The sequence below is a fragment of the Staurois parvus genome, unplaced genomic scaffold (genome assembly GCF_062004578.1).
Source record: "Staurois parvus isolate SC_StPar_1 unplaced genomic scaffold, SC_StPar_1.0 ptg000444l, whole genome shotgun sequence".
NCBI classification, from domain to species: domain Eukaryota; kingdom Metazoa; phylum Chordata; class Amphibia; order Anura; family Ranidae; genus Staurois; species Staurois parvus.
Window position 1 is genome coordinate 2,613,693 of NW_028318240.1, and position 113,773 is coordinate 2,727,465.

The 113,773-nt window shown below is 40.7% G+C and overlaps 1 protein-coding gene across 1 annotated transcript; it reads left to right on the top strand.

The window, feature by feature from the left end:
• Positions 1-42,370: 42,370 nt before the first annotated feature.
• On the top strand, positions 42,371-106,117 carry LOC149453953 (uncharacterized). Its single transcript, XM_089687990.1, has 16 exons — positions 42,371-42,518; positions 70,616-70,651; positions 74,929-75,027; positions 80,503-80,589; positions 82,379-82,601; positions 82,643-84,148; positions 84,195-84,625; positions 86,326-86,433; positions 89,259-89,374; positions 93,940-93,998; positions 96,158-96,309; positions 100,357-100,410; positions 100,559-100,730; positions 102,355-102,522; positions 102,658-102,752; positions 105,529-106,117. Exons 1-15 carry the CDS (start codon positions 42,383-42,385, stop codon positions 102,713-102,715), a joined length of 3,405 nt encoding a protein of 1,134 aa, XP_089544116.1. The 5' UTR covers positions 42,371-42,382; the 3' UTR covers positions 102,716-102,752; positions 105,529-106,117.
• The last annotated feature ends 7,656 nt before the right edge of the window (positions 106,118-113,773 follow it).

The following is a 113,773-nucleotide window of genomic DNA, read 5'->3' on the forward strand; positions in this document are numbered from 1 at the left end:
TTTGATCTCCATATGGGACTATACTAAATGTTTTTTTTTGTTTTGTACCACTAATTAACCAGTAGGTGGCAGAACACCCCAAAATAGTCCAATACAAAGAGGAAACGATAATGATGGAAATGGGATGGAATGTCATGCGGATTTCTAGTACAGGCGTACCTCGGTTTACAAACGCCTCGGTTAACGTAATTTTCGGTTTATGAATGAAAATCCATTGAAAATAATGCCTCAGTTTCCAAATTTTTTTCACAATACGAACGGATTAATTGCTTTTCAATCCATGCCTTTAAAGCGCACTTCATAAAGAGTTTTGAACAGATAAAAGACTTTATTTTTTTGCTTTTTTCTGACCTCCGGAACAGATTAATTGGTTCTCAATGCATTTACAAATTATTTTTAAATCATGTCCCTGTACAGTATTTATGCCTTTAAAGTGCACTTTATAAAGAGTTTGGAACAGATAGACTTTTTTTTTACTTTTTTCTGACCTCCGGAATGGATTACTTGGTTTTCAATGCCTTTAAGAATTTTTTTTTTATCATGTCCCTGTACAGTATTTATGCCTTTAAAGTGCACTTCATAAAGAGTTTTGAATAGATAAGACTTTTTTTTTACTTTTTTCTGTCTCCGGAATGGATTGTTTTTTTAATGCCTTTAAGAATTCATTTTTAATCATGTCCCTGTAAAGTATTTATGCCTTTAAAGTGCACTTTATAAAGAGTTTTGAACAGATAAGACTTTTTTTTTACTTTTTTCTGACCTCCGGAACGGATTAATTGGTTTTCAATGCCTTTAAGAATTAATTTTTAATCATGTCCCTGTACAGTATTTATGCCTTTAAAGTGCACTTTATAAAGAGTTTTGAACAGATAAGACTTTTTTTTACTTTTTTCTGACTTCCAAAACGGATTAATTGGTTTTCAATGCATTTACAAATTAAATTTTAATCATGTCCCTGTACAGTATTTATGCCTTTAAAGCACACTATATAAAGAATTTTGAACAAATAGACTTTTTTTTACTTTTTTCTGTCTTTCGGAACAGATTAATTGGTTTTCAATGCATTCTTATGGGAAACCGGGTTTCGTTTACGAATTTTTCACAATCCGAAAAGTCCCGCAGAACTAATTAAATTCGTAAACTGAGGTACGCCTGTAGATAAAGTGTAATATAATAGCATGGTGTAAATGGATAACAGATTGTGTTGTCACCTTTGAATTTTTACTTTCATTAACTTTAACTGAAATAAACTGCCACCAAATATTTCAAAAATAATATAAGAGATTATGGGAAATGGATCAGAACCTCTAACAAGATTTTTTTTTTTTGCTGCCTGAGGCCACATTGGGTGATTTGCCATCTCTTCCTGTTCGAGTGACTTATTCCATTAAAATAGGAAGTGAGGGAACATCTTTATAGGGAACGCAGACAAATATCCCATCATTTTCCCATAAATAATATTTTATTGATGTCTGCGTACCTCTTGGAGATTTCCATTTACTTCCCATCCTAATAATGTCACTGCTGATCATAAACGGAAAACACAAGCTACTTGGTTTATATACTGACCCTCTGGCTTCATAATTTGAGGTCTCTAGTCCTGTGTAAAGGGTGTATTTATATATAAAAAAAATAGCTATTTGTCCTGTGAAACTGCATATACATTCATTCATTCTGTGCAAATCTGGGCAAAATCAAATGTCATTAAGCTATTTTCTCTCCAGGTCAAATGGTATTCATTTGTAAAGAATAGAGCGTATCAGGAAAATACCACAATGTGGCCACTAGATGGAAATGGTGATCATAGTAAATACGTGTTTCCTTATGCGGTATTTTCAAAATCGACACTCAATATTACAAAAACTCTCATTTTAATATGATTTAAGCAATAAGTTTTACATAACAGATTTCTGATTTCACTCATCTAGTTTGGGGTTTAAAGTGGGGTTACTTTAGGTTAGGGGACAGTGAAGGCCAAAAGCATCATTTATAATTTCTATGAAAATTTTTTTTTTTTTTTTGTATCTCTTTTGAGATTCCCAATCATCTCCTATCTAAGGGGCACCAGTCAACAGTAGATGAAGGGGGGAGAGCTCACAGCACAGACAGGAGCGGCAATACAAACTCAAATATCAAAGAATATCAGTTTCCCTTGAATGGGTCTGTTGTATGTTACCTCTTGTATACATTTTTGTGGGTACTGCACATGCTGAGCCAGCATATTCATAGCATTGAGTCATCTAGCTGTAAAGCTCTTTTCTATTGATTTTCATTTGATGTACAGTATGTACTTACATTATATGCTCCAAAATATACCTTGATATACTCTTTCAAATGATTGAGTTCAATAGATTTAGCTGAAGAGTACTGTTGATGGTACAGCATACAAAGGCCAAGATTGTTTGTTAGACCCCATTGTTTCATAATTAAAAAAAAGGTGGTGTGTTTAGAATGCCATAGTGAAGAGTGGGCATAGTTTTCATTGGACCAGGGATGTTGCTAGGATTGTAAAGAACCTGGGGCACCTTTAGGCACACCAAGGAGAAGGGTACCAAGCGCACCATGGTAAACAGGGGGTGTGGGAAAATTGCATAAATGGTGGGAGGGGCTTAAGGGAGATGGTTGCATAAAATAGTTCCCCCCAGTATAATCATCCTAGGGCAATCTGTCCCCCAGTATAATCCCCACCCTCTTCAGGTCAATTTGTCCCCCAGTATAATCCTTCCTGCCAGGTCAGTCTGTTCACCAGCATAATCCTTTCCCCTCCCCCAGGCCAATCTGGTTCCCAGTATCATCCATCCCACTGGGTCAATCTGTCCCCCAGTATAATCCTCTTCAGGTCAGTGTATCCCCCAGTATAATCCATCCTACTGGGTCAATCTGTCCCCCAGTATAATCCTCCCCAGGTCAGTGTATCCCCCAGTATAATCCTTCCTAACTGGGTCAATCTGTACCCTAGTATAATCGCCATACCTAGGTTAGGATGTCCCCCTGTATAATCTCCACCAGGTCAGTCTGTCCTCTAGTATAATAGTTCCCACCTGGGTCAGTCTGTCCCCCAGTTTAATTCACCCCAAGTCACTCTATCCCCCAGTATAATCCCCCCAGGTTAATCTGTCCCTCAGTATAATACCCCCAGGTCAATCTGTCCCCCAGTATAATCCCCACAAATTAGTCTTACTCCCAGTATAATCCCCCCAGGTTAATCTGTCCCAGGGGTGGACTGACCATTTGGAAACTCGGGCACTGCCCGAGGGCCCGAGGTCAGTAGGGGGCCCCATGAGATGCCCTTGGTACCTTTTTCATAGGCTTTTTGAATTTGGGCAAGGACACATGGACCCCATGATCCCCTATTGCCCGGGGGCCCCATGAGTTGTCAGTCCGCCCCTGATCTGTCCCCCTGTATAATCCTTTCAGCCTGGGTCATCCTGTCCCCAGTATAATCCCCCCCGGTTAGTCTGTCCCCCTTTATAATCCTTTCAACCTGGGTCAGTCTGTCCCCAAGTAAAATTCCCCCCAGACCAGTTTGTCCCCCGGTATAATCCCCCCAGGTCAATCTGTCCCCCAGTACAACTCCCCCATGTCAATCTGTTCCTCAGTATAATCCCCCCAGGTCAGTCTGTCTCCCATAGTACAATCCGCCAAGGTCAGTCAGACTTTCCCCTTCCCTCAGGCCAATCTGGTTCCCAGTATAATCCAGTATAATCCATCACACCTGGGTCAATCTGTCCCCCAGGGGGATTGTATTGGGGGACAGACTGACCATGGGTGCAAAGTGTGAGGACAAAGTGGACCCACTCCCCTCAGAGTCCATGTGCACCACACACATTGCACCCATAGATGATACGCCACTGGACACACTCCAAAGTCTTGAAAAAATCTTCCCCAGAAGGGTAGTCTGTTGCAGCTCAAAGGAGAAAGTGGGGGCAATGCTATAGTAATACCCATGATAAAAAAAAACTCCCCAAAACAACCTTTTGATTATATAGTGTAAGGGGACTGGAGGACCTCACTTGAAGGGGACTGGAGGACCTCATTTACGAGGAATGACTAAATTTAACTTATTCTCCTTGGAGAAAAGACTCTTAAGAGGAGATATGATTGCAATATATAAATACACCCTGTTCCAACTTATTATGCAAATTAGATTTTTCTCATTTACCTAAATAATTGATGTAAATAACAGTCAGCATAATTCTCATGTTATCAACTATTAAGAGTACAATTCACATTTTATTGAACAAACTTCCTAATGATAACAGGATTTTTGTTAAACATAAAACACTTACAATGACTGTTCCAAATTATTCCGCACAGTAAGTTTCAAAATACTTTATAGGTTGTAAAGAACTGAAAATTGTCATTTGTTGTGTTTGCAGCATATTTACTGAAATCAAAAGCTATTTCAATCAAACTTTTAACAACATTTGAACTTTTTAAACATTTTAACAGGTCACGTTACATTGTAACATAGGACCCCTTATTTGATAGCAGCTTCACAAGTCTTGCATCCATTGAACTTGTGGGTTTTTGGACACTTTCTGCTTGAATTTGTTTGCAAGATGTCAGAATAGCCTCCCAGAGCTGCTGTTTGGATGTAAACTGCCTCCCACCCTCATAGATCTTTTGCTTGAGGATGCTCCAAAGGTTCTCAATAGGATTGAGGTCAGGGGAGGATGGAGGCCACACCATGACTTTCTCTCCTTTTATCCCCATAGCAGCCATTGATGCAGAGGTATTCTTTGCAGCATGAGATGGTGCATTGTCATGCATGAAGATGATTTTATTACGGAAAGCATAGTTCTTCCTTCTGTACCAGGGAAGAAAGTGGTCAGTCATAAACTCCACATACTTTGCAGTGGTCATCTTTACACCTTCGGGGCCCCTAAAGGGGCCGACCAGCTCTGTTCCCATGATTCCGGCCCAGAACACGACTCCACCACTGCCTTGCTGGCGTTGCAGCCTTGTTGGAACAGGGTGGCCGTCCACCAATCATCCACTACTCCATCCATCTGGACCATCCAGTATAATCGGCACTCATCAGTGAACAGGACTGTTTGAAAATTAGTCTTCATGTATTTTTCTTCCCAATGCAGCCGTTTCTGCTTGTGAGCATTGGTGGCCGAATAGAAGGTCTATGCACAGTTGCAAGACTCTGGAGGACTCTACACCTTGATGTCCGTGGGACTCCAGAGGCACCAGAAGCTTCAAATATCTGTTTGCTGCTATGTAATGGTATTTTAGCAGCTGCTCTCTTGATCTGATGCATGGATCTGGCAGAAATCTTCCTCAATGTGCCTTTATCTGCACCAACCCGTCTGTGCTCTGACTCAGCCACAAATCTCTTAATAGTGCGATGATCACGCTTACGTTTTCGTGAAATATCTAATGTTTTCATACCTCGTCCAAGGCATTGAACTATTTCACTCTTTTCGGCAGCAGAGAGTTCCTTTTTCTTCCCCATATTGCTTGAAAATGGTGCTCTGCTTAATAATATGGATCACCGTCCTTTAGTAGTTTTTCCTTAAATTGGTTTCACCAGCCAATCTAATTATCACAGTTGTCCGAGATTGTTTTCAGTGATCAAAAGAGCCCTGACACACAATGCCATCCATGAGTTAAACTGAAAAACAAAATATTTAATCTTTGTGACACTTAAATAGAATTTGCATAATAATTTGGAACAGGGTGTAAACTCCACGAGCGCCTAGTCTATACCCGCCTATGCTCTCACCTCAACGACAACAACCTCCTCGATCCCCTACAGTCTGGCTTCCGTCCCCTACACTCCACCGAAACTGCCTTACTCAAACTCTCCAACGACCTACTAACCGCCAAAGCTAATGGCCACTATTCAGTGCTCCTACTCCTTGACCTCTCCGCTGCCTTTGACACAGTCGACCACCTCCTCCTCCTCAAAAAACTACACTCCCTCTGCCTCAGAGATTCTGCTCTCTCCTGGCTCTCATCCTACTTGTCACAACGCTCTTTCAGCGTTACCTATAATGCTACCACCTCCCCCTCACTCCCCCTCTCTTTTGGGGTCCCACAAGGCTCCGTTCTCGGGCCCCTTCTCTTCTCCATCTACACCTCCTCCCTTGGCCAACTCATACACTCTCACGGCTTCAACTACCACCTCTATGCCGACGACACACAAATCTATCTCTCAACCCCCCACCTCACCCCCTCGGTCTCCGCCTGAATCACACACCTACTGAGTGACATATCAGACTGGATGTCACTCCACTTCCTTAAACTGAACCTCTCCAAAACCGAGTTTCTTGTCTTCCCCCCAGCCCGGACACCACCCCCCATTGACTTCTCCATCACATCCAACAACTCCACCATCAAACCCGCCCCGCAGGCCAGAGTACTTGGTGTCATTCTGGACTCCAACCTATTCTTCCAGCCCCAAGTCCAATCTTTAACAAACTCGTGCAGACTCCACCTCCGCAACATCGCCAAAATCCGCCCATTCCTAACCCCAGAAACCACTAAACAGCTCATCCACTCCCTCATCATATCACGACTCAAGTACTGCAACTCCCTCCTCACTGGCCTGCCTCACCGCTGGCTATCCCCGCTTCAGTCGATCCTGAATACGGCTGCCAGACTCATTCACCTTTCCAACTGCTCCGTTTCCGCCAACCCCCTCTGTCAATCCCTCCACTGGCTTCCGATTGCGCAACGGATCAAATTCAAAATCCTAACACTGACGTACAAAGCTGTCCACCATACTGCCCCGAACTACATCACTGACCTAATATCAAAGTACCGCCCAGCACACACACTCCGCTCCTCACAAGACCTCCTTCTCTCTAGTTCCCTGGTCTCCTCCTCCCATGCCCGCCTCCAGGACTTCTCCAGGGTGTCACCCATCCTTTGGAACTCCCTGCCCCAACCCATCAGATTATCACCTACTCTCCTCTCCTTTAGGCGTACCCTGAAAACCCACCTCTTCAGGGAAGCCTACCCCACCCCCTGCTAACTTGCCGACCTCCTCCACTCTTCCTACCACTCCATCTCCTACAGCTTTCTCCTCCTGTGCCACCATCCCCTCCCTCCTAGATTGTAAGCTCGAAAGAGCAGGGCCCTCAATCCCCTCATGTTTTGCATTGTATTGGTATTGTTCTGTCACATGTTCTGTCCCCCTTTGTAATGTACAGCGCTGAGCGAACTATTGGCGCTTTATAAATACTGTATAATAATAATAATAATAATAATAATTCAGCATAGGGAAAAAACTATTCAGTCTCAGGTCACTTAAGAAGACTCAATACAGTTGGCCGGGAAGCGGTTTAACCATAAACAGGGGGTTCTTTACTGTCAGAGTGGTAAGGATGTGAAACTCCCTTCCACAATTGATGGTATCAGGAGGGAGTGAAGTACTCTTAGATGGGCATTTTAGCAAATGCAATATACAGGGATATGGGAAACAGTAGAGACAATAAATACACCCACACAGGTTGACCTGGATGAATGGATGTCTTTATTCAGCCTTACCAACTATTTATGTACAGTCATTTTTTTTTGTTTGCATAGTATAAAGAGGAAATCTCTGGCTGATTAGCAGGATATGAGATTGTGACTGCTCACTAAACATCCAATAGTCTTTGCAATTCTAAACTATTATTTCCCATGTAGAAAAATGTGCAATTCAGTATTAATAAGGGTGGATTTGATTTAAATCAAACTGATTTAAATCACGATTTAAATCACTAGTCAGTAAGGCTTGATGTAAATCCTAGTTTTCTACATAAAGACTAATTCTTGCTGGTATAACTTTAATATGCAAGTAGATGAAGAATTTTAGAATAACAACTTTTCATATTAGTTTTTTTTATCCCCAGTTTAATAGGTTAATCATTCATATTTGGACAACTTTTCTGCTGTACTTAGGAAGGAGAAAAATAATCATTACCTTAATAATAACAATTTAAATAGATTTATTCAACTGAAACAATAACATTCCAGCATATGGTATTTGCTTAAACAAACATCCATGTTTGTTAACTAATTTTGCTAAACAAAATATATATATTTTAAGAAACTTAGACTGTCAGCCCCTTCCTCCTCACACTTAGTTTCACTTTCTTCTTGTGCAGATCTATTCCACTCCAAACAATCAGAAAAATCTATTCTATTCTATTCACTGAACTTCTTGAAACTTAGCACTGAAGGGGCTGATTCTGTATTCATAGGTTTGTAGACGTTAGGATGAAGGTCTTTCTCTTAACTCTGTTCATGTTATAACATTTTTGCTGTGAAGAAGAGGCATGTGATCTCCGCTAAGTCAAATTCAGTTTTGAGAACTGAAAAAGTAAACCAAGTATCTGTGATAATATCTTGTAGGCAGAGAAACTGCCCAATAATCTTACAAAAACCTCTGGAAGAGCATGACATTGTGAATGGATTAATGGAATTTATTTACCAAAAAAATTAAACATATACAGCCTTATTCTACATAATTAAAAAACTAATCTTTATTTCATGATGGAATAACCTTTGGATGGTAATATATTTTCCTCAAAAAGCATTTTATTAAAAAAAATCCGATTTAAATAAAAAAAAATCAGATTTTTTTGATTTTTAAAAAAAAAATCATTGATTTTTATCCACCCTGGTATTAACTGAAGAAAGTTTAATACACGTATTCAGCTTTACTCAGCTGTGTATTATAAGAATCAGCAGCTTAAGCTTGGTAAGAACTACAGGTCATAACTGGGGATGAGCTTCAGGCTTGGGTTGACTACAAGTTCTATTGTGAATAAAATACGGGTTTATGAAATTTGCAAATCATTGCATTTTATTTATTTTAGATTTTAGACAACATCCCAACTATTTTGAAAATGCACATGTTATTTACTCCTCTCCGCCCTTTTTTTTTGGAGAGGTCTGTGCTGTGTTTTACAGTGCATCATTTGCATTCCTCAAGAAGTGTATTTTTGGTGGATATGGTGACATATGGGGCTTATCCATGAGAGGCTGACATTCAACCCGTGAATGAGTGTACCCATATTACATATGTGCAGCAAGATAGATTATACTATCTAATTAGTTTTGTCAATGGGGTAACTCCATTTCCTTAACAGAGATTATATATTCAAGCTGATAGGCATATGATCAAACTACAGTGCCTCTTTGTATGCCGTCACTTCATCTAAAACGGTATGGTATTTGATTTGGTCTGGTGTTATTAACCATTTGGATGTAAGGTAAATAATTACAATGGTATCCAGTTATATTTTTGTGCTCAGTACATTCCACTCCAATAGGCATTAATTACAGCTAAGCATACATTTTTTATATATTTGAATAAATGTTATATATTTTAGATTCATCAGTTGGCCAGATGATGCGTAGGGAAACGCACCCTCGTCCAGTATAGATTTGTTATTTGCCAAAGATGATTTACAATTAGGGTTTAGTTCAATAGTCTTTTGGAAATGGGGTTGCATTCAATCCTTTGGTAAAATATAAAAGATGTTGTGTTGAGTAAATAGATACCAAACATGTAAAGATTTAAAACTCTACACACCTGAAAAATGACAATAAACTACCATACCTAAAAATTTTCATCGATAACGCTTTAAAAGCCTTTACAGGTTATTAGTTTAGAGTTAATCATGAAAGAGGGCTCTAAACTTATTGATCTCCCTACAACGTTTTCAATGATACCGAACACGTGTGGTGCAATCACCATTTCCATGTGTGCTGGAGCTATGTGCACATTTGCATTTGTGTGTCTGCATGTAGGGAAAGGGGTGCTTTTACATTTTTTTTTTTATTATTTTGAATTTCCATTTTTTTACACTTTTTTACATTTTTATTCAATGTATTGCTTTCACAAGGGGTGAACTTGTGACAGCTTTGGGCAGTAACAGGTCCTCCTCATGGAGACATCAGAGGTCTATTAGACCCCTGATGTCTACCCTGCCCTTAAAGCAGCTGATCAGCTGCTTCCCTGGCTGTAACCACGGGTACAGCTGTGAATCTTTGTCATTTCTGGGATCATTCATTACAGAAGAGATGGGGGACCAGATGTTCCTCCATCTCCTCTATGAGCAGCTGACCTGACAGTTTTATTGTGTTCCCAGGCTCCCCGGTGGAATGGGAGATCTCTGAAACCACTGTGGGTGACAGCTACAGCCATGATCCTAGTATAAACACTTGCTGTCTGGAAATTTTTATAGGTACAGTATGTCAGACAGCAAGTGGGTAAAACATTAGCTAGGTCAGGGTACCTTCATATCAAACCCATACAGACAGGATCTAAAAACAATGTATATGGCCATTGAAATATTTCTTAGATATTCTGGCATACATCTATTGTCTATTGGTATCTGCAGTGACCATGCATGACAAGGCAATGGGGTCTTACCAAAAACCAGCACATGCTACATTACCATTTACACCTCTACCCTGAATGTTCCATAACCTACTCCCTTTCTTACATAGCTGTAAAAATCACTCCCTCTGTTTATGTGTTCAAATATAGAACCAAGCCCTGCTTTAATGAGCCCTGAAATCATGTATAAACCTATAAAAACCATGGAACAAACATTGTGATTCAGGTTAACAGAAATGAACAGAACTCCTTGTAAATTTTTTTTTTTATATTTTAATGTGACCTCTGAGACAGCACTGGTGTAAATTAACCAAGGTCTGGAAAAGAAAGTAAAGACTTGCTGTATCTGATGAACACCTAGGGGTATATTTATAAAAAATGGAGCTATTCATCCTGTGAAGCTGCACGTACATTTGTTCTGGACAAAAATTCACGATATTAAGCTTTTTTTTCTCTCCTGGTCAAATGTTATTCTTCAGAGAGAGTATAGTGAATCAGGAAAATACTCCTTTATGACCACTAGATGGTGCTTATAATCACGGTAAATAAGTATATATGACTTATTTCAGTTTATAATCCTCAGACCGAATTGGTATGAAACATCTTAGACTGTCGTCATCAAAAAAACCTGCGTCCAAAAATATTTAACTCCTAAACCAATGCTGTGCTCTTTGTTGACAAACCATCAAACAAAATAAATTAAAATAAAAAACACAGCGCAAAAAATATTATATATATATATATACATATAAATAAATAAAATAAAAAAAACTTAAATCAAAAATATTAAATAATTTATGAAATAATGTCCAAATAAAAGTCCCAATCCAAATTCTTTGAATTTGGACTTTTTATTTTTGGAGTTTTATTTCGACATTATTTTGTATATTATTAAATAGTTTTGATTTAAGTTTTTTGATTTTATTTATTTACTTATATATATATATATATTTTGATCTTAGACTGTCTGCTGTGGAGCGTTGTTTGGACTTAGAGCAAACGGAGAAGATCACGAGTGCTTGGATTAATTTAATAAGCAGTTTACATAAAGGTACAGCCTCAAAACCTTTTAAACAACAGAATATAAAAAATGAAGCGCTGATAAAAACTCTTAAGTAAAGGTGCATTGGTCAATAATTAACACAAAAACAGTCTGTATCAGTGATATTGTGGATGCATTTAGTGACTGATTAAACCTGCTAACAGGTTCCACAACATGATGATAAAACGTTCCAATACAGGTGAACTAGCAGTGATATCTGTGCTCATAGGTGGGTATATAATATGCACTAACCAGACAGCGCACACTATAGTGCGTTTGAGTTGTCAGACCACTCCTGGTACTCTGGAACTGGACATGAAGAGGACTAGAGGTCATCTGGTAAACCAGCAGCCCAGCAGGTGATCAGCTTGACATCTATAGCAGCTGTAATGCTTCATCCATCCAGCAGGGGGTTATCATCCATGTGAAATGAATTCACAGATATCCAGTAGGAACCAGCCAAATAGTGCAAAGAGCATCAGACTAGGAATCCACTTTGAAGGGATGGGCTCGCGGAGCAGCGAGCCCAAACAAAGCTATGATAGTGTAGTATTTCCAAAATTCTTTATTGTGTATAATAGCAGTACACTCACATGCAAGGGATAGATCAGACACCGGCTAGGCTCATCTCTGATGCGTTTCGTGCATACGAGCACGTTGTCAAAGGGAGCGCGCACTAGCTGGTTCAAAATTTAAACAGCGTTATCCGCGCGTGCGTGGTAAGCGCCGGTGATGCCATATTTGGCCCGCTCGCTCATGCCCGATACATGCGAGGGCGGCCATTTTAATTGATGACAATTTACCAGCAGAAGATATCAGCATTCATTTGTGAAACATAATCCTCTTATTATATATATACAAAAGGCATATAACCGCAAAAGATATTGCAATCACCTCCAGATTATAAATGAGAGGAGGATGGGGCAATTTAATATGTTACAATGCCAGAGGATTAATCCCTAATTCCAGTGGAAGTGGCATCATAGAATAGTATCCAGACTCCATTTTATTGAAGCCAAAAAGGTCAAATACAATGGCACTATGATGCCGCAAGACACATAAAGCATATATCATCGGTAATTTGACATATTAGGGATGTCACTCAAGACCACAAATCATTGTGGTTCTCAGTATAATTCATTTCAACAAATTGCACTCCCATAGATGAATATAAAGACCTATTATGATCTCGGTATCCGAGAAAGCCATAGGAGATGGTAGTAATAAAAACAACTCCAAGTAATAGGTCTCAAATAGCTTATTAAATATAAATTACCATGATAAATCAATTAAAAAGAGATCTTCTGGTGGTAAAAACAGATAAAATAACATCCCAGAACTCTAAAAACCAACATTTTAGTATAGTATATCCTTATACTTAGCCTACTATACTATGATTGTAAAAACACATATAAAACGCAACAAGCATAAATGGATAAAAAACTGCACCTATGTAAAATAACAATAAACAAAACAATAAAATAAGATAAAAATAGACAGATGTATGATCCTAAGTCATCTCTAAAAATCATAGTATCGCTTAATATTCCTTTTTTACAGCAAAAGAATAAATTGGGTCAATCTGAATGAAATATCAATCCGTAAAACCAGGTAACAGAGAGGAAGGGAAACTTATCAATAATTAAAATTAACTGGTATCTATAAAACAGATAATGTCCAAGTCTATATTTAATCCAAGGGGGGCGAGGGACTGTAACTCAAAAATCCACTTTGTTTCTAATTTGGACACAGATCTCCTTTTGTAAATCCCTCTCCAATGATGTTTAATGATATCTATAGCTGTAAATTTGAGGCACCGAGGGTCCTTGTTATGATGTTGTCAGTAGTGTAATGATAGAGAGTGTTCCTTAAAACCTTTTTTGATGTTCTTGAGGTGCTCTCTAAGTCGTTCGCGTAACCTTCTAGTGGTCCTCCCAACGTATTGTTTACCACAAACACATTCTAATAAGTACACCACGCGTGTACTGTTACATATGATGGTTGATCTAATTTCATATGTCCTCATAGTGCTATTAGACATAAAACTTTTGACAGGTTTCTTGTGTATTCCATTCTCAACGCACAACATACACCTGTTGCACGGATAAAAGCCTTTATTGCCCAAATTGAAAGATAATGGTTTTAGAGGGTTTACTATATTAGGACCTAAGGATAATCTCAGCGGGGGTGCTTTCCGAAATATAATCTCAGGATGATCTGGCAGAGTTTGTCCCAACACGGGGTCATTCTTAAGAATGAACCAGTTTTTCTTTATAATCTCGGAAACCTCCTTATATTGTATATTAAAATTAGTAATAAACGGACATACTCTTGCTTTTTTAATATGAGCTTTAGGTTTAAGTAGCTCATTCCTGTCAACATTCCCCATTTCCCTAATGGTACTATCCAGGTGTAATTCGTTGTACCCTTTTTCTAAGAACCTCTGTTTCAGAATATTCGATTGTATGTTAAAATCCCCATTATTGTCACAATTCCTCCTGATCCGTAAAAATTGGCCTTTAGGAATGTTCATAAGCCACTCAGGGTGATGACAGCTATTTAGGGGAATAAAACTGTTTCTATCTGTAGATTTAAAAAATTATTTGGTTAAAATATCCGTACCCTCAATAAATAATGTAAGATCCAGAAAATTAATTTGATTAAAATCATACTGGTAGGTCAGTTTGATATTAAGATCATTAAAATTCAATGTAGTAAAAAAATTATTAAGAGTGAATTCATCTCCTTGCCACAGTAAAAATATGTCATCGACGTAACGGCAATAAAATATAAGATTAGGCCAATCTCTCGAAAAAATTAGATCTTCCTCCCATCTAGCCATAAATAAGTTTGCCAAACTGGGGGCAAATTTAGCGCCCATTGCGACACCGGTGGTTTGTAAATAATATTTGTTACCAAACCAGAAATAATTATGTTTCATGGCGAAATCCAAAAGTTCTAAAATAAAGTTTTTTTGTATTGAAGGAATGTCTGTGGCCATATTCAGATAAAAATCGGCTGCCGCCATACCGTCTGCATGCTTAATATTACTATATAATGCGGACACATCGGCTGTTACTACCATCTCCTATGGCTTTCTTGGATACCGAGATCATAATAGGTCTTTATATTCATCTATGGGACTGCAATTTGTTGAAATGAATTATACTGAGAACCACAATGATTTGTGGTCTTGAGTGACATCCCTAATATGTCAAATTACCGATGATATATGCTTGTCTTGCGGCATCATAGTGCCATTGTATGTGACCTTTTTGGCTATTTGGGCTTCAATAAAATGGAGTCTGGATACTATTCTATGATGCCACTATCCCTGGAATTAGGGATTAATCCTCTGAAATTGTAACATATTAAATTGCCCCATCCTCCTCTCATTAATAATCTGGAGGTGATTGCGATATCTTTTGCGGTTATATGCCTTTTGTATATATATAATAAGAGGATTATGTTTCACAAATGAATGCTGATATCTTCTGCTGGTAAATTGTCATCCATTAAAATGGCCACCCTCGCGTGTATCACGCATGGGCGAGCGGGCCAAATATGGCGTCACCGGCGCTTACCGCGCACGCCTGGATAACGCTGTTTAAATTCTGAACCGGCTAGTGCACGCTCCCTTTGACAACGTGCTCGTATGCACGAAACGCGTCAGTGATGAGCCTAGCAGGTGTCGTCACGCCGTCCGAGCTGTCTGGAGGCCAGCGGCCATACTTGTGTCTGATCTATCCCTTGCATGTGAGTGTACTGCTATTATACACAATAAAGAATTTTGGAAATACTACACTATCATAGCTTTGTTTGGGCTCGCTGCTCCGCGAGCCCATCCCTTCAAAGTGGATTCCTAGTCTGATGCTCTTTGCACTATTTGGCTGGTTCCTACTGGATATCTGTGAATTCATTTCACATGGATGATAACCCCCTGATGGATGGATGAAGCATTACAGCTGCTATAGATGTCAGGCTGATCACCTGCTGGGCTGCTGGTTTACCAGATGACCTCTAGACCTCTTCATGTCCAGTTCTAGAGTACCAGGAGTGGTCTGACAACTCAAATGCACTATGGTGTGCGCTATCTGGTTAGTGCATATTATATACCCACCTATGAGCACAGATATCACTGCTAGTTCACTTGTATTGGAATGTTTTATCAGCATGTTGTGGAACCTGTTAGCAGGTTTAATCAGTCACTAAATGCATCCACAATATCACTGATACAGACTGTTTTTATGTTAATTATTGACCAATGCACCTTTACTTAAGAGTTTTTATCAGCGCTGCATTTTTTATATTCTGTTGTTTGGACTTGTTTAGTGACCTTTTAAATTGCACAACTGATTATGTGCTTGGATTGCCCTGGATGTCTTGTGGACAGAGTCATACTATGAGATGACTGTTAAAAATGGGAGAGCACCTCTCTTACAAATCTCCTTACTGACCTTAATCTCCAATGCGAGATGGAAAAAAGATCAGCCTTTCACAATTCCTCATATCAAAAATTCAAGTACCAATGGCCTCGATGGTTACAAAACCCCAATTGTACTATAAATTGATATCCGTATAACCATATCATACTAAAACTATGCAAATGAATGGTGTCCAGTTCTCCCCTTCCCCTCTCTCCCTTCTCCTACCCCTCACCCACTTTATGTACAATAGTTTACTTAACCCTTGTTCACACCACTCCAAGCATACCTCTCAGGTAAACAGACCTACGTGTTTGCTGCCCCTAGCCGATTGGTGGGGAATCTACTATCTATATACCTTGTTGTACCTAATGTGAACCCCATTAATGTACCATATGTTGTCATGTTGAAAATCTTTCAATAAAATTACTTAAACATAAAAATGGGAGAGCCAAGGTCCCTACACAAGAAAATGGATACAAAGTCCTAGCACGCTGGTACTGAACCCCCACTTTGCTCCACAAATTTCAGCCAAGCTATCCAGAGGCCTGCTGGAGGGGTGGATCTGCATGTGGGACACTACTCCACATTTGGTGGTCATGTCCACACCTTCAAACATACTGGTCTAAGATACACCGCATCATCCTACAGGTGACTATCTACAACTTAGACTTCACACTGGCTCAATTCTTACTACACCACTTCTCCCTACCCCACAAAAATACTTCAAATTCTTAGCCATGCACATGGTTAACACTGCGAAACAGTGCATCCTGATCCACTGGGGATCCCAACACCGTCCTTCTACAGAGGAATGGCATAATATAATTCACAAAGTAGCTGAGATGGAAGAACTGCTCTATATAGCCCATGACTCCCCCACAACATTCTCAACATAAGTGACGCTTTAAAAGCCTTTACAGGTAATCGGTTCAGAGCTAAGCATGAATGATGATGCTAGAATTATCGCTCTCACTCCATTACTTGGGACTAGTGATGGGCCGAACATGCCCCTGTTCGGTTCGAGGTCGAACATTCGAACATAACGAAAGTTCGACTGTGAACTTCAAACAGAGGTGCAATTCACGAAGCGGTATCTTACCTCATCTGAGTATGCGGTAACACACCGCACAGCTACTAAAAACATTCTTTAATGTTTCAGCTCTCAGTGAATGTAAAAAGAATTGCTGGTATTGCCTGGCAATTAAAACATTTTAAAAAAGTGTGGGGTCCCCCCCACCCATGCTAAGCCCTTCGGGTCTGGTATGGATTTTGAGGGGAACCCCCATGCCCAAATCTTTTAAAAAATGGTGTGGGGGTCCCCCCCAAAATCCATACCAGACCCTTTTCCAAGTATGCAGCCCGGCAGGTCAGGAAAGGGGGAGATGAGCGAGTGCCCCCCCTCCTGAATCATATCAGGCCACATTCCCTCCCTTTTCACAATATTCTAATTTTCTGAGATTTTGGATTTGGGGTTTTCATGAGCTGTAAGCCGTAATCATCACAATGATGACAAATCATGACTTGAACTATCTTGTTCTGCATGTAAAGAGTCTATCTCATATATTAGTTTCACCTTTTAAGTTGCATTACTGAAATAAATGAACTTTTGCACCATATTCTAATTTTTCAAGTTTCACCTGAATGTCACGGTTTTATAATTAGTCACTTTGATTTTATATTTGCTTTGGAATGTATTTCACCTTTAATTAAGTGAATAAGAATACACAAGGTTTATTAATATTCTTTCACTGTAATATTATTTATATTATGATTTGACAATATGGTATTTTAGTATTTACAGCGCTAATTAGGATTATTTTGACACCCACAGCAGATCACACACCCATTGCGTTTTTAACAGCAGGTGTGAAAGCAGGTTTCCTGCATGGTGTTCCTTGTGAATGAGCCCTAAAAACAAAATGCCAGGCGCCTAACAGTGACAATTTTTTTCCACCCATATGCATGAGGTCTTAATTATTTCACTTGTTGCTGTGTTTTTATTAACCATGTATCCTATTTCCAAGGTTCCTCCACCTCTGAATAAAGTTGCATATTATTCACAATTCTTTCCCTCATCACGGGATTTTAGAGGTGTCACCAGATTCAGGTAGGAGCTGTACCTGCATACTGAACAAAGCCAACACCGGCAGGTGACTACACACTAATCTTCTCTGTAAAATGGAATTCTGAAAATAGCTTCTGAGAATTTTCACACTAACAATAAAACCGCAGGCAAATATTGTAGCAGTGAATATTGAAAAATAAAACAAATGTGCCTATAAAAGTGTGCATGACCTTGCTCATGATGATATGACGCAATATATGACTCTTTCTTTTTAATAAATAACTTTATTTTTCACAGTCAAGTCAAGTATATACAGTTGTGACCAAAATTATTCAACCCCCAATGCTGTAAAGGGGTTTAGGGACTATAGTGTACATTTGGAATTGTATTCAGAATCAAATCCTACAAGGACGTTGTAACTACCCAAATGCAACTAAAATGACATCAATTGTTTATGTAATACAGTAGTAAATGGTTCTTATGTGGTTTCTTCATTGCCACAATTATTCAACCCCTTAAAGACTACCACTCTGAAGAACAGAGGTTCATACAGGTGCTTTCCATCAGGTATTGAAAACACCTGTGGATGTCACCGAGCAGCAATCAAGCATAATAAGCACCAATTAGGCAGCTTTAAAATGACTGTGATACTCAGCTCCTTCTAGACATTTACTGGTGTGGTTACAAACATGGTGAAGGCAAGAGAATGGTCCAGGAAGACAAGAGAAGAGGTGATTTCTCTTCACAGGAAGGGCAATGGCTATAAGAAGATTGCAAAGATGTTAAACATACCAAGAGACACCTTAGGAAGCATCATTCGCAAATTCAAGGCAAAGGGCACTGTTGAAACGCTACCTGGTCGTGGCAGAAAGAAGATGCTGACTTCGACTGCTGTGCGCTACCTGAAGCGTAGAGTGGAGAGAAGTCCCCGTGTGACTGCTGAGGAACTGAGAAAAGATTTGTCAGATGTGGGTACAGAAGTTTCAGCCCAGACAATAAGACGCACACTGCGTAATGAAGGCCTCCGTGCCAGAACTCCCAGGCGTACCCCCTTGCTGTCTCCAAAGAATAAGAAGAGTCGACTGCAGTATGCCAAAAGCCATGTGGACAAACCACAAAAGTTGTGGGATAGTGTTCTGTGGACTGATGAAACAAAATTAGAACTGTTTGGGCCCATGGATCAACGCTATGTTTGGAGGAGGAAGAACAAGGCCTATGATGAAAAGAACACCTTGCCTACTGTGAAGCATGGTGGAGGGTCAATCATGCTTTGGGGCTGTTTTGCTTCTGCAGGTACAGGGAAGCTTCAGCGTGTGCAAGGTACCATGAATTCTCTTCAGTACCAGGAGATATTGGATGGAAACGTGATGCAGTCCGTCACACACCTGAGGCTTGGGAGACGTTGGACCTTTCAACAGGACAATGATCCCAAGCATACCTCCAAGTCCACTAGAGCATGGTTGCAGAGGAAAGGCTGGAACATTTTGGAGTGGCCATCGCAGTCACCAGACTTAAATCCGATTGAGAACCTCTGGTGGGACTTAAAGAAAGCAGTTGCAGTGCGCAAGCCTAAGAATGTGACTGAACTGGAGGCCTTTGCCCATGAAGAATGGGCGAAGATACCCGTAGATCGCTGCAAGACACTTGTGTCAAGCTATGCTTCACGTTTAAAAGCTGTTATAACTGTAAAAGGATGCTGTACTAAGTACTAAGATTGAATGTCACTTGGGGGTTGAATAAAACTGATAATGCTGTGAGCACAGAAAAGACATTTGTGGTTATTTCATTATAACTGTTATGTTATATTTGTCTGACCTACAAGTGCCTCTTTAATGTAAATGTAAGCAAGATGACTGAATGATCAAAAGCAATGTCAAACTGGCCAAAACACTCAATTTCAGTGGGGGTTGAATAATTTTGGTCACAACTGTATTGTTCAAAATATTTTCAAAGTTAATATAAAAAAGTATCCTTGGTGCCGGAGTTTAACCACTTGCCCTCCAGAGGATTTACCCCCCCTCCTGACCTGGTCATTTTTTTTGCATTACTTTAACTGACAATTGAGTGGTCATGCAACGCTGCACCCAAATTAAATTTATGTATTTTTTTCCCCACAAATAGAGCTTTCTTTCGGTGGTATTTGATCACCTCTGTATTTTCTATATTTTGCACTATAAACAAAAAAAGACCAACAATTTTGAAAACAAAACAATATTTTTTGCTATTAAACATGTCCAGTAAAAAAATAAAAAAAATCAAATTTCGTTATAAATTTAGGCCAAAATGTATTCTGCTAAATGTCTTTGCTAAAAAAATCCCAATAAAGTGTTTACTAATTGGTTTATGTGAAAGTTATAGTGTTTACAAATGGCAGTATAGATACTGGGGTTTTAAAAAAAATTGTTATACTAGTAATGGCGACGATCAGCGACTTATAGCGGGACTGCGGTGGGTGTTCTGGCACTGAGGGGGAACTGACTAAGTGCCACTGACATCTCCAGTGACACCAATACTGTGATCAGTGCTAATAAAAAGCACTGACACTGTACTAATGGCACTGGGCAGGAAGGGGTTAAGGTGTATTTCTAGCCAAAAGTCTGTTTTTAGTTATAATAGAATGTGTAAGGATTAGGACTGTCAAAATGTTATTGTTGTGTGAGTAGATAGATTTTCTCCTCCCTATTTGTACTGGTGACCACTTTCACTAAGGCAAGAAGTGATGAAAAATCTAAAATGTTACAGTCATCACTGTAACAGTACGAAACCCAGTAATAAGGACTCCGGTTTGTAGACAGGTGCAGTTTTTCCTCCGCCCTGTAGATGGTACTGTGGCACTATTAGGCCTCATGTCTGTCAGGGATCCCACCCGCACGCACACGCCCACAGCGACTAGCTAACCGAGGCATGCACGGTTGGCCGTGACTTGGGGTAAGAGGGAATGAGGGAAAGAGGGAATGAGGGGGACTTACTTTGAATATATACATACTCTTCTAAGATTCCTCAAGCTACCCTACAAGCTAGGACCCTGGGGTTAATCACTCTCCCACTGTCCACACACCCCCACACCAGACACACAACAAACGGTAGCTTGCCACCACACAACAGTTTCTCTGCAGACTGGTCTGCTGGGCCACCACACACACACAGATCTCAGTCTGGCAGATCCGCTACTTTACAATCTGCGTGCAATCTGCCCACACGCAGTGCAATTGCATACAGATAGGCAATGAACTTGACCGAGTATATAAAGACACTGCAATACAACAATCTCTCCGGAGATATGAGCCCGAGCTTAAGTACACATAAGTCACTTATTAATTTTATAATTTAATATCCCCAAAGTGCATAAAATATGTACAAAGAAAAAACAGTTACAGAAAATACAAAAAGACACACAATTGGCTATTGACTATAACCCCATCCATATCTCAGGGTTCTCAATTTATTGAAATATTGATGTAGGCTGGACATTAGCCCTTGACCAATCAACCCTTAGGGGTGTTCCTGTACCAGCCCCCAGAACGTTCTGGGTACTGAAGTGCCCAAAGTCGATTGGAGCAGGAATGGTTTGATTCACCAAGTCAGGGATAGAATTTCCGACACCAGCGCATCAGTTCGATCACGACAGTAGCAATCGCTGTTCAGCTGTCGCAATCAGGCGCCATATAACTGTTTTCTGCGTTTCTCTGGGATTTTAAATAGGCTACAAATACAGTTTTACATGCAGATGTAGCCTACATTGTGTCCAATCAGAAGGAAGTATTTTCATCTCTCTGCAACTAATATTGTAGCTTTCATGAGAGATTAAATATTTTCCTTTGATCTGGGTATATAAGTTATAGTTCCCAGACAGATCAGAGCCCTCTCCCGGTCTCCTGCTGCTTCCCAAAGCCAAAGTGGCTAGAGCCCTTCTTTTTAGATTTCTAGAAGGTGGCAAACTGTGACTACATGGGTGACAATGTTTCATTGGCATCTAGGTGTCACCTCCAGTATAGAAGCTGCTCTGTCCTTTCAGATGCTAATTGGTGAACAGTCTCTGACTGAATACTGATCACTTAACTTGTTATGTTTAATAACATGGAACTAAGCTAGATAAACAATGACATATTTCTACAGATCACATCTCGGCTACTCGAATCTTACATTTATTTTACAATGTACACATGAACTCACCCAGTTGCTAAACGCTCCTGGCAGCAGAAAAATGCTAAAGCCGGCAAAAACGCGCATAAATGCGGTACCGCGTTAAGCTGCATTTACCCCTGTTTAGCAGCTTTTAGCATTTGGACCTTTATTCATTTGATTGGCCAGAGCATTTTCCATTGACATGGATCCAAGCACTAGGCTTTTATTGAGTTGGGTTCAGGGGCTATGGCAAAAAAAAAGCCAAAAGCTCCTAAACTCATGTTTAGGAGTAGCAGTGTACATGAGGCCTTACAGAGGTAGCGTAGAGTTTGTTAGGGGGATTGTCCCCTCCTTGGCTCTGTCAGTTCTCATAGAGAGGTCATTTGGCTGATTGGATGTTGTACTCTCTCTTTCGTTGTCTCTGGCAGCCATCTTGGTGTGGGACCTTATATAATAGAGTGTACAATCCAAATGCACACGTTCCTGCGTTAAAAATGGCTGTGTGTATAAGTGGGTGCTGCATCGATCGTCGGCTGGAACCGAACAGAATCAGCAAGGGAGAATGTCACCAGCACACCAAGGATCACCAATATGGGTCCAAAAGTTTTAATGAACGATCACATAGTTACAGCAAGGCAACGTTTCGTAGTCTCGCAGGACCCCTTCATCAGGCATGTGATAAATGATCACATAGATACAGCAAGGCAACATTTCGGAGCCTCGCAGGACCCCTTCATCAGGCATGTGACAAACATTGCCTTGCTGTAACTATGTGATCATTTATTAAAAATTGTTTTTAATATTTAAATATTTTATTAAATTTTCAATATTTCAAATTACAAATTTGTACAAACAAACCATAAACAAATAAACACATAAAACTACCACAATTTTGACTATCAAAGATCTAATTGTTATCCAAAAATCTTTAACCTTCCACCCCATACCCCCCTCCCCCCAAATCCTCCGCTCTGCATCTTTCCCACTCCCTTTGGAGATCCAGATTCAAAAACATATCCACATTATTTCTCTATTACACTCTCATATACTCTAGGATTAATTCGGACTCTTTAAAATCCTCCCACCTCTTCCACTTGGCACGAAAACTCTCCATTTTTATCTTCACTCAAATGGTAAAGTTCTTCTAATCTGTATATCTGGTCCAACCTATTTATCCAATCCTTTATTTTTGGTACCTCCTGTTTCTTCCAAAACTTGGGTATCAATCCCTTCGCTGCATTAAGATAATACAATGAACCATATTCCTTATATTTCTTAAACGATAGCTTAGTACCATGAAATAGACAAGTCTCTGGGTCTTTAGGGATATCAACCTTTGTTATTTTCTGGATCATATCTACTATTTTCCCCCAATACTCTTGAATTTTAGGACACTCCCACCAAATGTGATAAATTGTACCTCTATCCCCACATCCATGCCAACATAAAGGTGAGTCATCTCCATTCAATCTATGTGCTACACTTGGTGTAATGTACCATCTTGACAAACATTTAAAATTCATCTCTTCCTCGTTCATATTTACATTATCGTGTATTAAACTATATATTTTCTTTTGCCTTTCCATATCCATCCTATATCCCTTTCCCACTTCTCTACAAATGGTGGACTTGTGTCTGTGATTATTCCAGTGAGAATCTTATATATTTCCCATCTCCCCTTGTGTCTAATAAGTGCTCAAAAGGGTTCCAATCCTCTCTTGTTCTCAATGGCCTTGGAATCTTCCCTACAAAGTGTTTCAACTCAAAATAACGCCACTTATCAATTCTCGTAAATATTTCCGTCTTTTTTTCCAAATCCTTAAGTGAATCTTTTTCCTCCCCCTCCATTACATCCTCCCCCTCCATTACATCTCTCAACTGTACATCTTCCTTCTTTATCCACTTCCCAGCAACACTTTCTTTACCTGGAGGAAAATAATCTGTGGACCATAAGGGCATTAAAAGTGAATTATATTCCCACCCTTTTTGTTTATGTAAAACATTCCATACCCTTAACACATTCAGTGTGAAAAAACGTGTGCTATCTGCTAATCCTCGGAATTGTGAGGGTACCCATACAATTCTACTAAGGGTTGTGTTACTTAGTGTGTTTTCTATTTTTACCCAACTTTTCCCATGTGGGTTATGTGTACAATCAAAAATTATTTTCAGTATTACCGAGTTATAGTACCTTTTCAAGTCTGGAACTCCCAGTCCACCTTTCTCTTTATTCCTGCTTAAGATTTCATAACTTATTCTAGGTTTTTTTTCCTCCAAATAAAAAAACATTTTTTTAACCATTCTAAAATAGGCCTCTGGTATTTTGATTGGTATCATTTGGAATCTATATATAGTTTTTGGAATAATTACCATTTTTATCATATTTATACGACCTATCCATGACTGAGTTCCCCCACCTAGCTTTCTTAGTTCATCCTTAATCTCATTTAATAATGGGATATAATTTGATCTATATAAATTCTTAGAAGATACAGTTAATTTTATACCTAGATATTTTAATTCTTTTTCTCTCCATACAAAGAGAAATTCTTCCTGTAATATATTTCTCTTGCTGTTTAAAAGATTTACATTTAAAATCTCTGTTTTAGTTGGATTAATTTTTAAGTTTGACATCCCTCCATATTCCCTCAATGATTTCATTAAGTTTGGTAATGTTAACCTTGGGTCTCCCACGTAGAACAACATATCATCTGCATAAGCTGCCAGCTTATGCTCTGTCTGTCCTATCCTAATCCCCTTTATATCTATATTATTTCTTATTGTAGCCAGTAACGTTTCTAGAGATAAAACATACAGCAGTGGAGACATAGGACATCCCTGTCTAGTCTATATCCATTCCACATTCCAAAGCTCTCCGACAATTCTCTATTAACCATGACTGCTGCAGTGGGTTGGCTATATAATTTCCTTATCCATTCTCTTATTCTGGGTCCCATCCCCAATACTTCCAGCGTATCCAACATATAACCCCAATCCACTCTATCAAAGGGGTTTTCTCTCTCCTACTTTTTTGTATAAGAAACAAAGATCTTAATCCATTGTCTCTACCCTCTCTTCCTGGAACGAAACCTACCTGATCCATATGTATCCATTCCGGCATCAAGTCTTTCAACCTATTTGCAAGAACTTTTGCATATAGCTTGGTATCTGTGTTCAACAAGGAAATTGGTCTATAGCTTGCACATTGAGTGTCGTCCTTACCTTTCTTATGTATAAGAACTACATAGGCTTGTAGAGATTCCCTCCTCATTTCCATCTCGACTCCCAATGTGTTCATATATGTCCTCAATTTGGGTACTAATAATTCCTTATATTTGTTATAATATCTCACAGTATACCCGTCAGGTCCAGGACTTTTCTCTGCTGAAGTACTTTTTAATGCTAAATATATTTCTTCCTGCGTTATTGTTGCTTCCAGAGATTTTAATTGTTTCTCCTCTAATTTCGGTAATCCCGATTCCTTTAAGTGTGTCCGTCTTTTTTCTATTTTTCCTGCATCCTCTTTCCTATGGGGAATAATATTGTATAGCTTATTATAATATTCTTTAAACACTCTAGCTATATCTTTAGTTGAATATACCAATTCTCCTTTGGGATCTCTTATTTTCTCTATATAGTTTCTGGGTTTCTTTTTCCTCTGGGCCCTCATTAAATATTTTCCTGGTCTATCTCCCCATCTATATCTCTCACTTACCATTTTATTAAACACTCTCCTCTTATCTTCTTCCAGAAAATTATTTAATTCCTCCCTTTAGTTCATAACCCGCTGCATAATCTCTTTTGTTACTCTATTTTTATGTTTCTGTTCTAACTCCCCTAGTTCCTTCAGAAGCTTATTTATTTTTTCTCTCCTTTCTCTCTTCTTTTTTTGCTCCACTCGCTATCAGGATGCTCTGAGATAGGCTTTATGAGTCTCCCACACTGTTGCCACAGACACCTCCTCAGAATCCTTTTCCTTAAAAAATTGCTCTATCTCTTTTTTAATCTTTTGATCTATCTCTTGATTCTGTAGAAGTGTCTCGTTTAACCTCCACGGTTTCCTCCTATTCAACTCATTTCCCCATAATAATTTCATTGTGCCTGGCGCATGATCCGATATTGATATCTCTTCTATTTTCACTTGAACCAGAGACTCAATAAGTTGATGATCCAATAGTATATAATCCAATCTTGAATACATCTCATGTGCATGAGAATGAAAGGTATAGTCTCTGTCCCTCATATGCTTAATTCTCCAAATATCTACAAGTTGACATTGATATAACATTTTCTTTAAAACTCTAAGAGACCTACTTCCATATTTCTGCACATCCATGCACAGATTGAAATCTCCTGCCACAATTAAACCTCCTTTCTTAAAATCCATTAACTTCCTCAACGTGTTCTTTAGGAACTCCTCCGGTTTCTTATTTGGGCAGTAAATATTTGCTAAAGTACACTCCCAATCCTGTAATTTCCCCTTCAGGAACAAATATCTCCCTTCCGGGTCTACTACACTGTCTTCCAAATTAAACCTGATATTTTTCGCAAAACCTATTGCCACTCCTTTAGCTCTTTTAATTGGGGAATCTGTGTAGTACCATACTGGATAATATCTGGAACTTAATTTCACATTTGCTTCTTGTTCTAAGTGTGTCTCCTGTAAAAAAACCACTGCAGAGAATCTGTGCTGAATTTCCCTAAAAATCCCAAATTTCTTCCCATAACTCTTTAAACCTTTAACATTATAAGTCATAAAATTAATCTCTTCCATTCTTCTTCTCCCCTTTCTCTCTTTCCCCCTCTCCTCTCTTCTCCGTATCGTCTCTTTCTTTTTCTAGGTTTTCTCCAGACACCTATAATTCTTACTATTCTGCAGAGTCTAAAACTATCTACCCTCCCCCCCACCGAACCCCCCCCCCCACCCACTGAACCCCCCCCCCCAGTCCCTCCCAACCCCCCACCCTTTTTAGGCAAATACTTAACCTATGAATAATTTGTGGTCTAAATCCCACCCTTGATTCCTCTTTGGGGTGAAGCTCTTGAACATGCCCACCTCCACCCATTTACTCTCTCCCAGCGTCTCGTCAGTTTAACCAAAAGGGGAAATCTTCAAGAAACGAAGAAGAGAAACAAAACCCTCCTCTTCAAACATGAAGAGAAGAAAAGAAGAGAATACAGTCAGACAACCTCTTCCTAGGGAAATAGAGAGGAGAAGAGAAGAGAAGAGAAGAGAAGGAGGGCCTCAGGAAAGAAAGGAAAGAAAAAAAAAAACCCCTCCAAGGAAAGAAAGCCTCTCCTGGCCCCCTCCTCTCACCCTCCCCTCCTCACATCCCCCTCTGGCTTCATGTTCTCTTCCGGGCCCCCTGCCACCTCTCACTTTCTATATTCCCACTTTCTTCCTCCTCCTCACCCCATCCAGGAATATCCATATACTGCAACCCTAGCCTCTCACAAAAGTCCCCCAGTTCATCAGGAAACTTTAATTTGGCAGAACACCCATTTCTCCAACCAATTAAATATGCTGGGAACCCCCAGCTGTATCGAACGTTCTGCTTCCTCATTTGTTCTATTAATGGTTTCAAAGTTCTTTTTCTTAACAATGTCTGTGCAGCAAGGTCCGCAAAAAACTGTATATTTAGTTCACCATATTTTATAACTGTTCTTCCTTTCATCTTCTTCCAGATTTATTCTTTGTCACAATAATGATGAAATTGGGATTCTTTTCTACCTTCTTGCTGAAGTCTTCCAATTCTATATACCCCATCTATTTTATACGGTTCCACTGCAGTTCTTTCCAATATTCTACCTAACATTTTCTCTGTTATTTCCCTCAGGTCTTCTCCTTGAGAGATCTCTGGGAGACCTCTTATCCTTAGGTTATTTCTTCTAAGCCTATTTTCCTGATCTTCAAATTTATATAGCAGGTTTCTGTATTCTTTTTTCATTTCCACCATTTGTTTGCCTATGGACTGAATCACTTGGGCGTGTTTATCTATTTTTTCCTCCGTTTTCTCCACTCTAGACAACACCTGCCCCAGATCTTTATGTAACTTCACCATTTCCTGTTTTATAGATTTTTCCAAACTTTTAAACCTTCCTGCAAATTTCTGATTTAGTTGGAAAATGTGTGTCCTGCTCTTCCAAGTTCTCCTGCGGACCTGTTTTCTGAGCATCTGCTTCCTCCAAATTTTGGCTAATATTAGGTAATCCCAAGGACAATCTGGAGCTTTCTCCCATACTGTTTTCCAACAAACGCTTTTCATTTGTTCCATTTTGCCTCTTATGAGTCTGTTTTTCCTGCCCGGGAATGTATTTTTTAATTGAACTTGATTGCAAGGCCTTTGACCCACCACCTTTTGTTGCCTTGTTTTTCATCTTTAATATATATCTGATAATTTAGGTATTTCAATATCCAGATATCCTCTTCTCCCATCGTATATTTCCCCTCTTCTTCCTCTCCTTTTATCCTTCCACCTCTCCGCTTCTATATCCTCCTTTCCTCCATCTCCCTCTTTCCCCTCCCAGGAACTCAGGATCTTTTCCACTCTTCTCTCCTTTATATATCCTTTAAACAGTTAAATCCCGGTTCTTCAATAGCCCCCCAGATAACCCCCTAAGTGCAACCCCCATGAGCCAGTCCATCAAACACTTGCTTCCATCATATAGTCACTAATAATCATTTCGTATATTTAAAAAAATTCCAAAGAAAAACACAATCTTTAGCCACTCTCACTCACCCTAGCTATCTCTCTTCCAAGGGGGGAGGGGGGGGAGTGGCGTCTGAATATTCATCCAAGAGAGGGTTGCATGTATATGTAATTCTGACTTTCCAGGGATCTTTTAATTCTGGGGTTCTTCTGACCCTAAAGTTCCCCTGTTGCCCCAGGGATAACTTTCACTTATTGGGGATGAGAGAGACGGAGAAGACCGCGGCAGTGCGTGTCCTCGCAAGCCGGCCGGCTTCTCTCTCTCTCTCTAACACACCTCTGCCGCCTCTGTCACATGTCCCCCCCGGCTTCCTCCGGACTTCGGCTTTCGGGACTCACCGCCCCCTCTCGCTCCCCTCGATCCGCCTGCTCAACCGCATCTCCCTTCGACTAAGATCCGCGGGAGACAGAAACGCCAGACCCGGAGCCAATACAGGTGAGTCCCCCTGCCGTCCTTGTTCTCCTTGCTGCTGACGTGACGCCGGAGGACCATTAAAACTTTTGAACCCATATTGGTGATCCTCGGTGTGCTGGGATCATTCTCCCATGCTTATATAATAGGGTACATGTGTAATTTGGGCATGCCTGGAGCGTGAGGGACTCCGCTGGGGAGGGGAGGGGAGGTGCACAGGTTCCTGGTGAGTAGGGTCAGCTCAGGGACATCTGTCTTGAGTAAACCTTCAAGTATCTGGACCAGGAACATGGGGCCCAGCAGCATTTTAGTTCCATCCCAGTTCTTTCAAAAACTGTGTGTTTGTGTACCTTAAAGAGTTGGTGCTGAATTGAAGGCCAAGGGTGGTTACACCAAATATGGATTTGATTTGGATTTCTCTTCTGTACTTTACTTTCCATTTGTTAATTGATCAATATAAACTATTAACACTTCTATTTCTGAAAGCATTCATTTACAGCATTTTTTACACCTGCCTAAGACTTTTGCACAGTACTACATACAGTATATTTAACCCCCCTGGCGGTATTCCCGAGTGTAGCTCGGGGTAAAGTTTCAGCACCACAAGCGGTAACTCCGAGCTACACTCGGGAATACTCTGCAGCGTTGCTCCGGGATCCCGTCTGCACTTACCTTGTCCTTCGCTCCCACGATGTCCCTCCTGCAGCGTCCCCGGCCATCTCCTCCGGCCGATGCCGGCATCTGTCTTCAGGGTTCCATTCCCTGCGACGCCGGGACATACGGGGGACGGAACTGGCGGGAAATTCAAAAATGTAAAAAAGTGATGCTCACTAAATACACTAAAATCACATAGTATAACATTCCTGTATCAAACCATTTCACATATATTTTGTCCCGAGTGCTTTGTCCTGCGCCCTGCCTGCATTTTTTCTGTTCTTTCTGCCTGGAAACAGAAACGTCCATGGCGTCCAAAAAGCGTCCCTTTAGGTCAAAAGCGGTTTTAGACCGGCTAGAGAACAGCGATAGTAAATCAGAACCACTTGCAGAATTGAGTGATAATGATTCGTGGGGAAATTCCTTATCAGACACTGAAAACGATTCTGCGACTGAGGTCAGTGATGTGTGAACTTGGCGCTATATTTCAAATTTCAGTGTTTTTGGTTTGATTACATTATTGAATTAACCACTTGCCCTCCTGAGGATTTACCCCCCTTAATGACCAGGCCTCTTTTTGCTACTAGGCGCTACACTAATTCAACTGATAATTGCGCGGTCATGCAATGCTGCACCCAGATGAAATTTACGTCCTGTACACTTTTTTTTTTTCACGCTATAAACAAAAAATGACCAAAAATTTTTAAGAAAAACAATATTTTTTACTTTCAGCTATAAAAAATATATAGTAAACTCAAAGTTGGTTATAAATTTAGGCCAAAATGTATTCTGCTCCATGTTTTTGGTAAAAAAAATCCCAATAAGTGTATATTGATTGCTTTGTGTGGAAGTTATAGCGTCTACAAACTATGATATAGATACTGCAACTTACGCCATTTTTTTGCTATACAGCGCTGCGCTAGTTTAACGGACAATTGCACGGTCATGCAATATGGTACATAAATGAAATTTACATCCTTTTTTTCCCACAAATTGAGCTTTCTTTCGCTGGTATTTTATTGCCAGTGTGTTTTTTTTTTTTTGCGCAATAAAAAAAAAGGCTGACAATTTTGAGGAAAAAAAACAATATTTTGGACTTTTTGCTATAAAACATGTCCAGTAAAAAAAATGTAAAAATCAAATTTAGTCATAAATTTCTGTCAAAATGTATTCTGTGACATGTCTTTGCTAAAAAAACCCAATACGTGTAAATTAATTGGTTTACGTGAAAGTTATAGTGTTTACAAATGGCGGGAAAGATACTGGGATTTTTAAATTTTTTTATACTAATAATGGCGGCGATCAGCGACTTATGGAGGCGATCAGTGACTTATGGCGGCGATCAGCGACTGCGGTGGATATTCTGACACTGGGGGGAACTGACTTGGGGTCACTGACATCCCCAGTGACACCAATACAGTGATCAGTGCAAAAAAAAAACACTGACACTGTACTAATGGCACTGGGGAGGAAGGAGTTAACTTTTTTATTTACTGAAAGGGTCAACTGTGTGAGGGGAGTGTTTTACTAGGGGGAGGGGGTGTGTACTGTACGGCAACAAGGCTGATCCAGAGAGATAAACTCTTCTCTCCGGATCAGCATGTCAGGAGCTGACAGGGGACTGACAGAAAGCAGAGCTACTGCAACCCTGCTCTCTGTCAGTGATTGCCGCTATCGGCAGGACACGGCCGGTAATGACCGGCCGTGACCTGGCGACTGACACCCGCGGCCACGATCGGCAGGATGGGTAGGGCGGGCACGCGCCTCACGCGCTCCCCCTACCTGTTTTGCAAACGCACGTTTTAAAACGTGGTTTTGACCAGCCATGCCGACCTGCCACCGTATTTCTACAGTGGCTGGTCGGCAAGAAGTTAAATTTATTATTATTATATTATTATTTTTTATGATTATTTATTAAATTATAATTTTATGATTCTGTGTTTCAAATTTTATCATACCCGGGATGTTTACTAGACTCTTGTACGGACAAATTTCAGTGAGTTATTCCTAAAAATTACAGCCTACAATAAAAAAACGACATATTTCCATGCAAAAAAAGTACTGTTTTGAGCACAGAAATATGGACATAATCATACCGCTAGGGAGGTTAATATAAAGTGCATAAAACAGGAACAATAATTTTTGTGAAAGTCTCCTATGTACATGTAATCATGATCTTCACTCCACACACTCAACTTTCTCCCAGATCAGTGCTGTTGTGTAACAAACTGTTCATTTACTTTCCATTTTGTTTGAAAAAAATAAAGTATTAACACTTCCATTTCTGAAAAGCATTTCCAATTTTTCACAGCGTGGTGAACCCTCTTTACTTCTGAGACACTCCAGCTCTCTAAGATGCTCTTTTTAAACAGCACACAGACCCCTTCAATAGGCTGCTGCGTATTTGTGTATTTTGGGGGGACCATTGGAGGGGTTTGTGTGATGTTTTTCTTCTTCATAATGTCAGTTTTGCTGTAGCACATTCTATAGCAAGAATAAAAAAAAAAAGCATAGCCCCCCCCCCGCCCCACACATACAAACACGCATTTCTACCACACCCTTTGAGTCTTGTATTGGTTTTAAAGGGGTACCTCATGCAAAAGTAACGAAAAAATGTGTGAGGTCCCCCAGAAAATTCATACTTGACTGTTGGTCAACTGCTCCTTGCAGAGACTGCTGATTCAGAAGGGAAGTGCAACTCCTGAAGGAGTAGAGAGCCTAGGATCCATTTGTTGTACTTTTTTCTGAATCCTTGCCATTTTTTGCTTATGAAGTGGTCCTTCACAGTTGTTCAGTTCCATTGAGCATCCCATATACCCCTACACTCCATCCAAGTTGTTAACCCCTAATGAAACAAACAAACAAACAAAAAAAGACAAGCTCATGGACTGTTTATTGACTTTGGATGAAAGTGTGAAAAATGTGTGTTGCCTGTCTGTTCAGAGCTTAGGGGTACCCAAAAAAAAGCAGCCCTCAAGAGGGTAGTGCTGCCCATACTCTCAACATGGAGGGCTCTCCCTGGCAAAGCAACCTGCCCCCATATTGATGAAGACAAAGGTCTCTTCCCCACTGCCCTGGCCGGTGGTTGTGAGGGTCTGCGAGTGGGGGGCTTTCAAGAATATGGAAGCCCCCTTTATTATAAGGGCGATACCAGATACTGCCTCCTTCCACATGAGTAAGAGGTATATAGTACACCCACTCATTCACAAAAAAACATGTCACCTAGAAAAAAAAATACATCCAAACATTTGACAGGTCCTTTATTAAAAAAAAAAACAGAATCACAAAAATCTTTTATTGTAAATCCATTGTCAATTATGATATCTGATGCCTGCCAGCTTGATGAAAAAAAAAAACACGACCACCCATTGAACACAAAAGATTCCAACACTATCCATAGCCAAATGGCAGCTCCCCGAGGAGGAAAGGGCAGGGATAGTGGTCGCATATATGTGTACCCAAAAAAACCAGACCTGTGCCGAGAGCGTGCACCATGCATGCTCCCGGCACAGTTACTGGCAGCTAATGGAAAACTCCTGATCTCTACTTGGGAGCGGGAGCTTTCCAATCATGTGACCACTGTAACAGTCAGTCACAGCAGTCACATGATCACAAACCCCGCCACGCCAACGCCAAGGGGTTAACCAATGGTGTAGCCCTACTGAGCACCTCCCATTTGCTTACATGGCCAGGGATTCCTAACCATGTAAGTGAATGAGCCAGGTGATATCAAAGTTTCGTAAGGATGCGGCTTGTTCAGTTTATCTTCTATTCTATAGGTCGCATTGTGTTGCTCTGCCACTGTGCAAATGGAGAGGAGGCTGGGAGAAACATTGTTCCTCGGCAGACTCCATAGGTATTACCAGGGGAGCTATGGTCTGATTGGACACCTTGGCAGCCATCTTTAATGTGGGCAATACTAATGAATAGCATTGCCCTGCTGTGTTTAGTGCATAGGTGAGAGTGGCTAGATTAGGATGAGGAATCCTGCTTGCTAGGGGCAGTGAAGTAGCCCAGGGAAAGGTTCTTGTTTGAGAAGGGAGAGATTAGAGATACTGCTGTCCGCTCTCCTATTTACTAGTCTCCTGATTCACTTTATAAAACCTGTACAGTTTTTTCAAGTGCTGCCTAGGCCGCCAATCTGCCAGTCAGCTACCCCTCTTGCAGATCTCACTCCAGTAATAAAGTCCATGCCAGTATAGCAGTACCCCCTTAGGAGTTGCTGAAGATTTGGGTCCCCCTATAGTCCTGTACAGCCATGCAGCACACATGTTTTTACAGACTTACATTCCAGAGACAGTAAACAATCCTTGAGCTTGTTTTATTAAAAATGTTATTAAGGGCATTGAACTTGGATGGTGTAAGGGGTGTATGGGATGCCCATGGGTCCAAAGATAGAACTTCTCTGATAGGAGAGCTCTCCAGCCTCTCCTGGAGTACCACCCCAGACCCCAGATAAATCCTCTTCTTTATCCATCTGTCTGGAGGAATCCCTGGGCAAGGGGAGCCAAAGCTGCTACTTGAAGTGTAACAGTCTGTCAGGAATGGACTTGCCAGTAATGGTGGGACTCACCTGCCTTGTGGGCTGCAGTACCAGGGCTGGCCAGCGGGTGCTCCCAGCAATCAGAGACTCAACCATGCAGCCAGCCAAACACCTGAAGCTGATCACGCAGGTGTATTTAAGGGATGGCCAGACCTGCAGTCTCTGCCTTGGTGTGTGTTTTTCCTGGGCCCTGTATCTTGTTACCTGCATCCCTGTTCCTGTTCCTGTCCCTGTCTCTGTCTGACTGATTCGTTGCTGACCCTGCCTGATCCGGACCTCTGCTGACTTCTCCTGTTTGATCCCTGGCTTGTGACCCCGACCATTCTCTGCCTGACCCCCTGTACCTACCTGCCCGTTAGTTGCTGTACCCGGCTCGTGACCTGACTACTCTCTGCCTGCTCCTCCTGTTCCTACCTGCCCGATTGTTATTGACCCGGCCTGCCTGACGACGCTTGCATTGTATGTATTATCTGTTGGTGGTTTGGTTTGGTTCGTTTGCACTGTGTTATGTTTTAGTATTGCACTGTGTTTATGTATTGTTAGTGTTAATAAATTATATTGTTTATATCATATCTGAAGCCTGCGTTTCCCTGCGTCAGTTCACATACCTCTGGTCATACCCTGGAGCCCTGACACAGTCCCTGGTGTAGAGATAGTAAGGTTTCCCACCAGAATGCTCTTTCTCCTTAACTGGCCCAGGGGTGTAGGATTACTCACTCAGTCCTTGTCTGTGAGCTGGCTGGGTTGGTAGCCGCCTTCAGGTCTTCTGCTGAGCTGGCTCCTTCCCTGGCTCCACAGATGGTCCTCCCTCTGGGGACTGATGAGGCGGAGCGATCCTCCTTTTCAGGACTTGGCCTGTAGGCAGGCCCTTACCACTGGGTCCCCCCCCAGGCTCCTGCATCTCAGCCTTCCTCACATCTTCCACCCATACTCTCCTGCTGCTGAGCAGGCTCAGTCATACTTATGGGGATTGGTCAGGATCCCTTAAGTATGCAGATCAGTCCCTCCTTACCCACGCCCACTGCTTCTAGAATCTTCTCCAAGTTTCTAGAGCAGGGGGAGGTATCAAGGAACTAATCTACAGAGCCTCTCAGCCCTGACCTAAAATTGACCCTGCTGACTATTGCCCAGGCTGCTACTCAGCCTTTCTAGCTAAAAAATGATCATCCCTAATGACTACTCTTGATCCATGTCTGCCAACTATGTTTATGTTGTGATATTTTCACACGGGCCTCTGATGGAGACCACAGTCAGACACTCTAAACACATGTTATTCAGGCATGGTACACTGGGTTACCATCAAGAAACCCGCCTTGATGTCATGCAGTCATTGTTGGAGGGCATGTGGAGAAGAATGGGTTTCAAAGAAGTGTGTAATTTATGTTGAGTTTCTGAGTTTTCAGTTTAGAAGAACACTACTTGTTGGGTAGGTGCAGCAGGCAGAAGGCACACAAAGTTCCAATTTGCAGAACTAATAAATACAGCATAAACAGGCGCAGTTCACCTGACCGGGACACTCACAACAGTTCAGTACTAACATATGTGGCCAAAGAAGTAACAGAGAAACCCAGTGTGACAGATTGCCTGACACCCCGACTGAGTATCTCCACTAAACAACAGCTTCCTCCACTCTGGAACCAGAATATAGCAAATTTATCCCAAGTATCAGACAGAACCAATGTAGGAGTGAAACAGGACTGACTTTTATTAACAAACAGCACAGCATTTATACGCAAAAACCTTCTCCCTAGATAGGTATGGCTCACATTACAAATCCCAGGGGAAAATTACATTAAGTAAACCAATAAACAATCAAACACAAGAAAACAATGGATTCATTTCTAGCACCTAGCAGTCTAGACCAGGGACGGACTAACCATTAGAGCACTCGGGCACTGCCTGAGGGCCCAGTGTCAGTAGTGGGCCCCATGAAATGCCCCTGGTACCTTTTATAGGCTTTTTTTGGGTGTGCTTTGAGTGTGGTCAAGGACACAGGGGCCCCATGATCCCCTATTGCCCAGGGGCCCCATGAGTTGTCAGTCCTCCCCTTGTCTGGACTCTGGAAGTGATTAAACAAACTGGGAGCTTATCACCTAAACTTAATTACAGCAAGTAATAGTTGATGCCAGGGATCCTGTAACAGAAAATAAAGTTTCTTAACCCCACATGCTGGAATTCACTCCCTGCACGTTCCACTATGCCCACTATGCCAAGGGGTCCCAGTAACAGTCCTTCCAGCCCTAATTGCATGGAAAGGGTAGATGGTATAATTCATTGCCAGCCAGGTACCCAGGGAAGTGATATATAACCCTCTTGGGGAAAAGGCTCCTTGTAACCCCAAGAGGGGATCTTCTTAGTCCTGTCGGTGGGAAGTCCCCTCCAAGGGTCCAAGTCAAGGTGGATTCCATGACACCCAGTTTCACTCCACTTTATCTCCCCACTGCCTTGCTGCTGCAGTCCAGCACCATCTACAGTGGAGAAAACCTCCCTACATACTTTTTAAGATGCCATAGATCAGTCTACCATGGAATCTAATGGGCATCTAACCTTACCTTACACAGGACCTTCATACCCAATAAACAAACATGTCCTGTTTTTCTATTTTTAGCACCTTTTTCTTTATAAGATTGTTTTATAAGTTCTTATATGTCAGCATGAATATATGTTGATTTTATGAGTTTTTTTCCATTTCCATTTCCAAGGGCATGTAAGACTGAAGCTGGGTCAGTAACATAGGTAAGTCAAAAGTTCAAGATCAGAAATCACTTGGTGGATTTGCACGTGTATTATTTGTTAATGGTGAATGAATCTGATGGCTGATATGATGTTGCTGACCCCTTCATACACAATAAACAAACAAGTCCCCTCTGCCTACAATTAATACCCGTGTTACCTGTGTCAAAATATTTTATAAAAACATCAAAATTCATAATGCATTTATTTTAATCTATTCACATACTGTATGCCCTGAAACGAAGTTTAGCAATTATTGACAGTTAAACACATTCTTATTTATAACACATTTTTATGCATTTTTCTTGTTCATCGGTGTACATTTATGTTGATTTCATGAGTTTTCAGGTTCCATTTACAAGAACATTACTTTTTAAGATGCTATAGATTTGTCTCCACTGGAATATTATGGGCATCCAACAATACACAGGACCGTCACACACAATAAATACATACATGTTCTCTCTTTCTATTTTTGGCACATTTTTCTTTATTACATTGTTTTATAAGTTCTTCTTATACGTCAGCATGAATATATGTTGATTTTATGAGTTTTTTTCCATTTCCATTTCCATGGGCACATAAGACTGAAGCTGGGTCAGTAACATAGGTAAGGCAAAAGTTCAAGATCAGAAATCCCTGGGGGACGTGCATGTGTATTATTTGTGTTGATGGTGCATGAATCTGATGGCTGATATGATGTTCCTGACCCCTTCATACACAATAAGCAAACAAGTCCCCTCTGCCTATAGTTAATACCCGTGTTACCTGTGTCAAAATATTTTATAAAACATCAAAATTCATAATGCATTTATTTTAGCACAGTGGCTAAATGGGCAGCACAGTGGCTAAATGGTTAGCACTTCCGCCTGGCAGTCTTAGGGTCGTTGGTTCGAATCCCAACCACGCCACCACCTGTCTGGAGTTTGCATGTTCTCCCTGTGCCTGTATGGGTTTCCTCCGGGTACTCCGGTTTCCTCCCACACTCCAAAAGACATCCTGGTAGGTGAATTGGCTCCTGTCTAAATTGGCCCTAGTATGTGTATGTATGAATGTGAGTTAGGGACCTTAGATTGTACACCCCTTGAGGGTTAGGGACCTTAGATTGTACACCCCTTGAGGGTTAGGGACTGATGTGAATGTACAATATATATGTAAAAGCGTTGTGTAAATTTACGGTGCTATATAACTACCTGTAATAAATAAATACATTTTAATCTATTCACATACTGTATGCCCTGAAACTATTTTTAGCAATTGACAAAGTAGTTTGTTGACACTTTCTTATTTATAACACATTTTTATGCATTTTTCTTCCTTTTTGTTCATCGGTGTACATTTATGTCGATTTCATGAGTTTTCAGGTTCCATTTACAAGAACATTACTTTTTAAGATGCTAAAGATTTGTCTCCACTGGAATATTATGGGCATCCAACAATACACAAGACCGTCATACACAATAAATACATACATGTTCTCTCTTTTCTATTTTTGGCACATTTTTCTTTATAACATTGTTTTATATGTTCTTTTTATACGTCAGTGTGAAAATATGTTGATTTTATGAGTTTTTTTCCATTTCCATTTCCAAGGGCACATAAGACTGAAGCTGGGTCAGTAACATAAGTAAGGTAAAAGTTCAAGATCAGAAATCCCTGATGGACGTGCATGTGTATATGTATTAATGGGTGTGTGCATGAACCTGATGGCAGAAATGAGGCTCTTGAAACCTTCGTATATAATAAAAAAATGTCCCCTCTGTCTACCATTCATACCTGTGTCACCTCAATTGCTCAAATGGGCATGTACGACTGAAGCTGGGTCAGTAACATAGATAAGGCAAAAGTTCAAGATCAGAAATCACTTGGTGGATTTGCATGTGTATTATTTGTGTTAATGTTGAATGAATGTTCAAATAAGTTGGTGCAGCGCTAGACAGTAATACATATTGATAAACATATTGCCATGCAATTACAAATGAATGTGGATAGGTGATATCACCTTAAGGTGATTAATCGTGATATATAGTTCAAAATAATAATCGTGTGGATCAATCAGAGATCACAATTCCAAAGTGTGTGGACGTCCTGATCCGGGAGTGACAACAAGTGCAAGCCACACGAATGGGTAAAAAACGCACTCACCAGATGTGCGTTTAAAATGCACAATATAAAATCCTGCGTCATCAGGTTATAGAAAGGTCATCAGATCTCGGGTCAGGTTACCATAGGAATCACTATCCCAGCTCCACAGAAAAGGTCACCAGAAACCGCTACCAGGTATCACCTTCAGGGTCATCTATCCTCCAAAAGGGCACTGCGAATGATGACACTCACACAGAGTGCCCAATGAGAGACCACATAGTGTGATATTGCTTAAGGTACCTTTTATTCAAGGATAATAGGTGCAATGGTAAAAAACAAACTTTCAAAAAGTTCCAAAAAGTTACTGACCATGTATTCAGCAACAGCAACTGGACATCTAACCACAGCATACCCTGAATACATGGTCAGTAACTTTTTGGAACTTTTTGAAAGTTTGTTTTTTACCATTGCACCTATTATCCTTGAATAAAAGGTACCTTAAGCAATATCACACTATGTGGTCTCTCATTGGGCACTCTGTGTGAGTGTCATCATTCGCAGTGCCCTTTTGGAGGATAGATGACCCTGAAGGTGATACCTGGTAGCGGTTTCTGGTGACCTTTTCTGTGGAGCTGGGATAGTGATTCCTATGGTAACCTGACCCGAGATCTGATGACCTTTCTATAACCTGATGACGCAGGATTTTATATTGTGCATTTTAAACGCACATCTGGTGAGTGCGTTTTTTACCCATTCGTGTGGCTTGCACTTGTTGTCACTCCCGGATCAGGACGTCCACACACTTTGGAATTGTGATCTCTGATTGATCCACACGATTATTATTTTGAACTATATATCACGATTAATCACCTTAAGGTGATATCACCTATTCACATTCATTTGTAATTGCATGGCAATATGTTTATCAATATGTATTACTGTCTAGCGCTGCACCAACTTATTTGAACATACACTATTGGAGGTTTTCTTTTGGTCGCCTTTCGGTGTATCAGCTGCTTATTTATTTGAATACATATACATATATGTGTGTATGTATGTGTGTATATATGTATTTACATATATATATATATATACACCTTTTGTTGTTCTTTTGGTAGCGCTCACTAAAATCTCTTTTATTGCATAATGTTGAATGAATCTGATGGCTGATATGATGTTTTGTAATGTAAAGTGCTGAGCGAACTGTTGGCGCTTTATAAGTCCTGTATAATAATAATAATAATAAAAATGTTGCTGACCCCTTCATACACAATAAACAAACAAGTCCCCTCTGCCTACAATTAATACCCGTGTTACCTGTGTCAAAATATTTTATAAAAACATCAAAATTCATAATGCGGATAAAATTCAAAACACTAACAATAACATGTAAAGCCATTTATAATTCTGCCCCAAATTACATCACCGATCTTGTCTCTAAATATCACCCAAACCGTCCTCTCCGCTCCTTGCAAGACCTCCTACTCTCTAGCTCCCTTGTCTCCTCCTCCCATGCTCGTCTCCAGGACTTCTCTAGAGCTTCCCCCATCCTCTGGAACTCTCTACCCTAATTTATCAGACTATCACCTACTCTGCTCACTTTTAGGCGATCTCTGAAAACCTGTCTCTTCAGGGAAGCCTATCCTGCCCTCAGCTAATACTGGAATCTTCTACTCTTCCAACCAGTCCATCCCCAACAGTTATCACCACAGTTGTACCACTAGTCCCTCCCTCCTAGATTGTAAGCTCCAAGGAGCAGGGCCCTCCTAACCCTCTTGCATTGCACTGTATTGTTGCTGTATTGTCTCCCGTTATATTGTAAAGCGCTGAGCAAACTGTTGGCGCTATATAAATCCTGTATAATAATAATAATAAAAATCCTGTATAATAATACTAATAATAATAATAAAAATGTTGCTGACCCCTTCATACACAATAAACAAACAAGTCCCCTCTGCCTACAATTAATACCCGTGTTACCTTTGTCAAAATATTTTATAAAAACATCAAAATTCATAATACGGATAAAATTCAAAACACTAACAATAACATATAAAGCCATTTATAACTCTGCCCCAAATTACATCACTGATCTTGTCTCTAAATATCACGCAAACCGTACTCTCCGCTCCTCGCAAGACCTCCTACTCTCTAGCTCCCTTGTCTCCTCCTCCCATGCTCATCTCCAGGACTTCTCCAGAGCTTCCCCCATCCTCTGGAACTCTCTACCCTAATTTATCAGACTATCACCTACTCTGCTCACTTTTAGGTGATCTCTAAAAACCTGTCTCTTCAGGGAAGCCTATCCTGCCCTCAGCTAATACTGGAATCTTCTACTCTTCCAACCAGTCCATCCCCCACAGTTATTACCTTTTGTACCACTAGTCCCTCCCTCCTAGATTGTAAGCTCCCAGGATCAGGGCCCTCCTATCCCTCTTGCATTGCACTGTATTATTGCTGTATTGTCTCCCATTATATTGTAAAGTGCTGAACAAACTGTTGGCGCTATATAAATCCTGTATAATAATAATAATAATAATAATAATAATAATGTATTTATTTTAATCTATTCACATACTGTATGCCCTGAAACTATTTTTAGCAATTGACAAAGTAGTTTGTTGACAGTTAAACACATTCTTATTTATAACACATTTTTATGCATTTTTCTTTTTTTTCTTTCATCGGTGTGAATTGATGTTGATTTCACGAGTTTTCAGGTTCCATTTACAAGAACATTACTTTTTAAGATGCTATAGATTTGTCTCCACTGGAATATTATGGGCATCTAACAATACACAAGACCGTCATACACAATAAACATACATGTTCTCTCTTTCTATTTTTAGCACATTTTTCTTTATAACATTGTTTTTATAAGTTCTGCTTGTATGTCAATGAATATATGTTGAGTTTATGAGTTTTTACAATTTCTATTTCCAAGGGCAAGTAAGAGTGAAGCTGGGTCAGTAACATAGGTATGGCAAAAGTTCAAGATCAGAAATCCTTGGTGGACGTGCATGTGTATATGTATTAATGGGTGTGTGCATGAACCTGATGGTAGAAACGAGGCTCTTGAAACCTTCGTATATAATAAAAAAATGTCCCCTCTGTCTACCATTCATACCTGTGTCACTGTTAGGGCTGTTACCTGTGTCACCTTAATTGCCCCTGCTGTCAGCGTCACACCTTCTATAAATATATGTCACTCAGGAGTTATCTCCTTAGCATTTTATGAATGATAAAGAACAAGAGAGGACTTGACACGGATATAATTAATAGGAAAGAGGAAAAAAACAATCAAAAGTCTCCAAATATGGAAGCTCGGTGGGATAAAGTCCTTGTGCTGTTTGGCCTTTTCTGCTTCTTACCTTGTAAGTAATCACTTTTTTTCCAAATGAACGATTTTTAAAATCTATTTTTAATTGTATTTTTCAATTTAAAATGTAATGAAATTATTTCTAAAGCAACACATGAAATGTACATGAATATGTCAAAAACATAATACCAGCACAGCACCTAAGCATTTTTTTAAATTAGGTTCCGCTTATATATATAATATATTAACTTTTGTCTTAAGATTCTGATGTTAAAGGCTATCCTTTCTTTTCTTTTTCTTTTCTTTTTCTTTTCTTTTTCTTTTCTTTTTCTTTTCTTTTTCCTTTTCTTTTTCCTTTTCTTTTTCTTTTCTTTTTCCTTTCCTTTCTCCTCTTTCCTTTCTTTTTCTTTTTCTTTTCTTTTTCCTTTTCTTTCTTGATTCCATGAAGGCTGTCACTTAGTATAGAATATGTAAATGGTGCAGCGCTGATACTACATACAGCTAGCACCAAATAAACTCAGAAAATACATGCAATAAAGTAATCACAACATCAAAGGTGAATAAAACACCCTCATTAAATGATAATATAACATATATCAATTACTGGTGCCAAGGTGACCCGCACTTAATCTGTGACTAAGGAGTGATGAATCAATCCACTTTGTGCACATAGGTGAAAAAATCTTCATACACGTGAATGTGTCATACGTGTCAAAAAATCCCAAAATGGTCTGAGTGCCCCCTCACCTCCTTGCAATGACCACAAGGGCCAACCAGCGTTATAATAGTATTCAGACGATCTCCTGCAGATCCCTTTGCCAATAAGACTGAAATGACCGGAGCTTTAGCCAGACCTCTTCCTGCACTCCACCGCTCTGGCAACACCTCTAGGATCCACTCAGAGACACAAACGAAACAGACTCCATAGTGTAATATTGTCGTATTTATTAAATAAAATTAAAATCTATTTTAATTGTATTTTTCAATTTAAAATGTAATGAAATTATTTCTAAAGCAACACATGAAATGTACATGAATATGTCAAAAACATAATACCAGCACAGCACCTAAGCATTTTTTTAAATTAGGTTCCGCTTATATATATAATATATTAACTTTTGTCTTAAGATTCTGATTCTGATGTTAAAGGCTATCCTTTCTTTTCTTTTTATTTTCTTTTTCTTTTCTTTTTCCTTTTCTTTTTCTTTTATTTTTCCTTTCCTTTCTCCTCTTTCCTTTCTTTTTCTTTTTCTTTTCTTTTTCCTTTTCTTTCTTGATTCCATGAAGGCTGTCACTTAGTATAATGTCTTCAATTTCCCAACTGAAGAGGTTGATTTACTAAAGGAGTAGAGACAGTTTGACAACTAGGGGACCCTGTAGTGGGTCTCTGTCTCATGGACAATAGTTAGGTAAACATCCTCCTTCAGCAATAGTAAACATTTTTTTTAGCCAGTGCATTGTACAGACATAGCAGCCAAAAAAAGTGCAGACACTTCACAAAGAGCACTTTACTCCAGAGGAAGAGTAACAAGGTAAGTAAGGCTGTGTAAGGCACTTTATTGGTCTCTTTATGGTGAAAGCTGTACCATGTTGGCTTGAAATACACAGAAAACAGTAAATGGTCTGAATTTAGTGGCAGTCGATTTGGTGCAAGGAAAGCAGTTAACTGTTTGATTTTACTGGCAGTCAATTACAGCAGAACAAAGAATTAGAGCAACCAATAGGAGCAATCCTAGATAGGATATTATACTAAGAGAGATTATCCAGATTTATATTCTTTATGTAATTTAGAGAATTGAGAGCATCTGATATCTAGATCTACTGTAAATAGGAGCGGCATACTGTACGACTGGGTTTCAGAACTAGGAAAGCAGTGATGCAGAATTCCCATCAACAGTTTGCACATAGTTGGTTGTAACAAGGGATAAAACATGAACAATATAATAAAAAATGATTTTAATAAAAGTTAGGTTTTAATATCTAGTGTGTAAGATGCTGGGTGCAAATATTGTAAATAATTTTGCATTTAAATACTTCTAAATAACTGTAAACTTAAATAATTTTATAAATTTTAAATTTTTCCTTTCAGAACTAAAATATTGAGGTCTTCCATATTGTGGCCTGGTTGTGAGAACCCCTCTGTGTTCTCACAACCAGCTTGACCCCCTCTGTGTGAGTGTAGTATCCCCCCCCCCCCTCGCTTTTGATGTATCTTATCTGTAGCCTTTTTTTTTTTTTTTTCTCAATCCCTTTTAACATTCTGCTTAAACTTTGTGATTTGTAATAGTACTGCTTAGACCTTGAAGAAGGGGACATACCCCGAAAGCTTGTCCTCAAAATTGTATGTTAGTGCAAATAAAAAAAGTATCACGGACAGTACTCAATTGTTTCTGTCGCAAATGCACTAATACGGCTACAATCACCTCAAGCAAAATTTGTAAACAAATCGTGTAATATGTGATAAAGAATTTAAAAAAATTGTGCAAAATAAACTTCAGATATCATAAATCTGTTTAATAAAATGACATAAAAACAGTAATAAAAAAAGCTTTTCCACTCACATATGAAAAAACGCTTGAACAAATAGATCAAGTGGTTTTGTCTCATACTGATGCAGAATTCCCATAAACAGTTTGCACATAGTTGGTTGTAACAAGTGACAAAACATGGACAATATAATAAAAAAGTATTTTAATAAGATCTTAATAAAAGTTAGGTTTTAATATCTAGTGTGTAAGATGCTGGGTGCAAATTTTGCAAATAATTTTACATTTAAATAATTCTAAATATTTGTAAACTTAAGTAATAATCTAGTGTGTAAGATGCTGGGTGCAAATATTGTAAATCATTTTACATTTAAATAATTCTAAATAATTGTAAACTTCAATAATACTTTAATGTGTAAGATGCTGGGTGCAAATATTGTAAATAATTTTACATTTAAATAATTCTAAATAATTGTAAACCTAAATAATACTCTAATGTGTAAGATGCTGGGTGCAAATATTGTAAATAATTTTCCATTTAAATAATTCTAAATAATTGTAAACTTAAATAATTTTATAAATTTTAAATTTTGTAAACAAATCTTGTAATATGTGACAAGAATTTAAAAAAATTGTGCAAAATAAACTTCAGATATCATAAATCTGTTTAATAAAATGACATAAAAACAGTAAGAAAAGAAGCTTTTCCACTCACATATGAAAAAATGCTTGAACAAATAGATCCAGTGATTTTGGCTCATACTGATGCAGAATTCCCATCAACAGTTTGCACATAGTTGTTTGTAACAAGTGACAAAACATGGACAATATAATAAAAAATGATTTTAATAAGATCTTAATAAAAATTAGGTTTTAATATCTAGTGTGTAAGATGCTGGGTGCAAATATTGTAAATCATTTTACATTTAAATAATTCTAAATAGTTGTAAACTTAAATAATACTTTAATGTGTAAGATGCTGGGTGCAAATATTGTAAATAATTTTACATTTAAATAATTCTAAATAATTGTAAACTTAAATAATTTTACAAATTTTAAATTTTTGTAAAAAAAATCTTGTAAATATGACAAAGAATTTCAAATATTGTGCAAAATAAGCTTCATATATCATGAATCTGTTTAATAAAATGACATAAAGACAATAGTAAAAAAAGATTTTCCACTCACATATGAAAAAAACACTTAAACAAATAGATTCAGTGGTTTTGGCTCATACTGATGTGTTTGATCAGATTCAGTTAGGCTGAGTCATAAAGATTTGTTCAAACTGCTTTTTTACACATGGGCGTAAATTTATATATTTTTAATGTCAGTTTACTAAATGGATTTACCGTATCTAAAGTTTATTTTTCATAATTTATCTGGAATTGCTGTATGAGATCTTTGTGAGAAGATGAGAAGTGGTGAAACATTGATACCTTGGTAAATTATAGAGAAGGAAATGTCGAGAACCAAATAGATTATCGACTGAACTTTCTCACCTTTCTGTGATGGGAAGGTAATACAAATAATTGATGTGTTTCCAGTTTGTTACACAACAGCACTGATCTGGGAGAAAGTTGAGTGTGTGGAGTGAAGATCATGATTATATGTACATAGGAGACTTTCACTAAAGATAATGTTTCTGTTTTATGCACTTTATATTAAATATACTGTATGTAGTACTGTGAAAAAAAGTCTTAGGCAGGTGTAAAAAATGCTGTAAATGAATGCTTTCAGAAATAGAAGTGTTAATAGTTTATATTGATCAATTAACAAATGGAAAGTAAATGAACAGAAGAGAAATCCAATTCAAATCCATATTCGGTGTGACCACCCTTGGCCTTCAATTCAGCACCAATTCTTCTAGATCAGGGGTGGGCAAACGTTTTGACTTTAGGGCCGCAATGGGTTCATATACTGGACCCGGGGGCTGGACCAAGAGTAGATGAATGATGTGTATGTGTCATCCATAGTAAGTATAGTAATATTCCCCCATAGTAAGCATAGTAATTAATCCCCCATATAGTAATTCATCCCCCATAGTAATTCATCCCCCATATAGTAATTCATCCCCCATATAGTAATTCATCCCCCATAGTAATTCATCCCCCATAGTAACTCATCCCCCATAGTAATTCATCCCCCATATAGTAATTCATCCCCCATAGTAATTCATCCCCCATAGTAATTCATCCCCCATATAGTAATTCATCCCCCATAGTAATTCATCCCCCATAGTAATTCAACCCCCATAGTAATTCATCCCCCATATAGTAATTCATCCCCCATATAGTAATTCATCCCTCATAGTAATTCATCCCCCATATAGTAATTCATCCCCCCTATAGTAATTCATCCCCCCCATAGTAATTCATCCCCCATATAATAATTCATCCCCCATAGTAATTCATCCCCCATAGTAATTCATCCCCCATATAGTAATTCATCCCCCATAGTAATTTATCCCCCATATAGTAATTCATCCCCCATAGTAATTCATCCCCCATAGTAATTCATCCCCCATATAGTAATTCATCCCCCTATAGTAATTCATTCCCCATATTGTGTCAATTCACTTACCTTTGCTCCGCGCGTTCCTCTCACCGTGTTCCCGCGCCGTTCCGGTCTTCAGGGCGGACTGTGAGAGGAGCCTAGCTCCCCTGCTGCCCCGCCTCACGCTGCCCCACTCCTCACGCTGCCCCGCCTACACACATCCTGACAGGCAATGTTTGCCACGCTCCGCGGGCCGGATTAAAAGGTCCTCCGGGCCGTATACGGCCCGCGGGCCGTAGTTTGCCCATTGCTGTTCTAGATAGACTTGCACACAGTTTTTGAAGGAGCTCTGCAAGTAGGTTGTTCCAAACATCATGGAGAACTAAGCACAGATCTTCTGTGGATGTAGGCTGCCTCATATCCTTCCGTCACTTCATGTCATCCCAGACAGACTCCATGATGTTGAGATCAGGGCTCTATAGGGGCAAAACCATCACTTCCAGTACTCCTTGTTCTTCTGTACACTGAAGATAGTTCTTAATGACATTTGCTGTGTGTTTGGGGTTGTTGTCCTGCTGCAGAAGGAATTTGGGGCCAATCACACACCTCCCTGATGGTATGGCTCAATGGATAAGTATCTGCCTGTATTTCTCAGCAGTGAGAACACCAAATCTCCAACTCCATTTGCAGGAATGCAGCCCCAAACTTGCAAGGAACCTCCACCATGCTTCAATGTTGCTTGTAGACACTCATTGTACCGTTCTCCAACCCTTTACAGACAAATTGCCTCCTGATACAGTCAAATATTTCACATTTTCATTCATCAGTCCAGACAGGGGTGGACTGACCATTTGGAAACTCGGGCTCTGCCCAAGGACCCGGGGTCAGTAGGGTGTCCCATGAGATGCCCCTGGTACCTTTTTCATAGGCATTTTTGAGTTTGGGCAAGGACACAGGGGCCCCATGATCTCCTATTGCCCGCGGGCCCCATGAGTTGTCAGTCCGCCCCTGAGTTCAGAGCACCTGCTGCTATTTTTCTGCACCCCAGGTCCTGTGTTTTTGTACATAGTGTGTGTTTGCAATGTGTTTTTTTCTATTTTTATAATAAATTTAATCCATAATGTATATTGGAGGATGTAATGGTATAATCACTTCAGATTTTTTATATAATGTATTGTTACTGAGCTGCTGTTTGAACATTATAAACTGTAGCTGTTGAATTTGTTTGCAAGGCTATGTTCACACTAGCTGCATGCAAAAATGGTCCATTTTAGAGTGTAGCTGGCATCCGCTATGTAGCCGCGGTGGTGAGTGATGGATGCCATGCATTTTACAAAGCAATTCACTCTTTACTTTTTTTTTAACTTTATTGAAATGTCACCAAAGGAAAAAAAGCAGCATGTCCGCATTTCTCCACAATGCATGACATTGCCCCATCCCTCCCCACTGCATTGTGAGAGAGATGTGTTAATTTGGACCTGACTGCCGTAGATCACTCCATTGCCCCAGAGACGACATCCCATAAGACGAAACGCGTGGGGAAGAGATACATCATTGTGGTGAGCAAGGTTTATCTGTTATTCTGCTTTATATTCCACAATTGTGAGTAGTTGCCAAGTTTTAATAAAACCTTTTTTATAATTACTGCACCATGAGAGATCTTTTTCTTCTTATGTTACTTACTAATTTAATCACTGGCTGGCTTGGTCTGTGGCAGATCGATGTCACTGACAATGTGAGCAGTCTGTATTGACGGTGGTAGTGAGAGTACATTTACCACCCATTCACCCCTTGAGCCGGAGGATTGTTGTCCATCAGAGATCATCTTCCATCCAGCCATTTTGGGAATCACTTAGGCTTTTTTTTCTGGTTTATGTATACACTTTTTTCTTCATTGTGGACTCAGTCTTCATCCCTTTATATTACATTTCTGGAATTCAATTGTATGCAGACTTTATGAATTTAATATATTTATAATATTCTATTGGTATTTATTTGTGTGTATATATATATATATATATATATATATATACTGGTCAAAAAAATTAAAGGAACTCTATGAAAACACATCAGATCTCAATGTGGAAAAATATCGTGTTGGATATCTATACTGATATGGACTGGGTAATGTGTTAGGAACGTAAGGATGCCCCATTGTTTGATTGAAATGAAAATGATCAACCTACAGAGGACTGAATTCAAAGACACCCCAAAAATCAAAGTAAAAAAAATATGCAGCATGCTCGTCTATTTTGCTGAAATTTCATTGCAGCAACTCAGAATGGTCCTCAGTAGATTGTATGGCCCCCACGTGCTTGTATTCATGACTAACAACATTGGGGGGAGGCTCCTAATGAGACGATGGATGGTGTCCTGGGGTATTTCCTCCCAGATCTGGACCAGGGCATCACTGAGTCCCTGGACAGTCTGAGGTGCAACCTGGCGGTGGTGGATGGACTGAAACCTGATATCCCAGAGGTGTTCTATTGGATTTAGGTCAGGCGAGGGTGGGGGCCATTCAATGGTATCAGTTCCTTCATCCTTCAGGAACTGCCTGCATACTCTCGCCACATGAGGTCGGGCATTGTCATGCACAAAGAGGAACCCAGGACCCACTGCACCAGCGTAGGGTCTGACAATGGATGGAAGGATTTCATCCCTATACCTAATGACAGTCAGGGTGCCATTGTCTAGCTTGCAGAGTTCTGTGCGTCCCTCCATGGATATGCCTCCCCAGACCATCACTGACCCACCACTGCTCAAAAAAATTAAAGGAACACTTCACCCAGAAAATTGTTGCAATTACAAATATTTAGGCATTCTCATGTTTATTTCTTTTGTCTGTATTGGTATGACACAAAAAAGCCAAATCTGACACATTCCACGCAAAACCCCAAAAAAGGACTGGACAAAATTATTGTACCTTCTCAAAATTGTAAGAAATAATTGCATTCCAAGTTTGTGATGCTCCTGTAATTTTGTAATTAAACTCACCTGTATCAATTAACAGGGGCTGATAATATAGAAATCACATCAGCACATGGTGAAAAAGTGACTCAATCTTTCTGTTGTGCGTCTCTGTGTGCCACATAGAGTATAGAAATGAGAAACAGCAGCAAAGAATTGTCTGGGGATTTGAGAACAAAAATTATGGAAAAGCATGAACAATCTCAAGGTTAAAAGTCCATCTCTAGAGATCCTCTATGTGTCAGAGGTCATGGGTCTTACAGCAGGACAATGACCCAAAGAACATGTCAAAAAGCACCCAGAAATGGTTTCAGACAAAGCGCTGGAGAGTACTGAACTGGCCAGCAATGAGTCCAGATCTCAAACCCATAGAGCACCTGTGGAAAGATCTCAAAACAGCAGTTGGGAAAGGGAACCCTTCCAATCCCTGCAGCAGTTGGTGAAAGAAGAGAGGTCCAAAATTCCAGCAGAGAGGTGTGAGCAACTCACTGATGGTTACAGGAAGCCATCAATATCAATTGTTTTTCCCAAGGGGTGTGCTACCAAGTATTAAATTGAGGGTGCTAATAATTTTGTCCATTCCATTTTTGGAATTGTGTGTGGAATGTCTCAGATTAGGCTTTTTGTTTCTCCACCTTTTTGTGTCATACCAATACAAAAAAAAACAAACAAACATGACAATGCCTAAACATTTGCAATTGCAACAATTTTTTGGGCGAAATGGTGCATTAAATGACAGAAATGCAGGGGTGCCATCATTTTTGTATACTGCATATAAAGTAGAAGAGCCTGTCTAATTGGACACAAACCGATTGAAGAGTTGAGGTACATCTTCATAGTGTATAGCTTGGATAAATCTGAAGTCCATTATACCAAGATTGCAAGATTATATGGCCAAATTGTGGTATGTATAGTGAGCTTTTGTCCAGTTTTTGACTAGTTAGAGCTGGATTAGCTGGACTAGTTTTACTTTTATGATGTATGTTTCTTTGCTGTCAACAAGCTGCTTGCCTTATCCAACAATAAATATCAAAACTGGCTGATGTCTGGTTTAAACCAACTCTAGCTACCTGTACATAACAACTATTAAAAACTGTTTACTCCGTGAAATGGTGGAATTAAGTTTACCAGACAATAGATTCAATATACAAAGTTAAAACACCAGGGTAAGGATCTTTATTTTAGAAAAAGTGACAGTTATTTTAGCCAAATTGGATTTTAACATGTGAACTGAGCTTATTATTTTTCATTTTTGTCAGGATATGTGCAGGCTGCATTTAAGCTATCTTGGCTACCCATGATTAAAGATACCTTCTTTTTAGAGAAAACCTACAATGGGACCTTGAAGTTAAGGGCTAATAGGGTGCAATACAGGGGGCAGTAGTATGTAATGCAGAGTGCAGGGATCATGTCAAGGTCCTACCTTTTCCCTGTGGTTATGTTACTTCATGTGCTGGTGTCCATCTTGGATTCTGCTGTGCATGATGGGAGCCCTTTTATGCCTTCAGGTTTCTGTGGTCCATCCTCCAGAGGGGTGTGGCTGATGACATATAAGCCTGTGGCCCGCACATGCTCTTTGCACTTGTGTCTTGTGTCTTTGTGTTGCTGTTACTCTGTTCTGACTCTCGTGACTCTCCTGGTATCTGATTCGGCTTGTCTTGACTATTCTTTGTATTCTCCTTTGATCTGACCCTCTGTTGCTGAACCCGGCTCGTGACCTGTGATTCTCGTCTGCTGTCCTGTACTGTTCTGTCCTGTTGTTGTTGACCCCGGCTTGTCTGACTACTCTTTTGTCTCTTCCACCAGCTACACGCCATTGGCGGTGGCCATTACCGCAGCTGAGGTGTCTCGGGGGCCGCGACCTGGTTCCTGGCTGCGTCAAGTCCATCCCCACCATCAGGGGCCCTGGTGAAGGGCAGCCTGGGACTTAGACTCCGCGCCCTGAGGGACTTCGGTCTGTGGGTGGTGGTTGTCGTCAGCCAGTGCGTTACATTGTTAGGCCTGCCTGTCCGTTCCTCAGCTCCTGCCCTGACATTACACAAGTGCCATGAACCCTGACGGTGCAGGCACGCCTTCGCTCCCAATGCTAGTCGCCAGACTCGATCAACAGGATCACCTGTTGGATCAGTTCGCTCAGGCGTTGCAAACTCTGCTTGCACGCACCGCGCACCTTACTCCTGGTGTTATTAGGCCGGTGGTCGCTCCGGTGGTCGCTTCCGCTGCTGTTCCGCTTGCTGTGCCTACCGCCGCGGCTGATGCGGCACCCGCGGTGTCCAGAGGTATGACCGGTTCAGCCCCTCTTCCACAGCGCTTTGGGGGTGAGCCGAGTCAGTGTCGTGGGTTCCTCAACCAGGTGGGTATTTATTTTGAATTAATACCCCACGCCTTTCCGTCTGAGAGGTCAAAGGTGGGGTTCCTCATCTCACTACTCTCAGACAAGGCCTTGGCCTGGGCAAATCCCTTATGGGAGAGGAACGACCCGGTGATTCAAGATTTTTCTGGTTTTGTCGATGCCTTCCGTAGGGTATTCGACGTACCGGCTCGTTCCGCCTCGGCGGCCAAGCTGCTCATGACCATGCATCAGGGTTCACGGACCGTGGCCGAGTACGCTATAGAGTTTCGTACCCTGGCGGCAGAGGTCGGTTGGAACAATGAGGCTCTGGTGGCTGCGTTTTCCCATGGTCTTTCTGACTCATTGAAGGACGAGATTGCAGCTAAGGAACTGCCTGTGGTGTTGGAGGAGCTCATCTCTTTCCTGATCCTGATTGACACCAGGCTCAGGGAGAGGCCTTCACTCAAGGAACGCCTGCGGAGGCCTTCCAATCGACTGGCACCTGCGTTTTCTGTCCCACCCGTTCCTCCCTCTCCTCCCACGCCTCCTGGGGATAGCTTGTCTGGTGGGGAACCCATGCAGCTGGGGTTTGCTCGCCTTTCCGAGGGGGAGCGGGCCGCTCGGCGTCGGGAGGGTCGCTGCCTGTACTGTGGCCTCGGTGGGCACTTTCGGCAGTCTTGTCCGGTCCGTCCGGGAAACGCTCGCACCTGAGATCATGTCGGGGACAGATCTTGGGTGGAGTTTCCTCGTCCCCGGCGTTCCGCAAGGATAAGCCACTGATCACCGTGGTCCTTTCTTGGACAGGGGGCTCGGTGACGGCCCAGGCGTTGGTAGACTCTGGGGCCGGTGGGTTGTTCTTGGACAGCTCGTTTGCTGCGCAGCACTCCATTCCCCTGCAGGCTCGTGCTGCCCCATTGGTTCTCGAAGCAATAGATGGCAGGCCCCTGCAGCCGCCGCAGGTTACCCACGAGACCCTGCCAATAGAGGTAGCCATTGGGGCTGTTCACAGGGAGTTGGCCTGTTTTCAGGTGATTTCTTCCCCACACTATTCGGTGGTTTTGGGGTATCCCTGGCTCCAGAGGCACAATCCAACCTTCAATTGGCAAACAGCCGAGATTCTCTCATGGTCTCCACAGTGTGGGGCCGGGTGCATCCGGGGGCCGGTTAAGGTATTGTGTGCCTCCTCGGACTCTGCGTTGCCCACCGACTATGGGGAATACCGGGACGTGTTCGATAAGGTACGCGCTGGTACCTTACCACCGCATCGTCCTTACGACTGCGCCATATCCCTGCAACCCGGGGCCACTCCTCCACGTGGCAGGGTGTACCCTCTCTCGGTTGCGGAGAATAAGGCCATGGAGGAGTACGTGGTGGATGCGCTTTCCCGGGGGCACATTCGTAAGTCTACTTCCCCAGCAGGAGCGGGGTTTTTTTTCGTAAAGAAGAAAGGTGGGGAATTGAGGCCCTGCATCGATTATAGGGGTCTCAATCGGATTACCATTAAAAATGCATATCCAATTCCTTTGATTTCTGAGTTATTCGACCGCCTTAAGGGAGCAACGGTCTTTACCAAACTCGACCTTAGGGCGGCGTACAACCTCGTACGGATCAGACAGGGGGATGAGTGGAAGACCGCGTTTAACACCAGAACTGGGCACTACGAATACCTGGTGATGCCCTTCGGATTGTGTAACGCGCCCGCGGTCTTTCAGGAATTCATAAACGATGTCCTTCGTGATTTGTTGCAGCAATGCGTAGTGGTTTACCTGGATGACATCTTGGTTTACTCTACCTCCATGGAGTCCCATGTCCAGGATGTTAAGCAGGTGCTGCAACGATTGCGTGAGAACGGACTCTTTTGTAAACTCGAGAAGTGCGAGTTCCATCGATCCCAGGTTGCCTTTTTGGGCTACATAATTTCCGCGGAGGGATTTTCCATGGACCCTCAGAAGGTTGCGGCAGTTCTGCAGTGGCCTCGTCCCAATGGTCTTCGGCCCATTCAGCGCTTTCTGGGTTTTGCCAACTACTATCGGAAGTTCATCAGGAACTTCTCCACATTGGCAAAGCCTCTCTCTGACCTAACCAAGAAGGGGAGTAACCCTCACGAGTGGCCATCCGAGGCCATCAGAGCTTTCGAGGCTCTGAAAGCTGCCTTTGCTTCGGCTCCGATTCTTTCGCATCCCAATCCTGGGTTGCCCTTCGTCCTCAAAGTTGATGCTTCCGAGACGGGAGTAGGGGCTCTCCTGTCTCAGCGTCGGTCACCCGATGGACCCCTACTTCCCTGCGGGTTCTACTCCAGGAAGCTTTCCTCGGCTGAGTGCAACTACCAGATTGGAGATCGGGAGTTGTTGGTCATCATTCTGGCTCTCAAGGAATGGAGGCACCTGCTCGAGGGTTCCGCGGTTCCGGTCCTCATTCTTACCGATCACAAGAACCTGACTTATCTTTCGGAGGCCAAGAGATTGACACCCCGCCAGGCCAGATGGGCTCTGTTCTTGTCACGCTTCAACTATGTGGTTTCATATTTGCCTGGTTCCAAGAATGTCAGGGCTGATGCGTTATCACGGCAATACTCTGAGTTGTCCAGGGAGGACTCTGAGCCAATCTCACTTATACCTCCAGATCAGATCCTGGCTGCCATTCGCACCAGTCTGACCTCTCCCCTTGGGGAGCAGATTTTGGCGGCTCAAACTGATGCTCCTCCCGGGAGGCCGGAGGGTAGATGTTTCGTACCCGAGGGATTGCGCACCCACCTGCTGCGTACCTACCATAACGCCAAAACTGCCGGGCATCCAGGGAAGAACCAGCTGTGTTGGGTCGTCTCTCGCTTATTCTGGTGGCCAACCCTCCGTGCCGACATTGCCTCTTATGTAGCGGCATGTTCGATCTGTGCCCAGAATAAGTCTCCACGGCATCTCCCTTTGGGTCTTCTGCAACCCATTCCCAATGGGGAGCGTCCTTGGTCACACCTAGGGATGGACTTTATTGTAGACCTCCCGGTGTCTCGGGGTCATACGGTCATCCTCATGATCGTCGATCGGTTTTCCAAGATGTGCCATTGCATTCCACTCAGGAAATTACCCACAGCGCAGGAACTGGCCACGGTCTTTTCCAGGGAGATTTTTCGCCTGCATGGGTTACCTAAGGTGATTGTCTCAGACCGCGGGAGTCAGTTCGTGTCCAGATTCTGGCGTGCCTTCTGCTCCCAGTTGGGTATTAGTCTCTCCTTTTCATCAGCCTACCACCCGCAGTCCAATGGGGCTGCGGAGCGTTCCAATCAGGCCTTAGAACAATTCCTTCGGTGTTATATTTCAGACCATCAGGATGATTGGGCCGATCTCCTGCCGTGGGCAGAGTTTGCCAGGAACTCGGCGGTCAACTCCTCCACCGGGATGTCTCCCTTCATGGCCAACTATGGGTTTCAACCCGCGGTATTACCTGAGAGGTTCTCACCACAGGACATTCCGGCTGTGGAGAACCATCTTGCTGCCCTGCGTTCTTCTTGGGGGCAGATCCAGAGGGCCTTGAGGGACTCAGCTCAGCGCCAGAAGTTCCAGGCTGATCGCAGACGGTTGCCCGCTCCTTCATACCAGGTCGGCGATCGGGTGTGGTTGTCTACTCGCAACCTCAATCTTCGGGTGCCCACACCCAAACTGGCTCCCCGTTTTGTCGGTCCTTTCCGCATTCTCCGCATAGTGAATCCGGTGGCCTATGCACTTGCCCTTCCGTCTGGGATGCGGATCTCCAATATCTTTCATGTTTCCCTGTTGAAACCTCTGATCTGCAATCGCTTCACTACCTCTCTTCCTCGGCCTCGTCCTGTCCGGGTTGACGGTCATGAGGAGTATGAGGTGAGCCGGATCCTGGACTCTCGATTGGTGCGCGGTCAATTACAGTTCCTGGTTCATTGGCGCGGTTATGGTCCCGAGGAGCGTTCCTGGGTTCCTTCCGCGGATGTCCATGCTCCTGCCCTCCTCCGCGCTTTTCATACCCGCTTTCCTCAGAAACCTTTTGTTGAGCCGCGGAGGGGGAGGGGTCCTTGAGGGGGAGGTACTGTCAAGGTCCTACCTTTTCCCTGTGGTTATGTTACTTCATGTGCTGGTGTCCATCTTGGATTCTGCTGTGCATGATGGGAGCCCTTTTATGCCTTCAGGTTTCTGTGGTCCATCCTCCAGAGGGGTGTGGCTGATGACATATAAGCCTGTGGCCCGCACATGCTCTTTGCACTTGTGTCTTGTGTCTTTGTGTTGCTGTTACTCTGTTCTGACTCTCGTGACTCTCCTGGTATCTGATTCGGCTTGTCTTGACTATTCTTTGTATTCTCCTTTGATCTGACCCTCTGTTGCTGAACCCGGCTCGTGACCTGTGATTCTCGTCTGCTGTCCTGTACTGTTCTGTCCTGTTGTTGTTGACCCCGGCTTGTCTGACTACTCTTTTGTCTCTTCCACCAGCTACACGCCATTGGCGGTGGCCATTACCGCAGCTGAGGTGTCTCGGGGGCCGCGACCTGGTTCCTGGCTGCGTCAAGTCCATCCCCACCATCAGGGGCCCTGGTGAAGGGCAGCCTGGGACTTAGACTCCGCGCCCTGAGGGACTTCGGTCTGTGGGTGGTGGTTGTCGTCAGCCAGTGCGTTACATTGTTAGGCCTGCCTGTCCGTTCCTCAGCTCCTGCCCTGACAGATCAGTAATAAGCAATGCAGAGAGCAGGGATCAGTAATAAGCAATTCAGAGTGCAAGGGTCAGTAATAAACAATGTAGAGTGCAGGGATCAGTAATAAACAATGCAGAGTGCAGGGATCAGTAATAAGCAATGAAGAGTGCAAGGGTCAGTAATGAGCAATACAGAGTGCAGAGATCAGTAATAAGCAATGTAGAGTGCAAGGGTCAGTAATAAGCAATGCAGAATGCAAGGGTCAGTAATAAGCAATGCAGAGTGCAGGGGTCAGTAATAAGCAATGTAGAGTGCAAGGGTCAGTAATAAACAATGTAGAGAGCAGGGATCAGTAATAAGCAATGTAGAGTGCAAGGGTCAGTAATAAGCAATGTAGAGAGCAGAGATCAGTAATAAGCAATGTAGAGTATAAGGGTCAGTAATAAACAATGTAGAGTGCAAGGGTCAGTAATAAGCAATGCAAAGTGCAGGGATCAGTAATAAGCAATGTAGAGTGCAGTGGTCAGTAGCATAGTAATTTGCAGTACAGGGGGTTATTTGTACATAATGCAGAATGCAGGGGTCAGTATGAAGCACTGCAGAGTGCTGAGGTCAGTAGTAGGTAACACAGAGCTCAGAGGTCAGTTGTAAGTAATGTAGAGTGCTGGGGTTGATATGTGATGTTTACATTGCTCTCCCAAAATTCTTAAAATATTATATTTACCTGCAAAACTCTGTCATTTGGAGGGAGAGACACTTGTTTCCATTATGTCAAAATCGCAGCAGATTTATTTACATCTTACAGACCTGTACATGATTCTGTCGGAGGTTTCGCCATTTGGTGCATTACTGATGACACTCCTACAACACTCTTTAAGAATTCCAGGATCTGTATATTATGGGAACATGGACTAAAACTTCCTGCATGACTTGTAATTGCTGAATATTATGGGAACTAGGACTACAATACCCAGTGGGGCCTGTATACATTGTACACTAAGGGAACATGGACCTAATGGCAAGTTATCCCTATTGAGCTGAAGACCCCACCTGCCACTTACCCAGAACAATAGACATTCATGAAATATTTTAGTTTAAAAAATTAATTGAGAAAAAAACTTTCCTTTAAACCTCCACCCATTTATTACATGACTACATTGTTGATTATATAACTAATTTAGCAGTTTTGGTTCAGAAGAAGGCTAAACAAACCCTCTACTCCAAGGTAGTAGAAAATATACTTACTACATACAAGTAATATACTAATACTTAAGTAGTAGAAAATATCTTTCTGGGCTCAGCAAAGACAAGTTATATCGATCCCCTGGATCAAATATTCTCCTTTTTTAATTATAATTGTGGATACAATTCAAAAATCATCTAACAACTTTTAACATTAATTTAATACGTCAATGGCTACTTTTTTATTGTAGGCCGTTTTGAAGCTTACTAGAACATATTCTACTGCAGAACCCTTTCCTATAAGTAGAATAAAATCTTTTCCACCATACACAAATGATTTCCCCTTGGAATAAGAAATTAATTTGCCATATCTTTATACTGAAGTTAGATATATTATTGTACATTATTAAAATATTATCCATCAGCCCTCCCATCCTTTTTATGCATTTACTTTCCTGTCCTTTAATCTTCTCCAAATTTTCTATGAACATACAATGCCATTTTGTCATTCGTAGAAAGCCCCGTACACGATGAGAATATTGGACGAACGATCATACTTTTTTTTTTTTGCATGCTGGTCTCATATCGAAAGTGAAGAGGATACTAAACATACGGAAATTTTTGTACGCGATGAGAATATCAGACGAATAATGTCCGTTTTTTTTCCTGGTAGTCTCATATCGAAAGTGAAGAGGTTACTAAACATACAAAAATTTTTGTATGCGATGAGAATATCGGACGAATGATCATACTTTTTTTTTTGCATGCTAGTCTCATATCGAAAGTGAAGAGGTTACTAAACTTACAAAATGTTTGTATGCGATGAGGATATCGGACGAATAATGTCCGTTTTTTTTCCCTGCTAGTCTCATATCGAAAGTGAAGAGGTTACTAAAAATACAAAATTTTTTGTACAACAGAAAGAAAAATCGTGTGTTGTATTTTCAGACAAAAACTGTTCTGATTAAACGAAAATTGTACCCATGACCAGATTATAGTACGATCGTTTCAAAAGCGGTATTTTTGGTATGATATGAGGCTTAAAAGGAGAGAGCGCCACAAACTTATGATAACTCCAGTACTACATACTGATCCTGATAAAAAAAATCTGTAGATATAGCCAACACATGTGGGGCTCACATCCCCCTACTTCCTTCACCAGGGCTAAAAGACAAAACAATGTAAAATGATATCACTGGATATATTTAAAAGTAGTGAAGGATTAGCTAATTCCTAAAGTGTAGTGTATTCAGGGGCGGACTGACAACTCATGGGGCCCCCGGGCAATAAGGTATCATGGGGCCCCTGTGTCCTTGCCCAAACTCAAAAAATCCTATGAAAAAGGTACCAGGGGCATCTCATGGGGACCCCTACTGACCCCGGGCCCTCGGGCGGTGCCCGAATTTCCAAATGGTCAGTCCGCCCCTGAGTGTATTGCATAACCTATACAAGGTGCGACAATTTAATTGGACTGTAAAAAAAATTTGCTTACCTATACACTAGCGTCTGTCACCTTCAAAGTAGTCTTCTTCACACTTTTCTAGACAACTGTGCCACTTCTGGAAAGATTTCTGTAATTTATTTTCTGGAATGCTGCACAATATCTTTGTTGGGGTGTACTGGATGTCCGGAATGTCATCATTATCTGTGTCCTTTTAAGGCATTTTTTCATTTTAAAAACAGCCAAAAGGCACAGGGTGCAAATCAGGGGAATAAGATCATGTTTTGGAATGGATTTCTGGGCCAGGAACTCACAAACACATAACATATCATGTGCAGGAGCATTGTCATGGTGGATAATCCACTTGTCAGGCCAGAGTTCAGATCTTTTACCCCAGATTCCTGTAACTTTTTCATTTTCCACATTTGCATCCATCCTTTATGTTTTTGGCTGCCCGCTTCTTGTGTCATCATAGACATCTGAGGACCCCGCATGATGGATAACACCCATTAAATACTATATAAAAAAACTAAAATAAAAATAGAATTGAAATATATAGGGAATCATAGACTCACATATACAGTAGTTGTAACTTGGAACCAGTTTATTTTTTAAGTAAAACAACCAATCCATATATTGGTAAAATATTCATAAAAATAAACATAATAGACTACGCTCAATCTAGACTATAGGGTGAGGACATTGGAGTTTTACCACCCTGTAATGGGAGTCACTTTGGGTGGAGGGCCGATGGTACACAGCTCACTTTGGAGAGGTGGGGAGACCCCTGTCTCAGCTCCCCATATCCCTCTTATGTGTAAGTCACCCTGTGCCTGTTAGGGGTACAGGGTGATCTGTCCTAATATTGTGTAGACATGTCTAGGAGATAGGTGGGGTGGGGGTTGTGGATTGTTTGGTGTTGTGTGGCTACATCCCACTGTTCTATTGTTTGTCTTGCTTGGGAGCAAACTATTATGGGATGTATGTGTTTATGTGTATTAGCTTAGTGGGGGGGGGGGTCTCCAGCAGCCCTCCTTCCTGATGGGACAGTCTGCTGGTGTGAAGTTTGAATACCTGTGTGTCTTTTGTTACTGAATGTAGATTGCTCCGCCTTGTGTAATTATGCAGGGAGGGGTGACTGTTCCTTGAGTGTATATATCGTGTATCTGTGTTTAAATAAACTAGACTACCTTCTGGATTACTTCAAGATTGGTGTTGTCTAGTCTTGTATGGTCAGATGTGGTGTCTGTTGTCGGTGTTCGGACGGAGAAGCGGTAGTCTAACGGAAATACCCAAGCGCAGTCTGGGGTCGGTTCCGTTACACACCCTATAGCCGCTTGTATGATTGATGTCTTACTGTTAATGTTTTCTGCATTTTCATAATTTTGCACGATCTGGAAAAAGTATAAAGGAGGTGCTAGATTAAAATTATCATAAGATCAGTGGCTCTGATGAGGCAGCCCTCAACAAAAACGGGGTGCCTCTCAAACAAGGGGCCAAGATTTGAAGGTTCTTGTGTAAAAACTCCAACTAGAGATCCAAATAAACAGTTTAATGGTCCAAAAGCCTTTATTGGTGCACATAAAACATAGCACAAAAATTCTTGGTGATTTGTTCCAGGTTTGAGTCCTTATACCCATTATACTTAAGCCCTGAAATGCATTGCCTGTTCTGGGTTGTCATTTACCCTAGGTTGCAAATTTCAGTGTGTTTTCCAGTTTGCAGAAACACACTACAGTCCATTTAACATGATTTCTTATGTATCTAGTTCACATCTGTGTATTTTGAGCCAGTGCATTTTTTTTGGAAAGGGTCAGGGACTTTTATTCCTGCAACAGATGCGTTTTGTGTGTAAAAGACTTCAATGAACCCACACCAAAAATGAAAGTGTTGCAATTTTGCTACATTTTGCATTTTGTTTGCTAATAAAAAAGTATAACAGTTCTGTTCATATAGTGCAACTTTACACTCTCTGTCACTTAAGTAGCCTCAAAGTAGTGCAATAACCTTTATGTGACCAAGGTTGCAGGTTAGGGTTAGGGTTAAATGTTAGGGTTAGAGATAAAGTTATGGTTGGCAGTAATTGTTAGGGTTGGTAGTAATTGGTAGGGTAGGTAGTAATTGTTAGGGTTGGCAGTAATTTTTAGGGTTGGTAGTAATTAGTAGGGTTGGTAGTAATTGGTAGGGTTGGTAGTAATTAGTAGGGTTGGTAGTAATTAGTAGGGTTGGCAGTAATTGGTAGGGTTGGTAGTAATTGTTAGGGTTGGTAGTAATTGGTAGGGTTGGCAGTAATTAGTAGGGTTGGTAGTATTTGGTAGGGTTGGTAGTAATTGGTAGGGTTGATAGTAATTTTTAGGGTTGGTAGTAATTAGTAGGGTTAGTAGTAATTGGTAGGGTTGGTAGTAATTGGTAGGGTTGGTAGTAATTAGTAGGGTTGGGAGTAATTGTTAGGGTTGGTAGTAATTGGTAGGGTTGGTAGTAATTAGTAGGGTTGGTAGTAATTGGTAGGGTTGATAGTAATTGTTAGGGTTGGCAGTAATTGGTAGGGTTGGTAGTAATTGTTAGGGTTGGTAGTAATTGGTAGGGTTGGTAGTAATTGGTAGGGCTGGTAGTAATTAGTAGGGTTGGCAGTAATTGGTAGGGTTGGTAGTAATTGATAGGGTTGGTAGTAATTGGTAGAGTTGGTAGTAATTGGTAGGGTTGGTAGTAATTAGTAGGGTTGGTAGTAATTAGTAGGGTTGGTAGTAATTGTTAGGGTTGGTAGTAATTGGCAGGGTTGATAGTAATTGTTAGGGTTGGTAGTAATTGTTAGGGTTGATAGTAATTGGTAGGGTTGGTAGTAATTGGTAGGGTTGGTAGTAATTTTTAGGGTTGGTAGTAATTGTTAGGCTTGGTAGTAATTGGTAGGGTTGGTAGTAGTTATTAGGGTTGGTAGTAATTGATAGGGTTGGTAGTAATTGGTAGGGTTGGTAGCAATTGTTAGGGTTGGTAGTAATTGGTAGGGTTGGTAGTAATTAGTAGGGTTGGCAGTAATTTTTAGGGTTGGTAGTAATTGGTAGGGTTGGTACTAATTGTTAGGGTTGGTAGTAATTAGTAGGGTTGGTAGTAATTAGTAGGGTTGGCAGTAATTGTTAGGGTTGGTAGTAATTGGTAGGGTTGGTAGTAATTGGGAGGGTTGATAGTAATTGTTAGGGTTGGTAGTAATTAGTAGGGTTGGTAGTAATTGTTAGGGTTGGTAGTAATTATTAGGGTTGGTAGTAATTGGTAGGGTTGTTAGTAATTATTAGGGTTGGTAGTAATTGTTAGGTTTGGTAGTAATTGGTAGGGTTTGTAGTAATTATTAGGGTTGGTAGTAATTGTTAGGGTTGGTAGTAATTGGTAGGGATGGTAGTAATTGTTAGGGTTGGTAGTAATTGTTAGGGTTGGTAGTATTTATTAGGGTTGGTAGTAATTGGTAGGATTGGTAGTATTTATTAGGGTTGGTAGTAATTGGTAGGGTTGGTAGTAGTTATTAGGGTTGGTAGTAATTGATAGGGTTGGTAGTAATTGGTAGGGTTGGTAGCAATTGTTAGGGTTGGTAGTAATTGGTAGGGTTGGTAGTAATTAGTAGGGTTGGCAGTAATTTTTAGGGTTGGTAGTAATTGGTAGGGTTGGTACTAATTGTTAGGGTTGGTAGTAATTAGTAGGGTTGGTAGTAATTAGTAGGGTTGGCAGTAATTGATAGGGTTGGTAGTAATTGGTAGGGTTGGCAGTAATTAGTAGGGTTGGTAGTATTTGGTAGGGTTGGTAGTAATTGGTAGGGTTGATAGTAATTTTTAGGGTTGGTAGTAATTAGTAGGGTTAGTAGTAATTGGTAGGGTTGGTAGTAATTGGTAGGGTTGGTAGTAATTAGTAGGGTTGGGAGTAATTGTTAGGGTTGGTAGTAATTGGTAGGGTTGGTAGTAATTAGTAGGGTTGGTAGTAATTGGTAGGGTTGATAGTAATTGTTAGGGTTGGCAGTAATTGGTAGGGTTGGTAGTAATTGTTAGGGTTGGTAGTAATTGGTAGGGTTGGTAGTAATTGTAGGGCTGGTAGTAATTAGTAGGGTTGGCAGTAATTGGTAGGGTTGGTAGTAATTGATAGGGTTGGTAGTAATTGGTAGAGTTGGTAGTAATTGGTAGGGTTGGTAGTAATTAGTAGGGTTGGTAGTAATTAGTAGGGTTGGTAGTAATTGTTAGGGTTGGTAGTAATTGGCAGGGTTGATAGTAATTGTTAGGGTTGGTAGTAATTGTTAGGGTTGGTAGTAATTGGTAGGGTTGGTAGTAATTGGTAGGGTTGGTAGTAATTTTTAGGGTTGGTAGTAATTGTTAGGCTTGGTAGTAATTGGTAGGGTTGGTAGTAGTTATTAGGGTTGGTAGTAATTGATAGGGTTGGTAGTAATTGGTAGGGTTGGTAGCAATTGTTAGGGTTGGTAGTAATTGGTAGGGTTGGTAGTAATTAGTAGGGTTGGCAGTAATTTTTAGGGTTGGTAGTAATTGGTAGGGTTGGTACTAATTGTTAGGGTTGGTAGTAATTAGTAGGGTTGGTAGTAATTAGTAGGGTTGGCAGTAATTGTTAGGGTTGGTAGTAATTGGTAGGGTTGGTAGTAATTGGGAGGGTTGATAGTAATTGTTAGGGTTGGTAGTAATTAGTAGGGTTGGTAGTAATTGTTAGGGTTGGTAGTAATTATTAGGGTTGTTAGTAATTATTAGGGTTGGTAGTAATTGTTAGGTTTGGTAGTAATTGGTAGGGTTTGTAGTAATTATTAGGGTTGGTAGTAATTGTTAGGGTTGGTAGTAATTGGTAGGGATGGTAGTAATTGTTAGGGTTGGTAGTAATTGTTAGGGTTGGTAGTATTTATTAGGGTTGGTAGTAATTGGTAGGATTGGTAGTATTTATTAGGGTTGGTAGTAATTGGTAGGGTTGGTAGTAGTTATTAGGGTTGGTAGTAATTGATAGGGTTGGTAGTAATTGGTAGGGTTGGTAGCAATTGTTAGGGTTGGTAGTAATTGGTAGGGTTGGTAGTAATTAGTAGGGTTGGCAGTAATTTTTAGGGTTGGTAGTAATTGGTAGGGTTGGTACTAATTGTTAGGGTTGGTAGTAATTAGTAGGGTTGGTAGTAATTAGTAGGGTTGGCAGTAATTGTTAGGGTTGGTAGTAATTGGTAGGGTTGGTAGTAATTGGGAGGGTTGATAGTAATTGTTAGGGTTGGTAGTAATTAGTAGGGTTGGTAGTAATTGTTAGGGTTGGTAGTAATTATTAGGGTTGGTAGTAATTGGTAGGGTTGGTAGTAATTATTAGGGTTGGTAGTAATTGTTAGGTTTGGTAGTAATTGGTAGGGTTTGTAGTAATTATTAGGGTTGGTAGTAATTGTTAGGGTTGGTAGTAATTGGTAGGGATGGTAGTAATTGTTAGGGTTGGTAGTAATTGTTAGGGTTGGTAGTATTTATTGGGTTGGTAGTAATTGGTAGGATTGGTAGTATTTATTAGGGTTGGTAGTAATTGGTAGGATTGGTAGTAACTGGTAGGGTTGGTAGTAATTGGTAGGGTTGGTAGTAATTGTTAGGGTTGGTAGTAATTGTTAGGGTTGGTAGTATTTATTAAGGTTGGTAGTAATTGGTAGGGTTGGTAGTAATTGGTAGGGTTGGTAGTAGTTATTAGGGTTGGTAGTAATTGAATGGGTTGGTAGTAATTGGTAGGGTTGGTAGCAATTGTTAGGGTTGGTAGTAATTGGTAGGGTTGGTAGTAATTAATAGGGTTGGCAGTAATTTTTAGGGTTGGTAGTAATTGGTAGGGTTGGTAGTAATTGTTAGGGTTGGTAGTAATTAGTAGGGTTGGTAGTAATTAGTAGGGTTGTCAGTAATTGTTAGGGTTGGTAGTAATTGGTAGGGTTGGTAGTAATTGGTAGGGTTGGTAGTAATGGTTAGGGTTGGTAGTAATTAGTAGGGTTGGTAGTAATTGTTAGGATTGGTAGTAATTATTAGGGTTGGTAGTAATTGGTAGGGTTGGTAGTAATTATTAGGGTTTGTAGTAATTGTTAGGTTTGGTAGTAATTGGTAGGGTTTGTAGTAATTATTAGGGTTGGTAGTAATTGTTAGGGATGGTAGTAATTGTTAGGGTTGGTAGTATTTATTAGGGTTGGTAGTAATTGGTAGGATTGGTAGTATTTATTAGGGTTGGTAGTAATTGGTAGGATTGGTAGTAATTGGTAGGGTTGGTATTAATTGGTAGGGTTGGTAGTAATTGGTAGGGTTGGTAGTATTTATTAGGGTTGGTAGTAATTGGTAGGATTGGTAGTAATTGGTAGGGTTGGTAGTAATTGGTAGGGTTGGTAGTAATTGGTAGGATTGGTAGTAATTGGTAGGGTTGGTAGTAATTGGTAGGGTTGGTAGTAATTGATAGGGTTGGTAGTAATTGGTAGGGTTGGTAGTATTTATTAGGGTTGGTAGTAATTGGTAGGATTGGTAGTAATTGGTAGGGTTGGTAGTAATTGGTAGGGTTGGTAGTATTTATTAGGGTTGGTAGTAATTGGTAGGATTGGTAGTAATTGGTAGGGTTGGTAGTAATTGGTAGGGTTGGTAGTATTTATTAGGGTTGGTAGTAATTGGTAGGATTGGTAGTAATTGGTAGGGTTGGTAGTAATTGGTAGGGTTGGTAGTAATTGGTAGGGTTGGTAGTAATTGGTAGGGTTGGCAGTAATTGGTAGGGTTGAAACACTAATCTTACCAATTACCACTAACCCTAATGATTACTGCTAACACTAACCCTAGATCCTAACCCTAGCCCTTAACCCTAACCCTAATATGCAACTTTGGTCACATAAAGGTTCCTGCATTACTTTGAAGCGACTTTGATGTACTTGAGTGCCAGAGAGTGTAAAATCGCATCAAAGTTGCACTACATGAACAGAACTGTCATTCTTTTCTATTAGCAAATAAAAACAAAACGTTGTTAAACTCATGGTCAAAATGTGCAAAACCCACCAAAAATTGCCCCGAAAAAAATGCATCAACCCCAACTTGCATAGATGTGAACTTAGTCTTATCAGCTTCCAGGTTTTATTATCAAAGCTTAATTGAGCAAGCTGAAGTTAGAAGTTGATTGGCTCCCATGCACAGCTGCACCAGATTATGAGCGCTCCAGTTTGAGTAAATCTACCCCTATGACTCCAATGTCCTCACCCCATGGTATACAATCAGTTATGTTAAAGAATACGTTCCATTCTTCCGTTATACAGATTTATGATTCGTAGTTGTCAATGAACTGGGATTATCTGACAGCTTTATACAGCTAATAAACCACAGCATAAGGAAAGGTGTTTCTAACAAAGAAGATATGAGGCCATTCTTATAATGATTTATCAATACCACAGCCTCACCCTATGGTCTAGAATGAGTAAAGTCTATTTTATTAAATAAGTCCCGTTTTTCCACTATATGGATTAGTGTTTACTTTTAAAATGAACTGGTGCCAATGGTACAACTGTATGTGAGTTTATTATTCTCTCTCTCTCTCTCTCTCTCTCTCTCTCTCTCTCTCTCGAGAGAGAGAGAGAGAGAGAGAGAGAGAGAGCACTACCACCTTAGAGGCCTCCTGGATTTGTTTTGGGTCTCCTTATGCTCCCCAAGGCCAGGCAACACACATTTTACACACTTTACACACTAGAGTCAATAAACAGTCCTAGAGCGTGTTTTTTTATTGTAGTACGGAGTTTAAGAACTTGGATGGGGTCTAGGGGTGTATGGGATGCCCGAGGAACTGTAGAAACTTGAGGACAAACTGCTTAGCAACTATGTATGAAGATTTAGAAGCAATCTCTCTGTTGAGAGCACTAAGGTTCTCTGGTGTACCTCCTCAGACCTTGGATGATTCCTCCTCTTCACCCAGCTGCCTGAGGGTATCCCTGAGCAAGGGGCCCAAGAGCTGTCTAGCTGAAAAGTCTCAGATGAGAAACTAGCTGGGTCTTGCACCTGACTGCTCACTCCCCTTATCTGGCCCAGGAGGTGTAAGAGTACTCACACTGTCCTATCTTGCTAGCTTAGTGGGTTGGTGGCTGCCTTCAGGCCTTACACTGGGTTGGCTCCTTTCCTGCTACACAGGCTGCCCTCCCCAGGAGACGCTGAGGCAGTGAAGATCCTCTACTTCAGTGAGCTGCCTGTAGGTAGGCTCCCCTCCTTGGGTCCCCCTCCCAGTCTCCTCAATCCAGCCTTCCTCAATCCATCTCCCACCCAACACTGAACACTATTCTCCAGGCTCTCTGATATTTCGGGGTTGCCTTGGTCACCATGCTCAGCTTCTTGGTGGCTGCCTTCAGGACTTACGCTGTGCTGGTTCTTTCCCTGCTACACAGGCTGTCCTCCCTTAAAGACAATGAGGTAGTGGAGATACTCCCATCCAGCAACCAGCCTGTAGGTAGGCCCCCTCATCCCTTGGGCACCCTCCCAGGCTCCACACCCCAGCCTTCCTCAGTCCATCTTCCACCCGACACTGACTCCTGCTCCCCAGGCTCTGCCGCTTTTAAGAATTGCCTTGGTCACCATGTCTAACCTGCTGCCAGGGGATCGGCCAAGGTCCCTTAACCTCCCTGGCGGTATGATTATTTCAGATTTTTGGTGCTGAAAGCGGTACCATTTTTTTGCATGGAAATATGTATTTTTTTTATTGTAGGCTGTAATTTTTAGGAAAAACTCACTGAAATCTGTCCGAACAAGAGTCTAGTAAACATCCCGGGGATGATAAAATTTGAAACACAAAATCATAAATTATAATTTAATAAATAATCATAAAAATAATATAAAAATAATAAAAAATTTAATTCAATAATATAATCAAACCAAAAACACTGAAATGTGAAATATAGCGCCAAGTTCGCACATTGCTGAGCTCAGTCGCAAAATCGTTTTCAGTGTCTGATGAGGAATTTCCCCCACGAATCATTATCACTCAATTCTGCAAGTGGTTCTGATTTACTATCGCTGTTCTCTAGCTGGTCTAAACCCGCTTTTGACCTAAAGGGACACTTTTTGGACGCCATGGACATTTCTCAGTTTCCAGGCAGAAAGAACAGACAAAATGCAGGCAGGGCGCCGGACAAAGCACTCGGGACAATATGTATGTGAAATAGGTTGAGACAGCAATGTTTTACTATGTAAAATGTAAAAAAAAAAAAATGACATTTTTTAAAATGTTTAAATTTCCCGCCGGCGGCGCCCGTACGTCCCGACATCACAGGGACAGGACACAGAAGCCGGATGCCGGCATCGGCCGGAGGAGATGGCCGGGGACGCTGCAGGGGACACATCGTGGGAGCGCAGGGTAAGGTAAGTGAAGAACACATGCCAGAGCAGTGCCGCAGGGTAAGCCCGAGTGTAGCTCGGGGTTACCGCTTTTGGTACTGAAATGTTACCCCGAGCTACACTCGGGAATACCGCCAGGGAGGTTAAACATGCAGATCTGGGCCTCCTCCTCTCTTCCAGAATGTTCTCCAGATTCTTTAGAGGTGGGAGGGCTCCAGAAGCCCTGACCTTTTAGAGCCTGCCAGCCTGTCCTGAGGTGACCTCACTACCTCAGTCCCAGGCTGACTCATCTCTGGTTGCTACTTAGCCTCTGCCTGAAAAAAAAAGAACGAAAAAAAAAGCCAGCCTATCTAGCTAACCTAGAGGGTGTTGCATATAAAATATATATATATATATATCATTGCTCTTTTTATTTATATTTTCTCTATATATCATTGCTCTTTTTATTTATATTTTCTCTATATATTTTCTGCTATTTTAGAGTAGGGTGAAATCCATCATGCCAAAATCTATTTTTAAATGTATTTACTTTTGTTTTTTTATTATTATTAATATTATTATTATTATAAACATTTATTTGTATCATAGAGGTTATATAATATTGATAAATGTAGATATCTTTTTCCGGATGAGAACCTTGTTTGGAAAGACTCAGTTGCTACTCAGGTGCCAATGTCCAAATTTGGTGACTCATGCTGTGGGTGCTAGCTTGGGAGGAGCTCATCCTAGCTCAAAATATATATTATGGAAATAGGAAGCACTGATTGGTGCACTCCAAGCAAGATCCAACAGTCACTCAGGTAAAAGCAGACTCAGCCCAGCTCTGTCCAGGCAATGCCTTTCCCCCCCGCCCTCGGGGATAAGCAATGGAGCCATGACTAAGCCCCAACGTAAGGTGAAACGTGTCGGTGTGTGGCTACGACAGAGCTGGGTTGAGGTTGCTTTTACCTGAGTGACTGTTGTATCTTGATATGCTCAAATAGGGAATGTACCCGCTTCTATATTTTTTTTATTAGTAATTGAAGTGGCAGCAATTGACAGGACAGAGGGGACTCTTGCACTGCACTCTATTCAGAACATTTATTTTTCATCAAAATATTACTTTGTTGGCCTCAACTTCTCTTTTTGAGAAATTACTCTGCAAACTACAATCATTGATAAAATGACATTTTGGCAAAGTTGGGAGTAGAAAATAATGTTTTCTTTTCACCCTAGCTTGGTAAATATGCTACTATGCTGTATGCAATGTAAACATTATGTTTCTGTTTGTATGTTCACAACAGGTGCAACATCAGTGATAGAAACATCTCCAACTACAGGTAAACTCGTCTTCATCATAGACACATAGTAGTACATGGAAATCTTTTATGACTGCATTTTGCGGTTTCTTTCTTGGATGGGAAGGTGAAATTTCCCTTTGGAAAGTGTCCCATAGACTGCAGGGCTGGAATAGAAGGACGGGAGGGACACAGGCCTTTGAAGAGATGAATATAGGTAGCTTTAGGTAGGATTTGAGAATGGTCAGAAAGAGACTCTTTAATGCCTCTTCCCCAGCAGCATATACATGTCTTTCCTTTGTCACTCGACTGTGCCATTTTGTGCAGAGAGTAAGGAAAGAAAGAACTTTTGTTGAAGTTCAAGGATAATTTGTGTAGTGCAGACCCCCAACAGGCCTTGCTGATTTTCCCCAGGTTCTTTTCCCTACACGGTGTACAAGCAGCCAGACAGTCACTCAGACAGTCTCACGACTCAAAGACCAGACAGGAAATGTCTGGAAATGGCTCATTGAACTTGGATGGGGTGCAAGGTGGGCTTTGGGATACTCCAAATTCAGTGCACTAAGAAAGTAGAGGACGTTCTTTACTTTGTCTTCACTCTTCAAGACAATTCTCCTCTTGGCCGAAAAAAGGAGAACAAGCAACCCTGGGACTCTGAGCAAAGAAATACTCCCAAAACAGCAACACTGGAACAGATGCTCAAAAGGTTACAGCAGCAACAGCCATTAGGATCCCACACTTCAGGCCTATGCTCACAATGCCCTTATGTATTTGGATAACTCTTTCCAATAATGGCCGGACACTTCTCCTATGAACTTCCAAGCCAGGCTCTCAGTGAATGTCCTTTGAATTGGCTTTGGCTTTTTTCAGAAAGTAGACCCTTCAGCTCTCACTGAGCTGGGACCTCAGTTAGCTCTTGCAGACTTCAGCTACTCTGCCCAGAAGGTCAGCTGCCCTTCAGGCTGGGGTCTTCTCCTCCTGGATAAGAACCCCGCTTCTCCAGGCCCCAGACTATTTATGCACTCCTCAGTTATCTAAATTGGTTGAGACCACATGGATATTTAGGCCCAAGGTCTGCCTCATCCAACCCACTACATTCTAGAATCCACTAAGCCTGCAGCCAATGAGACCCACAACAGCCAAACATACAGTTGCAAGAAAAAGTATGTGAACCCCTTGGGATTACATGGAGTTTTGCATGAATTGGGCATAAAATGTGTTCTGAACGTCATCTAAGTCACAATAATAGAAGAACACAGTCTGCTGAACATAATACTACACAAACATTAGATGTTGCCATGGTTTAATTGCACATAACATGTAAACATTAACAGTGCAGGGAGGAAAAAGTATGTGAGACCCTAGCTTAATGACTTCTCCCAGAGCTAACTGGAGCCAGGAGTGAGCCAACCTTGACTCCAATCAGTGTGATGATATTGGATGTGTTGCTGACAGCTGTCCTGCCCTTAAAAAACACACACCTGTTTTGGGTTTACTGGTTTCAAGAAGCACTGTCTGATGTGAACCATGCCTCGCAGAAAAGAGCTCTCAGAAGACCTACGATCAAGAATTGTTGACTTGCATGAAGCTGGAAAGGGTTACAAAAGTATCTCCAAAAGCCTTGATGTTCATGCGTCCACGGTAAGACAGAATGTCTACAAATGGAGAAAGTTTAGCACTGTTGCTACTCTCCCTAGGCGTGGTCGTCCTGTAAAAATGACTGCAAGAGCACAGCGCAGAATGCTGCATGAGGTAAAGAAGAATCCCAGAGTGTCCGCTAAAGACCTACAGAAATCTCTGGCACATGCTAACATTTTTGTTGACACATCTACAATAAGGAAAACATTAAACAAGAATGGAGTACATGGGAGGACACCACGGAGGAAGCCATTGCTGTCCAAAAAGAATATTGCAACATGTTTGAAGTTTGCAAAAGAGCACCTGGATGTTCCACAGCACTACTGGCAAAATATACTGTGGACAGATGAAACCAAGATTGAGTTGTTTGGGAAGAACACACAACACTATGTGTGGAGAAAAAAAGGCACAGCACACCAACATCAAAACCTCATCCCCACTGTGAAACATGGCGGAGGGAGCATCATGGTTTTGGGCTGATTTGCTGCCTCAGGGCCTGGATGGATTGTTGTCATTGATGGGAAAATGAATTCCAGAGTTTATCAAGACATTTTGCAGGAAAACATACGACCATATGTCCGCCAACTGAAGCTCCGCAGAGGATGGGTGATGCAACAGGACAATGACCCAAAGCATACAAGTAATTGAACAAAACAATGGCTGCAACAGCACAGAATATGCCTTCTGGAGTGGCCCAGTCAGAGTCCTGACCTCAACCCAATTGAAATGCTGTGGCATGACCTTAAGAGAGCGATTCACACCAGACATCCCAAGAATATTGCTACACTGAAACAGTTTTGTGAAGAGGAGTGGTCCAAAATTACTCCAGATCATTGTGCAGGTCTGATCTGCAACTACAGGAAACGTTTGGTTGAGGTTATTGCTGCCAAAGGAGGGTCAACCAGTTATTAAGTCCAAAGGTTCACATACTTTTTCCTCCCTGCACTGTGAATGTTTACATGTTATGTGCAATTAAACCATGGCAACATCTAATGTTTGTGTAGTATTATGTTCAGCAGACTGTGTCCTTCTATTGTTGTGACTTAGATGACGTTCAGAGCACATTTTATGCCCAATTCATGCAAAACTCCACGTAATCCCAAGGGGTTCACATACTTTTTCTTGCAACTGTAATTACATATGGCTCCCATGATTACAGCGGCGGTAAAGAACTAAATTTACCTGGACCTTTTTCGCAACCTAATCTAGGAAGGTGCTACGCCTGTTTGCACCTGACAAATAACGATGGACTCTCATCATCCCTATTTGACAAATATGGACCAATAATCAAGCACCAGTGCTGTTACATGGAGCAAATCACATGCTGCTTCATACCTGGAAGTACCATGGATTTTCTTTGCTGGAAGGAGTAGTGGAGAATTGAAGGAAAAGTGAGCATCTGGTGAGGGGGTTTACATTAAGCACTTTCCTCTATTTCTTTTTTTTTTTTTTTTTTTTTAGAGGAAAGAAAATCAAAAGATTCCAAAGGAAATTAGGTATCCTTGTGCTGTCTTTCAGAAAGTAACTAAAGACCTAATGATGGCAGGAACAATAGTCACTTGCCGGGCTGCATGCAGGATTTCCATTTTTGTAGACAAAAATTGTAAATTTTTTTTTATTGTAACAGAGAATCACATCGAGAAATTTCTAGATAAAAGGAAAAACATAATTATTATGTTCACAGATGTATAAAGTATATATAACTTCAGTTTAACTGTGACAGAAGACACAAATCCATTCTCCAGTACCGGAATTATACTTTACAATATACACTCACTGGTTACTTTATTAGGTACACCTTGCTAGTACCGGGTTGGACCCCCTTTTGCCTTCAGAACTGCCTCATTTCTTCATTCATAGATTCAACAAGGTGTTGGAAACATTCCTCAGAGATTTTGATCCATATTGACATGAGTTACTATTGCCTTGCTATCACCTCGAACCAGTCTGCCCATTATCCTCTGACATCAACAAGGCATTTTCATACACACAACTGCCGCTCACTGGATATTTTCTCTTTTTTGGACCATTCTCTGTAAACCCTAGAGATGGTTGTACATGAAAACCCCAGTAGATCAGCAGTTTTTTTAAATACTCAGAGGAGACCGTCTAGCACCGACAACCATGCCATGTTCAAATTCACTTAAATCCCCTTTCTTCCCCATTCTGATGCTTGGTTTGAATTTCAGCAAGTCGTCTTCACCACGACTAGATACCTAAATGCATTGAGTTGCTGCCATGTAATTGGCTGATTTGCAATTTGTGTTACCAAGCAATTGAACAGGTGTACCTAATAAAGTGGCCGGCCAGTGTATATATGGAATAATTTTTTTATTGATTGGATCAAAAGATCAATACTTCACATTTATGAAGGCATCTATGCGGCTCTTGTTCCAGTTTTATCATCAGCTACTGTACATACGCAATATATTTTGAAGAAAATCAATTTCTATTATGTTTGTCTGCCATTTTGGTATACGGGAGACAAAACAAAGCCATTTGGGCAGGTATTGTCAGTTTTGCTACAAAGGAGAAGGAAGAATCAGTTCTGACCTGAACCCCCTTATTGTTTGTGCCTTCATTATTTTTCCATATATTTATTCTGGCCTAATATATGTGAATATGTAAATAAAGTCACTTAGCTTACCCAATTGTTTACAATACTTTTTTGTTTTTTTTAGCTACTTCTACTCTGACACCTGTACCCCTCAATGCATCAAAAGCTTTAGATATCTGGAATATTATTTCTCAAATAATTTCGTCAATAATTAATCTAATAAGTAAGTATTAAATATTGTATATTTTTTATTTTTTTAACAAACTGACTTTCTTTTGGTGATATTGTGCAAAACAAACTTAAAAAAACAACTGCAGATAAAATGTCTATTTTTGTCTATTATTTGTATTGTTTACAATTGCACCAAAATTATGATTCTGATGTTTCAAAGTTATTTAGAATTAAAAAAGACTTTTTTTAATCAATTTTGAACTTTTCTAACAAAAAATATCAAGAAAAAAACCTGTTAAGGAAATAAGGGAAATAAGGGGCTGTTTAGGGCTGATGTGGGTAAACTAAGGGTTAATAAGAGGTTACATTTTATTACTTTCTTTTCAACTTATCAGGTTGCTTTAACTGACATCATATGCAGACTGAAGCTCATCCCTTTGATCTGCAGGTGATTGAACCAGAGATACAAATTGATTATGTCACTTTGTACAGGCACAAAATGAATAAAGTGATTGTAAACCTTATAACTTTTTTTAAATAGCAAACTTGCCATACTTACCTGCTCTGTGCAACGGATTTGCACTGAGCAGCCCCCAATCCTCCTCTTCTTGGGTCCCTCGCCGGCGATCCTGGGTCCTCCCTTCTGCTGAGTGGCCCCATGGCAAGCAGGGTGCAATCTAAGCCAGTTAGGTGCTGCCCCGGGTGAGAGTTAACTCTGTTCTTCTTTGACGGGTTTTCTTGGGTCTGACCCACTGCTCCTGTGCACTATAATTTGGACAATGGAGCTGAGGGAGGTGAGGGGGTGAGGAAGTGAGAGGAGAAGAAGGGGAAAAGAGACTGGAGTGAGGCTACACCTTGCTGACATCCTTGGAGCCTGCCGTCTTGTAGGGGAGCCTCTAAAACCCAAGGTTTGTCCTGAAAACACCAGCTGCTGGAGATTGCCATGCAATGGATTCTCTCACAGATGAAATCTGCCTATACAGGTATGGTGGGGCAGTACACAAGCCTGAGTTAGGGATTTGGGATTTAGGGAAAAGAAATGTTAATGTTTGTTTACACTTTTTTCTAAGTAAAGCATTACAACGTTGCCTTTTGCCAGGTTGAAAGTCATTAACTTCCCTGGCAGTATTCCCCAGTGTAGCTCGGGGTTAATTATGAGTGCCAAAAGCGGTAACCCCAAGCTACACTCGGGATTACCCTGCAGTGTTGCTCCGGGATCCCTGTTTCACTTACCTTGTCCTTTGCTCCCGCATTGTCCCCCCCTGCAGCGTCCCCGGCCATCTCCTCCGGCCGATGCTAGCATCCGTCTTCCGGGTTCCGGTCCCTGCAAGCGTCGGGACGTACGGGGGACGGAACAGGCGGGAAATTTAAAAATTGTAAAAAGTGACATTCAAGAAATACACTAAAATCACATAGTATAACATTCCTGTATCAAACCATTTCACATACATTTTGTCCCGAGTGCTTTGTCCTGCGCCCTGCCTGCATTTTTACTGTTCTTTCTGCCTGGAAACTTAGAAACGTCCATGGCGTCCAAAAAGCGTCCCTTTAGGTCAAAAGCGGTTTTAGACCGGCTAGAGAACAGCGATAGTAAATCATAACCACTTGCAGAATTGAGTGATAATGATTCGTGGGGGAAATTCCTCAACAGACACTGAAAACGATTCTGCGACTTTGCTCAGCGGTGTGCGAACTTGGCGCTATATTTCACATTTCAGTGTTTCCGGTTTGATTACGTTATTGAATTAAATTTATTATTATTATATTATTATTTTTTATGATTATTTATTATATTATAATTTATGATTTCGTGTTTCAAATTTTATCATACCCGGGATGTTTACTAGACTCTTGTTCAGACAGATTTCAGTGAGTTATTCCTACAAATTACAGGCCTACAATAAAAAAAATGACATATTTCCATTGAAAATGATGTACCGCTTTGAGCACAGAAATATTGACATAATCAGACCGCTAGGGAGGTTGAAGGAGTGTAATGCAAGTAACTGGCACATGTAGTTACATCTCGGGTCACTAAGCACATTGGGGTATGCAAGAGTAATTACAGTGTGGAGTACAAGTAAGTGGTTACCAAGAGTAACAAAGGTTTCTCTTACAGCCTGTCATGAAGCGTATACATGTGGCAGGTCAGATAGCCTCTTGTAGCGAGGGAGATGTCGGCACTTTTCTGCAGCAACCTGTCTCCCATAGCAATGGGAGTAGATCTGCACCACCGAGGTCCTCAGCCTGTACACAGGTACAGAAGAGAGAGTTAAGTGACATGCACACATGGAGACAGCACTAGGCGCATGTCGGGACCCCATACCATTACTGGGAGTGAGGTAGAGGTGATACATAATTTACACAGCGCTTTACATATATATTGTACATTCACATCAGTCTCTAACCCTCAAGGGGTATACAATCTAAGGTCCCTAACTCACATTCATACATACACATACTAGGGACAATTTAGATAGGAGCCAATTCACCTACCAGCATGTCTTTGGAGTGTCAGAAGAAACCCATGCAGGCACGCAAGAACATGCAGGTAGTAAGACTCCAGGCAGGTAGTTCCATGGTTAGGATTCGAACCAATGACCTTAGTGCTTAGCCACTGTGCTTTAAATCCTGGTCCAGTAAAGGTACCCCATATGCAAGACAGTGACCCTAACCAAAGTGTCTAGCATAGTCCAGAAGAACCCACCCTGGGGTAGGCCTCCTATGTAACCCACACATGTGGCCCAATGAGGAGGGGAACATGGAGGAAGTGTCCAGAGACCCTCAGGAATTCAAGGCTCGCCTCCTTCATCTGGGTATCTTTATTCCCACCACAGGTTTATTTTTAAAAGAACAAATTTTCCAGAAGAAATAGAAAATTAGATGAAGGACCAAGTAGGAATAGTTTTAGATGAATTTTACTAGTATTAACAAAACATTTTCAAATTAAATGAAGGACCGAGTAGGAATAGTTTTGGATTAATTTTACTAGTATTAACAAAACATTTTGAAATTAGATGGACAGAGTAGGAATAGTTTTGGATTAATTTTACTAGAATTAACAAAACATTTTGAAATTAGATGGACAGAGTAGGAATAGTTTTGGATTAATTTTACTAGAATTAACAAAACATTTTGAAATTAAATGAAGGACAGAGTAGGAATAGTTTTTAAATCATTTTACTAGTATTAACAAAACGTTTGAAATTAGATGAAGGACCGAGTAGGAATAGTTTTGGATTATGTTTAGTAGTATTAACAAAACATTTTGTAATTAGATGAAGGACAGAGTAGGAATAGTTTTGGATTCATTTTACTAGTATTAACAAAACATTTTCAAATTAAATGAAGGACAGAGTAGGAATAGTTTTGGATTCATTTTACTAGTATTAACAAAACCTTTTAAAATAAATGAAGGACAGAGTAGGAATAGTTTTGGATTCATTTTACTAGTATTAACAAAACCTTTTGAAATGAGATGAAGGACCGAGTAGGAATAGTTTTGGATTAATTTTACTAGTATTAGCAAAACATTTTAAAATTAAATGAAGGACAGAGTAGGAATAGTTTTGGATTAATTTTACTAGTATTAACAAAACATTTTGAAATTAGATGGACAGAGTAGGAATAGTTTTGGATTATGTTTAGTAGTATTAACAAAACATTTTGTAATTAGATGAAGGACAGAGTAGGAATAGTTTTGGATTCATTTTACTAGTATTAACAAAACCTTTTAAAATTAAATGAAGGACAGAGTAGGAATAGTTTTGGATTAATTTTACTAGTATTAACAAAACATTTTGAAATTAGAAGGACAGAGTAGGAATAGTTTTGGATTCATTTTACTAGTATTAACAAAACCTTTTGAAATGAGATGAAGGACCGAGTAGGAATAGTTTTGGATTAATTTTACTAGTATTAACAAAACATTTTAAAATTAAATGAAGGACAGAGTAGGAATAGTTTTGGATTAATTTTACTAGTATTAACAAAACATTTTGAAATTAGATGGACAGAGTAGGAATAGTTTTGGATTATGTTTAGTAGTATTAACAAAACATTTTGTAATTAGATGAAGGACAGAGTAGGAATAGTTTTGGATTAATTTTACTAGTATTAACAAAACCTTTTGAAATTAAATGAAGGACAGAGTAGGAATAGTTTTGGATTAATTTTACTAGTATTAACAAAACATTTTGAAATTAAATGAAGGACAGAGTAGGAATAGTTTTGGATTAATTTTACTAGAATTAACAAAACATTTTGAAATTAGATGGACAGAGTAGGAATAGTTTTGGATTATGTTTAGTAGTATTAACAAAACATTTTGTAATTAGATGAAGGACAGAGTAGGAATAGTTTTGGATTCATTTTACTAGTATTAACAAAACCTTTTAAAATTAAATGAAGGACAGAGTAGGAATAGTTTTGGTTTAATTTTACTAGTATTAACAAAACATTTTGAAATTAGAAGGACAGAGTAGGAATAGTTTTGGATTAATTTCATTGTATTAACAAAACCTTTTGAAATGAGATGAAGGACCGAGTAGGAATAGTTTTGGATTAATTTTACTAGTATTAACAAAACATTTTAAAATTAAATGAAGGACAGAGTAGGAATAGTTTTGGATTCATTTTACTAGTATTAACAAAACCTTTTGAAATGAGATGAAGGACCGAGTAGGAATAGTTTTGGATTCATTTTACTAGTATTAACAAAACATTTTAAAATTAAATGAAGGACAGAGTAGGAATAGTTTTGGATTAATTTTACTAGAATTAACAAAACATTTTGAAATTAGATGGACAGAGTAGGAATAGTTTTGGATTAATTTTACTAGTATTAACAAAACATTTTGAAATTAAATGAAGGACAGAGTAGGAATAGTTTTGGATTAATTTTACTAGAATTAACAAAACATTTTGAAATTAAATGAAGGACAGAGTAGGAATAGTTTTGGAATCATTTTACTAGTATTAACAAAACATTTTGAAATTAGATGGACAGAGTAGGAATAGTTTTGGATTAATTTTACTAGTATTAACAAAACCTTTTGAAATTAAATGAAGGACAGAGTAGGAATAGTTTTTAAATCATTTTACTAGTATTAACAAAACGTTTGAAATTAGATGAAGGACCGAGTAGGAATAGTTTTGGATTATGTTTAGTAGTATTAACAAAACATTTTGTAATTAGATGAAGGACAGAGTAGGAATAGTTTTGGATTAATTTTACTAGTATTAACAAAACATTTTAAAATTAAATGAAGGACAGAGTAGGAATAGTTTGGGATTAATTTTACTAGTATTAACAAAACCTTTTGAAATTAAATGAAGGACAGAGTAGGAATAGTTTTGGATTCATTTTACTAGTATTAACAAAACCTTTTAAAATTAAATGAAGGACAGAGTAGGAATAGTTTTGAAGTGATTTTACTAGTACTAACAAGGTTTCAAATTTTTTTTTAATGTTCGTGTTGTTCATTGCACAAAAAATGTTTCCATTTCATATTATCTTCCCCTGCAGAAGACCTGATATCACCTCCTACCACAGCGCCACCAACAGAAACACATCCAACTGTGACAGAAGGGACGACTCCATCCTCCAGTACCGGTATTACACTATATATTTATGGGAATCGTGTACTTTTTTTGGGCTATGGATTGATTTTCATTTTTTTTTTTAAGGTCATTTGCATGATTCGTGTTCCATTGTTCATGCATCAGTTACTGTACATAGGTAATAAATTTGAAAGAAAAGCAATATCCTTAAAGTCACAACTATTTTGCCTGCCATTTTGGTGTACAGGGGGCAAAACAAAACCTTTTAGACAAATATTGCCAGTTTTGCCACCCAGGAAGAGAAAGAATCATTTTTGACCTAAACCTTTTTTTTTTGCCATTACTGCCCTATGTTATGAATAAGGAATTGCTGAACATACCTGGTTTGGGTTGAAGGCAGGTTCAGGCGAACGTGAGTAAAGTTCAGGAACTGAATCTGAACCCCACTGAAGTCAACGGGAGGGAAAAACAGTAATGGACATTGTTTAGGCTAATTGGAGAAAAAGGGATTTGTCAGCCAATGGCAATGGGGGAGAAGGGTTGGACTGGGCACTGCCCTAAGGAGCACACTTTTTTTTTAAAATTCAGTCTGGTGGTGAGTGGCCCTTTTAGTAATGCTTTAAAGGGTAACTTGTTTTACGGAACTAAAAATAGCAAATGAAAAATGACTTGATGTTAAAAAAATGACCTTTCCTTTTTAATCTGCAGGTGCTGCAATTTTCTTGTTTTTGGGGTTTTTTTTTTAAATGAGGCATGTTCTTAAAGCAATATTAATTGTTAATTTTTTTTTTGTAAAATAACAAACATGTCTATACTTACCTGCTCTGTGTAGTGGATTTTCACAGAGCAACCTGGATCCTCCTCTTCACGGATCCCCCGCAGGCTCCCCTGGCTCTTCCTTTCTGTTGGGTACCCTCACAACAAGCAGCTTGCTATGTGGGGCACCCGCTGCTCTGTGCGTCCATTCACACATGGAGCCACAACCTGGCCCCACCCCCTCTCTATCCTTTTTGGCTGAATGGCTGTGATTAACAGAAGTAGGAGCCAATGTCTCAGCCAATGAGGAGGCAGAGACCTGGGAAAACCGAGGCTGACATGCACATCGCTAAATCTCGATGAGGCTCGGGTAAGTATTGAGGGGGCTGGAGGCACACAGAAGGTTTTTTACCTTCATGCATAGAACCACTTAAAGTTTTACATTTGGATTTTAAGGGGGATCCCATGAAAAAAAGGAATGTGTTCCCCTTAAAATACATATAGGACCCAAAGGGCTTGGTATGAATTTTGGGAGGAAGACCACATGTTGGTTTATTTTTTCATTACCCCTGTTTGTTTACATTCACCTGTCAGTCAGGAAAACCCAGCTGAATGTACAGGATGGGGATTAGTGACTTGTTATTAGGATACTTGTGGGTCCTGGCTCCCTGACACCCAGGGATAAGCTGTCACATTTAGCAGGTGCTGGTTCTAGGGCCTTGGCCTGGAATTGCAGTACATCAAATTGGAAAAGTCCCCCTCATGCTGGCTGGTCGAATGTTCTTAGCCTATTAGCTGTCATAGTTGAATGTTCGCAAAGCTATTTTTCTCTTAGAAACAGATGGTTGTTACATTTGTCTGGTGAAAGGCAAAAAGTTAATTATCACACATATTACAAACATTATAGGAATTATTTGTTACGCTTGCACGGGTGTTGAGATATTCCCAAGGTAATTTTTTTCTAAATAAACCCCTTAATGTGACATTTCGACTCATTGATAATCATCATCATTAAAATTTGTAAATGTAAAGAAAAGTCAAAGTGACCAATATTTGCCTAAACCTTTCTAACTTCTATTTAACAGCCACTGTGTCTACTCCAATATCCACACAGTCCACAACAGAGACGCCCACAACCTTATCCACCGAGCACTCTACTGAAACAACAGAGACGCCCACAACCTTATCCACCGAGCACTCTACTGAAACAACAGAGACGCCCACAACCTTATCCACCGAGCACTCTACTGAAACAACAGAGACGCCCACAACCCTATCCACCGAGCAGTCTACCGGAACAACAGGGACGCCCACAACCCTATCCACCGAGCAGTCTACCGGAACAACAGGGACGCCCACAACCCTATCCACCGAGCAGTCTACCGGAACAACAGGGACGCCCACAACCCTATCCACCGAGCAGTCTACCGGAACAACAGGGACGCCCACAACCCTATCCACCAAGCAGTCTACAGGAACAACAGGGACGCCCACAACCCTATCCACCGAGCAGTCTACCGGAACAACAGGGACGCCCACAACCCTATCCACCGAGCAGTCTACCGGAACAACAGGGACGCCCACAACCCTATCCACCGAGCAGTCTACCGGAACAACAGGGACGCCCACAACCCTATCCACCGAGCAGTCTACCGGAACAACAGGGACGCCCACAACCCTATCCACCGAGCAGTCTACAGGAACAACAGGGACGCCCACAACCCTATCCACCGAGCAGTCTACCGGAACAACAGGGACGCCCACAACCCTATCCACCGAGCAGTCTACCGGAACAACAGGGACGCCCACAACCCTATCCACCGAGCAGTCTACCGGAACAACAGGGACGCCCACAACCCTATCCACCGAGCAGTCTACCGGAACAACAGGGACGCCCACAACCCTATCCACCGAGCAGTCTACCGAAACAACAGGGACGCCCACAACCCTATCCACCGAGCAGTCTACCGGAACAACAGGGACGCCCACAACCCTATCCACCGAGCAGTCTACCGGAACAACAGGGACGCCCACAACCCTATCCACCGAGCAGTCTACCGGAACAACAGGGACGCCCACAACCCTATCCACCGAGCAGTCTCCCGGAACAACAGGGACGCCCACAACCCTATCCACCGAGCAGTCTACCGGAACAACAGGGACGCCCACAACCCTATCCACCGAGGAGTCTACCGGAACAACAGGGACGCCCACAACCCTATCCACCGAGGAGTCTACCGGAACAACAGGGACGCCCACAACCCTATCCACCGAGCAGTCTACCGGAACAACAGGGACGCCCACAACCCTATCCAGCGAGCAGTCTACCGGAACAACAGGGACGCCCACAACCCTATCCAGCGAGCAGTCTACCGGAACAACAGGGACGCCCACAACCCTATCCAGCGAGCAGTCTACCGGAACAACAGGGACGCCCACAACCCTATCCAGCGAGCAGTCTACCGGAACAACAGGGACGCCCACAACCCTATCCAGCGAGCAGTCTACCGGAACAACAGGGACGCCCACAACCCTATCCACCGAGCAGCCTACCGGAACAACAGGGACGCCCACAACCCTATCCACCGAGCAGCCTACCGGAACAACAGGGACGCCCACAACCCTATCCACCGAGCAGCCTACCGGAACAACAGGGACGCCCACAACCCTATCCACCGAGCAGTCTACCGGAACAACAGGGACGCCCACAACCCTATCCACCGAGCAGTCTACCGGAACAACAGGGACGCCCACAGCCCTATCCACCGAGCAGTCTACCGGAACAACAGGGACGCCCACAACCCTATCCAGCGAGCAGTCTACCGGAACAACAGGGACGCCCACAACCCTATCCAGCGAGCAGTCTACCGGAACAACAGGGACGCCCACAACCCTATCCAGCGAGCAGTCTACCGGAACAACAGGGACGCCCACAACCCTATCCACCGAGCAGTCTACCGGAACAACAGGGACGCCCACAACCTTATCCACCAAGCACTCTACCAAAACTGTAACCACCTCTAAAACATCCGTGCAGCCCACAACAGAGGTTCCAAGAACTTCTTTCCCTGAGCATTCTACTGAAATTGCACTCAGTACTGATACATCCATTACTCAGTCTGCTGACAGTGGACCCACTTCTAACATCATTACACAGTCCACCTCATCACATACAAACTCTAAACCAAGCATTTTGTCAAGTATAAAACCAACAACATATCAACCTACTACCTCAAAGTCATCTCTGCAGACAACAACACTGATACCTGACGCTACAACAACTAAAATATCAACAATCTCTACTATCAAAATACCACCAGTTACATGGCCAAGTGAGTCTTTTTTGCTATATTTCCCCTTGCCTTTTCATCTTTTTCAGATTCCTAATTAATTCACCTTGCAGACATGAAAAGATTTATAGTTTTATTGTCTGGATTTATAATTAACTACTAGGGTAAAATAACGAATATTAATTGACTCATTATATCAATATTGCGAATATTTCTTCTAGAATGTAAATTTTGTTACAGCTATATCATATTCACAAAAACATGTTAATATCAGATTTATATTGCTACAAAAAAGAAAAAAAAAAGTCAATTTTAATTATATTTATTTATTATATATTAACCCCCCATGGCGGTATTCCCGAGTGTAGCTCGGGGTAAAATTTCAGTACCAAGAGCGGTAACCCCGAGCTAGACTCGGGCTTACCATGCGGCGTTGCTCAGGGAGTCCCTGCAGCACTTACCTTGTCCTTCGCTCCCACGATGGGTCCCCTGCAGCGTCCCCGGCCATCTCCTCCGGCCGATGCCGGCATCCGGCTTCCATGTTCCGGTCCCTGTGACGTCAGGACGTACGGGCGCCGGAACTGGCGGCAAATTTGAAATTTTTTAAAAATTTCATTTTTTTAAAAATGATTATTATATAGTAAAACATTGCTGTTTCAATGCATTTCACATATATTTTGTCCCTACTGCTTTGTCCTGCGCCCTGCCTACATTTTGATTGTTCTTTCTGCCTGGAAACTTAGAAAAGTCCATGGCGTCCAAAAAGCGTCCCTTTAGGTCAAAAGCGGTTTTAGACCGGCTAGAGAACAGCGATAGTAAATCAGAACCACTTGCAGAATTGAGTGGTAATGATTCGTGGGGGAAATTCCTCATCAGACACTGAAAACGATTTTGCGACTTTGCTCAGCGATGTGCGAATTTGCCTCTGTATTTCAAATTTCAGTGTTTTTGGTTTGATTATATTATTGAATTACATTTATTATTATTATATTATTATTTTTTATGATTATTAATTAAATTATAATTTATAATTTCGTGTTTCAAGTTTTATCATACCCGGGAGGTTTACTAGACTCTTGTTCGGACAGATTTCAGTGAGTTATTCCTAAAAATTACAGGACTACAATAAAAAACTACATATTTCCATGCAAAAAAATGCTACCGCTTTCAGCACCAAAAATCGGAAATAATCATACCGCCAGGGAGGTTAATTTGTTTCTAGAGGATTTTTTAAATTAATATATCAGCAATAATTATTATATGCAGCATTATTCTTATAATTGTTTTTAAAACATATGAAAGCAATCAGAATTCCTGGTTACTGGTTCAACGTTACTATTTTCTGAAAAATAGAGGTAGGGTCACCTTTTTTCTCTATCAGTATGTTCCGATCTAAAGCACCTACCATACATTTTGCAATCTAATTGAACAAACTTCTTTCAATCTACCTAAAATTATGATGGAGGAGAGCCTACCTGACCAAATTGCAAAAAGGGTGGATTATTTCAGTAGGACTTCTACTACAAAGTTTTGGCAGATCTAAAAAAGAATAAATAGAGGTTACTCATCCAGATTGCAAGGGGTATGGCCAATTTAAGGGTGGGATCTGTCACCACAATGTGCTCAGATTAAGAAATAAATGAATGTACTGCATATCCATACCATGCCAATACCAATCTGAGATTTCTGCTAATTAATTTAAAAACTTTAGGAATTTGTAAACTTATTTAATGTCTTTGCAGGAGGCAGTTGTAAAAATGATGGTTATTATGATGGAACTAGGTGTGTCTGCATAAGTGAAATCTTCTACGGAAACAACTGTGAATTCCTTGTGAGTGAGATCAAACACAGTAAGTTTATTTCCATTCTAAAAAAAATAATTTCACAAAGTAATGGTGGGTCATGAAATCTGAGAAGGTGCCTGGATGTCATCCAGAGCGCCCTGTCATACAGAGAACCATTCACAACAATTGGTGCTTCAAGGGAACGTACACGTAAAGGTGCCCATATGGTTATTACCTGAGATGACTGGGTGTGGGCTCCACCAACTAGGAGTCTGTGATGAGACCAAAAATTGGAGAAAGACATAAAATAAAAATTCAGGATAGTAAAAAGGTTCGGTCTGAGCAAATAATCTACAGTGGGTGACTGGGGACAAAGAGAAGGCACATTTATTAAATACATTTTCAGCTCTGTGTATACAAAGGAGCATGGGGGGGGGCTCTTGTCCATAATGGGTATGGTATTCACACAGCTCCAGATGGTCCACATTGGCTCACAATTGATATGATCCAAAAATATTTAGACAGAATAAAAAGGTGAATAAAGCACCTGGACCAGGGGGATCAGGAAGGGATTTTTTTTCCTGCAGGAGCAAATTGCACCATGCTTTGCTGGGTTTTTTTTGCCTTCCTCTGGATCAACTGTGGGTATAGGATTATAACTTTTTTTTTTAATGGTTGAACTGGATGGACTTTTGTCTTTTTTCAGCCAGACTAACTATGTAACTATCCCTTATGGTGCAGTATTTTTTTTAAATAAGCATGTCTATGTACTGTACATCTATGAAGTTGCTTGAACTGTGATTCACAACTTGAAAAATTTACAGAGACAGTAATACAAGCATGCACTCTGTGCTAAGATCACAAAAGTTGATATTTTAATCCCGTTTTATTTTCTGTTGCCTAGAAAAACCTTAAAATGGTTTGTAAAGGCTCAAGGTTATTTAGCAGTTTATATTTACTAAAATAATTGCATTTTCATGTTCTGTGTACTGTGGGATACCGGATAGAGTTAATACAGGGTCTGGGGAGACCTGGTATAGTGAATACAGGGTCCGGGGAGACCTGGTATAGTGAATACAGGGTCCTGGGAGACCAGATATAGTGAATGCAAGGTCCAGGGAGACCAGATATAGTGAATGCAGGGTCCGGGGAGAGCAGATATAGTGAATGCAGGGTCCTGGGAGACCAGATATAGTGAATTTAGGGTCCTGGGAGACCAGATATAGGGAATTTAGGGTCCTGGGAGACCAGATATAGTGAATGCAGGGTCAGGGGAGACCAGATATAATGAATGCTGGGTCCTGGGAGACCTGATATAGTGAATGCAGGGTCCGGGGAGAGCAGATATACTTCATGCAGGGTCCTGGGAGACCAGATATAGTGAATGCAGGGTCCGGGGAGAGCGGATATAGTGAATGCAGGGTCTGGGGAGACCAGGTATAGTGAATGCAGGGTCTGGGGAGACCAGGTATAGTGAATGCAGGGTCTGGGGAGACCAGATATAGTGAATGAAGGGTCAGGGGAGACCAGATATAGTGAATGCAGGGTCCTGGGAGACCAGATATAGTGAATGCAGGGTCTGGGGAGACCAGGTATAGTGAATGCAGGGTCCGGGGAGACCAGATATAGTAAATGCAGGGTCCGGGGAGACCAGATATAATGAATGCAGGGTACGGGGAGACCAGATATGGTGAATGCAGGGTCCAGGGAGACCAGATATAGTGAATGCAGGGTCCGGGGGAGAGCAGATATAGTGAATGCAGGGTCCTAAGAGACCAGATATAGTGAATTCAGGGTCCGGGGAGACCAGATATAATGAATTCAGGGTACGGGGAGACCAGATATGGTGAATGCAGGGTCGAGGGAGAGCAGATATAGTGAATGCAGGGTCCGGGGAGACCAGATATAGTGAATGCAGGGTCCGGGTAGACCGGATATAGTGAATGCAGGGTCCAGGGTTTAATAACACTTTATCAACAAAATAAATGCAGCTAAGTAATCATTATTACATTATTTAATGCATTTTAATAAATGTTAGTATTGACTTGGTACCAGGCTCTTGCTATTCACTGTAAAGTCTGTATAGCAGAGCTCAGAGAGGAGAAGAGAGCAGAGTGACAGAGAGATGAGCTCATCAGTGTGCTGCTTCTCCTTTTACTGTCCAGTCACATGGTGGGGGTGGTAAGGGGTTTGGTAACAAAAGTAAAACTGCAACAGATATAGATCAAGTCCCTTTCCCTGAGATACATGGCAGTGCTGTTTTGGCAGAGCTGTATAAAAATTAGGACTAGATGGACAGAAATACAAATACTTTGGAAAGTAAAACAGCTTCCACTAATGCATTTCATCTCCATATTTAGCTATTTGCATGGAGTTTAATAAAAAAAAGGCATATTTTGTCAGTTAACTATAATGCTGTTAAATTAGCATCCAACATTTCTTCCATATCATTTTTATGCTCATAACTTAAAGTAGGCAAAACTTTTTTTTTTCATTTTGTATAGAGTAAGGGAGGGTTTTAACCGCTGTCAGATTATCCTTAATTTACTGTCCCATAGCCAAAGCAGGAAGTGAGAGGAAATCCCTCCAAAGTGAAGGCATCACTGGTTGTCGCCAAAATTTGTGTCTCCATTGGGAGGTTTACCCTCTAGTCCTGTTCTGGTGGCAACCCAAAATTTTTCTTTTTCTTTCACTTTCACTCTCGGTGATCATGGCAAACAGATCAAATAGAGGGGGTGAATCTCCCTAACAGGGGGCACAGACAACACTAAAATCCTGGTGTTCTAATCCCTCGTCGCTCCATCTAAAAATACAACTTTCTTTGCCTTTTGTTATAATTTGAAATGTGCATGGAAAACACACTAAAGCTTGACCCGTGTTTGTCTTTATAGAAAAGGTCATTGCCAAAGTAACAGTTGAAATTTACATACTTGAAAGTTTTCCTCCAGAGCTGAAGGACAAAGAAAGTGGCAAATACCTACTATATAAAAAGAATTTTCTGAATCAGGTAAGCGTATATTTTGATGGCAAGCACCCGATTTAAGGGGATCTGAAAAGGGTATGGGTTGTAAACGTGATACAAGAAGTAATGTAAACAAATGTATTGACTTTAGAGTTGTTCTTCACATTTTTATAATGCATTTAAAATACCTTGCTAGGACCCTGGCCTGTGCTCAACATAAAATTCTTGCAGGACCAGAAACCATCTTATGAAAAGTCTGTCCCCAGCAAATCAAGGATATTCAAGATGGGTCCAAAGCTTTACTAAGCTATCACATCGTGGGTACAAAAAGCCATGTTTTGAAGTCTCCCGGGACCCCTTCACATGCCTCCAAAACATGGTCTTTTTTTTTAAACAAGATGTGATCATAAATGAAGCTTTGAACTCATCTTGAAGATCCTTGATTTGCTGGTGACATACTTTTCGGTTTGAATGTCTTCAGTTTCCAGCTGGTGGTCGCTTGCAGCAGCCATTTACATTTACAGCAACTGTCAGGAACGACACCATCTTGTGACCCCTTGCATCTTTTTGCTTGTTCTGAGCCAACCACTGTAGCGGAGAATGGCCTGTAATCAGTCAGAACCATCTGCCCAAAATGTACCCTAATGTCCACTTTATGGCCAGACGCTTCCTTTCCACCACTGAATAGTTCCTCTCTGCAGGGATTAGTTTCTGGTTTAGGTATGCCACTGGATTTGAAAAGATCTTGTGAAAAGTCACCAGCACACCGAGAATATTCAAGAAGCTTTATTAAGTGATCACATCATGGGTACAAAAAAACATGTTTTGGAGTCTCCCAGGACCCCTTCTTCAGGCATGTGTCAAATGATGGTGCCTGATAAAGGGGTCCTGCAAGGCTCCAAAACATGGCTTTTTTGTGCCCATGATGTGATCGTAAATGAAGCTTTGGACTAGTCTTGAAGATCCTTGATTTGCTGGTGACATACTTTTCGGTTTGAATGTCTTCAGTTTCCAGCCCGTGGTCGCTTGCAGCACCCACTTACATTTACAGCAGCTATCAGAAACGACAACATCTTGTGAACCCTTGCATCTTTTTGCTTGTTCTGAGCCAACCACTGTAGCGGAGAATGGTCTATAATCAGTCAGAATCATCTGCCCAAAATGTACCATAATGTCCACTTTATGGCCAGACGCTTCCTTTCCACCACTGAATAGTTCCTCTCTGCAGGGATTAGTTTCTAGCAGGGGCGGACTGACCATTTGAAAACTTGGGCACTGCCCGAGGGCCCAGGGTCAGTAGGGGGCCCCATGAGATGCCCCTGGTACCTTTTTCATAGGCTTTTTTAGGTTTGGGCAAGGAAACAGGGGCCCCATGATCCCCTATTGCCCGGGGGCCCCATGAGTTGTCAGTCCGCCCCTGGTTTCTAGTTTAGGTATGCCACTGGATGTTCTTCCCCATTCATTTCCTGAGATAATACTGCTCCTAAGTCAACATCAGAGGCAACTGTTTGTACAAAAAAAATTCTTGAGAAAATTCACACCATGCTGTGATGACTATGTGACAATGGCACTTTTATCCCACACAAAGAGTTTTTAGCTTATGGATTCGCGGTGTAAGTGCCAGATGACTGAAAGTGATTGGCACTGGGGTTGGATAAAGGAGAAGTTTGGAGTTTGTAAAAAAACAAATATATAAGTATATATTGTAAATATATATTGTAAGGAGGCTTGAGAGTGGCTAGTAATTGCAAAAGTCCCTGCCCTGCTTCTTCTCCTACTAAAACAACAACCCACCTGCTTGAGGTTTAACCCTCTGCCATCCTGTGGCCATCTCCGTACCAGGGGCCTCCTCATGACATCGCTGGCCATTTACCTTTATATCCCAAGGAAGGAATGTCCACACAAAAAGTTAGGTTTGCTGCACTTTAATGATGGTACCTTAAAAGTATTATTTATTTCAGGTACTTATAAAAAGCTGACAATTTACGGAGCGCTTGACATATATATATATTGTACATTCAAATCAGTCCCTAACCCTCAAGGGTCGTACCATCTAAGCTTCCTAACTTAGATTCATACACATACTGGGGCCAATTTAGACAGGAGCCAATTAACCTACCTGCATGTCTTAGTAGTGTGGGAGGAAACCCACACAGGCACAGGGAGAACATGCAAACTTCAGGCAGGTGATGCTGTGGTTGGGATTCAAACCAATGACCCTAGTACTGCCAGGAGGAAGTGCTAAGCATTTAGCCACTGTGCTGCACAGTCACATCACTTGACAGCATTTTGCCAATCACATATAGTGGATGATCCACAGCAGTCACATGTGAAAGCAGAGCACAGTACGTTTTAGTAAGCTATCTTACCTACTCAGTCTTTCTCCTTCTAGAGTATTCAGTACTCACTCAGAGGGTTCTGATCTGTCTTAATCTGCCTGTGTCCTGCTTACATCAAGGTCTTTAGAGTCCTTTTTTAGTTTTGGATGGACTGAGATTTAAACCTTATGTGAGGTATCATATAAAATATATATATATATATATATATATATATATATATATATATTTCAATAAAAGGCCATTATTCCAAACTTTATTAAAATGATCTAAAAGATTCACAAATAAATTACATACAAAAAAATTATAAACACAGTGTTGGCATAATTGCAGAAACATGACTTAATATATTGGATACTTAAGTATGCCGCATTTGTCCATGATGTGCGTATATGATATGCCTTTCCAGTGGCTTGACAATACGAGATATAACTTTAGGACAAGGCCAATGCATTTCAGAGAAGACTACTTCTTCAGAGGATAAAATGGGGATTTGCCATATCTGAAACATAGTTGTATTTTGAGTATATACTCATAAGAAATATTTATTGTATAAACAACACATTACAATGCATCTCAGAGTACCAATCACACAGTTCACACCATACTTACATAACATATTACCAACAACATATTGTAGATGTAATTGAAGATTAAACTAGTACAGGAAAGTGGCTACCAGGAGATTGCTTGTCCACCATGGGCCCGGGTGACAAAACACCATCATTAGCGCACATCCTCTGAGGCCACCTAGCACATAGCAAAAAGGGGGATAATCCAGTAGGGACCAACAACACCCATACAAGCAGTGTCGAAGGTGCTGGGTGTACTAGATATGGCTGTACCGTGGACCCCAACAGCCCAATATGTATATGGTTCCCAATCATCCACTCATCCACTCCCTCATCATATCACGACTCGACTACTGCAACTCCCTCCTCACTGGCCTGCCTCGCCGCTGGCTATCCCCACTTCAGTTGATCCTGAATACGGCTGCCAGACTCATTCACCTTTCCAACTGCTCCATCTCCGCCACCCCCCTCTGCCAATCCCTCCACTGGCTTCCGATTGCGCAACAGAACAAATTCAAAATCCTAACGCTGACGTACAAAGCTGTCCACCATACTGCCCCGAACTTTATCACCGACCTAATATCCAAGTACCGCCCAGCACGCACACTCCGCTCCTCACAAGACCTCCTTCTCTCTAGTTCCCTGGTCTCCTCCTCCCATGCCCACCTCCAGGATTTCTCCAGGGTGTCACCCATCCTCTGGAACTCCCTGCCCCAACCCATCAGATTATTACCTACTCTCCTCTCCTTTAGGCGCACCCTGAAAACCCATCTCTTCAGGGAAGCCTACCCCACCCCCTGCTAACTTACCGACCTCCTCCACTCTTCCTACCACTCCATCCCCCACAGCTATCTCCTCCTGTACCACCATCCCCTCCCTCCTAGATTGTAAGCTCCAAAGAGCAGGGCCCTCAATCCCCTCATGTTTTGCATTGTATTGGTATTGTTCTGTCACATGTTCTGTCCCCCTCTGTAATGTACAGCGCTGAGCGAACTATTGGCGCTTTATAAATACTGTATAATAATAATAATAATAATCAGGAAGCATGTGATTATCACTATATAGCTACAAGATGATGGAAAGATGAGTAAAGTAATCCATATTTATAGCCGCTGTTTTGCATCTGAACCCAAGAGCAATGAGTAGCAGTACATGTATGTGCTAGGTATAGGAGAGCAACATGCAAATAAGGAAGGAGCACCATACAAGGAAAAATTAGAAGGCATTCATCTTAATATAGTAGTACAATTAAAGTAGTCAAAAAAGAGAGCGGTGAATGGCAGGGGCAGGGGAGGCAGGTCCCAGTAGTAATGTGAGCAAGGAACATGATAGTTATTCTTCTTACCATAGATGGAAATACATCTTGTACTTGGGATCAAACAGGATTTGAGGGTACATATCTTCTACAAGGACACAGACAGTTGGAGGTTCTTTCCAAAACCAATAAAAAAAAAATCAATCCTTTAGTTTGTGTAAGTTTAGGAAAATCTCTGGTAGGAACATTGTTGGGACTGGGAGTATAGCACTTGCCTTATGGATAGAAGTTCATGTTTTTACAGATCACAGTGCTGAATCTGATCTGGGGTTCCGGATTCCTATTATTGTGAAAAATCCTTTTGCCATTCTTATGTTGCTCTTGAGTTAATAATTATATTACTGCCAATATTGGAGAAAAAGCTTACAATTTTCTTTTATCTTGTAGATGAACAAAATCTATGGAAATCTGAATGGATTTGCAAAAGTCCAGCTCTTATTTTTCAGGTAGGAATATAACCTTTGTGTGTACAGAATACTAAACAGAGTTGCTTTGTTGCACTTATTCTACTTCCCCCCTGGAGCCTCAGCCTGTATGCTTTGCCTTTGTTTTTATACTTACCTTTTTGCAAAGTCTTCAGGCTGGCCCAAAAAGTCCTCTTCTTTGGTGGGTTTTCTCCTGGTTGGTGGGTTGTTCTGGATAATGCAGAGAGCAGGTACAAATGTAATAATCATGGGTGGACTGACAACTCATGGGGCCCCTGGGCAATAGGGAATCATGGGGCCCCTGTGTCCTTGCCCAAACTCAAAAAAGCCTATGAAAAAGGTACCAGGGGCATCTCATGGGGCCCCCTACTTACCCCGGGCCCTCGGGCAGTGCCCAAATTTCCAAATGGTCAGTCCGCTCCTGGTAATAATGCAACACCACTCTCTGTAATATTATATCAATAATCACAAAAAACCCTCCAAAAATGAGAGCAGATTTTATCAAGCAGCAATGTGTATCCTTTTCCATCTTTATAAAGTTCCATTACCTTGTTACGCATGCCTTTTGACAGTTCTTTTCTGATCCCCATGGCTCAGTATCTAGCCTAGTCAGTGCTTCCATGGAAGAGCTAACAAACTCATTGACTATTTATACACTGACACCAATTTCAATTTTAAAGCCACAGATGTGGGACATTAACCTCTAGTTGGCATTTTAACCCGTGTGTGTCCCCTTGTGTGTCTGTACCAAGGCCAAACATTCCAGGGGAGGGAAACTTCTGATCCGGGCCATTTGGGTGATTTCTGTTATCATTATGATTTAAAAAGGAGCCAAACAACTATATGATAAAAATGGCTTCATATGATCATCATCCTAAAATAAAAGAGCATTTTTTGGCATGATCAGTCATATTTTCAATATCAATGCCAAAATTTCACAATTTCTGCCAGGGTATGCAAACTTTCGAGCACAACTGTATCTGAAAATCGATCAATCCTGAAGTACTGATGGCCAATCTAATTTCTTGAGGCCCTAAAATGTCAGGACAGTACAGATATCCCCCAAATGTCCCCTTTTTGCAAAGTAGACAGTCCGAAGTATTTAGTAAGAGGCATGGAGAGTTTTTTTTAAGTTGTAATTTTTTTATAATTGTTTGGAAAAGGAAGAAGTTAAAAAAAGTCAAATTTTTTTTTTTTACATGCTGTCACCAGTGCAGTACAGCAGCATCATATAACTGGTATGGAGGTGATCAGGAACATTGACTAGTGACAGTACGAAAAAAGAAAAAAATTGTTTTTCAAATTTGTTTTTTTTCATTAAATTGTTTTCTATTTTTTAAGATTTTTTTTTTTTCGTAATATACTGTGACCAGAGTAGTATACTGCTTTGGGGAAGTGATCAGTATCGGAACATATATGACGCCCACCCAGATTGATGAGAGTCCCGCTCGGCCGTCATTCTGTTATAATAAATACTGATTTGGGTTATTTTCACCTAAGAAATGTATCAGAATACATCTCGGCCTAAATTTATGAAGAACAATTATTTATTTGCAAAATTTTATAACAGAAACTAAGAAAAACAAGTTTTTTCCCCAAAATGTTCAGTATTTTCTCATTATTTAGCAAAAAATAAAAAAACCCTAGTGGTGATTAAATACCACAAAAAGAAAGCTCTAGTTGTGTGAACAAAATGATAAAAACTTAGTTTGGGTACAGTGTGTAAAAGTGCCCGGTATGGAAGTGGTTAAACTTAATCTACTTCTATTTGCTTTAATAAATTTGATGACAATTTTTATATTTGGTATTTTGGCATTTCATGCCCTCCATGACAGTCCCATGCAGGGGCGGACTGACAACTCATGGGGCCCCCGGGCAATAAGAGATCATGGGGCCCCTGTGTCCTTGACCAAACTCAAAAAAGCCTATGAAAAAGGTACCAGGGACATCTCATGGGGCCCCCTACTGACCCCGGGACCTTGGGCAGTGCCCGAGTTTCCAAATGGTCAGTCCGCCCCTGGTCCCATGGGCAACTTGTATTGACTTCTTTGTAAGTATTTGGGATGGAAGTATTTATGCCTCTGTACTAGACCTAGCGACTCTGTAAGACGTGTATTCCATACTGCTGTTTCTTTGATCTTTTTTGTTCCTTTTAACAAGATCATTTTTGTTTTTTCTAGTTCTGGAAGTGTTGTTGTGAACCATGAAGTCGGTGTAGAAGTCCTGTTCTCTAATTATACAGAAGAGAAAGCAAACTTAGTAAACAATGTGAGAGATGTTCTAACAAAATCAGAATACTACAACTGCACATACAGTAAAACACTGGCTAATGGTAAGTGCAGTATATCTTCCTTTCCTTCTTTCTTCCTTTTTATCGATCTCTCCATCAATGTCTTCTATTTATTTTGTGAACTTATATGTCCCACATTTTTTACACTGCTTTACAGAATGCATATGTCATTTCCACTTCTCCTATTTACACGTGAATTTTAGGGAGCTTTACGGGATGTATTTCTAAAAAAATTGCAGAGCTATTTATCCTGTGAAACGGCATTTACATTTGTTCCATGCAAATGGGGGCAAAAACATTAGTAGGCTCTGTTCTCTTCAGGTTGAATGTTATTCTTTAAACATCATATTGATTCAGGAAAATTAAGATTTGGAATTCAGATTCAGAATACTTTGTTGATCCTGAAGGGAAATTATTAAGATACGATTATCCTCAACGAAGAACGAAACAAAACACAATAACAAACAAAACTAAAACACAATCCAAATGTACCATAAATCACCGCTAACAACAAATTAATTGCTTGTACTGCAAACGGTGGCTGTTCCAGGCCAGGCAACGTACCTGTACGTCGATACCATGTGGCGCATGTGCCCCTTGCTGACCTGTGCTGTGATTTGGCAGCTGATTTCAGCCAATGATTTTGGCTAAAGTCAGCTGATTGGCTCTGGCCAACTCTATGTTCTGTGAACAGCAATCTGCCTGTTTCTTCTCCCTGCAAAGCAGGGAGAAAAAAACAGTCAGACAGTAAAGTAAAAGCAGCACATATTACGCACATTACACATTATTAGGCACGCAGTTAATCCTTTTATTGCCCCTAGATGTTAACCCCTTCCCAGCCAGTGTCATTAGTACAGTGACAGTGTACATCATTAGCACTGATCACTATATTAGTGTCATTATTGATGTCAGTGTCAGTTAGTGTGCCTCCCAGTCAACTAGCGCCAGATTGCCCTCCACACTATCACAGTCTCACTATAAGTCGCTGATCCCCACCTTTATCAGTATAGTGTCATAGCTGCCCAAATTCCAGTATATATACCTTAGTTTGTAGATGCTATAATTTTCATACAAACCAATAATACACACTTATTGTTTTTTTTTAACCAAAGACATGTAGCTAAATACATTTTGGCCTAACTTTATGAATTCATTTTTTTCTGCGTTTAATAACAGAAAGTAGAATTTTTTTTTTCAAAATGTTTGATCTTTTTTTTCATTTACATTGCAAAGAAATAAAACACCAAATTAAATACCACCAAAAGAAAGCTCTATTTGTGTGAATGATACAAATTTAATTCCGTACAGTGTTGTATGACCGACCAATTGCCAGTTAAATTAGCGCAGTGCTGAATAACAATACATGCCCTGGTCATGAAGGGGGTAAAACCTTTCCGGAGCTCAAGTGGTTAATATACAGTGCTCAGCATAAATGAGCACACCCCAACAGATTTGTCAGAAAACCTTTACTTTCCTTTCAGAACCAAGATTTTTTATGGGACACTAAACTACAAAATACTCCCACCAATGCGGGCCATTGATTGCAAACAAGATTTGTTCATTTGCACACACAAAAAAGTATTTTTCTTAACAAATTCATTCACGACCATGTTGCAAAAATGAATTCACCCCAATGAAAGTCTTAGGAGCAAAGTTACATTTTAGACAACAAAATCCTAATGAACAAGAATTCAACTCCAGGTGAGTCTAAATATTCAATAAATAAGTGTCCAGCAGCCAGTTGAATATAAAAGGGCATTACTTAAAGCGGAGCTCCACCAAAAAGTGGAAGCTCCGCATGTTTCCCACCTCCCCTGCCATATTTGGCACCTTTGGGGGGGAAAGCTGGTACCTGGTTTTGACAGGTACCCACTCCCACTTTCGGGTCACTTTTTCTGAAGTTCGGCCCCCTCCCTCCTCCTGCAGTCTTCTGAGAACCTCCACAGGTCCCGGAAGACTGCCGGACCAATCAGGATAAGCAGCACGACTCGGCATGCACAGTGGGCACCCAGCTGTAAAGCTGTAAGCTGTTCCACAGTTGAGATGCTGGCACTGGGGAGAGAAGGAGAGAAGAGGTGGCACGGGTGAGCACGTCACTGGACCCTGGGACAGGTGAGTGTGTGTTTATTAAAAGTCAACAGCTACAGTTTTTGTAGCTGCTGACTTTTAATAAACACAAAAACGGCTGGAATTTTGTTTTAACAAAGAAAACCCCTTTCCATTTCATGCTGTTAGCAATGGCACCACATGGAAGAGAAATGTCAAAAGTCCTGAGAAAGAAAATAGAAAATAATTACTTTACACAAGAAAGGTGACGGCTAAAAGAAGATCAGCAAAGCTTTACTTATCAGTCAGAATACTGTGGCAAAAGTAATACAAAAATTTAACAAAGATGGAACTGCAACCATCTCACAGAAACATCTAGGCCATCCAGACATTAAAACCTCAGCAGGACCATCTTCTGATGAGAAGGGTTGAACAAATTGCTATGCAAGTTCACTGCAGTTCGCTAAAGAAGTAGAAAGCCAAACTGGGGTGAATGTGTCCCATGACACAATACCGTGGACACTGCAGAGGAATGGCATGCATGGGTGTCATCCATGAAAGAAGCCTCTCCTAAAGCTCATGCACAAAAAATCCTTCCCAAAATTTGCCAGGGCCCATACTGAAAAAGAGGAAGACTATTGGGACTGGGATTATTGGGATTGCATTCTGGAGTGATGAGAACCAAGATAAATGTTTTTGGAACTGACAGCTTCAAAACTGCATGGCAACGCAAAAGGTGAGGAATACAAAGTAAAATTCATGGTGCCTACCGTGAAACATGGTGGTGGCAGTGTCCTTCTGTGGGGCTGCATGAGTGCTGCTGGTGTCAGGGAGCTGCATTTTATTGATAGTATCATGAATTCACAGATGTACTGCTCTATATTGAAAGAGAAGATGCTACCATCACTCCATGCCCTTGGTCGTTGTGCACTTTTACAACATGACAATAATGCAAAATACACATCTAAGGCCACTGTTGCATTTCTGAAGAAGAACAGAGTGAAAGTAATTCAGTTATCAACTATTTCTCCTGATCTGGACCCAAATGAACACCTATGGAGAGTTCTGAAGAGACAAGTTGAGCATCACTCTCCATCCAGCATCCAGGCTCTAGAAGAGGTTGTTATTGAAGAATGGAAAAAGATCGATGTTGCAATATATCGCCAACTTGTTCATTCCATGCCTCGAAGACTTGGTATTGTCCTTACAAATCATGGAGGTCATACAAAATACTAGTTGTATTAATTTTTGTAGTGGGGTGGATTCATTTTTGCATCAACTAATTTGAGTAAAACTGAAGATTTTGTAATCTACGTTATATTATTAACCTAACTTTCATGTAATGAGTGACACAAATGTTCTATAAAACTCATTTTTGTCAACATTTTGGAAATTGTTCTTGTGCTCAGTGAGCTACTGATTAAAATCTTACTTTTCAAGAGGGGTGTACTCATTTATGCTGAGCACTGTATGTAATAACATCAATTGAAATAAACAAAATAAAAAATAAATACTATACTATAATAAAAATTCCATCCTATGAAAACACTGCATTGAATAAATAACAATAAAAAAAAGAAACACACAAACTACAAACATGCAATTATTTCATTACTCCTTCATGATATTAGACTAAAGATTATTACACATAAATTAGCGTTATACTAACATAATACAAATACACTTAAAAATCTGGATCATGAGTCCAAGATTAACACCCCCCCCCCCGGTCCAGCATTCACAGAAAAGAATTATATAATCTGATGGCCAAAAATGATGAGCCCGCTGTTTTCTATGGGGCGACCGGATGGAAACGGACCACCTGTCCATTTCCATCTGACTGCCATTCAATCTGATCCACCAGACGGATGGGGAATGGATCACCATCTGTCTGTTTTCAGTGTACAGGATCAGATCGGATGCTGGCGAATGTCCTATGACACCCATCGTTCCATAGAGAGCTATGGGTGGTCCGATCAGGTCTGCCTGAAAAATGATCTCTAACTATTCCTAATTAACTTTTCATCCCTTTTTATTTTGCAGAACACTTTTGCTATCAACTGCTAAATGTCAAGGCAACAGAACCTAATCTATCAGGTACTTTTTCTCCAATTTTTTTCCATTTATTTTTGCATTACCCCAGTGTAGAGAATGCACTGGGAAATATATCTCTATTGTATCTCTCTGACAATGATCACTAATTATACTTTTTTTCCAAACAACTATTTATATCTTACTTTTTCAGAGTTGTGCTCCCTTGCGGATATCGATCCAGAATTAATGAAATATTATTATGCTATAAATGCGACCACTGAACTCTATTGTGTTAACAACTGCAGCAAACTCATGTTGGATGAATATTGGGTAGACTGCCACCATGGACAGTGCTCTGTAACAAATGAGGGACCAATGTGCTAGTAAGTATCAACCATAACTTTTCTTCTCTTCAGTTTCCTCTTAAGGTTTGCTAAACCTCCTCCTTGTAAAGCTCAGTCTTCTAAAATAATAGTAGTTAAAAGTCTCACAAATACCAAAAATAAATGTTTTATTCCTCATTATCTAATATCCGGTGAAGCCATGCAAATCATTCCCTGTTCCAATTGTACTTGGTTGGCCATCTTCATTGCAGTGTTTTGAAGTGATTATGAGAGATAACTAGACAGAAGTAGCAACCCCCCCAAGAAAGGTGCTGGGTTACGTAAATTTAGCTCTCGTGTAATCAATAAGTTTCACATGCTGTGGGCTTGGCTGCTTTGCCCTGCCTTCTGGATGGTTCTGAAAAGTAGTGGGCAGGGAGAGTCATATCTACAGTATAAAATAAAGCAAAGTGAGTGCTCTAGAAAAAGCAGCTATTGCACTAAGGTAACCATAAAAACCTCTGTCAAACAATAAATAAAAGTGCAGCGCTAAATAAATAAAAATAATGAATAAAACTTTAAAAGTTCATAAAAGTTTATAGTAAAATTGCGCACTCAGCGGATGCGCATAGAATATTTTACTATAACTTCAAAGCACAAGTACCTGAGTTCTGCTGAAGTTGGGATCCTGTATTTCTATTATCATTTTACTATTCATGAACTTTTAAAGTTTTATTCATTATTTTTATTTATTTAGTGCTGCACTTTTTATTTATATCTACAGTATAAATATTTCTGTGGTCTCAGCCAATCCCTGGGGGAGTGTGCCTAGATGGTGGCTGGGAGAGAGCATAAATATTTTGAGTCCTGTGGAGCAGAGGAGTTCTTGTCCAGGAGGAAATCCCAGCCTGAGGGGCTGCTGCCCTTCCGGGCAGTCCAGCTGTGTCTCTTCATTTGCTCATCTAGGTCCCAGATGTGTTAGCTGGGGGGGGGGGGCTATTCTGCTGAATTTTGGAGAGTTCATGGGAGATATGTCTGACTGATATTGGAAGGAGGCATTCAATTGTCCAGAGACATTTGTGCATACAGATCGGCATGTGATTCCAGTAACTGTGTGCTGCTGTTGTCCCTCTTGCATTAAAGTCAGCTTCTGCTAAAAGTAGACATTGCTCATGGTGTCCCTGTATAGCTTAGCCCATCATTTGCTTCTGCAAAGACTGTGCTAAGAATCTTTCAGAGGAAGATAAGCATTCTAAAGTTACTACCAGGGGCGGACTGACAACCCCTGTGTCCTTGCCCAAACTCAAAAAGCGTATGAAAAAGGTACCAGGGGCATCTCATGGGGCCCCCTACTGACCCCGGACCCTCGGGTAGTGCCCGAGTTTCCAAATGGTCAGTCCGCCCCTGCTCGGGAATACCGCCAGGGAGGTTAAGTAATCTATTGACTTGACCGCAGCCTACAATACCAGATTTTTACAGCTTTTAGTGTAAAGAATTTGTGTAAATACCTTCTGCTTCTAGAAGTCCAACTGTCAAACCATTGGTCACTATGTATAATGTCTGCTGCTTGTCAAGTCCTATGTACAATTTTCCAGAGTCTTTTTCTTCAGCATTCACACTTGTCTTTGCACCAAGGCGATCTATACGCATTCTCCTCACACCCTGAAACCTTCTATCTTCTCAGCTGTATAATATCGGACCAATACTGGTACACGGGGGATCGATGTGACACAGCTATTAGTAAGCCTGGGGTCATCGCTGGAGTCACTGTTGGCCTGGTGGTTCTGCTTATTATAATTTTAATTCTGGTGTACTTCTCGTACAGACGTCAATATCGCACAGACAAGCTCAAGTGAGTGACTTATTTTTACATGAAAAAAATAATCAAGGATGAAAAACTATTCAGTGAAAATGTCAAAAGATAAAACTTTTTCATTTTAGTGTAAATTGTGTAATAGTGTAATATATTTTCTCCTTCTGAAACCAGATTGATACAACCAGAATTGCTTTCTTATGATGGGTGCTTGGAGCCAAATGGCCGTTAAGGACATCCTAATCAAAATACAAACATGACCAGGGAAGGTGAGGCATCATAAAAGGCAAACTGTGGTCACTTCAATACTCTTATCACAACCTTTCCAGGATCACCCTCCTAATTGCCCACATTTTTTATTGCTGTCTGTGTCTCCACTTTGGATATTGGATAGTTGTCGTGGTGACAACTGTCACTGTTGAGAAATCCAAAAGTTTGAGTTGTCACCAGAACAGGAATTGAGGTGAAGTCTTCCAGTAGGGGAACTTGTGGTGTCAACTAACAGAGGATCTCCATCACTTTAACCTCCCTAGCGGTATGATTATTTCAGATTTTTGGTGCTGAAAGCGGTACATTTTTTGCATGGAAATATGTAGTTTTTTATTGTAGGCCTGTAATTCTTAGGAATAACTCACTGAAATCTGTCCGAACAAGAGTCTAGTAAACATCCCAGGTAGGATAAAATTTGAAACACGAAATCATAAATTATAGTTTAATAAATAATCATAAAAAATAATAATATAATAATAATACATTTAATTCAATAATGTAATCAAACCGAAAACACTGAAATTTGAAATATAGCGCCAAGTTCGCACATCACTGAGCAAAGTCGCAGAATCGTTTTCAGTGTCTGATGAGGAATTTCCCCCACGAATCATTATCACTCAATTCTGCAAGTGGTTCTGATTTACTATCGCTGTTCTCTAGCCGGTCTAAAACCGCTTTTGACCTAAAGGGACACTTTTTGGACACCATGGACGTTTCTCAGTTTCCAGGCAGAAAAAACAGACAAAATGCAGGCAGGGCACAGGACAAAGCACTCGGGACAATATGTACAGTGGGGATCGAAAGTTTAGGCACCCCAGCTAAAAATTTGTATTAATGTGCATAAAGAAGCCAAAGAAAGATGGAAAAATCTCCAAAAGGCATCAAATTACAGATTAGACATTCTTATAATATGTCAACAAAAGTTAGATTTTATTTCCATCGTTTACACTTTCAAAATAACAGAAAACCAAAAAATGGCGTCTGCAAAAGTTTGGGCACCCTGCAGAATTTATAGCATGCACTGCCCCCTTTGCCCCTAAGAATGTCTAATCTGTAATTTGATACCTTTTGGAGATTTTTCCATCTTTCCTTGGCTTCTTTATGCACATTAATACAACTTTTTAGCTGGGGTGCCCAAACTTTTGATCCCCACTGTATGTGAAATGGGTTGAAACAGCAATGTTATACTATGTAAAATTTGTTTGGAAAAAAATGACAAAACAAACACTGGATGTATGTTTATGGACAAGGACAAGCAGTGTTCATACTGATTAAAGTCACAATATATCATTTTGGACTGTTCACCTATATAATTTACCACACTGGACTTTTTGTTGGTTATCATTCATCTTAGCGCTGGACTTTCAATTTATATTTGCTCACATAGAAAGGTTTTCGCGGTTCATTTTGGTGCATTTAGCTGCTTTGAAGTGCGCTCGCTAGTCGCTAGTCCATACACATACATCCAGTATTCCAACATGATAACGACCCCAAACACACCTCCATGACGACCACTGCCTTGATAAAGAAGCTGAGGGTAAAGGTGATGGACTGGCCAACCATGTCTCCAGACCTAAACCCTATTGAGCATCTGTGGGGCATCCTCAAACGGAAGGTGGAGGAGCGCAAGGTCTCTAACATCCACCAGCTCCATGATGTTGTCATGGAGGAGTGGAAGAGGACTCCAGTGACAACCTGTGAAGCTCTGGTGAACTCCATGCCCAAGAGGGTTAAGGCAGTGCTAGAAAATAATGGAGACCACACAAAATATTGACACTTTGGGCCCAATTTGGACATTTTCAATTAGGGGTGGACTCACTTTTGTTGTTTGTTTAGACATTAATAGCTGTGTGTTGAGTTATTTTGAGGGGACAGCAAATTTACATGTTATACAAGCTGTACACTGACTACATCACATTGTAGCAAAGTGTCATTTCTTCAGTGTTGTCACATAAAAATATATAATAAAATATTTACAAAAATGTGAGGGGTGGACTCACTTCTGTGAGATACTGTATATCAGGAATATGTAATGTTGGGTTTACATATTCTATAAGCAAAGACATTGCATTTTTTTCAATCTTACATTTCTAAACAGATACATACAGCAGCACTTCTATTTCTACATGTGAACAGATTTTGACATTATTTTAATATTTATCTAAGATTTTCTAAAGCGGACCATAGATGGATGAAAATTCAGCCACTTCAGCAGGGACTGGTTGAATTTTGATTCATCTATGGCTGTTCCTGTTCTCAAACAGGACTGCTCAGGGGCGGACTGACAACTCATGGGGCCCCCGGGCAATAGGGGATAATGGGGAACATGCGTCCTTGCCCAAACTCAAAAAAGCCTATGGAAAAAGGTACCAGGGGCATCTCATGGGGCCCCCTACTGACCCCGGGCCCTCGGGCAGTGCCCAAGTTTCCAAATGGTCAGTCCGCCCCTGGGACTGCTAATACATTTTCATTCGATCAGCATATGCAACCAGTCACCTCAGCAATGATCCATGTTTTCTGATGATGGGAGTGTTTAAGTTTTGAAGAGTAGGAGCGGGTAAGGTGTTCTATGGTCAGCAGGGTAGAACTGGACAGGTCAGAAGACACTGCTTTCATTGCATTGGATTTCAGTGTTTCTATGAGGTCAACAAAAAGATTGTTGTATTTTTAAAGAGATAAAACATAGGGAAATGCACACATATTTTACTGAATATATATTTTCTATACACATATTTACATTATTGTAATTAAAATATAATTTTTTTTTATCCATAGGTTACCACTCCTAGACCCAAAATGAGACTTAATTGAAAGCCTCAGTAGTAAGTCACCAACCTGCAAAAGCCAACACTTAGGACATGGAGCTCTTATACTCTGTCCAATGACGTCTGCAAAAAAGAAAAAAAAGATAAGCTGATGATAGTTTAATGACATTCCTAGAAAGGGAATTGGAAAACTTCTAAGCAAAGATATTAACCAGTATTTAACGGAATTATATATTTCCAAGATAAAATCATGACATAACCAAAAAAATTAAAAGACTTGTGAGGTGTCTGTAAATTGTTTTGGTCATATGACATTGTTATGTACAGTATACTAAAAGGTAAAATTTCAGGGTCTGTGTATCTTTTGTTAGTTGAATGATATCTTGAGAAAAAAGAAACATTGCTTGCAAATATATTTAAATATGTACAGCACAAAATGAGACAACACAAAATGCTCTCCAAAATTGTGCAGCTATATTATTTATTATTTTCCTTACTAGAATAGGTTGAAAATGTTACTTTTCAAAGTGGCCTGTCATTTCAAAATTGTATTTTTTTATTAAAACTAATATTAAAAATGTGCTGCGTAAGTAAAATTGCTTCATGGGTTCCTAGAATTTATTGGACTTCAAAGAACAAAATTTTACCCATGGCTCTACCAATAGGAAAAATAACTAAAATTTATAAGTATACTTTACATGTACCAAATGTATTTAGTTACAGCTACGTTTTAAACAATAACCAGTTAACAAATTAAAAACCAAACCAATGCACAAAATATAGGAATGAAAACAGGAAGGTGGTCTACTTTTATTAGGTAACTTTGGTGCTTCAAAATCACAGACATCATTTGATTCATCTTGGATTTACTTGGAATTATATATTGAAATGGATGAAAAAAAAAAATATATTTTTTGGAATTTAAATGTACTCAACGTAATCAACTCATACAAATGTGATAAACTGTGATGATGGTACACATATATACATTTATACAATTAAAATAATTCCTTTAAAGTATTACTTAGCCTTTTATGGATATAACACATACACATTGACATGCTTAGGGCTGGTGTGGAAGGATTTTGGATTTTGTTGATGGGAAAGTAGAGTATATGAGCCTTGTACATGAGATCAGTTTGTGTTGGAAAGCTCCTAGCTCTACTAGGAAGAACATTACATTTTATAAGCATTAACCAATTCAATACCGTGCAATTTTACCCCTTCCTGCCCAGGCCATTTTTCAGGTTTCAGCACTCTCACACTTTGAATGACAATTGCGCGGTCATACAACACTGTACCCAAATTAAAATGTTATCATTTTCTTCACACAACTAGAGCTTTCTTTTGGTGGTATTTAATCACCGCTGGGGTTTTTATTTTTTGCTAAATTAACAAAAAAAGACCAAAAATTTTGAAAAAAAACACGTTTTTCTTTGTTTCTGTTATAAAAGTTTACAAATAAATAATTGTTCTTCATAAATTTAGGCCGAGATGTATTCTGCTACATGTCTTTGGTGAAAATAACCCAAATTAGGATGTATTATTTAGTTTGTAGGAAAGTTATAGAGTTCACAAACTATGGTATAGATCTGAATATTGATCAATCCTGAAGTACTGACAGCCAATCTAATTTCTTGAGGTCCAAGAATGTCAGAACAGTACAGATATCCCCCAAATGTCAGAACAGTACAGATATCCCCCAAATGTCAGGACGGTACAGATATCCCCCAAATGTCAGGACAGTACAGATATCCCCAAATGACCCCTTTTTGCAGAGTAGACAGTCCGACGTACTTCATAAGAGGCATGGCGAGTTTTTTGAAGTTGTATTTTTTTTTGTCATAATTTTTCGGAAAATGAAAAAATTTAAAAAAGTATTTTCACTATTTTTTTTTTTTACATACTGTCACCAGTGCAGTACAGCGTCATCATATAACTGGCATGGCGGTGAACAGGGACACTGACTGGTGACAGTATGAAAAAAAAAAAAATATATATATATATTTTTATTTTTTTTTATTATTTTTAATTTTTTATTACATTTTTTAAATTTTTTTTTAAGATTTTTTTTTCATATTTTACTATGACCAAAGTAGTACAATGTTACCATAGTAACATTGTACTACTTTGGGGAAGTGATCAGTATTTTTTTTTTTTTTTTTACACAATTTGCTTATAGCAAAGAGTTACTTTGCTATAAGCAAGCATTTACCTGAATAAAATCGATTCATTCAGGTTTTTTTTTTTTTTTTTTTGTGCTTAGCTGTGATTTGGTCTCAGCTAATCACATGCCATGTGCATGTGATTAGCTGTGACCATTCACAGCTAGGCACTAGTATACAATGTATGGCATGAATGAAGCCATCCATTGTATACAACTGTCATGTGACCTGCTGTGATTGGTCACAGCAGGTCACATGGTACCAGCAACGGGAGCCGTTACTCGGATCTGTCATCGGCCGTGTCCAAGGTACACGGCCGGTGACAGATCGCGCTGCTGCGCCGCTCTGCATTAGCGCAAACTGCGCATGTGCGGGAGCACGCCAAATGGCGTGCACCCGGAATGCAGCAACACTTTTGAAGCCGCCAAACGGCCATTGGCCGGGCGGCTAATGGTTAAAGATAGCATTACAACCCAGTGGCAGAGCTACTAATCACAGTTTAAGAAATGAGAATGACTGTTGCACCTACACTATACTGCCAAAAGTATTGGTCGGCCGGCCTTTACACACACATGAACTTTAATGGCATCCCAGTCTTAGTCCATAGGTTTCAGTATTGAGTTGGCCCCGCCCTTTGCAGCTATAACAGCTTCAACTCTTCTGGGAAGGCCGCCCACAAGGTTTCGGAGGGTGTCTATGGGAAGGTTTGACCATTTGCCAGCCCTGATTGCATGATTGGGTGGTAGTGCCTTTATCTTGCATGTGTGTTGTTTTTTTTTTATTCTGTTTTTTTTTTTTACATTCACTTTTATTTGTTTACATTTTTCTCCTCTGTCAAGGAGAAAGAGATACAATGTATTTTTCTCTCCATTAAGAGGAGAAAAAAAGCACAGGGGCGGGCTGTACAGTGACTGACCACTGTGACAGCTAATAAGAGGCTATCACAGCACTCCCAGTTCCCAATCATTAGTAAGAGACCTGGGGTTCTCAGTGAGAACCCAGCTTTTGTTTGTTCATTTCAAACCCCCCCCCCCCTTGCCCCAGTATCCCCCCTCACCTCCCAACACTGGATTTGCTGTGCAGGTATGTAATTTGAAGATAATGCAGGAATTAAGCACCACTTTAAGTGAATTTATCCTTTTTACCCCCTTCCCCTGGCATTACCTAACCCACCCACCCCTTCTACAGATACATACTTACCTTGATCTCATGCCCACAGTTTTGGGGTTTGCTTACATCCAATGCTAAAAGTCTTCACTCTCCTGGCCGCACCTATGCACTACTGCCTTACAGACTTCTGTGGGACGTCTGAGATCGGCTTCTACCTTGGGACACATCCCAATGGAACGCAAGGGGACTGTAATGTGCAGGCATGACCAAGACAATAAAGACTTGTGCTGCTGGATATAAGCGAACACTAAAACCGTTGATATCAGATCAAGGTACACTATATTTCCAAAAGTATTAGGAAGCCGGCCTTTACACAAACATGAACTTTAATGGCATTCCAGTCTTAGTCCGTAGGGTTCAATATTGAGTTGGCCCCGCCCTTTGCAGCTATAACAGCTTCAACTCTTCTGGGAAGGCCGTCCACAAGGTTTAGGAGGGTGTCTATGGGAAGGTTGGACCATTCTTCCAGAAGCACATTTGTGAGGTCAGGCACTGATGTCGGACAAGAAGGCCTGGTTTGCAGTCTCCTCTCTAATTCATCCCAAAGGTGTTCTATGGGGTTGAGGTCAGGACTCTGTGCAGGCCAGTCAAGTTCCTCCACCCCAAACTGGCTCCTCCATGTCTTTATGGACCTTGCTTTGTGCGCTGGTGTGCAGTCATGTTGGAACAGGAAGGGGCCATCCCCAAACTGTTCCCACAAAGTTGGGAGCATGAAATTTTCCAAAATGTCTTGGTATGCTGACGCCTTAAGAGTTCCCTTCACTAGAACTAGGGGGCCAAGACCAACCCCTGAAAAACAACCCCACACCATAATCCCCCCTCCACTCAACTTTACACTTGGCACAACTCAGTCAGGCAAGTTCCGTTCTCCTGGCACCTGCCAAACCCATTGGATTGTCAGACAGAAGTGTGATTGGTCACTCCAGAGAACACATCTCCACTGCTCTAGAGTCCAGTGGCGACATGCTTTACACCACTACATCCAACAGTTTGCATTGCACTTGATGATGTAAGGCTTGGATGCAGCTGCTCGGCCATGGAAACCCATTCCATGAAACTCTACGCACTGTTGTTATGCTAATCTGAAGGCCACACCAAGTTTGGAAGTCTTTAGCTATTGACTCTGCAGACAGTTGGCGACTTCTGCGCACTGTGCGCTTCAGCATGCGCTGACCCCACTCTGTCATTTTTTGTGGCCTAGCACTTGGTGGCTGAGTTGCTGTTGTTCCCAGTTGCTTCCACTTTGTTATAATCCCACTAACAGTTGAGCGTGGAATATTTAGTAGCCAGGAAATGTCACGGATGGACTTATTGCACAGGTGACAACCTATCACGGTACCACGCTTGGAGTCACTGAGCTCCTGAGAGCGACCCATTCTTTCACAAATGTTTGTAGAAGCAGTCTACATGCCTAGGTACTTGATTTTATACACCTGTGGCCATGGAGGTGATTGGAACACCTGAAACCAATGATTTGGAGAGGTGTCCCAATACTTTTGGCAATATAGTGTATGTCTGCTTAAACAGCACACTGAGCCCGGGTTCACACTGATGTGGTGCGGAATTCATTTTCTGTGTGAATTCCGCACCGCATCAGAATCACACCCCATTCATGAGAACCGCTGCAGGTGTGCATGTTAAGTTAAAAACACCCTGAAATCGGTCCATAAAACGTGGGGCGGTGTGCAGAATCAGATCGCATAGGTGTGAATACCCATGCGATCCAATTCTAGTGCAGACCGATAAAAGGGTCCTGCACCTTTTTGGTGCAGATGCGGTGCAATTTCAGCCATACAAAATGTATGACTCCAATCGCACCGCACACAATTCGCATGTGATTTGCACTGGAATGCGGTGTGGCTCCTGTGGTAATCACATGCGATATACCGCACCGCATATATGTGTGAACCCAACCTAACAGTTTAGGATTTTGGTTTTCCTCCTAAGAACATAATAAAGTATAGAAAGATTTATAGAGGGCTTTTAAAAGATTTTTAACAGCTGTGTATGTAATTTTCTATGATTTTGTGGTCAATATTAAAGCTAAACCTATGTTACTGCAAAGGGACAGCGCTACACATATAATAAAAATGAATCCATATATAAATATCATATCCTATATATAAAACATCACACGTTATAATGCAGTCCTGATACAAATGTCATTCCAATCTAAAATCCTCAGTGCTACAATAATACCATACAATGTCAGTCCACTTCAGGTGTGTCAGTTAAAGGTCAGTGTAGTATCACCACCTCATAAATCACCTCCACCTTCAGCCTCTCACCTGGTTGTTTAGCCCTACTACTCTGTTGGTCTAGAAATTCCTTCAACCCTTTTATCCCGGGGTTATGGGGATCTCTCCTGACAGGTAGCTCTTCTCTTTCTTTCACAGGATCCACTGATGTGTATAAATAGAAATATAAACTAACAGTGTGTACTGCGTAAACTAAGGTTTATTAACCTCCCTAGCGGTCTGATTATGTCAGTATTTCTGTGCTCAAAGCCGTACATTTTTTTGCATGGAAATATGTTGTTTTTTTTATTGTAGGCCTGTAATTCTTAGGAATAAGTCACTGAAATCTGTCCATACAAGAGTCTAGTAAACATCCCGGGTAGGATAAAATTTGAAACACGAAATCATAAATTACAATTTAATAAATAATCATAAAAAATAATAATATAATAATAAATTTAATTCAATAATATAATCAAACCAAAAACACTGAAATGTGAAATATAGCGCCAAGTTCACACATCGCTGAGCAAAGTCGCAGAATCGTTTTCAGTGTCTGATGAGGAATTTCCCCCACGAATCATTATCACTCAATTCTGCAAGTGGTTCTGATTTACTATCGCTGTTCTCTCTCTTAAAAGTGAAATTCACTAAAACCACTAAAATCACATAGTATAACATTCCTGTATCAAACCATTTCACATACATTTTGTCCAGAGTGCTTTGTCCGGCGCCCTGCCTGCATTTTTACTGTTCTTTCTGCCTGGAAACTGAGAAACGTCCATGGCGTCCAAAAAGCGTCCCTTTAGGTCAAAAGTGGGTTTAGACCGGCTAGAGAACAGCGATAGTAAATCAGAACCACTTGCAGAATTGAGTGATAATGATTCGTGGGGGAAATTCCTCATCAGACACTGAAAACGATTCTACGACTTTGCTCAGTGATGTGCGAACTTGGCGCTCTATTTCACATTTCAGTGTTTTTGGTTTGATTATATTATTGAATTAAATGTATTATTATTATATTATTATTTTTTTATGATTATTTATTAAATTATAATTTATGATTTTGTGTTTCAAATTTTATCATACCCGGGATGTTTACTAGACTCTTGTTTGGACAGATTTCATTGAGTTATTCCTAAAAATTACAGCCTACAATAAAAAAACAACATATTTCCATGCAAAATAATGGTACCGCTTTCAGCACCAAAAATATGAAATAATCAGACCGCTAGGGAGGTTAATGATGTCACTTGGGAGACCCCACCCTTTGTATATATCTGCTGTCATTTACCAGACCTGTCATTTGACAGAAGTAAAGCGAAGGGAACAGACGTGTGCAAGCTGACATTTTTCTTTTTTCTCAGCAGGTGTCAAGCATTGTGATTGACATGGATCTACATCATTGGATGATGTAATTCATAATGGATGTACATTGCAGGACATTTTTTTTATTAATTAAAGGACTTGGCTATTTGTTTTAATTTACCCTTTACATTTTTTTATTGTGAATGAGAAGGGGTAGGTACCCCCTACTCATTCACATGGTATCTGGGTGTCCCCTTATTGTTAAAGCCCCCACCCACTGACTCCCACAACAGCTGGAGCAGGGTTGTGAGGAAGGGGGGGGGGGCTTATTTTTATCACACATAGCCTTGTGTGGTCCTAGTATGAATTAAGAGAAACCCATTCCATTTTTTTTATTGATAGGTTACTCCATTACCATCTATATTGCACCCTCCTCTAGGATAAGGGTCTGTGATGGATGAATGGAATCCCTGGCCATTTGTTTTGGTATGATGGAGTGGAATATGGAGGAATAGAGGAGTCTGTACAGTGGGGGAAGCATGCGGAAGGCTGCCTGAGGATACTATATGGAAAAAGCTGGCTTTGACCTACTTATTCAGTTAGAGGGTCAAGTATATCTGGTGAGTGCATTACTTGGTGGGGAGAGAGGAGGAGTTGTTTTGTAGATCTGGTGATCACTACTTGGAAGCACAATAACAGTACTTCGCAGATGAATTCAAGTTCCACAATCTCAACTTGTATTCTGATGAAATGCAGGAAATTCCATTTATACATTTACTGTGTTTTGGACATTATATGTTGATTATCTGAACACTATATACAGTCATGGCCGAAATTGTTGGCACCCTTGATATTTCTCCAGGAAATCATGTATTTCTCACGAAACGTATTGCATTAACACATGTTTTGCTATACACATGTTTATTCCCTTTGTGTGTATTGGGACAAAACAAAAAAAGGGAGGAAAGAAAGCAAATTCGACATAATGTCACACAAACCTCCAAAAATGGGCTGGACAAAAGTATTGGCACCCTTTCACAACTGCGGATAAATAAGAATGTTACAAGCATGTGATGCTCCTGTAAACTCACCTGGGGCAAGTAACAGGTGTGGGCAATATAGAAATCACACCTGAAAGCAGATAAAAAGGAGAGACGTTCACTTAACCTTTGCATTGTGTGTCTGTCTGTGCCACACTAAGCATGGACAACAGAAAGAGGAGACGAGAACTGTCTGAGGACCTGAGAACCAAAATTGTGGCAAAATATCAACAATCTCAAGGTTACAAGTCCATCTCCAGAGAACTAGATTTGCCTTTGTCCACAGTGCGCAACATTATCAAGAAGTTTGCAACCCATGGCACTGTAGCTAATCT

Excerpts from the sequence above, each read along its gene's own strand:
- LOC149453953 (XM_089687990.1), top strand. The coding sequence starts at position 42,383 with ATGATAAAGAACAAGAGAGGACTTGACACGGATATAATTAATAGGAAA. Across the intron at positions 84,149-84,194 it reads GACGCCCACAACCCTATCCA|CGAGCAGTCTACCGGAACAA; the intron begins GCGAGCAGTCTA and ends AACCCTATCCAG. Across the intron at positions 100,411-100,558 it reads AACAGAACCTAATCTATCAG|AGTTGTGCTCCCTTGCGGAT; the intron begins GTACTTTTTCTC and ends TTACTTTTTCAG.